The sequence below is a fragment of the Crassostrea angulata genome, chromosome 10 (genome assembly GCF_025612915.1).
Source record: "Crassostrea angulata isolate pt1a10 chromosome 10, ASM2561291v2, whole genome shotgun sequence".
NCBI classification, from domain to species: domain Eukaryota; kingdom Metazoa; phylum Mollusca; class Bivalvia; order Ostreida; family Ostreidae; genus Magallana; species Magallana angulata.
In genome coordinates this window covers 49052726-49196904 of record NC_069120.1, presented here as the reverse complement: position 1 = coordinate 49196904, position 144179 = coordinate 49052726, and the positions used below count along the sequence as shown (strand labels likewise).

Sequence of the window (144179 nt, the reverse complement as noted above, 5' to 3'; positions counted from 1 at the left end):
AAAAAAAATGGATTTATTGTAAATTGAAGATAATCAGGATAATAAGTACATGTGTACTTCTATTTGACTCTTTCACAATTTGGAAAACGGCACCTTCATTTTAGAATTATTTTAACCATCTTGAGTACATACTCGACAGGGGTGGCCTATTGTTAAAATTAAAAACATATCCTGCCTTAATTGTAAAAAAAAAATGATTTATAGTTAATTATAGAATATCAGGATAATAAGTACATGTGCACCTTTATTTGACTCTTTCACGTTTTGAAAAAAACGGCACGTTCCTAGTGAATTGGGTTAACCATCTTCTTAATATTAACTTTAATGGCAAGAAATAATTATTTTGGGTCCGAAAAATCAAAGAAATTATGGTAATCATTATCGAATTCATTCTCATAAAAGGCAGATGAAGTGACACAGACGATTCCCCATTCTGAGGAGTGAAGACAATAAAGATCAATCAAAGGATGAACCAAAATAAGGTAACAGAAAATACAGCACATCGTTACTAATCTATCTTCATTACTTTTTCACGGTCAATTTTGTGAGTCGAATTCCGTTTTTGTCCGGATAAATGAAATTGGAAACGGAAGACAATCAACACAGACATAAATAGGCCGGAAACGTGCGACGATTGACTTTGTGCGTTTGTAACTTTTTGATGTTTCGAGTAAGTGTGACTGTTGTTGCATCAATATGATGCTGGCTATCTTTGAAATATGCTACATTGAAATAATTTGTGTAGATGTAGATGCACATGTAGCCGTTCGTACGAAGTAACTATATCATACACAGACACGTAGCATCGTTTTTGAGAGGGGGGGGGGGCTGACTCATCCAAAAAATCTTAACAAGCAAAAAAAAAAAAGGGGGGGGGGGGGGAGAAAATTTTATGTTTCCCTAAATCTTCAAAATCCTAATCCGGGGGGGGGGGGGGGGGGGGGGGGGCGTACTATATAACTTCAACTTCACTCCTCATTTCCTTATTTTTTTTATATCAATTCTTCACATACTCCCAAAAAAGGTGGGGGGGGGGGGGGGGCAACTCCATGATAATTCCAGTGATGCTACGTGCCTGATACACTGTCTCGTTTCGCAAACATTTTGACGATCTTTGGCAGACACATACATGTACCTGTCAAAGAAATACAATTGAAATAAATGAAAGAGAAAAAAAAAAACCTCGAAGGTTTCTTCGTTGACAAATCGATCTATTTCAAACAAGAAATTCACAGGGACAAAACCAATTCCTACGAAGATTTATAATGGGAAATCTGGTAACTTTTTTCATTAAGAAGTCATTCAGTACACATCGCCCAATGTTTAACATTATCGTCCGGGTACTTTTTTGTTGCTTTTCAAGCTTTTAGATGTCTGCCCGCCCCCACTTCCCCACTTACAATTTGCTTCCGCCGCCTATGATTTTTTTGCAATGCCAACCGCAACTTCCCGTGGGCCAATCTGATAAACGGAAATGTTGCATGAACGTACATGTACGTATGCATTCATCACAATCTCCCTCTTTATAAGACTTTATTTTGTATAAAAGCTCTAAAAGTAAAACCTGCAAAGTTAAGATTGCTGTAATAACAAACTAATGATATGTAATGTAGTCCTAAGACTATATTTTAAGCTGTGTATTGGACCCTGTCCAGCTAAAGCGGGAACTTTTAGTTGGAATCAGAAAATACAGCTTTTATTAAACACCGTTTTGTTCCAATAATATTAACTTTAAATTTTAACAAACATCAAAGTAAACAAACAATGTTAATTTATTTGTAACAAATTTATACAATTTCACCACTCGTGAATACTGTTGTAAACAATTGAATATAAAAAAACAGCAACAAAAGTATTAAACGACTTTCATTTGACTAGATAATAAAAAGCGGGCAGCTCTAGATATTCTGTTGCTATCGACGTTAGAAAAACATCGGCTCCGAAATTCCATTCCATGCATCGTACATGTTATAAGCTTACTACAAAGCCGTACAACTTGCCAGACAACTTCAAATTGCAGGATAACATAAGTTTGCGAATGAATCTCCACAAAGATGTGAACCTTTTGTTCTATTTCCACACAACTTCGATCCATTAACGGAACTTTTTGCGATGTCTTTGAATTGGAACACTGTGTCCATAGGGCGTTGTTCAAGAGTTGTATGGGTGGGATCGTATATCTTGCATCACTTTCTGTAGAACCTCCGACCCCGGAGGAAGACTCTCGCGAGTAATGGCGGCCAGCACGACACTGGGACTCGCCCCTTCCCCGTCCCCACGACGCGGCGTGACCGATCCAAACACAGACTTCTCCAGGATAGAGTTCTGTAGCTTTTCGTGTTCCAGTTCCAGCAAGTTATCCAGAACAATGCTGAATTCCCGGTCTATTTCCCAGATATCAGTATTTCCAGACATTGTAATTTTTTCTACTGACTTGAAGTCTTGATCGTAGGTATCGTAGGTATTGCCTATTTGTGAATGAAAACTCTCGGAATGAACTGCTCTTTTATACGTTTGAGGACATTTTTAAAATGCCAGGGCATAAGGTTACGAGAGACAAACAAGGTGGCGTACCTATTTTACAAATATTTATTGCTTTATTTACGTACAATGACACTTACAGCAAGTGAACACTCGTGATGTTTTTCTTCTTTAAATGTCTTTGAAATTCGAATTTTAAACAGAAGTACAAATATCCTCTTGTCACCATTTTACCTACTAAACTAAACATCAGCCCGAGACAAACATCCCCGTATTAAATCAATTCCTTCTTACGCCAGTGATCGTCATATATATGTGTGTATATTAGGACATTTAATGGCTTGTCAGTGTCTTGAACTTGCGTCAGGATCAAATATCTGTCAATATATACAGAATTTAGTACGAGTTAAGTCTCTATCAAACAAACGACCGATTTATTGAAAAATTCTGCGACGCACCCCTTGACAATTCACAAAAGTACGAAATGAAAAGGGCAGAAATGCAATATAGTTGTTATTGCGACTTCTGTTTTGATTAAGTAAAATGTGTCGTCTTTACCAGCAGAATAGCGCTTCTTGCAATATAAAAACATAGTTGAATGTTGCTTGATTTGATGTTTTATTTTAAAGAGAAGTCCATTTCATTATCAAAAGTAAAACGCAAAAAATGATTGTTTTATGGCTCAGAGTAATCAGTATTTTGTTTTACTTCACAACACGTCGAACGCTTGTTATTGAATGTGTTTATTTACAATTGAACTTGCCTCAACTGAATATTTTCTCCCTTATATCTTCATAAATTAGTACTTAAAGCGACCGGCAAAGCTTGATCACCATTTTAAAGTTTTTTTTATTAAGTCAAACTGTATAAATGTATATCGTATCCTTTAAACTTTTTAAACTTGCGTTCAAGTTCATTATTACATGTATCAGTTTATAGATCATTACAACTTTTAATAAAAAAAATACATAAGATAATGTTGACATTGTTAAGAGAAAACATATTTTATAATTTTGATGGCTTCAAAGCGTTTGTTATTTCATGATCGATCGAATCTTTTAATAGCCACAAAATTTACACCAATTGCACGAACTACACCAACTGACGTCAGACCACAGGGGCATCGTATCCGCTCTACACTCTATGACATATATAATTATATTATTTATATATATGCTATAGAGTGTAGAGCGGATACGATGCCCCTGTGGTCAGACTAAAGGAGACTGTGTGGTCAGCAATTAACCATCAGATCTACCTTAAATTCTAAGGTATAATTTGTTTAGCTGTAAACCGTTATTAAGTAAAGAAATGCTCCTTATATTTTACCTTTTAGATTTGGGCATTTTATATTTATATATAAGAAGCAGCAGGAATAACGGTAAATCACACCGTCGCGGTGTCATTACGGTCGCAATCCATACCGCGGTCAAAAACCGCGATGGTGTATCGCGGGAACGATAACAAGTATTCCTTTTAAAGGAATGATCGGCAATAATGATATATTGATAGCTAGTTTGATGTAAAATAATTAAAAAAGTACTGTATTTTTACAAAATATAGAATATTTTGAATTTGTACACCATAATTTCATAATTATAAACCGTCAACAAATTTAATTTTGAAATAAATTTGGGGAAAGCCGTTCGTAAACTCCTTGTCTAATTTTATATTTTTAACGTAATTATTCAATGTTAATGTATCTTCTTCTTCTTCTTCTTCTTCTTCTTCTTCTTCTTCAGAATACTGAGTAGGGCTCTTCAAAGAGCATTAACACGTATACAAAGGAAGAATTGTATTAAAATAATTCAATGCGAGTGAAAAACATTGAATGCCATCATAACTTGCTATTGAGGTCTCATTATAACTTAACCTTGTTTGTAAATCAAGCCGTCTTCCTAGCTACTATTATGCAACATCAATAGATCGAGGTCAGTTCATGAATTCTTATGATTGAGGTCAGTTCATCGAGGTCAACTGCATTACGGAATGAATCTTTCGATCGAAATTCTTACGCGTGAGACAAATGTGCATTCTTGAATTAACAGGTCGAACTGTATTTTATGTATTTGCATCTCGTAAGGTAAATGAATCGAAATAAAACTGAGTAAAATGTTATATAAATACTAAACCAAACTTCAAGTTTTTATAAGAACTACTAATGCAAGCGGAATGTGTGCGCACGTGGAAGCATTTGCCGGATGCCTCATATGGACACAATAGTGATCGGCCGAAGCCGATCACGAATTACCGTGACGGTAACGCGGGCCAATACGGGATCCGCGTTGCCTGTACTGTATATAGAACTCTTCTTTCAAGACGGACTAATACAGTCTAAAAATGGGCACAACCATCGAGCTCTCTTAATTTCATAAAAACATGAATGGTCAAACTCCCATCACTCGTCAAACCTCCATTGTGATTCTGTCTGCGATGAACAAATCGTATATAGAGTAAATCGTATAATATGCACGAAAAAATGTTGACAGGTACTGTGATTGACGTATTCTAAAACTCATTTTCTTTTATAATTGAAGAGATAATATTCTAAAAATTGAATGAACTTCTTTTGTATTTCAAAAGATCTATGCATTTATAGTTGCAGAAAAAAAAAATAATAACCCACAAAAACGGGTTAGGAATTTTTTATTCTAAGTTAAGTTACAATTATTACTCAAAAATACTTATTATAAATCATAACTGCATTGATACATTGTACTTTTAGCATATTTATTGTGATTTGGTTATTTCTCATTCGATCAAATAGTACATATATGTAGGCTACAAGTCATTAGTGTCTGACCCGATCTGTTCTACGTGGTCAAGCGATTGATGATCAACGGTTTCTGAACATGATCCGCTTCGCAGTTAATTTATGGACAGATAGTAATTAATTTATAGTCCGTTTTTCTATGTAACGTGCAACAATGATGATGATATACGTACAGTTTCTTATTCTATATATAAACAAAAAAGTTTCCTTTGGTGATGCATACGGGAAACATAGGTAGAAAGAACTGTAGAAAAAAATCTTTTAATTTCTTTACCCCCCCCCCCTCCCAAAAAAAATGAAGTTGTTAAATTGCAAATAACATTTTATTGTTGAATTTTTCTGATTCATGGACAATTTGTTCCCTAAATGATATTTTGAGTGTCACAGAAAGATCAAACAAATTGGAAAAAGGTTAAAGCCTCATTTTTCTGTCAAAAGCTATAGCAAGGAAATGGTGCATCATTTTCAACTGCAGCGAAAATATAACACAATGCATGTATGAACAGACACAAAAAGAAGAACATGTTTAGTAATTGCCAACTGCTGTTAAAGGTAAAAAATGAAATACATTTTCTCTGTTGTCTTTGATAGGAAAGGTTACCTTTTGTGTTGTTAATGTCTGTCCCGAAGGGCAAAATCCCGAACTGAAAAGCCATACAAAATTAATGTAAGCATACGATGCAGCAAATCGTCACAGAAACCTTTCGAAGTAGCCATTCATGTCAAAGTTTGCGTCCAAAAACTGGTATGAAGAGTTGCCTTTTTTGCATGAAAATGACGTACGGAGTTAATGTTATTCATCCTCTTGCTAATCATACTCTTCAAATCTTTTCTCATACGAAAGCTTGCTGTTTTTAAGATTTGAATTCACATTCTGAACGACATCAAAACCTAGGCCCGTTATAATTCATTAGTTAATGATAATAAAATCGTGAAGCAAAATTATTTTACGTCTTCCTAATTGACACGGACAATACTATATAAATGGCCCCCGATCTGTAAGTGTATAGCTTACCGTTATTACTTGAGATTCTATAAATAATATTATTCCATGTCCTGGGCATACATTAAATCTGTTATAGGCCAAAGTTACAGCTAAATTTTTATTTTATTCTATCACTACATGTATATTAGCATGCGTTTGTCAATGGATTCATTAAATAACTTATAGCGTTTCATGGTGAATTTTTGGTTTAAATGTCCTCTGCGGAAAAGGTTATATTTTCTATCAGTATACGATATATACAACAATACCAAGTAAATCTTACAATATAAAGATCAGAATGGTAAATTTTACGTAGGAAGTGACTTCTCCCTATAAATTATATAAGCTGTAAAGTAAGCAACTGACACTGTGGAATACCCAGTACAACTCAGATTGTGTAAATTATCGCCACTAGAAATACTGATGATTGTGGACCCCGGTTCTGATGATGAGATGATCCGACTCAGTTCAAGTAAGAATTTCCAACCCTATAGCCATTAATGGTTAATAATATTCACGCATTGAGTATCGGACATTCAGAGGGCTGGGTGGTGGCCATTTTTAGACTGTATAAATCTCCTCGAAAAGAAGAAATGTAAATGAGTGGAAATACTTTAATCTTTAAGGCTAAAATCTATTCATTGTTTCTTTACTAAATAATAGTTTATAGCTACAAAAATCATATTTAAAAATAATTAAGGTAGATCTGGTAGGCAATTTGACCACCCAGCCTCCTTAATGTTATCATGTAAAACCTTTCCAAGTACTACTTCAATAAGAGTCCTGATTTGTATAAAAAAAATTTAGGAGAATCATGATGAAATGCAAAACTGGCTGTAGAACTGAAGCTAACTAGGAAATTCCGGATCCCAGACCGGATATGTCTTGTCACTTGCACATGATAATAATGTGCAATTTATTGCTGTCAAAAATCATGCACTAATTGTGGACATATTTATCTGAGGTTTCCTAATAAGGTCCGTAAAGAAATATTAATTCTAAACACAGTTAACTATTTATCTCAGAGATGACGAAAATAAACCACCAACACTCCGAGTCTCTAGATCACTCTTAGAGGTTGATATATGTGAATGTCTAAGACAATAAATCATATGGTTGCCTCTAAGGCATCGTCACACGGGTTTTGTGTTCATTCTATGTGGAAATATAAAAAAAAACCACAACACCCGTGGCTTGCGACGATTACTCTTTATAAAACCCACCTGTATGATTGAGAGAGTTGTGTTTCTTATCTCATGACAAAAGATGGTATAATCGTTCATTAGGCGTTTCTTTCAACGATCGCAAAAAGAGTTACCTCTCTTGGGAGTACATTGCTCCATCGTGTTCGCAGGTAAGAAAATAAAATAAATAGAGGAGACTTTTAAAATAAAGGTTCAAACCAAGTTTATCATCGATAAAGTATCTTCTAAAATCTTGACAGTTTAATCGGAAAAGTATTAGGTTAATATATATAAGTGAATATTTGTTAATTATGCAGACCGATCATACGTTTATCAAATTTCTGTGAAATAAAAAAAAAGATTTGTGCGGTAGTCACATATCTAAACAATTTTTACTGATAAGATTTATGTGAATGTTAAATAATACTTTTTGATTTTTAGAAGTACATTTTTACTTTTATTTAAAGCTGCTTGGTCCGATTTTTTGGTCATTACAGTATCATACAATTTATTTTTTATACCTGTACTGGTACTGTACCAGTTGTCGGCTAAGACCAGTTATCGGCTAGACTGAGGGTTCGGGTTTATAGCATGCAACTATCCGAGATTTTTTAATTCAGTCAAAGAAAAGTAAGTTTGCTTGAAAACTTTCTTGAATATGTTTTAAACATGAGCTTTAACGATCATTGTTTACCGCTGATTTACATCTTCGCACTTTCAGCTGTGGGGAAAGTGACGTAATAAGTTAAAAATAGACTATGGCCTCTTTTGATACGTTATTATACCCCTTCTTTGATTTGACATACATGTATAATATCAATACATATAAAATTTCTAAACAAAAGGAATTCACTAAATTCTGAGAGATTCATGGCGCAGTTGAACGCCTGATTGCACAATTATGTATTGAACAGCATACGATTTTGTGTATAACCGTATGATGATAAACGGATAATTCTATGAGTTTTGTTTATGTATAATAACCCCCATGACCTAAAGGCTGACCCCGCAAGGGACATAATTTAATTTACACTTTGCAGAATATAAAATCAACATATAAAGGGATTTTACTGTGTTATTATCACGAAGCCGATAACTGGTACAGTAAATCGTAAAAACTTGGCAAATTCGGAGCGTGCTAAATAGCACAAAAACAAGATGTTTAGGTTCTAAGTGATGATATAATCAGAGTTCACCATTTAAAGTATGTCAAGTTTTGTTCAAATATATCAAGAAATAAGGAAACAGGAAAAGAAAACGTAAATTATAGCCGATAACTGGTACAGAGCCAGTAAACGAATCATTTAAAAAAAGTTTTAGACCTTCACACGTATTTACACCAGTAAAATCGACCCCTTTCAAAGATAACATTAATCAAAGTAAATAAAAACAATTTCATTACAGAACAACAAAAATGCATTATAAGTATGTTTAGAAAAAGGGAACCGATTGGTTTCGTGCCCTGCTTCATTTGGTTTATACAACTCGCATGCTATGTATCGATTGTAAACAAAACAAACTTCAGATGCCTTATTATACACTTACTGAGCAAAGCCATCTTTTAAAAGCGTAAATAAAATTTGATATAAAATCAGACCAAGCAGCTTTAAGTCTTTTATGCATTATATGGACTTTGTCTCAATACATGCGCGGATCCAGAAAATTTTTCCAGGGGGGGGGGTCCGAAGGATAATTGTGTTTGCCAGGGGGGGTCCGAGGCATATTTTCGCGATAATTTTACTATGTAAATTTAATAAATTTTCACTTTCCTGGGGGGGGGGGGGTCGGGACCCCCCCGACCCCCCCTCTAGATCCGCGCATGCAATACCCCGCGTTGTTGGTGTTCAAAGTAAATTTTTCCTCTACTCATGCATAAAGTGTATATTGTGTATATGTTTGTAATATTCTTTATGTTGTAAACCACAATAAAGGACATCAAATAAACTGTTCAACTGTCATAATCTCTCGTAGATTGTCAGTTATAGAGTGTCTGTTTTGTTATTGTTTTCATTCATTGCACGTTTTGTACAATGCGTATGATGTAAAAATAACGAATGCTACTGGGCATCACGCTGTACACATTTGTACGATGGCCTATTATAATAGTATCATTCATGTTACATAAATATAAATAATAACGAGTAGGAGAAAGGAATTACAACGCGATGCTAAAAATTGTAACCTCGCCTTAATTTCCAATGTGCACAATAACGCCTTTTTATTTCGTTTCATTAAATAAAACGATTCATCGTATGTTTACCTGTTAGATGTCGCAGGCATAAAGTTAAGAAATACTTCATGTACATGCAACAGTAAATTAGCAAAGATGCACAATACCATAAACAATGATAATAACGACGTGCAAAAATGTCTAGGCGTAATGCAATAATCCTCTTTTCTTATTTACAAGAAAATCTCATTTTTCATAATTTGTATTTGTTATAAACCTTTTAAAAGACGTTGTTAGCCCACTCGCAACATTTGTTTTTATCTTACTTTTACATATTCCCTTTCAAAACTGATTACGCTCAACTGAATGAGCAATAATAAAACGTTCTTTATTAAGCACAACTTATTGTGCAGCCGTCATATTTGAATGGTTCATTCATACTGCTAATTGTAATTTTGAAAAACCAGTTATCGGTAAATCTTTGACTTTCTAATGATGTAAACTTTAAATCCATACATCATATTGATACCTGAATTCTTCTAGGTGTAAACACATTACTTCAAATAGGTTATATTCAGAAACCACACATTTTAGACTCTTCACATACAAGGTAATTTGCTACAGCAGTAACGAATGGTTTTAAGATTTTCTGAGATTAATATTATCATTTAACTTTTTTAAATTGGTTTTTCAAAGATTTTTCTCATATCCTATACATATAAAAGATTGAGGTTTCGTTTTTAAACTTTAAATGTCACTCGTATCATTGGGCAAATCTGAAGCGTATTAAATCTTTCTGTCAATTTCAATTTTAAGTAGTTTTGTCATCTAGTCCTGTATGCAATAAATCCAAGATATAACAACACAAGCGAATCATTCATTATCGAGAGTTTTTAAAAGTCGAAACTCATTAAAAATCGGTTCTAAATGATGTATTTTCTTTTATAACTTTGTTCTCAGAACATTTGAGCTCAATTATACTTCAATGGGAATAAATTACAACAAAGAGTACATCTACATCAGAGAACTTTTTTATAAGTACATTCTCACACGATTATATAATTACATATCACAGTTCACTCCTCTTTCTCACCGCTCGAAGTGAAGATTTTGGAGAAATTTTTTTTAATCCTGTCAGAGTATTGTAAAGGGAAACACGGGTATAAAAATGTTAACAATGAGAAGAGACGGAAACAATAAACATTAAAACACGTACATCTTCAGTCATTCATATATAAGCTTATGCCTATTTATGGTCAATTCCAAATTGTTACGTTCCGTTATTATCCGGATTTTCTTGTTCCTGACTGCGGCTGTGGGGATGCTGGTGTTTATCTGCCCATTGCACCTGACACCGCGGACTGTCACATCCGGGCGACTTAATGTTGGATTTCGTCGGTCGGATTCCTTTATGCTGAGATTCTGAGTAAATCTGCTTGGTATCTGTCATTTCCCTCAACACGAGCTGATAAGTCTCAGATCCAGAGGGTATATGTCCTCGAGATATATTCCAAGAGTTTTTGGATAGAACACGACTTGCCTGGGATGATGTGAATGAGTTTCCAATTTCTTTTACATGTGAAGCACTAGTTCGTAAGCTTAAATTTCCACTTTCCTTGGATGAACTTTTCTGATCAAGTGGTCCCATAATGTAAGCAGTGTTTAAGACTGAGAGCTCAAAATTACTTATCAAATATAAAATTTCTCAAAGAATTTGGATTTCGGTTCACACTTCCATTCGTTCAAGAGAAGGCACAAACTGCTTCCGTGTTGATGGAAACCTAGCTATAGCTAAATGGAGCAGAATAATGCACTGTTCTTTATATATGAACTCCCAGACTACTGTCAAAACAAGACCACAAACTACTTCATGTAGACACTTTTCATTGTCAACAAAGGACTGGGGAGTTTGCTCGTCCTTCGTCGCTACTTGCCATGTTGTAGAATAATGGCGTAAGAGGGTTCCTCCGTCACAATGGCGCAGCACATCTTGTTTGTTCAACTTTACCTAACCATGGCTCGCCGTGGTGGCTCTGTTTTCTCGTCCTCTTTGTACCCCCGTGTCATCGCCACAAATCTATGAGATCAATAAAGTACGCTGACTCTTAATGAACAAATGAGATTATTTTTATTAACGTGTAAATCTGCATACAATGACATGGTCCATATTTTAATGAAGGTAGTCCCCCCGAGATCTAATTGTTGTTGGGATTTGTTTGATATTTACTTTTGTCAAATTTGTTTTTAATGAAAACAGCTCATACTGAAAAGAAAATTTTTCAATTTTTGAACGCTGTTTGAATTCCATGTGGAATAATGATTCGGAAGGAGCGGAGGGAGGCTTAGTACTTACTCTTGATCAAAACAGAGCTGTTTCAATTATAAAGATATTCATTCTTAAAATTTCAAAACTCAATGTGTTCTTTTTTTTAAAAATGTTTTTCAAGTAACGAAACAACTGCTAAATAGTAGCTAAAACAGGCTGCATTATGAAACATATTTCAGTCACTCAATACCACAGACAGTAAACGATATGAAAGCATGAGTTACCTTAGCTATAACGGCAACTAAACCCTATAAAAGGTAAAATAAATTCAAGAGATCTTAATCAAAGAACGAAATATGATTGGAAATAATATTTTCAAGTACTAATCTGTAACATATACAGAAACATTATAAATATCAAGTTGAACTATTATGCGGACGGCCACATGTATGTACACGTAAAATAAAACAACATAAAACAGTTTTTTACTAACTCTAACGACGGTCTACATGTATTTAAAAGCAAGAAGATTATAGTGATGTAACGTTATATAATAGTCTAAAGAATCAATTGATCCTCGTTGGTCTGTTCTTTTGTCCCTTAACGTCTAGTTGAACTGTTCAGTGACCTTTGCACCACGATTTTACATGCAGTTGAGTAAAAAAAAAATGATAACATTAAAGTCAAATTCACGGAATCGTCAGTATTAGCGGCATACGGTCTAGCTCTGCAGATCTCTGGCTCTACGGGAAAATACAGGAAGGTTGACAGACAGTGGAGCTTCTTGCAATACACGGCGCACAAAAAATGCGCTAGTTTAAGGTCTGTCAACCCGAATTCTCCCATAGATATACAGCTACAGACAGTAAAAACGCGTTTTTTTTCATATGCAGCATAAGGTTTATGTATTTGTAGTCACATGTAACACCCCCACGCCTAGATTATGTAAATGCTTTATGGCGACGCGATTCAATCTAAGCACGGGTTCCTTGAACTATGCCTGTGTTAGTGTGTCAATTTCCTCAATTTTGCAGGAACATTAAGTTCAATAAAGTCGTTATCAGAGATTCTTCTGACAAATTCACATTAACTGCATCTATTCTTGCAAACTAAAAAAATTAATTTGACATAAAAAGACAAGGAAAGAGCACTGCACTGATACATTACTACTCTGTTAAATACAAAACCGAGACGATGTTCTATTCTACCCAGGTTTTAAAGTATATCTAAAACATTTGTTTAATCCATGCTATTAGAATATAGTAGTTTAGAAGGCTTAAAAACATGTATTGCTCCAAGTCTATGTAACGACGTAGAGATAACAGGGATAAAATTGGATGCAGATGCATATGAGATCAAACATGCTTGCATAATGTAATTCACTTTTACATATTTTACAGTGCAATATCCTAAAACTTTGTTTCAAGACCAAAGTAGATACTGGTATTATTTAATGTTTTCCATTAAATGATGATATTTTTGTAGCATCTACCTGCACTTTGAATAAAGTGTATTGCATTTATTAAGGTTTGACTCAGGTACTGTGGAACTTCTCATAACTTTAAGTGCATAGTTATATATTTCCATTAAAGTGGTTCAAAAATGGCAGTATTTACAGAGCGAAATGTTCAAGTAGGTATCAGGCGTGTAAAGACTTAGCACTTATTATGATAATCAATAATATTTCATTTAGGTCATGATTAAAATTTTAAATAATCATCTCATAACACACGAATATAGGTACATGCAACCATTTTTATTGCTAAACTGAGACACAAATCTTGAAGAATTTAGCCAATGAAATTAATGGGGTGGAAATTTCTAATTTTCCCTTTTTCTATTTTACGCTTTTTTCCCCCTTTTTTGAAGTTTCAGCTGAATAAAAGAGTCCTAAAGTCACGCATCATTATGTTGGGTTTGCCAAGAAGAGATTTTAGTACATTTGATAAACCTAGCTGAACTTCGATGTAACAATAAAAGCAAAGGTTGTAATCGCTGTGACCTTACCTTGATGAACCGTTTTGAGATGTTGAGAGAGAGAGAGAGAGAGAGAGAGAGAGAGAGAGAGAGAGAGAGAGAGAGAGAGAGAGAGAGAGAGAGAGAGAGAGAGAGAGATGTTTAATGTTACAAAAAGTACATTTTTTGTTAAAGAGTCTACTTGAAAGATCGCCGAAAAGTTACATGTACAGTGTACCAATAATATGAGATCTGATGTGACACTGACTCTATAATAACTGGGTGTGGATCGGTGTGTCCCACTGTTAGATGAGAACCGAGCGATCCGGAATCACTTAATACACTCAGTGTGTTCACAACATAGGGTTCTTTATATCTTCATTTTACCATAAAGCCATTTATGTCTGTTATGCATCCAATATATCAAATGCATCATGTCGATGTCTTTGTATTCAGTCCGTGAATAATGTGATTTGCATCATTTGACAACGTAATAACGTAATGACTCTTTTATCCAATGTCTACAACTCAAAGACTAGGAATGCATAAAGAATCGTAGAGGAAGGGTTCTATTACGCGAATTAAAGATATTTTTGCATTTTAATTTCCTTTTAATGAGTCACAATCTATACAGCAATATACCATTTGTACGTGATATCATATAGCACGAAGTGTAAAAAAAATTCTGTCTGTCTGTCTCTCTCTGTCTCTCCCCCCCCCCCCCCCAAGACAATCACAAGTAAAGAAGGAAAGTCGTGATACTTCATCACGGTTACTTATGAAATTCTCTTCTCCTGAGGCCTTGAAATGTCCACCCATGAATGGATCGGGGTGGGTTGTCCTCACTTGGGGGGCGAGATAAGTATAATACAAAAGCGCCGTGTCCAAATCAATTATCAATTATCCTCGGATTCAATTCCAATCGAAAATATTGAATTGCTTACAGATCGACAACATTTAAATCAATTATTTGATAAATTCATTGCCGAACACTGTCGCATTGAGGGGGACCTGAGTGCAATTACTATCACTACCTCGTTATGATAAGAACCTATTGGTCGGGCTTCGGCAGGGGGTGCTCTGAAGAATCCCTCTTGATATTGGGGCATTGTGAGACAATCAGCCGCGTTCCTGCTGACATTGTGATCATAGAGTACAGGGAGATTCGAGGATTCCGGGGTCACCCCTGGGATTCTTGTTACATGTCCATGTATCAATATTTTAATAACTTCCACGAATCATCCCCGTGATTTTGAAACTGCTTTCGCCGCGTTACCCGGCAATTCTGGTTCTGAATCTTATTTTCTCAAAAGTAGAGATCTATCTAATATTTTAATGTGTTAATATAATAATTTTCTTTTGTGTGGTTCGGATCAAATATGCAAGATTATAAAACAAACGTACCTACATTGACATGTTGACATTCTAATGAAAGAAAAAAAAAGGATTAATATGGACGAGAGAGAGAGAGAGAGAGAGAGAGAGAAAGAGAGAGAGAAAGAGAGAGAGAGAGAGAAATGAATCGGATTGTTTGTATTTTGTGATTTAAATATATTTCATGTAATATTAGAATGTACTCTTTTATTCAATTTCATATGTTTGTTCAGATACAATTGTTTAAATATGAAATTCTAAATTCAATGCAATGCGGATTTATTATGACGAAATCTAAAATCATTATGAAATATCTGTATGTTTTATAACCTAGGTATTTTTCCTGTAAATGTGCGTAACACTTAATTACAAAATAGATTTATTCCGTGGACGAAGAGTCTGTAGTTGTAGGAGGAGAATCTTCAATATTTTTGTATAATTCTTCTTATTTAACATCTCGATCTTTGCATTGGTCTCGTTTCCTAATACCATAGACCCTAGTATATGCAGAGATTATGGACGGTAACTGTTTCATAACTCCGAGGGACCATTTTAACCCCACACAGGAGCAATTACAGATCATTTTGTCGCCTTTCTGACAGCACCAACTAAACTTTACATATTTACCTATTCATAACTGTACCTGTAAATACCGCCCTTGCGGCAAAACCGAGAATGCCATTTCTGATATTCCTGAAATAGTACCTTTGAACCAGAAAGTGCAGACAAACTGTTCTTTACGTAAGTCGACCTTTAAATGAAAACATTGATTTTCTATCGAACAGAAGAAAAATCTAATCATGCAAAATAGATAAACGTCTACTATTTTCAATCCTCATGAAATGAACGATTCGCTTGCATCATTCCTGCATTCCCTTTGCACCTCTGGCGGGGTTTAAATCTGATGTTCTAAAGAAACAATCCGATTATGTCTGACGCACGGAGCCTGATTTCATCCGATCATATCGATGTATTCTACATTTACTATTCATTTTGTTGTAATTCTTTCTATTTATGGCTTGTTACCCGAAGCTGTTGCAGTTTTATTCTAGTTTTTTTTTTTCAAAAACAGAAATTGTTCAACCATCAACCTTTTAAACTTGCATGATAAAAGAAAAATAGTGTTCTATTTTTGCTTTACATTTATCTGTATATTCAAGATAGCATTTGCAAGTTCAAATTGTGATGATAGAAGTACTGCCATACTGATTCATTCAATTAAAGAAATGAAATATAAATCACAGAATCACAAATTTTATAGAAATGATTTTTATTTCTTCCACAATGTAAACGATAATTATATATTGCAGTTCGTAGCACCATGTGAAAGACAAAGAACATTGTTATACAAAGCTGTACATAGCACAGACATAAATGTATATGCATACAAAATATATTGAGTATTACGATAAATTGCAGTCATTGATAATATTGCGTTTGCTCTTGCACCACTGAATGCGTCCGCCGCGCCCCTCGTCCTTTACCGGTCAAGCGACGTCATCGTTTTCGGCCATGACTTGGTGAGTTTCTGAGAGTCTCTTCACGACGAGACTTGAACAGAGAAGACGATGAGATTGTCCATCATGTTTGGAAATGTCGTCTCACTTCAACAACAGTTCACTGGGGCATCACGATGAGGTAGTTTGGTTTGCACTTTAGAATAGGCTTTGGAACCGTTTTGGTGAAGATTCTGGCCGAGTGTGTTTCGTAAGGTTCCGCGGCGAGAGGTGTTTGGCTGCTCTCGTCTGCCCACTGTACTCGCAGCCGTTTTTGCTTTTGACGAGGCGAATCTTTGCGGGAAACAAAAAGTTCTTCATCACTTTTGCTTCCATCGTCTGAGCTATCATCTGACTGTTCGTATGGACAAGGTTTCACAAATTCTTGCAAAACTTCCCGGAAAATATTGGATCCTCCTGGTAGACTCATGTTTGTAACAATGAACGTACAGTAACTCAGTAACTGATGACAAAGTTCTTGCTGACTTCTTCTCGGTTGTAACTTTCAAAAACTGTTGATAGATGACTTTCGTAACTTAAAGTCAAATTGAAACACTGTACAATGAAGTGTTTCTGTAATATATTTCCTTTTGCAATGTTTTCTTCTCGGTCTTGCTTCCTCTGCTCCTCTGTGCAATCTGACAAATTACGCTTACCGTTCCATTTAAATACTACCGTGGACTGTTTATTTACTATTTCACCTTCCCAGACATCCACGTGAAATTGAATTCATATAAATATTGGAAGCGGACCAAATATTGATTACCTGTCTCGTTGAAGGGTTGACTTGATTTAACTGTTCCACGACAATGATAGGGTGTTACTTCTTGTTAACTTTCCAGATATGGGTGGCGCTTGACCGAGAAAGTTGGAGTCTTGACAGATGTAAGACAATGTCACGGCAATTCGGCGCAGTTTTCTCTTTGTTTGACTTTCTTATCGAAAAGTAAGTTAATACTTGAGGTGATCGGAAGCCCGGTGTGGGTTGGAGTCAGGGGCCCCTGTATACGGGGATTATGGTGTTTTATGAGGGAAAAACTAGACAACTAGGGATCAGTGATGGCAGAGTCCCACGACAAAATTAACTGATATCGGTCGAAAGAAAATACCGTTGTGTACTCAGACTTTCTAAAGTTAAGACTGGTAAATCTGTGCATTATTGTTAAAGTACATATATCAATCTCTGCAAATTTTACCATTAAGAGTATATATACATATATTAACTACTGATAATTTATCCACTTCAATAACTCTTTGTAATTGACAAGAAATTTTTTCACTACCAAATAAAACTGACAACATCAATTTTGATTAAAATCCCCGACGTGATCTTATTTGTGTGTCGTTAATTTTCTTTTTACGAAACAAGAAAAAGAAAAAAAGATCTTCACATCATTATCAAAAGTTCTACAACAAACTGTTCCTAATTTGAGTGTTCTATTTGTATGTGTCGTAAATTTTCACTTTACAAAACGAGCAATAGAAAAAAGATCTTCATTTCATTATTAAAAGTTAATAGTTCTACGGCAAACTGTTACTAATTTGAGTATCCTATTTATGTGTCTGTCGTATAAAATTTATATATTTACTACCCCTCTTCACCTATTTATATCTTTATCTACAAGTTTGTTGGTCAGTAGTAACCCTCAACTGTGTTTGTGGCACAATACCTGGTAATATAACTATTATACCGTAATATTGAGGTAACCGTTATATTACTTTTTAAAATTGTACTTATTAAGAAATGGAATCTTGATTTCTTTTGCTGTACTGTTTTTGGCGCTTAAAAAAAGAAAAAGGGGAATAGAAAACTTATTTCTCAGAAAAATAAGGGAAATCGTACACAAGAAATATTTTTTTTTGTATATTAACATATTCATGTTCCTTAGATTAAACAATATACGTTTTCCTCTTTTAAGGGGTGACAAGTTTATTTGTCTTTTAGCCTGGTCTTAACCTAGTTGTTTATTTGTCTTTGATCAAGCGGGGGCTTGAGAGAACAAAACAACCGTCTAAAGACATGGATTTACCTTAATTGTTTAACAGACTATTTATTTTTTTAAAGTTACTCCCGAGAGTAGCTATTGAAATCAGGAACCACTCGATCATCATGATACATTTTCTTAACCCCGGTACAATTGCCCATTGGCGATTCTGCCCTGTCTGACTCTATTGAGAGTTTTACCCATTTACCAATATTTTTTTTTATTGGTGTATAGGGATTAGTTTAAATGGCACAGTGCTATGTCGAGATTTGCCCCAAAAATATAAGTTGATACTTTGCTACCATTAAAGAGTTCATTTTTGTTTCTTTAAACACACTGTGTGAGTCATTTAGTGCACAAATTCGACAAATAAAATAATTATTCTTTTCATACTATTAACTTTTAAAAATTAGCGGGATAACGTTTAATATCTTAAATTATTTTAAAAGTCAATAGAATAAAAGAGTCCTATGATATTCTTTTTTTTCAATCAAGTTTTGAAAGATAATAAAATGATGGGTATGAATTGTAAATATATTGAATAAAAGTTCTTGCTTTAATTGCTGAATGCATGCAGTTACATGTATCAACTAAAAAAACAGTTAAACAATAACTATGACACATATTTCATATAACAATTTTTTTTAAATATAAAATTTGAGTCTGAATATAAATAGTTGAAATAAAGAAAATGTTTAATATACATGCATACATGTATCATCGTTGTGGTAACTACATAAAGACCGAAGATAATGGTCAGTAATGTGAAAATCAAGAAATACCACTGCATAAATTTAAACAAGTGAAAACCTGTCAATGTGACAGCAAACCGGGTTTTCTTTTATGTAAACTTTATCCATAATCCATGTCAACCCATATCCAGTGAAATGGTGTACCCCTATATGCAATATTTTGCCAACAAGTGACTAAGTTCAAAAGCTAGTATTTTTTTCATAAATTATCGGAAATCAAAATCCTAGCAATATGCACAACTCTGATGTATGTACAATTGACCTGCAAAACAACAACATCCTATCTTGAAAACTGTAGGAGGAGTTATCCGTACAATGAGGGTACCCTATATGCAATATTTTGCCAAAAAATGACTAAGTTCAAAAGCTAGTATTTTTTTCATAAATTATCGGAAATCAAAATCCTAGCAATATGCACACCTCTGATATATGTACAATTGATCTGCAAAACAACAACTACCTATCTTGAAAACTGTAGGAGGAGTTATCCGTACAATGAGGGTACCCTTTTGGCAGCCGCCCGCCCGCCCGCCATTTTCACCATTTTAATAACCGGATTTTTCCTTCGGAAAACCCGGTTAAAAAGCAATCTAGAATACGATGTTGTCAAGCTGTTTTGATTTGCTGCCGATCGCGAGTGAAGAGTTGTCACGCCCTGAGTCGACGTCATGCAATACACACTTATCTACAGTACATGTAGGAAACAAATAATAACATGACAAATTTATGATTTAGTTGGCTTATTCTGAATTCGATTTAGTTCATCGTGAATTTATGTAGCATTTAATACTCAGACAATAGTTGTACCGAAAATAAACGAACGCATTGGAGATTTTTATTTTTATTTTTTCGGTGATAAACAAAATAAATTACCCCCCCCCCCCCAAGTTTTTCCCCTGTTGTCTCCAAATTCAGTATCTAAGTTTTTGCAATGATTCCGAGGAAAATTCGAAAATGTTCATGCATTTACATTTACAGGAAATGCGCTTTTTTGCCAAATTGAGTGTATTACATACAAAAAAGTGCGAATGTACCTGCAAAACAGTGGAAAAAAGGTGACGTATACATGTACACGTGAACAATAAAATTAACACATTTTATTTCAGGATGCATTGTAAATTTTCCAAAACAATAAGGATATGAAAAAATAAGATTTTATCTTCCTTAACTAATGCTATATATATTTTTTTATTAATACAGGTTATGAGGAAGAGAAATGAATGTTTGATTTATTTATTTTTTGCGTCATATCGATGACAAATTACTCACGTTTGAACGTCACCAGTGTTTGTATTGATTTACGAACTACGACGTTTGAATAGAACTTGAAACCATTAAAATGACAGTGACAATTTTATCTGTATCAATATCCAATTCGAAAATTGTTTTCGTACATTGTTAAAGACATAAACGTTTAAACCATTGAATACAACTGTGTGTGATCATCACTTTTGCTGGACGGAACAAAATCATTTGTTGACCAATGCAAGTTACTGGTATTAACGTCATTCATAGTACACCTCACATATGCTTACGTACACGCACATACTGTAGTTTTTTTCGTCGGTACTTAACGTATAAAAGAAATAACTAAGATACTGCAAGAAAATCTTTTACATCTCTCATCCACCAAAAAAAACCCTGACGACAAAGGCATAAAAAGAAACAACGTGAAGGGGTTTTTTGGTAAAGACTGTGCAAGGTAGGAATGATATTGTAGACAAATACTTCATAATTATGAATAAAAAAGGGAAAACACCATTATTCTTCATTTGATTTAACGCAAACTATTGGCAAAGTCATATCCTTGATAATTCGAATGGTAGTACCACGAGGTAAATTGTGTAGAATCAAAAATAAAACGTACACAGATAAATCTACGCTGTTGAGTATCTTAAATCAGAACAAAAATAACTTTTAATGGTACATGTATAAGACAAGATAAATGGGGTTTGGCACTCGAGACTTTTTCTTTAAATTTTCATATTAGCATAATAGAAGTTATTAAATATACGTCAACTATACACAGCGCGATTTCTTTTTAAAAACTCCAAACTGTCGTCACGGTGGTTAATTGTAATGCGAATATTTTCACTCAATTCAGAAGTTTGGAGGTTATCTTACTTCACAATCACAGTAAAATAAACAGGATGTTCTTACAAGTGTAATACTTGAATGATTAGAATGAAAATTCAAAACAATAAATGCAACTTTTACAACTTAACGTCAAAGAAATTTTGTTTATAAATATACCCACTGTTCAATCCTCAACATCTACGTCTGTTTGTTAAGCCACACAGAAATCAAAGTAAAACGTTGCTGCTTTAACCATTACAATTCTTTATTATTGCAATGTCATGTACCAAAATTCAAATCTATCAGGCTAGGATGTTTGATATCTAACGCCCCTTACTTTTGTTATAGGGTTATATTATTACTATAGTTGACTCATAACGCCCCCGAGTTGTCAGTCAATATGATATGAATTGAATTTTTCCTTACAGATTTATAATACAAATATATCTGAGAATTGCTTTTGAGGATGCTCAGCGGGTGTTTGTACCTTTCTTGGTCAATGAGTACCTGCATATAAGGTCAACAGGTGTCGTGGTTTGAGAACTACAAAGGCAAGTTAACATAAGAATCGTCTCTTTTATCTATATTTTTGCGAACGTCTTGGTACGAAGTTAGACCTTTTATCGACTTCAGCAAGATCATGAAAACAATTTGTATGTTACCATAAGTACAGTGTTTGAACAGATGCCCTTTTCGCCATTTGCATTTTTTTTTTGCCCTTCCGGAACAAAAATAATATAATTGAGATTAAGGAACCACAATGAATACCAATCCAGTCAGTTCACATCTTTTGTACCGTGGCCCCGAGAATAATTTTACACTTAATGAAATTTGAAATTTCAATTCAGATAATACATTGACTTTTTGACTCTTATTAATTTGAAGTAAACAGTTGATACAATCTTTTGTCCTTGAATTCATAAACAAACAAGAGGTTAAACTTTTTTTCTCTGAGAAATATAAAAAAACAAAACATCGGGTTCATTTAGGATGAATTTACCGACATTGAACTAAATCGAAGACTCTTTAAACGAACCCGCTTGGCAAAACGATAACTTGTATAGAAAACCAAGCGTTTTCGTACTGGCAAGTCACAGAGTGTATTTGAATTTTGTCACAAACAACTTATATCTAGATATATTCATCAGTCATTAATACATTTATTACCTACATATCATAAACCAAGTTGATAAAACGTGGAGGAACAGTCAGTACGTTTAATACACATACTAGTAAACAAGCTCATAATAAACACAATATACATGTATGTACCATATCCTTCAAAGAAACAGGTACCACACTTAGATGTCTGAAAATCACAAATATTTGACAATACAAGGTTAAGTGGCAATACCAGGTTTATACCAATATTGTCATTGATTAACAATGGAGATTATGGATTAGTGGACTGTTTAATATTAATGAGAAAGAGATGACTCGACATTGCAATACACCTTGAACAAGGACCTAACAAGCACTCTTTTAATTGACCGTACTCAGTCACTTTTAAAATGGTGGACCTTGGAGTAGATATGCGAACCGCGGCTGGCCAGGAACAATAGCAGCAATGGATTTTAATTGGCTTGTTACTTTTCTCAGAGAAGTGATAGTTTACTCATTATGTTAATAATCGGGCCAATAAATGCACTTAGAACACCGTATGAAGTCGGGACACTGTAAACAAATGTGTCATCCATACTTGTAATTGAATTCAATGGAGAGAATACTTAGAAGTGACAATTCAATTCAATTCAAATCAATTTATTCTCTCAAACCATTATCATACAATGGTACATGAGGTACAATAACATATTTGCATTAAATTGTGATGTCAAGGGTCTAATAAATTATATATAAATTATAATACAACATAGTATTACATGTGTTAGTAAGCATAAGTAAGTAAGAGAAAAAAATAGTAATAATACAAAAATTGGTAGAAAAAGTTTATCATCATATATAAATTGAATACAATGTTTCATTGGTGTTCAATACGCGGAGAGTAATAATAAATGCTAATTATAGTTTAGACTGGACAGAAGACTTGCTCCTGGATATTCAATATAAAAGAGCTTAATTTTTCAATGTTTTGATGTTCGTTGTCATCAGCAATTCCCTAAAATTTAATGTACTTGGTTTTTGAAAATACCTGGTACGTAGAAATTGTTAACGTTAAGTTTAGAAAAATTTGCACTCAAGAATAAAATGATATTCGTCCGCTAATTTACCACTAATACAGAGTGTGTAGCTTCTGTCATTTACAGGAATTCCATACCATCTACCGGTTTCAATCGGTAAAAGGTGATGTGCTGTTCTGAATATGATAAGTGGTTTCCAAAATTGTTTTGTAAGAATGCTTAAGTATTTTTCAAAACCAAACTTTTGTTTATAAATTTTATATATTTGACCTTTAGATGAATTATCTATATCTTTTGCCCATTTCTGAATAAGCTGGTTTTGCAATCTTTGTTTTATGGCGGTAGAAATCCATTTATCAGTAAATATTGCAGTACATTGTTCTGTCCAGATATTAGAAACCACAAGAGTCTAATAATATAAAATTCTTTTTGACTGAGGACAAAATAAAAAAATTTAATGCCTTTAAACTGGCATGTTTCACGCCTTTTAAACGTAAAATACTTGTTTCTTAATCTTTAGTAGCGAGCATAACTCGACCAAATAATTATTCATCGTTTACAGATTTCCTAAAGACGGACAAAATAATTATGCATCAAAACCATTGACTTTGAATTTCTCAAACGTAATTTTATTTTATCATTTTTTTTTGGACAAGTTATTTTAAGTTAAGATTTAATTGCTGCCTTCGGGACAGGGTGGGAGTAAAAGTGTTGAGAGGAAGCGAGGTCTCAGGTACTTCTCATCAAACCCGTCCATCATACACGGAATTAAGAGGCTTAATCATTTGATGTATATGCATATAAATCTACTAATTACATATACGTACTCTGAACAAAGGTTCTGAATTATTGTTTAAGAAGCACATATTCTTAATTTATTTGATATTTATTAATAACCTAGTTTTCAAATGTTAATGATTCAAAAAAAAGAAAAAGTTTGGTTTTGATAGTTTATTGAGTTGGTGATTCAAATGTAAATCTTTAAAATAGCGTGTCTTACACCATTATAACAAGCAAAGAATAGTGAAATTCCAGAAGAATGAATACATACAATATAGTGAATGAAATATTGAGGGTGCACCATTCCCATACAACAGAAAAATAGACCACAAAACAATGGACAAACAACTAACAATCTATGGACGGATGTTGACAACCCCCACCATTTCTAATTCTACAACAAGTTACCTCAAATAAACGCGAGGAATAACTTATCCTTTTATTTGCTGAGGTATTATACTAATCAATAAACTACGTTCGGTTCTTTCCGGGCGTTGACACACCTATAAAAAAAATAACAAAATCTGGTTGAATTGTCAATCCGTCCAAAACAAAAATAATATAGAAGACATTTAAATCTATTAGTGCAGAGACATGCCTCTGTTTGAATACCATTCTGGTCGATGTCCGCTTCTTTCATTGTCATTTCAAAGCTGTTTGCCACTTTTTCGTCTTTTTATAGCTTTGCCATTTGCAACATTGTGTACACAGGTTCTAAATTTAAACATATTTCTCATAATGGTGTTTTCAAAGAAGTAAATTATTTGGTCTGTCGTGTTTTAAATACCAAAATAAGTAATTTGAAAATTTCTATAGCATAATTTTTATAAACAATTTTTCTTTTTGTGATATACTGACGTGGGAAATGTGTTAGTGTTTGTGAATTTAAAAGTGTTTGTGAATTTGAAATTAAAATGAAATGGGTTTTTTTTTTTCAAACAAGTACACCTTTAATCGATACAGTGCACTATAACGTTAGACTACTAGTACATTTTCAAAAGGGAGCACTAGCATGCAAAATCAAAAAATTCAGCCTTACAATGTTTTATCACTGATTTTAATTAATGTTTAAAAAAGATATGCAGGAACATAACTACTTAGCAAGGTTACGTACCGCGAAAATGTTAATGTAATAATTAACATGAGCTAGCAACCAAAATAATTAATTCTGAGTGTTTATAATCACTATTAGCTGTTAAGTTTTGAGAATAAACATGTATTATTAAACAGTTATCTCAAGCATATAACTTTTCTCTCAATGCTAAATTGTTTGAAATAATTTTCTTCTCCCTCCTTGACCTCCATCTGTCTATCTCCATATATTCAACATCATTTTGAAATGAATTCGGCGAATAACTTCTAAACATTAAGGCATATTAACAGAAAATAAAATTCCCAATTTATGTCAAGTGACATTACTTTATTTTTACTATATCAGTTTTGAAGAGTTTGGGTTATCCATGACTGTTGTATAATAAAGACATTATTGCTAATGAAATTCAAAGATAAAAGACCTAGTTCCCTTGAATATATGTCAATGCTTATAGATATCGTACGTGAATTCAAAGAACTGTTCTTCAAAGTAAGAAAATGAAACGAAGCTTGTTTGCATTAGTCCCCCCTTTACGTATAAAAGAGTGAATGGTTAATGGGATAAAGTGCATCAACCTACATAAAGCATATTAAGGGCAGTAAACCACTTACAGTAGACCGAGTCAGGCCTCTGGGAGTCAACGCCCGACCTAGATTCCCCGCGGGAAAAATGGGTATTGATCCCCCCAAAGTGTATTGGCAAGATAGTATGATTTCCCGCCAGTTCCTCTCGCTTAAATGTCTGTGATCCTGGCATTAATTCTCTCGGGTGACTTACAGACAGGTAATGCTATACCAATAAGTGTGTTTATTGTGCAAAGGACACTGCTCTAGAACCAATTCCTTTGCTTTGCCAGCAATAACAGAATGCAAGCAAAATCGATTTTTTCAAAGCGGGAATCGATGACATGAAATATCAGTGAAGTTGGGGGACGTTTTTCTTTTGTCGGGCTCTATGACTGGATTACCTGGGGTCAATGTCACCAAAGACCGATGTCAGGACAAAGAGTGAGTCAAACAAAGGGATTATGCAACAAAGAAACCATTTGGGGAAAACCAAAAATTATGTTACGTTACAAAATGTATATGAACAAACCTGGAAATATAAAAAAAATTCGTAAAGTTCCGAGAAAGGAAACCTTTAAATGACATCTTGAATCGAACATACTCTCCTTCTTTAAATCTTTGTAACACGCAATTGTCTTCTGCGTTTTTTTAAAATAAGTTATCTCACATGAACATCTTTATCGTTTATTTGAAGTGAAAAAGTAAATTTCTTTTATATGATTTTGCATTTTAGATTTGTACAGTTAATTGCATGTGGAAAAAACATTAGGAATATTAATATGTATTTCTTCAAGCTCAAAGACTGTAGTAAATTATTACCGAACAACAATACAATTAAATTTTGCATTTCTTAAACAGCATACAAAGACACAACATGTTTTGTTTTTTGGGTAGCCTTTTTATTGTTTTTCATAAATGAATTTTTCAAACATTAATTTTCTTGTTATTTGATCAACTTAATATGTAGATACAGATCTGAAACTTTTCAATTCCACTACCAACAACTGAAACTCATAATCACGCTTCGTCATTTAACAGAACAAGTAGTTCGACGAAAACATTTTTAGAAGAATGCCATGCTTCTAAAACAATTAAACGAAGGATTCTAAAAGCATATGACAGTATTTGTATTCTTATACAAGTATATGACTATTTTGATATATTTTTGAAAACTTTAATATGAGAAATGAACTTAAATATTTCATTTTGATCAGATATTGATCCTTTTGACAATAAATCTTTTGTTGCAACTTCAAAATTTCAATTTAAACACATTACTGTGGTTTCATTAACATTCAAGGGTATCAACAACGAAATCCACGAAAATTGGTATTCAACGAATATTGATGAAACCACAGTATGTAAGACGCTAAAAACCCTCCTGTATGTAATTATCATTATTTTGTCTATATTGCTCTATAAATCGTTCGTGCATTAATTCTCCACTCACACTGATAGGTAATCATTTTATTAGTTGGTATAATCTTCACAACAGTTTCTTCGCAAACTTTATATATACGTTAAACATGCTTTAGACATGCATGATAAATGTAGGCTAAGGAAAACGTCAAATTGTTATATTATTGATAACTAAATTCATAATCATTTGCTTTGTATTTTACTATATTCATATAATCTTTTTATATATTGTCAACGCTTCAACTTTTAACATTCTTTCATATTTTAATTGAATAAATTGGCAAGTATCGTTATACATATTTTCTATCTTTAATAGTTTATGAGTCATAAATTAATCTGAACGGAGTCACTTAAATATATCGAAAAGCACACATTTTTTCCAATACAACATACATTAATCAAAATACTAGAATCCAGTTTAAAGTTTCTTTAATGTTATTTTTAAAATCCTGTTTAAGTTAATGTGATGGTTGCTTTTGTAACCCAAGGTGGTTATTTAAATTTATAAAACATTCGACATATCAGAGTTCATAATCCAATATAAATAACTACTTCCTGCAAATTAACATTTTGATTACCAAAACAGTCCATTTCAAATAAAACGTTCGTTTTAATTTCTTTCGAGTTTTTGTTCGTAAACCCCTTTCAGATCATACCAAATATGACAGACTTAGATTCTTTATTAGATGCCATGTTTAGATTTTGGAAGTACATTGGGATTAAAATTGAAAAAGATGTTTACCGATATAGCTTGACAGAATTCTAAAACTTGTTTGAAATATACAAACTCTTACAGCAATTTTTAATTAAAGATATGGAACAAATAGACATTGACTGTTTTTGTGTTCCGAATGTGGTCGGAAGGTTTAGGTGATTACTTCCTAATGTACTTTAGACTTGTTAACGTTCAAACCTTCTGACTGACAGTTCATTTACGAATTGATACAAACGTTGTCGATTAAAGGCACATTCTAATTCTAATGAGAGTTTCTGTTACACCAAGCCAATGTAGTCAAATAAAAGTTTATTTTAGAATCAAAGTTCTTGGTCCCGTTTCAAAGCACAAAGCTATAGGAAATGTTGATTTGGGTCTGGGTCGCTTGAAAGCAATGACAGGATGCTGTTAGATTTTTTTTCTTATGAAAACAACTTCAGAAGTCTATCCGCACTAACTTCCGTCGCTAATCGATATACACTTTTATTGATAAAAAATCAACAAACCCGTAGTCAATTCACGATTTGCTACTAGATCATTTATCTAGTATTCAAACGTTGTAAAATGTTTCTCTGTAGATAATACTAGTATATGTCGTCTCTCTCTCATAAAAAAGTTAAAAAAGATATATATATATATATATATATATATATATATATATATATATATATATATATATATATATATATATATATATATATATATATATGTACATCGCTGGAAAGACACGTGTATAAAGCACAGTCAAACCCAAATCATTGAACTTCTACTCACTGATATTTTGAAATAAATATTGTTAAATTTCGTTCGACCCATCATGTTGATCTTGATGAAAAATTTTGACAATCAAATTCTATTTCGAATATCATAAATCAAAATTGTAAAAGACAAAACAGTTCGTTATAAATTGATGTTATGTTTCCGAGCATCATGAAACTATTTTATTGATTACAACTTATTTGGCTCGTTTCGTGTATTTTGGTAAACACATCCATCATATGTTTAATATAATTAATCGGGTTTTTATTGTGTATTTTACATTGCGAGTGTAGGTTTGGGTGGAAGTTTTTTACGAATTATACAATAAATCTCGCCGTTACAATAGATAAAACTTCTGACGATTGCACGGAATAAAACATTTTGCACGCAAAAGTTCAAAGTTTTGTTCCCTCATATTTGTAAACAAGCCTCAATATTTGATTTTGTACATCGTTTACTGTAACTGTTAATACACAATGACAAGGCAAAATGTGCTGAAAATCGACTAATTGATGGCCTCAACAAAACAAAGCTTTATTAATCATTTCTCGAGTATGATTGCTGCTTTATTGTCCTTCCAAGAGCTATTAGACGACACACGATACTGCACTAACACTTGGTTACCATTCACCTCCGTGTCTCGGGTACTTTATTGTTTCAGGGAAATTATAAGGTCGTTTTTCTTCTGAGGTCTCTACTCATGAATGGGTTTTTGTGGAACTTCCTCTTTCAACTTATGTTCCGATTGCTCCGTATACGATACACAAAATAGATTTTTTTTCCTATCGCAGGTCAGTATTTTCCAGAATTCCTACACTACCATATAAGATAACCGAATTCACTCGAACAAGAGCCAGCTTTACCTTGGTTGCTTAGAGTTGTTATCAATGACATTTATCATCAACTTATAAACAAAGCACGTGGTCTGGACTTTCTTCGTCTTGTTTAACCCTCACGTAAATTCCTTATCCGATTAGGAAAAAGTACATTTTGCATCTATTTATTATCAAGGCAATATACAAAACTCTTGTAGCGAACTAGGATACATATTGTGAAGAATTCCACTATCAAAACTAATATATATATATATATATAATTCAAATTATTTAGATATAGAAGTAAATTTTTTGTAACAACTGCGATACTTTAATTTGTTTATATATTTATGAGCATAGTTAACGTGGTTAATGTCATTTTATTTTAGCGATTTCAGATGAATATTGCAAATCTGAAAATAAAGGATCGGTCTGTGTGAGGGAACGTGCTTCTGTTCATGTTCGATCTTTGATATGGTTAGTTGTAAGATGTTGATATTTTCGACGAAGAGTGATACAAATTTATAAGCTATAAAACTATTGAGAATACATGCTTTTCAATGGATTTCCAAAGCTGATAAACAACCGTTGACTTTGTTATTCAGTGGGCCATATTATGAGTACTCCTAAATCTATGTATCTGAGTCCTTTTTACTTCATGTTACATAAAGATCAAATAGCATGGAATTGTTGAAATACAAGGGCGCGGTGGTTTAAGATATGCTCAAAATGATTTAACATACATCATGTTAAAGAGGTTGTTGTATTTTTTTACAGGTGTATTTATGAGGGTTTCTTTTTCATTTATCGTTTAAGTGGACACATCTTTTATCGTGCGCACCCAAACTTTTTGAACACAGAAGGGTGTTTTACAATATCCATTAGACGTAAATATTCCTAAAAGAGTTACGTACATGTATAACAAAGTTAAACTGAAAGTATGCATCCCCCAATGAATGTTCATGTCGCAAAGATTAGGTAAAAATTTCTATGTAATATAAAATATACCTTATAACAAATAAGAGAATGGTGATGTTTTTTGTGTGTTTTTGTTTCTCTGCAACATACGTAAATGGATTAATATTAATTGATTTAAAAAGTGTAAAAAAAAAAATAAAGATTATTTCTAAAGATATAATAATTATTTTCCTTTCCTAGTAATTTAAACAGTCATATGTTAATTCATATACTTATAGACCTATCCAAGCCAAGCTTTCAGATGCTTAATTCTACAAAAAAATATAATTACCAAATTCATGCAGTGATTCCTCGTATTTAGCAATACTGTCCTTTTTTAAATAATTTATTTTAACCAATAAAATATATCTTAATTTGGGAAAATAGGTTATATTAAAAAGGACAATACAATGACCATAACGGGAAAATTATGGTAAATTATGCACATTTTTTACATCTACGTGATCTTTGTCAAACGTATCTTAAAGTAATACTTGTATTGGTTCCTTAAAGAATTCCTCCAGAAGTGGGGCCTTTTTGGGAATGTTTATAAGAGAGGGGGTGTACATATGTATGATTCTTGATTTTGAAATTTCCTTAATCAGCGTTAATTCTTTGCCAAACAAAAAACTTGTTTTGGTACCATGAAAACTTCGTGAGCAAGCGGACATTTTTGGGAATGTCTACAGGGGAGGGGGTGTAGGAGACTGAAAGACGGCGGCAGAATTGTGAATGGGGATGTTCGACTTCACCGAGATATTCCCTTTTATTTGTGATCCCATCCTGAACCACAAAGGGTATGATGGCTATAGGTGTGAAGTATTTAATCAAAGGATTTCCCCGCCAGAAAGCAGAATGCATTTCAAGTGTTTTGATATCTTTTAGATGATTGAATCAACAAATAACGGGCCTGATTGTTGACCAGGCGATAAAGAATTTGTTAAGCACACAGTTTGTTTTACTATTGAATGGTGCTGCCATTTTGCTCGAGAGTCAAGTGAGATTAAGAAATATGTGTTTGTGCATAGAAATGACGTCATAGGTGCAACAGAAACCTGTTTTCTAATCGAAAACCTGACAAGTCGATTGTACTGAGAAGAATTGTCAACAAAATGTTTCAAGTTAGGCAAATACATTTATCAGATGTTTCAACTTTCGTTTGATGTTTTAAAGTTCGCCAGCGTTTAAGAACTCTCGGCGTTACACTTAAGCAAGAGTCCTATCCGATTACCGATCTGCGTTTCTTTAACGATATAACCTTCAACATTTTCTTTTGAATGGTCAATAGGACATCTTTATGAGAAAACAGATGACAAGCACATTTTTGTATCTCTATAACTGATGTAGCCACCTATGCAATTTATAATTTCTATTTCAATATCGAATGTCAACTTAAAGTTTAAAAGGACAAAAAGCATGGTTATAAAGAGAGAAAATATTAGGCTGTTTTTATAACCTCGGCAGAATATGATGGTTTGTATTATTTCTGCTTCCTTGGGTTGTTAAGAAATTGTCCAAGTTCATGAAAATTAATGCTGATTTTATAGAATTCTGTGAAGACCCTATGTCTAGTTTTGGGTTAATAAATGCCTGTCAAATGTTTCATAATGAAAAGTTCATTTTAAAATCATTCTTGGTCGTATCTTCGCAATACTTGTTTTGTTTGTGTAAGCAAAAAGATCATATCATGAAATGTGTACTTGTCACTTAATGTGCAAACATAGTGTTAACTTGTTAAGGGAATATTTTTTAATGTAAATGTTATAATTATTATATAATAGTAAAGTATTCGTAAAATATATTTGTAGCACTTTTTGATAAGGTACAAAAATTAAGTGGCATTTTTGATTTACCTTTATAACAAGGTAACAACACGTTTTTTTCTTCCAGAAAAATCTAGCTGATGTTCTGCATAATTAATAACTAGTTAATCTAGACTAACGAAATTACATACAGTATGCAGAAAGACGACCGACTGGAAAATGATTGTGTACTTTTGAATAATTACAAAAAATCAGCAGGGGACCAGAAACTGTAGAACATGATAGCCACAATTGATGGTAAGTTGTCAGGGGGCAACACAGCCGCTAATAATCCTCAAGTGTACGTGTGTCTTGAAGTCACAACAATAGAACATATTCCATAGCTTACATCGATTAATGATTGCACTTTCAAAAGAGTCCTATAATAGACATTACTCTAACAGAAAGCTGTATGGGCTTTTGGCACCATTAGAAGTTGAAAAGTGTTTCGCTTTATTGTAGTTCATGTACACAGATTTCAGTTTCTTAGAGGTTAAATAGAAACAATCAATTTCAAACTGCTTTTTAAAAGTGGGAAGCGATAATGCATCTAGATTATTATATCATATTACAGAAGAAATAACTAATAAAGGATTATCTACGATCATCTCTTGACAAGCAGTCATTTCACGATGCAATTATATATGTAAAACTGCTTTAAACACCAAATAATTACATACTTTTAAAAAGATTTGATTTTCTTCAAAGTATAACACATATCCCCTTGCTTTAACAATATGTGACCCCTAGAATAAATAACATTACGAAATCACGTTTCATAAGATACTTACATATCGAGTGTTTGTTTATAAACAACTCTAAGTTTATCAATTAAACAGTTAAATGCCTTCTTCTATTGATCGAATTTGGCACATAGCCTACTTTTTGATGAATGAACATAGTTTTAAAGTCGTCGAGGTCACTACGAAAGACCCTTGTTATAAATCATCAGTTTATGATGACATAATTGACCAAGTTGATTACATCACCGAGTGAATTAAACAAATATTTGGTGACATTTGAATAATATACAATCGTGTTTATCACAATCCAACAAGAAAATGAAACAAATGCTTGAAAACTTGAATATTATTGTGTGAAATGAGTGACATGGGTTTTAACTGGTAAATAGAAAGTTTGCATTCTGAAGGTAAAATATATTTCTAATGTTCTTTAGTTGCGTATAAAACTTAAAATTTTCATTTCCCCTATAAATGTTTAAAGTGAAATCAAAAATTAACTGTTCTTTCTGATTTATATCGAGAAAACTTATAAGGTGTCTGATCTGCTCCGATATATAATTAAGGAAAAGTTAGAAACCCATATCTAGGGAAGATGTTATTAAATTTGAAAAAAAAACTACAATTTCAGTTAAACTGTAGCAATACCGACACCAATAAACGTTTTCTTTACAGTTTTAAGTACAATCTTAAAAATTGCATTCCTTTTCAAAAGATACTTAAATAAGGAATGTAATCAGATTGAACATTTCTCTTGTATTGATTGAAATTAATGGAAATAGTGTATTGCCGAGGCCCTTTTCTAGGTCTTGATTTTGAGCTGTCACTAACAGGAAATTAACAACAAATGTCAGACGGAATTGTTGCAGAGAAGTTATTTAATTTTCTTCTTTTTAGTAAAGCTTATCAACAGAAAATAGGTGATTGAACAATGATCAATTGATCGCAGCGATATGGCTGTTGCAATTTAAAGAGTTATTACACCTGTAAATTCACGCCCAACCGATACGTGCATTGATTGGGCATGGAGCCAATCGGAAATAATCACGACTCGACAATAGGAAACACGTGGTTTATCAAATATGTAAATAACGCCATATAAGTACGGAAGATAACGTCGGAATTGTTAGAACGAAAACAGAGCACCAAGAGAAAGCCACGCAGTAATATCTGTGTCAAACAACAGAAGAATATTATACCTGGACTTAATCAATATAACGGACATTTCTTAACTAACTAGCTACTAAACCACAAGAGAGTGTGGGACAATTTCATCGCAAACTTTCGAAAAAAGGGAAAAATCTCAGAAACGGACTTGTTTATTTGATATCCACCAAATTCGATTTAATAGGAAGAACACTAGTTCTGAACAACATGGTGTATGACTGTCGCCACAAAGGCTCCATGTTCGCCATCGGACCTTGTGAGGAGTGTAAGAAGAAAGGACCGACAGAGCGACGGACTGTCAGAGTGGTCTGTACCGAGAAGGAGAACAAGAAGCTAGACTGTCGCGTGCGGTGGGCAGACGACAACGCGGGAGATTCCCCTAGGGACGGGGATAGCGACAGCGAGAGGAAGAAGTCCCCGCGCTCCATCCTCAAACAGCGCGCGAATTGTGTCATCGTCATCCATGACTCGGACTGAGCCTCGGTCCATCATCCACCCTGAAGTGCAATGTCTTCTGTTCATCCACATAGACTCGCCTTGATGAAGTTTACTACTAGTCAGTTCAGAGCAACAGCAGAGCAGACTGGTCACGGTAATACGGGAAAAGGTGATGAAGAAAAACTAGAAGTGAATGGAGCGGTCAGCCGACGTCTTCCTAACCTAAGTTGTGTTCTCTCTCATTGTGCAATATTTGATTGGACTACGGCAATGCCTTGTATTTATAGTATGTGTCTACCTATAGTTACGATTTTTGTGTAACAAACAGACAAAACGATCTCTCAGTCATTGTGTTATTGCGATGTTATAACAATAAAGATGGAAAATTACACCGTGTTTTTTGATATTTCTAGCTTGTTTGTTTCTCTTGAAACAGTTGTATTAGAATGTTGTCTTTTTCATCTCTGTGCGTTAACATGTATCTCTATAAAAATACTCCATATCAAAATATTAAAAAGAATATTTCAATTAATAACTAACATACATGTATCAGGCAATATCATTTGAATACCAAAAGTGTAGAAAAGTTTTGCAGAGTCATATCATGAAATTTTCATGTACTAGAGGGCGGGTAAATAATGATTTTGTATTATAACCCAGCGAATGTATCTAAAATTTATAAAATGACACAAAGATTATGTAAAACCTTATCAAAAGATAACAATGAATTATTCACTTTCTTTCTGAATCAATAGCCTGTTGACATTTGAGAAATGCGAAAATAATTTGACTCCCCCGAAAAAGAAGTTTTATCCTGCTATATTTTTTAAGGTTTGATATCGTGTCTTTGGGCAAATTATTACGTTTGATTAAATAAATGTTTTTGTGCAAATTTGGACTGCCAGACCCTGAGAGGCGATACTTCGATTTTCCAACCTTTCTAAATAATTTGTTTCTGACGCATTCTGCTCAATTAAACCTTCTGTTAGATCAAATGTTAATGCTTCAAAGGGCGTACTTTATCACGCTGAAACAAAACCCTGGAAGCAAGTCCTAAAAAACAAGTTTATAAAAATAAACCCAAATGGCAATGACAAACAGTAATTAAAAACTATATAAATCTGATAGAAAAAATATAAACAGTTTTCATCACGCAAATATGTTACCGATATATTCTTAAACTGTTGCCAATTTCTTCGGCAATGGCGGACCTGGAAGTTCGACTTGGTACATCGCCGTTTTTAGAGTACTCCGCTTATTCAGCTGCTCCGACCAAGGTACAATCCCCTTTGTCTGCTTGTCAAGAAGTAGACCAGGCGGACAGTATAAGGCGATTAGCACACACCCGATCCTGATGCCATCTCCGATCGCCCACTGCATTAGACGTTTGAAGTCATTTAAAACAAATGTGTTGTTAACGCATCTACTGTCTTAAGAAACGTTTAGTGTCAAAATACATCCCTCAAAATATTGTTGCTCGTGACATTGCGTAGAGATAAGGCGATTAACATCGGTACATAGAGTTAAGTTGTTGAAAGCTAGTGATGGTATTTTGTCGTTTTCTTCCGTTCTAAACAATTATTTCTTTCTTTTCGATTTCATTTTTATTCGTCGATAAAAGAATTGCATAAGCATGCATTACATTTATGTTCATTCACATCACTGCTTTTCACTGCAAGTAAAGACTGTCCAGAATCAATTGCTATTCTATTATATACTTGATAATGCGTTCCTGATTTTAATGATTTTGAAAACTTTACAAGTTTTATTCTTCTGCGATAATTTTTTTTTTTTTTTTTGCAACGAATTTCTGAAACAATAAAATATTAAAGATATAGTCGTGAGAATCAGTAGTGTTTGGAATCAGCCGTGTCTAGCTTGTTGCATTAAATTACACTTCTTCGTTTGATCATTTGAAGCATGGTTTCTCATATGAGCACTCACTAAGCATTCATCTACAACAAACAAAAACGTATCCAGGTCTGTTCTGTACCAAATGAAGAACTCAAATTGTAAGGTTCAAACACTTCTTTCACAAAGTGCACCGTCAAATCCTTAATTAAACCAATTACCCATACTTCCACATCTCCTCGACACAGTCAAGAGAACGGCGTGAAAGGGAATCTCGGTCGGGTACTGCTTTTTTTTTTGTTTTAGAACGGTGTAATAAATAGTTCATAACACGATCCACGTTTTTTTCTTCAAAACCTGATTTTTATCTTAAGATTTAACAAAACAAACATATCTTTAAATAAAAATTAAGAGTTGTTTATAAAAAAAAATCACAATTTTTACCATTGCTTCATATATTGATTATTATAATGAATATAGATGGGGCATAGCATGAATTTTTTTATTTTCTTCAAAAACATTCACCGGTTATATTGCATGGATATGATTTGATTTTATATTGTCTTATAGATTATTTAAAAAACCAATGTAATGGATCGTTTTTGTTGGTAATTTCTAACCTTATTGGTATATAACATATACATGTACATGTACAACTAGCCTAATCGGAAAAAAAAATTTTTGTTATCTGGTATTGACAAAAATTCCCTTCTTCGTTATTCGGAGATATTCAACAATAAGTGTCCCATTAGAACCCACATTCTGGATACATTTAGACATTAAACGAAAACTTTCGTCGGAAATAGTGACAATCATTTATACACCCAGCCATTTTCTTCACAATGGAATATTTCTTCATAAGAAAAACCAATAAGTGGGAATGTACATTAAATCAGTGTGAATGTTTGACTGTGAACTTTATCGCGTACATAAATTTTTCAGATTGTGTCATTTACGACTCTGCAGCTCCAAGATCTGGGTTTGGATTGATTATACGACCTGCGTTATATGGCGCTTATTGCTATTTATTTTTATTGATAACCTATTTCTTATTGAGTCCTTCTGCATTTAAAGGCCAGTAAAAAATCTGCAATCGAATAGAAGATGAGAAGACAACATAAAAACGGACCAAGGGGTTTTTCTCTCTGGACCTTTTGGTTTTTTAAACACTTGAGACGCAATTCGGAACGTCTCTAACCCTATAAATAACCCTATTTCAATATTATATACAATCTTAGAAGATAGTTGTTCATGGCACATGTAGGCACGGAAATAATGGTCTAAACGTTACTATGGCGGTCTTCAGAAAAGCTTTTATGCATTTGTGTTAGATTGTACTTGTTAAATAAAAATAAAAACATTCATGCTTTGATGAATAGAAATCGATTTTAAATTATGCTACTCAAAATTGAAAAAGATAGTTTAATCTCAAACTTCGGTATTTTTAATCAATATTTGTGTGTATTTGCAACAATATTTCAATTTTTTGTTTTTCAATGCCAGTATATGGTTTTGATTAAAATGTCTCATTTAATTTGAATTCATATTTACATGTACATGATCATGACTTAGCAATAATTGAAACTTGACCTACATCTAAGATCCTTAAAAATTTGAAATTCTAAATATATCCTTACATTAAGTGCATTGTTTTCATTTCATTTAGATTTTTCAACATACATGATTTCCATTAATCAAACCAAGCCGATTTATTATTGAAGTTCTTAAAAGTTAAGATTGTAAACTGTTTTGAAAGGTTTTTTTCCCAAATTAGATATTTAAACTGTTTACAGTAATTTTTGTTACCAAAAAGACCGATACGATATTAGTTATGTCCATTAAAAATCAAAACAAGTCCATTTAATTGTCATTTTCTATATATGGGTTACTTCTAACATTCATGCAAGCCAGCTCTCACTCCTAGAGCAGGTGCCCGTTTCAAACAAGCACTCTGCACGTTTTTCGACATAAGGACCCATATACACCAAGATAATCAGTCCAAAGGGTCTTTGATTAAATGTACCGAATGGGACATATTTCACCTGCAATTGCGTCAATAGTAATATAAAGTCAGGTTGATAAATCTATCACTTTTAGTTAATAAAATACACGTTTAAAGAATGAGTCTTTGCACTCCTTTGCATTCACTAATTGATAATCCGTGACTCTAAACTGCAGGAAGTAGCTCCTAATAAAGACAGCGTTAAGTGTTTTGGAACAAGTCGTGAAGATCTAGTGATCTACATGTTGTATTGGTAACATCTATAATTGATTGCACAATCAACTGCATATCCTTCGTGAAATAGATTTAATTCTTACGTCATTACTTTTTTACAATTCTGTCTATATACTTTATATTGCAGGATAAAACGGATAAAAATTAATTGATTTTGAGACTTTTATAATCCGTTTTATAAATGCTATTGCAACCCTTACTAAAAATAATGAAGAATACCAAGATGAACACGTAACCTCTAAATCAACTTGATGACCTATGATAACCAATAACGCATGCTCTGAGGTCACCAGAATGAACCCAATGCCTTATAGCAATAATCAAGTGAGTAATTTTGTCGTTGTTTTTAGAATATCCCATTACATTCACCATGTAACTGCGTTTAAGAACCAAGATTTATTTTTTAGTTTATCTACACACCTTCACAAAAAGCCGATAGGAACGATTGATTAACTTGGAGTGAGTAAGAGTGTGAAATGCTGTCCAAACCAAACAATATTTATCAATTTGGTTACGAAGTTGAACTCTCACAAATATTAATGTTTTGTAAACCAAAATTTAAAAAAAAAATGTAATATTGTGAAAACAATTAAATAACACAATGAAAATAAAAATTAATACAGTTGTAATATATATTGTCTCTCATATAAAAATAAGTAAGTAGTTTTAAATCTTATTTAAATTTTTTTTAGAACAAAGTAAACGCTCATATGAATGCTATAAAATCCCTGTCACTAATGTATTTTACTGATTGACACCATTAAAACAGTTATATTTGTATGAAAAACCAGTTCATTCCTCTACTCACCATATCCACATAGCAACCACCACAATAATATAGGATTTTCACTTAGCCCCATTTTCTCAGTAACACAGACTACCTTTTTTTGAATAATGAAAAACTTCTTAGGTCGTTACGAACGGCTTTTTATTTCCAAAACAAACATAGGCCAAGATGGGAATAGTTTGAAAATATAATCGAGAGTCAATGAGATTCTAAATTCATACAAGGGATAAATAGTATCTTTATGAAACGGGGGCAGACCCAAAATTAGCTCATCTGTGGCATAACAAAGCGCCTTTGTTCAATCAGGTGTTAGGTGAATAAATTAAGGTACAATAATAGAAAAAGGACAGCAATCTTCATTTTCACTTACAAGGTTGTCAAATTATTTTAGAATGTTTGATATAAATTGAATTTATTATTAATGCAAACTATTTCATCTGTATACATACCTTATTAAGATGGGTGTAAAATGACAGATGTAATGTTTTTGTGATATGCTATAGCACGCCGATAAAGCACAGCAATGTATTAAAACAGGTCACCATTATTTACAGTCACAGATTTTAAGATTTTAATTTTGGTTGAAAAGTTTTACGGTTATTTCTACTAAACTAAGTATAATAGCAACCTCGTTCTGTAAAGGGAAAAACAGTTTTTTGTTAACATAAAGTTGTTTAATTTAAAAACTTGTTCAAGACAGTGAAACTTTATCTGGTTGGGATATACATACATACGTAGCTTGTACACACCAAATTTTTGTAGCTTGTGCTAGAATTATTTGATGTGTGTTGGATATGCTACTCTATATGCCGTTAAATCTAGCGTTAAACTTCAGTATCAGGTGGATCGTTTTAATATTTGTCTCTATATAAGGATTGATCATGAACATAACATTGACATGCATACATTTTTTATTTGTACACTGTACACGTGACATCAAGTGATAGAACACAGGACCAATGAAAGGTAAACAATAGACTTTGTAGATTTTCATTGTCCGATAGATCTCAGTTTATCTCTCAATGTAAAGATCTCCTTTATGGAACAATAAAGCAGTTCTAAAGTCGGTACGAATTGCTTCTTAACTTTAAGGTAAACACTCGGCAAATTCGAGGAATATTATCAAGAGAATTTTAGGTTCTATAATCCTACAAAGAAAAGGTCTTTTTATTAAAAAAAAACTGATAAAAAAAACCCTCATAATTCTCAAAACAAAGACCCACCTTATTTAGATTCCAATATGGTGCAGCTAGAGAAATAGCCTTATGGTTAAATTCAACTTTAAAGTTGGTATTAAAATGTTTTTGATGCAAATTCAGTTTCTTTATTTATTTGCATCAATAAAAGACATATATTAATATAAAACCATTTTTATCAATTTTGTTAGTGTTTTAACGGAATAAATATGGCATCATTTCATATGATTATCTTATTTACAATAAGTGTGTAATGTTCTCGATGGTAACGAAATAATAATTCAAATTGAATCAATTAAATTAAACTTCAAATTAAATATGTCTTTAATAAAAGAACTAGTAAGAATTAATTTTGGACCATTGGGACCTAATATATACTTGCAATATTTCATAAAATTCTCAAAAATAGCCAAGAAAAAGAGAAAAAAAACGTAGGGAAAGAAAAGAGATATACTATTGTAGGTATATGAGCTTAAATAGACTATAAGGTTTTCCTGAAGTAATGTTGATAAAAATTGGTACAGTTTTTATTAAAATCTACTTCATTGTTAATTTATACCCGCAATAAACAGCTCACGTGTCTCAAAGAAAATTCACGTGAAGGGAAAAATATGTTACTAATAATAGAGAAAGAATCGGGCCACCACTCTTCACTAACACGGTGACTCGACCCTTTATGAAACAATAAAACTCTTCTTAATTTGGTACGAATAGCTTCTGAATTCCAAAATAAACACTCGTCGACGAAGGAATAATTCAAACAAACATCATCAAGAGGCTATAATGCTCTTAAACATAGGAGGTTAGCATTATTTATAAAGGTTGCGGACCAAAGACCAACTAATTATTCCCAGGACACAGTTCCATCACAGTTCCATCATACATTTGATCAAATGAAGCTCAACAAGGGTGAATCAAAGACATGGGTTTTCTCTAAGAGAAAACTGTTTTTCAAATGATTAGTTTTCCTCCGATAATTAAATTAGTAAGTTAAGATATCAAGAATTCTTTTTAAAACATCGATCCATTAAATATATATATCTTTATTCATATACGTTGTTCAGTAAAATAAATTAAATGATATATAAGATTACTCGTAGTTTTTCTTTTGGTTTTGAATCTCCATATTCATCAATTAATTAATCAATCAAACGATTCATTTTTACCAAAACATATTTGTCATAAAATTTTGTAAATATATGCGTGAAAATTGAGCCCTATTTCTTTTTGAAACTCACCATATATAGATACATGTACTACTTGTCAACTCGATAATATAAATACCTTATAAAAACATCAAATTACCACGAACAGAAGCCAAATAGTAGCATGTTTCATAACTTGAGACCATCCAGGCTCTTGGGTCTCTGGAATTGTCATTTATTTACAAAACCATATTACTAAGTATATAAACAACTAACAAACAAACAAACAAACAGACTCTCTCTCTCTCTCTCTCTCTCTCTCTCTCTCTATATATATGGAAAACATGAGCTAGGTTGTTGAGTTTTTACAAATGTGTGTCATGGTCATCCTTTGTCCTATATCTCTAAGTAACACGGTTAGGAATATCAATAACTTTATAGAGCAATAAAACACTTTCTTAGTTTGGAATACGTACGTATGTATGACTTCTTAACTCCAAAATAAACAATCAGTGAATATCGTGGGAAATTATTAAGAATCAATTAGCTTCCTAAATTGTACTCAGTAAATGGGTTAACAATGATGACAAAAAGGTCGTACCAATATAAACTCATCATTTCTACAACGGACATCTTCGCTAGCAAAGGGTTTACAATCCAATTTGTAGAGGAGCAGAGAGGGTCGTAAAAACCCTTGGCTTGCGAAGATGTACAACGGCATGCATATAATAAATAACTTATTTTAATCTGTGAAATAAATCGAATTTGTGCATTAAGTCTTATTGGTATAGCAGTTAATATAAAATGCCATATTCTTTTCTTATGTTATACATATATTGTCTTTTATCATTTTTTAGAAGAAGTGATAAATGCAACTGTATAAAATATATCTCATGACATCATCAATTTATGATCAGACACAAACTTTGCAATTTGAACAATTAATGCATTAAATGTATAACACTGTTACTGTTTTAAAACACTGTGAAGATCTGACTAAAAGCAAACAAATGTAAAGAAACAGAAGAAAGAAAGAGGCCCAGGGGCCACATCGCTCACCTGAGCAACAATTGCTTGCCTTAATTCTGATCAAATTAGCATTACATTATCAAAATATCTGGACAACTAAGTACAACAGATCTTCCTAAAAAACATCCGAAAATCTGCCATTTTTTATCCACCCCTTTTTTTTTGGTAAATACCAAGCCCTTTTTGTTGTTGTACCTGTAAGAAGATTTTTCTCTATTCCTATATACCCCCCCCCCCCATTTCGTGGCCCAACTTTTCTCTAAGGAATCATGGTTTCATCAAACTTAAATCTGCATAACCTGTGCTTTCACACTAAGTACTGAGTTTTGGACCGGAAACTTTCCCAAAATATTTTTAAAGATTTTCTCTGCATGTAAAATTTAAAACCGCCACCACGGTCCCGCCCTATCACTAGGGACTGTCTTGCAAACTTGAATTAACACAACCCGAGGATGCCTCTACACAAGTTTAAGCTTTTCCTGGCCAACTAGTCTATAAAAAGAAGATTTTTAAAGATTTTTTCTATATATTCCTATGTAAAAATTCATCCCCATTGTGGCCTCACCATATCCCTGGACTATTTTTTTAAAAAAGCTTGAATCTATACGATCTGGGGATGCTTCCACTCAAATTTGGGCTTTCCTGGCCTAATAGTTTTGAGAAGAAGATTTTTAAAGATTTTCTCTATATATAAAAATTTATCCCCCATTGTGGCCCCGCCCTACCACCAGGGACCATGATTTGAACAAACTTGAATCTACACTATCTGAGGATTGTTACACGCCAATTTGAGCTTTCTTAGCCAAATAGTTTTATAAAGAAATTATTATAAAGATTTTCTCTATATATTCCTGTATAAACATTAATCCCCTAATTGTGGCCCCACCCTAACCCTGGGGACCATGATTTGAACAAACTTGAATCTACACTATCTGAAGATGCTTCAACTCAAATTTGAGCTTTCCTGGCCTTATAGTTTTTCAGAAGATTTTTAAAGATTTTCTATATATATTCCTATGTAAAACATGATCCCCCTTTAGTGGCCCCACCCTACCCCCGGGGACCATGATTGAATAAACTTGAATCTACACTATCTGAGGATGCTTCCAATATAATTTGAGCTTTCCTGGCCTTATAGTTTTTAAGAAGATTTTTAAAGATTTTCTCTAAATATTCCTATGTAAAACTTGATCCCCCCATTGTGGCCCCACCCTACCCCCAGGGACTAGGATTTGAACAAACTTGAATCTACACTACCTGAGGATGCTTCCATTTTAATTTGAGTTTTTCTGGCCTAATAGTTTTTGAGAAGAAGATTTTAAAGATGTTCTCTATATATTACTTTGTAAAACATGATCCCCCTATTGTGGCCCCACCCTACCCCCGGGGACTATGATTTGAACAAACTTGAATCTACACTACCTGAGAATGCTACCATTCCTTTGTAAAACTTGATCCCCCTATTGTGGCCCCAACCTACTCACAGGGACCATGATTTGAACAAACTTGAGTCTACACTACCTGAGGATGCTTTCATTTTAATTTGAGCTTTTCTGGCCTAATATTTTTTAGAAGAAGATTTTTTAAAGATTTTCTCTATATTCCTATGTAAAACTTGATTCCCCCATTGTGACCCCTCCATACCACCAGGGACTATGATTTGAACAAACTTGAATCTACACTACCTGAGGATGCATCCACTTTAATTTGAGTTGTTCTGGCCTAATAGATTTTGAGAAGAAGATTTTTAAAGATTTTCTCTATATATTCCTATGTAAGACTTGATCCCCCTCTTGTGGCCCCTCCCTACCCCCGGGGACCATGATTGGAACAAACATGAATCTACACTACCTGAGGATGCCTCCACACAAGTTTAAGCTTTTTTAGGCTGAATAGTTTTTGAGAAGATTTTTGAAAAATCCCAACAAATTTTCAATAATTCTCAATTATCTCCCCTTTAAAGAGGACGTGGCCCTTCATTTGAACAAACTTGAATTCCCTTTACCTAGTGGTGGTCTGTGCCAAATGTGGTTGAATCCGCCCAGTGGTTCTTGAGAAGAAGATGAAAATGTGAAATGTTTACAATGTCGACAACGACGGACAACGGACAAATTGTGATCAGAAAAGCTCACTTGAGCCTTTGGCTCAGGTGAGCTAAAAACAGAATCGGTTTCATGCATTTCGATTTTGACATTGGGATAAGACCCATAACTTTATTATTATTGTAAAATCAAAAGTTATATATATTACATGAGCATTATTATCTCCCTTTATATGAATATGACGCCAAATCCTGCAATAGAAAATAATCATTTCATTATATTCGGCAATTAAACCAAGCTGAAAAAAAACACAAAAATTAACACACACACACACACACACACACACACACACACACACACACACACACACACACACACTTATAATACCAAATCGGAACGATTTCTGTTTAATTATTAAGCAAATTTCCAATTTCCTTTACTTTGTATTTAAACGTGTAATCATTAGGTTTTTATCTGAAACTTACAGTTATATGCATGCAAAGAAAAACATTCTTAATCGAAATCTTACCCAAATTAGTTTCATTTTTGGTGGAACAATGTAATTTTAACCAACGGATTATGAAAGAAGAATACGAAATTCCAAAGTGTGATAGATGTGTGTGTGTGTCTCCATTATACCTCAAACATAGAAAGACATCTTAATCCCAATATTCAAATATATATCGACAATAAAAGCCAATGGCAACCAGCAATAAATTTATCTGGGAGGTCTTTTATGTTGTGTTACGTTTGAAAAAATACATAAATTCTTTCTTTTAGTTGGAGTTTTCTTGATGCAGATCTTTAATATAATAACAATACAACTCTTTTCTTCATTTTTCTTAGTGTTATGTGGATGACCGAACTGCAATATTACATTAATATAACTAGATATGTGCAATCTTCATAGCTTCTTGTTTGGACAGATATCTCTTAAAAGAAGACGCGATTAAAGGCATTATATGTAATAATAAGAGATGTGTTTAGAAAACATAACTGTACGTCTTTCCATGAAACATGAAATATTGCTGAACTATTATGTATTATTATTTTACGATTTACTAGTATGTACGTTTAGAAGAAAAGGGATAGAATATTAGGACAAAGATTTCCTTTCATTTAAACCATTGTTTGTTAAAATCAAGTTCCCTGACAATTCATTTACAATCCAACAGTTACCTATATGCGTAACTCATCATGCATTGTTCTCAGTCGTGCGATCTGTCAGTCATATGTTGAATACTCAATAAAACATTGAATATTGCGATCGACTGCTTGTGTAAATTGTTGTGAAGGAAATTATTTCAATATAAAAATATTTTCATTTCACCTTCTTACTTAACCGTATTACTTTTTTGTTGTGTTTGTTTTTTACCATTATATATATTTGCTATAGATTTTGCATAGCATAAACTGGATTGATTTAAAGTACACTGCAACGAATCTTTGTATGACTAACAATATGAACTGAAAGTTGGAAAATCCAGTACTTTTGGAAACATTCGCAACAACATTCAAATTCTCAAAATGTGTGAACTATTTTGGAGTGTTTCCGATATTGTGTCTGTTGTATTAATCATAATAGAAATTAAATGCTGTCCTAATTGTACTGGACTGGAGGGAATTAAGGTGAGAGATGCATTGAAAATTGCTTTTGGCTGGAGAGAACTCCCAGATAGAAACGATAGTGCGTGTTCGAGAATTCGTCAAAACATTGTCAAATACATATTCATTCCTCGCATTGGATTCGGTTTGGCGTTTTGTCTGATAGAATTTGGATTATTATGCGCCGACAATGTCGAAAACCTGGACAACTTTTCACCAACTTTAAAATCAATGGTCGCCATCTTTGTTTTGTTGTTTCTATATTTGGTTGCAATGTTACATAATGCTTGTTGTACGAATAATTTTGAAAGCATTCCTCTCCATTTGGGACTTGTGGTTCTATTCAAATTACTTGATTTCTTGGTTAACGGCGCTATGCTCATGCTAGCGTATGAATACACTTATAAGACAGTTAAACCAGGAATCGACATTACTTTCGTTATATATGTTTTCTCATTTTGTGACGTAATTGTTTGTGGAATACAACTGTTTAAATCCACTATTTTTACCATCCGCAAAATTTGTTTTGAAACCGAAACTGAAGGCAGTGGCAACGAGATGGACCTAGATATATCCAATCATGAAAAACCGCCAATGAAATAATAAGTACGTGCGCTGGTTGGACTACATGTAAAAAAAAAGTTTTACAGAAGAAGATTACTTTATGTTCTTCCGTAGTTGTACAAAACTCTAATTCTTGGTAATTCCTAGTGTTTATTTATTATTAATCCACAAAAGTTCATTTGTTCCCTTTTTATGTTAAGAGTTTGTTTTTGTATTTCTTTTAATGAGAATATTTTATATTTGTTTCTTGATTTATTGTCTGTGATATTGCATTGTTTGATATACCTTTCTTTTTGTTTTTATACAATATGAATAAATGCATTCTAATAATAACCATCTTTTGTTTCAAAAGGTTCATATGTCAATATTTCAGTTCAATTTGACAAAGCAGTTTTCAAAATGCTATCAATATAGCATCAAATTTATTTCTTTATTTCAAAAAACCCACTATTCCGCTTTACCAAATTATACATTAAAAGGTTGACATAAGCCTGAAGAGAACTGGAGTTGAAAGAAGTTTAAAAAAATTAAGGCATTTTGCAAATAAACTACAAAATAATTGCACCAGAGTACTTTCTTACACCTTTGGTATTTCAACACATGTGTGATGATGTCCATAACATAGGCGTCGGAACCGGGGGGGGCTAGGGGGGGCTTAGCCCCCCCCCACTTTTTTGGCAAAGTTATAGCTAACCATTAGAAACATAGTATGATAGAGGGTTCAGCCCCCCCCCCCCACTTTTTCTCGCAGGAAAGATTATTGTACCTAAATTTACCTTGAAACATTGAGAAGTTGGATTCAGAAGCATAGCAGTCTCCCCCCCCCCCCCCCCCACCCCCCACGGATTTGAAATTTCGTTAATTTGAAAAATTTGGGTAGGTAATTTTTTTTTCTTTTGGAAGTATAGGTATACCCCCCCCCCCCCCCCCACGGATTAGGATTTTCATGATTTTGGGAATTACTTTTTTCTCAATATTTCTGAGGATTAGTCTAGCCCCCCCCCCCCACTTTCAATTTGCTTCCGACGCCAGTGCATAAGGTATAACTGAACATTAACTGGTAGGTTATCATTGTGAAAATAATCAAAAACCTACTTTCATTTTCGATATACAAGCCCGAAATAACAAAAATGAGAGTAAGGTGGTGAACACGCTTTGTCAGATCCAAGCCAGGGATAGTCTCGATCAAAATATATACTTGCAATGAAATAATATTGAATAATTACGTAAAGAGTGAATATATTTACTGTGTATACAATCATAGACTTTAAGATTTGACATATGTTGAATAAATAAAATAAGTCAATTTGTTTCTTTAGTGGAAGATTTCAAATTTTAATACCCATTCGTTTGCGAATCACGACCTAAGATGGTGAGAGAATAGAGTAGAACTAATTTACGAAAAGTGTAGGACAAGTTCATCATGCATCGCGGGCAGATACCTTGGATCGGACTTCGATTAATACAAAAAGTTCATAAATAAAATGGAACAATAATTGCGAGTTTAGTATGAATGGAAAAAGTTTCTCGAGCGGGGTGCCCAGAAACAGGCTGACTTATTGACACCATGGCGGAAAGTGTAGGGCGAGTTAAGGAGGATGTGTGGCCATCTTGTACATTTGAGGATTAGAATGTAAACATTTCTTGAACTGGCTTGTCTTTGCCCGACACTGTCCAAAACTGTTGCCAAAAGACACAAAAGCATTAAATATGAGATTCTGCATGTTGTTTTGTATGCAAATAATGCATGCAAGAACAGGACAATGCCATTTTAATCTCTTAAAACAGCCGTTGAACTGCGCAGCTACAGACTTGTTTTGAAGATTTGAAAATCTGAAGAAATATGATTCAATTTAAAAAAAACTACAAAAAAGAATATGTAAATTATACTTTAAACTACGATATTAACCATGAGTTACATCTTCTTAAAATTGAGGTGAGTACTACATCTACTAATATGTACTACAACACGGAAGCAAATGAAGAACCTATTTAATTTTTAAGAGAGCTTTGTATAACCCGTTCAGATTTTAACTTCGACTAGCGCAAGAAGTTCGATAGTATTCAGATGATAGATTGCTTAAATAAAATTCACAACTTTTCAAAAATTGCACATTGCCACCAACTGAATTGTCAATGGCGTTGTGCATTGTTTAGTTTGTTTTACGTAACTCATTCCACATATCGCTACAATTATTGAATCCGAGCAAGAATATTTTGATCAATAAAACTATTTGTTTATTTTCTTTACAGAATTTGGATTATACATAGACTTTAAAATATCTTATATATGTGGGTTTTTTTTTATAATATAATTATATTTACTGAAATGCATGAAAACTTTCTGCACTCTTTTTTAAGCGTAGAGTCAAATCATGTGTTCTCGCGTGCCTTCCGGTTTGAGACTTCGGCTGACAGTTAACTAATAGACGGGGTCGAATAAAAATAAGATAAGGAAAAATTCGGACAAAGTATATTAAAAAATGAACCAAAAATATGGTTTAACATATTGAGCATTATATCACAATACTGTGTTAAGTGTAAATTCATGCGCTTGCGCGGGTTATCATCTAGTGATTTAAAAATATTACATTTATAAACATGAACTCAGATTTAGATTACAAATTCAAAAACATTTGCATACTGTTATTGGTCTTTCATAATTGATGAATGTTTAGCCAAAAGCAATCTATACCTAGTGAAATCTTTGAAGATACATCAGTCTCATCATTATACGACAAATATTTAAATAAAATGGCAAGTTTTCATTGGATTTCGAAGAGTCTTTAAACTCAACAAAATTATAAAACTTTTAAAAAACAAATTTTTTATATATTGTGTTTTTTGTGAATCCAAATTGTAGGAGATAAGCAGTTTGTAATAAACATTTTATGAAACGCACCAGCCTGAATTCCATCAAAAAAGTCCTCATTCCAAGGAAAGTTTGAGAGTTCAAAATACATCTCAAAGTATATCATTTTATATAATATGTCGTTTTATGTATAACCGTTTATTTTTGCAGATAATGACAGATATCCGCAAAGAATTTGTTTAAGGGTGTAAATAAATGGTTAAACTTGGATTACATGGCTTTTAACAATAATAGTAATTTTCAAGAGGTGTGATGTTATTCAAGGATCACTATATTTTTTATATACGTATATACTTTGTCTAAACCAATAGTATTTTTTTCAAAATCAGGTTTGCTGTATCCATAATTAAGATACTGCTGAAAAAGCTCTGGTAATACCAAACTACATGACTGTTTAAAATATTGAATTTCATAAACTTTAACAATCAATTACTATCTTCTTTTGTATATAATTCATTTTATTTTTTTTAGCATATTTTGGTAAATATTCTTTTTTACTGTTATCCAATTTTGATAGAATACAGCACACTTCTTTGAAGAAAATAATTCTTAGATCTTAAATAGGTGAAAACCTAGCTAAATAATAATCATAAAGAAGTACATAGTTCAAATCCTTACAGAATACGTCGTGGACATCAATCAATCTTAAACTATCAGAAGGTAAAATTGAGCTGCTTTAAATGTACGTCCTTAAAATAAACTTACATGAATTCTTACATGACAACAATAAATGTCGTAACGTGTCACGTGGTATGGGTGCATGGCGGACGCACAATTCTACCGGAGGATCAAGTTTTGGGTAAAAGCTTGTGACTACTGTCGTGTATATGTAATTTGATGTGTAGATTATGCCTCATTCGTTCAATGGTAATAGGACTAAACGAAAGAGAGAAAAAACAGCAACCCGACAAAAACGCCAGATACAAAGCATACGAAAGTCCAAACAAAGGCCCACCCAAGATGGCTACCGACCTATAATGCATAAGCATGAGGGATAACCTACTTTTCTTTGGTTTAGCTGAATATAGAGGTGAATATAGAGAGAATTGCTCTAATTTAAGAGATGATTTCTGCGAGGCAGAACTGGGAATAAAAGAAGTAGGACAACATATTGAACGGGCCCACAGATTAGGTAAAAGAAATACTCAAAGTGAAAACCCCCGTCCAATTGTGGTGAAATTTAGCACATACAGAATGAGAGAAAAAGTGCATGAACAGACAAGGCGTTTAGCAGGAACACACTTTAAAATACAAGAACAGTTCCCAAAAAAGTACAGAAGAGGAAACAATTAATTCCAATTATGAAAGAGGCCCGACGAAATAGAAAAAAAGCTACACTTGTGAAAGACAAACAATACATTGATGGAGTTCAATACATCCCAGGCACAGTAGAAACAGAGGACACAAGAATGTAGGACATACCAGAGAATCCCCAGATTGATTCCTTGAAGCTTATATCATGGAACATTAATGGTGGTTTCTCATCCATGATTACAGTTTTTGAAATTCTATCTTAACTTACGACATTATGCTGCTTACTTAATGTTGGTTAGAAAATATAACAATGAGCATATAGAAGACTTTGACAGCTATTATTTTCCTAGGCAGAAAAGTAAAAGTATTTAAGGAGGAGGAACCGTAGTCCTAGTTCGTAGAAAGTTCCATAAATTTGTTACTTTTGTGAATAACCAATATGACACAATCATATGGCTGAAAATCCAGGGTCCCTTTTGCAGTCTAAATACTGATTTATATTTAGGATATGTTTATATCCCTCCTAACAATTCTTCTTTTCACTGTATGTATAACTGTGATATATTCAATGAACTGGAATCTCAAATAACCACATATTTGGTCAAAGGTAAAGTCATGCTTTTAGGGGACATAAACGCAAGGACATCGAAAAGAGACGATTTCATTTTTAATAACATCATCAACTGTGGTATACTGAGTGAAGTTTTTGAATTATTACCGTATGAAATTGATAAACCACTACCTGTACGTGTTAACCTGGATAAAGTTGTAAATGAATATGAATCCAAACTCCTATATTTGTGCAAATCAAGCTGCTTAAGAATCTTAAATGGGAGACACAAACATGCACTGGACACGGATTATACCTTCTGTGTAGGTAGAGGACTAAGTGTTGTTGATTATCTTATACCTACGCCTCATATTTTTGATATAACAGAAAAATGAAAAATTGTGTCTAGCATTAATACTTTCTCAGATCACGCACCATTACATGTTGAGCATCAGTGCTCTATAGTGGAATTCGAGCAACCTACAGTAGAGTCTGATCTACATACATCCCGTAAATGTATATGGAATCCGGATTATTATGACGAAGCCAAAGGCGTACTTCTTTCTTGCTTGGAAAATTTGAATATTACCTCGGAAAGTGTGGACGTGGAATGTCAGAATACTATAGATACAGCCGTCGACCAATTTACCTGCTTTAGAACCATTTAAGCTCACCTGAGCTGAAAGCTCAAGTGAGCTATTCTGATCACATTTTGTCCGTCGTCCGTCTGTCCGTCTGTCTGTCTGTCCGTCTGTAAACTTTTAACATTTTGAACTTCTCTAAAATCGCTAGACCATTTTCTACCAAATTTGGCACAAAGCATCCTTATGGGAAGGCGAAAAAAGGGGGTGCATTTTTAAAAATCTTCTTCTCAAGAACTACTGAGTCAAATTCAACGTAATTTAGCATAAATCGTCCTGAGGGGAAGGAAAATATAAATTGCAAAAAATTAAGGGCTAATTCTGTTTCAAACTTGAGTAATTTACGAAAATAATAATAAGACAAAGAGAATTGGGGTCAATCAGTTTTACTTCGGGCTCGATATTTCATATATCGAAAACCCGTCTGTGTTAAAAGCAGCCATCTTGAAATGAAATGAATTTGGTTGTTGTGCCACAGTTTACGTGCGAAGGAATATTTGAAACATCCAAAATATATTTGTGCCCTTTATGTGAAGTAAATTGAGGTTAATTATTTCAATGCGTTGACATTTTCACTTGTGACGGTGGTTTTAGCTTGTTTTTATTTTCGTTAAGCATGTTTAGTTTCTTTTTGTTTTGACTTGAGAGGAACCATCGTCTTTATTTTAGAATTTAAAATTTTTACGTGTAACGCTAGACCGGTAAATCAGACAGCTGATCGTTTACATGTGCCTGCACGAAATCTGATGCAATAACAACATATAAAATAATATTCATTATGTTAGTAGGCTTTATGTTATTCGGTACGATCTCTACGTAATGGTTGATTAATGCAACATGTTTTATTAAGATACTCAGCAATTTCGATCTTAACATCTTAACAGAGATTATTCTCGCTGTTAGAAATACATAAGTATATGTGTGATGAGAAATAAATTGTTTTTTCTTTGTTTTAGTGCATTTTTCCCTTGTATTAATTGTTTACAAATTTCTATTTACTATAATCTCAAGCTTCGAGTTGTGGTGCTGTGTACAGGGTGTAGTGTGGGTCCAATTGCACCACAAAGCCAAGGGGACAAAAAGCACGTCCGGGACTTTCAAATCTTTATTCAGAACCAACAGATAAACAGTACGCCGAACCCGATGTTCGAGCCCGACACAAATTACAATACATGCACTACACTACACCCCTTTTTCTAAGGAAAATGTCACACTACAAAAGTGTTCTGAAATGAAAATTAATCATTTGTTCGAGGATAATCACACATCATCATCAGCTAAAATAAAATAATTTAAATGCTCAAATAATAATGTCATTTTAAAACGCATATCTGGATGGAGGTTTAATCTTCATTCCACGCCTGGTTGTCGTATTCGTGGTCGTACAGTCATCCTCCAAATTACTGCCTCGACACTCCCCTGCAGAATCGTCTTTTAAATTCATGTCCTCGCAAACATCCGGTAGTTTTGGTATGACCTAGACCTCAGTGTTTTTACTTTGGGTGTTTTCCTCACCGTGATTTTCAAGGTCCTTTAGTTGGATTGCCTGCTTCCTCCTCTCATCAAACTCCATAAAGTACTGAAGCTGTCTTCGAGCTTTCGAAATCCACCTAGGCACTGTTTCTAGAAGGCAGGGCTTGAGACGATCATGATGTAGTATTGTAGAGCCCTTCTTTGTAATGACTTCATATGATACTGGGCCAAGTTTTTTGGCAACAGCTGCTGGACCCTTCCACAATGGCTGTAACTTTGGGCTCTTTGCAACCTTCTTAGCATCATCCTTAATGTATACTACATCACTAGGATTGTACGACTTCTCGTGTGTACGCAAGTCATGTAAGCGTTTTTGACCTCTTGATGCACTTTTCAAGTTTTCCCGAGCTATATTCTCAACTTTTTCATAGAAAATCGCAGTTTATCTATGAAGGGAAATTCATCTTCCTCTGCTGGGTTTAAACCAAACATTACCTCTTGTGGAAGATGAACCTCACGACCCAACATTAGTCTGTTAGGTGTAAGGCCAGTGCTGGTGTGAGGAGTACTTCTGTATGCTCCGGCAAGCAGAGGGATGTGTTCGTCCCAGTCATCTTGATTCTGACTGACAAAGCATCGCATCATTTGGAGAAGCGTTCTATTAAATCTCTCTACTAACCCATTCGAGGATGGATGGTTTGGAGTTGTTCTTGTCTTTGCCCAGCCCATTAACTCTGCTAGTCGTTTCATCAATTCACCATCAAAATTCCGCCCTTGGTCTGTGTGCAGTTCTAGGGGTACTCCAAAATGAGCGATGAAGTCCTTCACTAAAACACTGTCATGTTATACCAGTAGAAGGATTGTCGAAGGCGCTGTATGGTCCTTTTAATTCCAGGGTGTCCTGATAATATTGAGCAGTGAGCAATTTCCATTACTTCGCCCTTCATTGCATCTGGCACTATAAATAGTTTTCGGGTTTCTTCAGGAAATTCCCATCTGTAGAATAGGCAGTTATTGCTCAACAACAAGATTTCTCTTATCAGCCAGAAGTGCCTCAGTCCTGGTGACTCGGCAAACATTTCCTCTCGATTTATTGGAAAGTCTTGCTCTATCCACTTAAAAATCTTACATAGCTCTGGATCATCTCTTTGTTTCTGTCCCAATTCTTCACTACTGTAAGCGTTGAGGGGTATATGGGAACCAACCTTCTCCTCCTCATCACCATCATCAGATTCATCCATCCCTGTTATTTGGCAAACAGTTTCTGTCTCTTCATCCTGCTTGGGGACACGGTGTCCACCAGAGCAAGTATCTGGGTCAGAGACATCACAAGATGGATTCCCATGATTTATTTGGTTTTCCAAAAGTACTAGACTGATATCACTCTTGACAGCAAGGGGTATGACATCATCTATATCGGAATGAAATCGAGACCACTTCTAATGATTTTTCATGCAGTGTTTACAACCACCACAAGGCAAGTCAGATAAGCTTGATCCAACAGTGTAACAGTCAAACTTTGATTGCTCTGAAGGGTATCTAGACAAGGCATCTGCGTTGCCATGGTTTATGCCTTTCTGTGTTGGAAAACAATGTTGAATTGGCTCAGGTGTTCTAACCATCGAGCAAGCTGCCCTTGAGGAGTCTTAAACGATACAGCCACGTAAGGGAGCCGTGGTCAGTACGAACAATGAACTGTCTGCCCAAGAGATAGTGTTTGAACTTCTGAGTGAATGTGACAATAGCAAGACGTTCTTTGCGTGTAACACAGTACTTTGATTGTGCCTGGTCAAGACGCTTACTAGCATAGCTAATTACCTTCTCTGAGTCACCTTGCAACTGTGAAAGTACTGCTCCAATTGAGTAGTTGGAGGCGTTTGTATCTAGAATGAAAGTATTCTTAGACAGTGGGTAAACCAAAACAGGTGGAGAGACAAGGTTCTCTTTCAGATCATCAAATGTTTTCTGTTGCTCAGTTCCCCATTTAAATATCACGCCCTTCTTTGTCAATTGGTACAGTGGTTCGGCAATCTCTGAGTACTTATCAATAAACCTGCAATAATAGTTGGTAAGTCCTAGAAAGGATTGTATATCCTTGACACTCTGAGCCTGAGGCCAATCTTGTACCACCCGAGTCAGTTCAGGGTTGGCCTCTATTCCATCTGCGCTGATCCAAAATCAATACACTTCGCTGGAAAAAATGGCATTTAGATGGCTTTAGCTTTAAGTTGCTCTCTCTAAATCTTTGAAGCACTTCCTTGAGGTGCATGATGTGCTCCTGCATGTTGCGGCTGGCGACTATAACATCATCTAAATAAATCAATTCCATATTCCATTGCAGACTTTTAAGAACACACTCCATTGCTCTCTGAAATGTTCCCGGGGCTCCACACAGACCAAAAGGCATGCGAGTGTACTCGAAAAGCCCGTAGCGGGTTATGAATGCTGTTTTTCTCCTATCCACTTGATCCACTTCAATTTGATGATATCCTTGCTGGAGGTCTATAGTTGAAAAAATGGTAGAGCCAGCAAGGGTGTCTTAACATTCTTCAATATTAGGGAGTGGATACGAGTCTTTCCTGGTGACATAATTCAATTTTCTATAATCGATACACCATCTGACTCCGCCATCTGTCTTTCTGACCAATTCCACAGGTCATGCCCAGTCTGAAGTTGAAGGTAAAACAACTCCACTGTCAAGAAGACTCTGCAAGTGGTGTTCTTCCTTTTCTTGAAATCCTATTTTTACCAAAACATATTCGTTATAAAATTTTAAAAATATATGCGTGAAAATTGAGCCCTATTTCTTTTTGAAACTCACCATATATAGATACATGTATTACTTGTCAACTCGATAATATATATACCTTATAAAAACATCAAATTACCATGAACAGAAGCCAAATAGTATCATGTTTCATAACTTGAGATCATCCATGCTCTTGGATAGATAGATAGATAGATAGATAGATAGATAGATAGATAGATAGATAGATAGATAGATAGATAGATAGATAGATAGATAGATAGATAGATAGAAAACGAGCTAGGTTGTTGAGTTTTACAAAATGTGTGTCATGGTCATCCTTTGTCCTATATCTGTAAGTAACACGGTTAGGAATAACTTTATAGACCAATAAACCACTTTCTTAGTTTGGTATACGTACGTATGACTTCTTTAACTTCAAAATAAACAGACAATCAGTGAAGAAAATAGGAAATTATTTTTATTTTTTTTTATTTATTATTTTTTCATATGCATACAAACATTTTAATAATATAATTCAAAGCCATTTTTTACTCATCCACTCACATATTCGTGCTCACATTCATTCAGATTTGGCAGTGGTTGCTTATTTAACAAAGGCAAACGGTTAATATTAATAATAAACAAAGAAGAAACAGAAAATAAAAAATTACTGAATTGTATCAAATATATGTTTCCATACATGCCAGTTGTTGGTAAACTTTTGCATTTGAAATTTCTGACATGAAATGTATTTTTCAACTTTGTATTTGTTATATAGATAAAATAGCAGCCCTAGTAGACTAGGCAGTATATCTTTTTTAAGACAGCAAAATAAATATTGTTTTGTGTACAAAATTATAAAGTTTACAACTTTATTGTCTTTTGACAATGGGAGTTCACCAAATAAAATATTGATAACATTGAAACCAATTCGTATAGAAGTATATTGGTAAATATGCATGCTTAGGTTGCTCCAAATTGTTGATATTTTTTCACAGCTTACAAAAACATGTTGGATTGTCTCAACATCACGTTCACAGAAGGAACAGCAATCAGAAGATACAACATCGATTTTTTTCAAATAGTAATTTACAGGAAGAATTCTATGAAGTAATCTGTATTGTAACCATTGAATAGATGAGTCATTGGTTGTCTTAAAACATACATTAAAAGCATCATAAACACAAATTTCTACCCCATATTGTACCAATTCTGAATTCCACTTTGGTATTCCAGTTGGGGTTATTTTACAGGCAATTATCTGTTTGTAAATTGGTTTTGTACATTTATCTTGCAAAAGAAAAGGTTTGTAATATAATGGAATATATGGAGTAAAGGATCTCTTAAATAAACATTTGATATGTACTGGAAGAGAGGATCTTAGATATGTTGATATAGCACTAACTTTACTGTTGTATTGCATTGTACAAATATGCAAATCAAATTTTTTTTTGAAAACTTACATGTGACAAAAAATTTCCATTATCATCTAGAAAGTCATTGATGACCTTTACACCTTTTTTGTACCAACTTTTTATAAACAATGTTTTCATACCAACTCTAATATGACTATTATACCAAATAGGCATAAATAAAAAAATTTCCTCAATATAATTATCATCAAAAGATTTTATAACATAGAGCAGTGATTTAAATACATCTTTCCAAAAATTATTATTTTTCGGAATAACACATTCAGTTATAAATGCATCACCAAAATCTAGTACCAAGTTGACAAAGTCTTCACCATTAATGGCCTTCAATATGGAAGTCCATGAGCTATGTCCAACAATTAATCTTTTAATCCATGAACATTTTAATGACATAATAAACTTGTTAATATCCAACATTTTTAAACCACCTTTTCGATTTTCTTGAATAACTACTGCACGTTTTATTTTATCACATTTGGCATTACAAAAAAATTCAAAAATGTCTTTGTTCAATGTGGTGATTACCTCTTTAGGAGTAGGTAAAGACATAAATACATGGTTGATTTTTGGAATAACTAGAGATTTTACTACCGTCACACGTCCAATTGGTGTAAGGTTTCTTCTTTTCCATTGTTGAAGCATACTTTTAATTTTTTGGAACTTGTATAGAATAGTTTATCTCAGTAACTTTTTCAAGATCGACAGAAAAGTTAATACCCAGTAAACTAAACGTTGTTGAGCCCCAATCTAGTTTCCATCTCGTGTGGTGAAAAACCTGATTTGAGAATTTTTTTGAGCCAATCCATATAATTTTTGTTTTTGAACTATTTATTTTCAACCCAGAAATGTTTGAATAAAAGTCTAGAGTATCTAAAGATGCAAATAGTGAAGTAGGTGAACCATTCAAAATGAGAGATGTGTCATCTGCATATTGACTTATTTTATGTTCTTTAGTGCCTATTGTAATACCTTTTATTTTATTGTTTTGTTTAATAAGAATTGAAAGTATTTCAGCACAAAGGAGGAATAAATAGGGTGCAATAGGGTCTCCCTGTCTGCAACCTCTTTCAATAGAGAGGTAATTAGATAAAAAGCCACTTTGTAACACTGAAGCCTTAAATTTGTGTTTAATATTTTAACCCACTGGATTAAATAATTACCAAAACCAAAAAAGTTCAAAACTTTATAAATAAATGACCAAGAAATAGAATCAAAAGCTTTTTCAAAATCAATTATGACCAACAGTCCTGGAATTTTTTTATATTCAGTAAGGTGTATTAAGTCATAAATAAACCTTGTATTTTCTCCAATGAATCTTCCTTTTATGAAACCTGACTGTGTATCAGAGATAAGAATATCCAAAGTAGATCTTATTCTATAACTAAGACAACCTGAAATAAGTTTATAGATAACATTTAATAGTGTAACAGGCCGCCAGTTTTTTAAGTATTGTCTGGGCTTATCCCCTTTTGGAAGACATGAAATAATTCCTAAACGCTGAGAGATAGGAAGTTCTTTCTTGGAGAAAATACATGTTATTGAGTTCAATATAATTTTTTTTAGGTCTTCCCAAAAGAACTTTAAAAACTCAGCAGTATATCCATCACTACCAGGTGATTTATTATTTTTCATATTTTTTAACACAACAAAAAATTATTTTTCAGTTATCTCTTTGTCTAGCAACTCCGATAGACATTTGTCCAACTTTGGAACTTCATAATTTTGAATAATATCTTCAAGATCCAAATCTAAGAGTTCTGAATCTTTTTCTGTATATAAATTTTCGTAAAATTTTTTAACTTCATCAAGTATGCGTGCCTGGTCATAGATCATACTATTTCCATCAAGTTCATGGGAAATTATTAGTAATCAATCAGGTTCCTTATTTGTACTCAGTAAATGGGTTAACAATAATGATAAAAAGGTCGTACCAATATAAACTCATCATTTCTACAACGGACATCTTCGCTAGCAAAGGGTTTACAATCCAATTTATAGAGGAACAGAGAGGGTCGTAAACCCTTGGCTTGCGAAGATGTACAACGGCATGCACAGAATAAAAAAATATTTTAAACTGCGGACTAAATATATTTGGTGCATTTAGTCTTATTGGTAAAGCAGTTAATATAAAATGACATATTCTTTTTTATGTTTTTTTTTTACAAGAACTGATAAAGGCAACTGTATAAAATATATTTTATGACATCATCAATTCATGATCAGACACAAACTTTTGAAATCAGAACAATTAATGCTTTAATTGTATAACTGTATAATTTAATTCTGGTTGTAAAGCGCTTTCTGATTGTCTAAATTATTTTATATCGTATAAAGAATGTTGCCTACGTCATAGTAAGATTAACGTCAAAAACGTATCAATACGCCTGACGTTACGTTTGAATTTTGTACAATTTTACGTCATTTTAAAGGTCAAATGACCGTTTTTATCTACAATGAAGAGTAAAAAAGCTAAATTATAAGCAATGAATTCAATATTTATTTGTTTTATACGATATAAAATGGTTTGAAACAGTTTACGCTTTTTTATAAACTGCTTCGCAGTTCATAAAGCGTAAACTTCCCCAAACAATAACTGTATAACACTCTTACTGTTTAAAATGTCTTCTGGCTAAAAGCGAATAAATTTAAAGAAACATTGAATGTTGTTTTAAAGAAGAAAAAAATGAATTGGATTCATGCATTTAGATTTTGATTTTGGGATAAGACCGATAATTTTATTTTTGTGAAATCAAAACTAATATTTCACATGGGCATTATTCTCTCCCTTTTAATGAATTAGAAGCCAAATCTTATTAAGTGCAAATAATCATTTCATTATATTCGGCAAAGAACCAAGCTGAAAAATATACCAACAAAAAACAAACAAACGTTATAAAAAAAAACACACACACACACTCATAATAACAAATCAAAACGATTTTTGTTTAATAATTATTAAACCGATTTCCAATTTGCTTTACTTTTTATTTAAACTGTATAATCATAAGGTTTCTATTTGAAGCTATATAATATGCATACAACGAAAAAACATTCCTAATCAAATCTTACCCAGATTTGTTGCAAAGAACTATATATGATATGAGTTAAATTTGGCCCCCAAAATTTGCCATTTTTTAAGTGTTTCGGGTACAATAAAATGTTAACTTATTTTTTAGAAGAGTTGATATAAAATATTATTTTCTACTATTTATTTGATTTATTTTTCGCTCACTGGCAGTATATGACGTCAGAAGTGACGCTTTTTTCTTTAGAATTCAATCAAAATCAGTCAAAATTTTACATTTTTTTTAATCTTCTTACGAATGGGAAACATAGAGCGCATGATTGAACAAGATAAAAAATTTTGTCACTTATTAGTCTTAACTAGATACATCTCTGATTAAAATATTTTGTTTGTTCAAGCCTGCCTTCTATGTTTTCTGAAAGAAAAACTGCTTGAAAACATGCTGTTTAAGCTAAAAATGCAACAATGGCGGGAAAGTGTTGTCTTTACGATGTCATATTTCTAAATTGTGACCACTTGAACCAAAATGAATATTATGAAAACACATCACATATATATCTGTACTAAAAAAAAAAAAATTACAGTAAAATGACGATGTTCATTTTAGGGGGTCATTTTAGGCCCATATCATATATAGTCCTTTTGTGGATGCATATATGTATATATTTAACCACACGGATGATGAAACAAGAATAACAAATTCTCAAATGGAATAGATGTGTGCCTCCATTATACCTCAAACATAGAGAGACATCGTAACCTCAATTTTCAAATATTTATCCACAATAAAGCAACGGGCACCCTGTAATAGATTAATTGGAGAGGTCTATTATGTTGTGTTACGTAAGTACGTATATTCTTCTTTTAGTTTGAATTTTCTTGATACAGATTTTGTTTGTTAAAAGTGAGATATTTTAAAAAGTACTAGTAGCTGACGAGATAACAATCAATATACTAGTTTAAGTCTAAGATCACATATAAGAATATTTATATCAACAATTCTGGCAGATATGTGCATGTGTATGCAGCTATTAGAAATGTTTCAACTTATGTCCAAAACGAAGCATTTATTCTATGATAGTACAAAGTAGCTGTCGGGATTACAATATATGTATTACAAATAGCAAGTTCATTGTTCTAACATTACACAGGACAATGAGGACGTTTATATTACCAACATAATTATTAAGTAGATTAATAATGACCAGCAGTTTATATGTATATGTTTTAACAATTACTTGAAAATGAGGAGGCACATAGAATCTAATAACTGATTAAAATTATTATGATTAAATTTAGATAAAAACAATCTAGTACATAATAATAATAACTAGTTACTAGTTGCCAGTTTCCTTTATATCATAATCAGTAACTAGATGCTAACTTTTCTCAATTCTTGTATCCAGTTGTTAGGAATGGATTTTACCTATCTAATGAAAAATGTGTTTAGAAAACAAAATTCTGGGTCCTTTTATGAAACATGAAATATTGCTGAACTATAATGAATTATTATTTCATGATTTATGTAGTGGAGAAAAGGAAAGAATATTAGGACAAACATTTCTTTTCATTTAAACTGTGAAATCAAGTTACCTGACATTTTATTGACAATTCAGTAGTTACCTACAGGCGTAACTCAGTTACAATGTAATCATGCAGTGTTCCCAGCCATGCGATCTGTAAGTCTGTAGTTGAATACTCAGTAAAGCATGATTCTTTGCCAAGGAAAGTTTTTGAGTATGAAAATGTTTTAATTCACATTCTCACTTAACGGTAATACAATTTTATTGTTTTTGTTTAGTTTTTTTTTTACAATTTTTTGTACATGTGTGCACAGCATACACTTAATTGATTTAAAGTTCATTGCAACGAACCTTTGTACGCCTAAAAATACACACCTCACAGCCTTTTTAGCATAGTCAGAGCCTCTCTGAATTTTATATTAACGAAAAGCCAACCCCCCCCCCCACCCCACCCCCCCCCCCCCCCCCCGAGAATGCCTAAATACATCATTCACGGGATTTTAACGAGACCAGTTCGAGACTCTTGCAAATCGAGAGAGGGGTTTAGATCGAAAAAGTAAGTAAAAGTTTATGTTTATTCTATCGGCAAGCTTTTTAAATTATTTAAAGGTGCAGAACAATTGTTTATCAATGTGAATTCGATGTACGGGGTGATAAGCCTTATCTCGTTTCTGTAAATATTGTTCGGCATGAAACCGTCTAAACAGCAGTTTTCGATTTTGTCAACAATCTGAAACGTGCTAGAGGAGTAGTCATGTATCGGTAAAAACATAATCACTTACAATGTTCTACTGCATGTGTTACCAAAATGTTAATAAATAATGGTCGTTGTGAAATGTGACTTGAAAGACATGTTTTAGTCTGAAATGTGTATGCAGGTGTATTATATTAAGTTTTTACACACATTGGTACCTAGCATACGTTAAGAAAATATTGTATGTTTTTCCTAGAGTATTGAGTTTGTGTCAATCATGCTTTCATGCAGTCATTTCCATACAGAATTTTCTCGACATGTACAGTGTACGTGTAGTTTTGATACATGCATCTCTTTTAATCTGCTAATAAACGATGAGGGTGTTTATGAATCGAGGGTCTGCATTTGTTATGTAAATAAAACATTATACGATTGAGAGTATGAGAGAGATAGAGAGAGGGAGAGGAGAGAGGTAGTTACAGTGTTCATGTAATTGTTACATGAATTGATTGCCTTGTTGCTTCCATGAACCATGCCATATATATATATATATATATATATATATATATATATATATATATATATATATATATATATATATATATATATATATATATATATATATATATATATATAATGCCGCATTGCACTAGGAATATTGCTGACAAAGATATTAAAGTTAAAATTGTACTTATTTTTTGTATGGGAGTATTTGATGAGTGCACAATGTTTGCAAAAATTAATTCTCTTAATATTTTATGTTTATTCTATTTAAGTTTCCAGACCATGACATTAATGAATATTTATTGAATGGAATCCATGAGGTTTAGTATGGAAACTTATTCTGCCTTTTTACCAACTCACACCATCTTTTCAAGATTGATGGAGCCAACCACAGAAGAATTTGTTCTATATACATCATTCCTAACAATCTTATTTATGTTGCATTACTTTAAATATTACTGGATGAATTGTTTCATCAATAAGTGTTCACATAATGAATACCAGCAAACTTTTTATCGACTGCATTTATTTTGTATTTTTCCTACCCATCTATCTAACATATGTTTTTATATTTACATTTTCCAGTGTCTTTGCCTGTGATAACACTATGTATCGATATTGTATTATATAACCCAGGACTTCAAATTGGGGCGCCAGCCGGATGTGCTTATTTATATTTAAATATTTATTTAAACAATGGCTTAAAATATAAATTTGGGCTTTATTGGATTTTATCACGCCCGACCGAAATTATCACCTCATAATGATTCTTTTTTCCTTATATATAAAAAAAATTCATATACATGTAAAATTTTTGAAAACAGCTGTCTTTATTTAATTGAAATTTAGCCTTACTATTTTCTGCAAGTGTTTTAATATACTCTTTTGTATACAAACAGAACAAAAATACTTAGTTACATGGGGAATGGACATAAAACTACACGTACATGTTTTCGTAATTTATCAGTTGAGATTTCTTAACTTGTAGGATATAAAGATGTACGTAAAGCGACACAGTTTTGTGACATAATTTATTTAGTTATTTCATGACCTTAGCCCAAAAAAATATGCTTTTCATGTTTCTAGTTAGTACAGATATCAAAACAATAGACAATTATGATTCAGATATTTACCCTGATTTATATACAAAACTAGATAGACTTTTGTTTGTTTGGCGTAGTTGTCATGGCCGTTAATCAAATATGCAAACATTAGATAAGTAGATGAATATCAGATAGATATCAGTCAGATATATTGTACATGTACATCAGATAGATTTCATACATGTACATTGAACTCGACATGCGCCGTTCAAACAATATGGCAGCATATATCAAATATATAAATATGTAATATACAATATTAGAAATACTATCTTGACCCGAGGAGCCCGGAGAAAACAGTGTCCCACGGAGACAGTATTCTAATCAAAATTATGCACTTCATTGCTGACAGTCCTTGAATACAGATGAACTGCAAAACCATTCTTTGTCCAAATTCACTTTCCAGCACATCTTTCTTCTACATTAAGGCCATGACGCTGCAAAAGAAAACTCAACCCGAAATAGATGTTCACAATTTACATTTGTACAAAGCAAACTATTCACAAGTAGTTCAAATGAAATTTTTAAAATAAATTATAACCATGCAACCCTTTTCTAAATAATGGGTTTGGGTAGGAGGGGATTTTTTGTGACCGACTCAGGGAACAGTTGAATATAAAAGGAAGAGCTTAATGCGCACGCTCTAAGACCAGGAAGTGTGGAGTTATTGCCCTTGAATGAACATTATTAGAGTTATAGTTCTTGCCCCGAACCACAGGGGCCAAGCCCCTATTCTGAATATGGCTGCAGAAAAAAGGTCAGTTTGGAGAGTATTTAAGGAATTTTATTGGAATTTATGGATGTAAGTAGCGTGCGTTTGTTGTGAGATTTCAAAAGACTAGTGCAAATGTTTCTCGACCTATTGAAACACTGTTGTTGTCATAGGCAAAATCCCATCGTGAGCCCTGGACCGGTAAATGTCGGAGTAAAAATAAACTGGCGACTTCGAGAGAATAATGACGTATATCTCCGCTATTTTAAGACCCATCAACTTGAAATTCGGCAAGAGTGTATCTCAGACATTACTTTTCTGAAAAGTACATGCATATTGCAAGTGTTGTAAAAACTGATTGATTTATAAGGCTTTTGAAGCGAGCTGGTAGTTTTTTTATCTGGGTCAGAGTTCGACCCCTTTCTTTATTTATGGTTACATTGAAATTAATGTTAAAACGGGCTTGGCCCCTGTGCCCCGAACAATGTGCTTAATTGCATGAAATAACAGGGTTTATCAATATTTGATAAACCTAATTAATTCCAAAGAAATGGTAAATTTCTTATCAATTTTCATGCAAATGAAGTTTAAAAATCTATATAATGTATCACAAGCATACATTCACTCATCAATAAGATTTTATTTGTTGTAAAAAGCTACACGTTTGTACTTACGAGTAGACGACACACTGCAAGTTTAGAGAACATGTTGAAACCATGTCGTCACAAAAACTGATGACGTAATATGCGAAGTATTTAGGTGATTCCCCTAGTTCACGTACGCGTACACGTTTGAAATCTCAACCTCTCTAATATATATAAAAGTGTCTGATAAATGTATAGGTCTTGATCATGAACAGAAGAAATTGACAGAAAAATATTCAGTTTTAGCCATCAAATACAAATATTGATATTTTTTAAAAATATTATTTAATATTAATAGGAAATAAAAGTTGTTTTCTCTTTATGCAAGTGTTTGGAAACTAGAATTGATGTACAGTATACCCTATTGATCCCTATAATATATCACTAGGTTTCTTGAACAACATGTTTATTACTTTTTTTCCCTTAGAATGATGTATACAGGGTCATTAATTTATTAGTCCCTTACCGGTTTTCACCGGAGGGGACTATAGCTTTCCTCTGCGTCCGTCAGTCCGTCTGTCCGTCCGTCGTCTGTCCCACTTCAGTTTTACACTCTTTTTTTCTTTATGCGTTTGAGAAATAATATGAAATTTGCTGAACAGCTTCAAAATGTCAAACTACGGATCAAGTTTACACTTTTGTAGCGTTTGGTTGATATATTTTCGAGAAAATTAATTTTTTATATTCCAATTTTTTAATGTTCGGGTTCGATATTCTGCATAACAGTGCATTGTTTTCACAATTTCCACAAACCGGTAGGTGATGTGTATTGCTTATGCAATACTCTCAGAATGCTTGTTTTTATTATGTTCAACTAGATACAAATAGGCCTTCTGTAACCATTTCATTTTTAAATGGTATGAAGTTTTTGAAACGAGTCTAGTGATTAATTTTAAATTACCTTTCTTATGAAAAATGTCATCTATATCTTATATTGCTTTACAATATATCCTATCCATTTAATATATCCTTTATTTATGTTGAACTGCATGTCTATTTGTTTTGTAACCAAAAAAGAATGGTATATGCAATTTCATTAATTTATTTTTCGTTTTAAGAAAATTCATTTTAAAAACTCCCTTACAACCTGTGAATTTTTTTTTCGATTTACATAATATATTGTATTAATTGTATGTAGTTGTGTAGATTTATGCATGTACCTACAAGCAATATACATTGAATATTCACCAGGTACATGTACCAGCCTACTATATTTGATAATGTACTTCTTTCATGCATTTTTCATGCATTTTTCTCATTGTTATATGTATAATATATAATTAGAATAATTTGAAAACTTTTCTCAATTTATTTATTTTACTTGCAGTAAGATTAAGAAACGGACTGTAGTCAATGCACGATTTCAAGAGTTGTCTCTCTTGTTGACAACAATGAATGCTCCCCAGGGTTTATGACCCTGAATATTGAGTAAGCTGTGAGGTATGCAATATGAACTGAAAGTACTTTCAGAAACATTCACACCTAGCTAGGGCAGTCCCCAAATCCTCAAGATGTGTGAACTATGTTGGAGTGTGTCGGACATTGTGTCTGTTGTATTTATCATAATAGAAATCAAATGCTGTCCTGGTTGTACTGGACTGGAGGGAATCCATGTCAAAGATGCATTAAAGATTGCTTTTGGTTGGAAAGGACTTTCAGATAGAAACGATAGTGCATGCTCGAGAATTCGTCAAAACATTGTCAAATACATATTCATTCCTCGCATTGGATTCGGTTTGGCGTTTTGTCTGACAGAATTTGGATTACTATGCGCTGACAATGTCGAAAACCTGGGAAATTTTTCTCCAACTTTAAAATCAATGGTCGCCATCTTTGTTTTGTTGTTTCTATATTTGGCTGCGATGTTATACAATGCTTGTTGTACGAATAATTTTGAAAGCATTTCTCTCCATATGGGCCTTGTGGTTCTATTCAAAATACTTGATTTTTTGGTGAACGGCGCTATGCTCATGCTAGCGTATGAATACACTTATAAAACGGTTAAACCCGGAATCGACATCACATTCGTTATATATGTTTTCTCATTTTGTGACGTTATTGTTTGTGGAATACAACTATTTATATCAACTATTTTTACCATCCGCAAAATTTGTTTTGAAACGGAAAAAGAAGGCAGTAGCAACGAGATGGATCCACTTATGAAAAACTGCCAATGAAATATTAAGTATGTGCGCTGATTGGACTACATAAAAAGTTTTACAGAAGATAATTTTATGTTCTTCCGTAGCATTACAAAAATCTAATTCCCGGTAATTCCTAATTTTTATTTTTTACTATTCCACAGAAGTTGATTTCTTTTCTTTGTGTTTTCTTTGTGTTCTTTTTTATGTTATGATTTTGGGTTTTTTTTGTATTTCTTTTAATGAGAATATTTCATATTTATTTCTTGGTTTATTGTCTGTGATATTGCAATGATTGATATACATTAATCTTCTAATTGTTTTATACAATATGAATAAGCGAATTATGTTGCTAACGTTAACCATCTTTTGTTTCAAAAGGATCATATGTCAATATTTCTGTTCAATATGACATTGCAATTCTAAAAATGCTATCAATATCGCAACAAAAATTTCTTTATATAAAAAAAAATCACTAATCTGTTTTACCAAAGTATACATTCTTGATATCATACCAAAATTTTGTTGATTTATTTTATATATTTAATAAAGGTTGACAAAAGTCTGAAGAGAAATGGAACTTAAAGAATTTCTTCATTGGTTCAGATTCTAGCCAAACGAATTAAAATTGAGGTTTTTAACAAAGTTATAAAGGAATTTTTATTTTTAGAAAATATTCTGTTTTTAAAATATATCAGAATTGTGTGAATGATTTAAAAATGTTACATATATAAACATGACTTAAGCTGAACTCAGATTTAGATTACGCATTGTTATTGGTCTTTCATAATTGATGAATGTTTAGCCAGCAACAATATATACCTATTGGAATCCATTTAGATACATCGATCTTATCATTATACAACAAGTATTTGAATAAAAAGTCGAGTTCTCATTGGAATGTGTAGAGTCTTTAAATTTAGCAAAGTAATAAAGCTTTTAAAAAAACAAATGTGAAATTTATAATTGCTTTTTGTGAATCTAAACAGTGGGAGATGAGCAATTAGTAATATACAATAACAAAAATTCACGTGTAGGTTTGAGCGTTCTAAGTACTAGTACATCTCATAACACATGTATGTCTTTTTTCAAAATGAGTCATTTTTAGTCTAATCGTTAATTTTTGTAGATAATGACAGAAATCCGCAAAGGGTTTGTTTAAAACTGTATACAAATGATTAAACTTGGATTACATAGAACTTAACAATAATTGTTATTTTTAAGAGGTGTGAAGTGTTTCAAAGACAACTAGATTTTTTTCTATTCATACATACTTTGCTTAACCAAAAGTACTTTTTTTTCAAAATCAGGTTTCCTGTATTCATGATAAATTTGTACTGAAAATGCTTCGGTAATGTTAAACTACGTGACTGTACACAACGGAGACTGTTTAAAATATTGTATTTTATTAACTTTAACAATCAATTACTATCTTCGTTTGGATATGATTCATTTTATTTTTTTAAACATATTTTGGACAATATTCTTTTTTACTGTTATCCGATTTTGATAGAATTCAGCAGGGTTTTTTTTTTAAAGAAAATTATTCTTAAATTTTAAAGCGGTGACAAACTAGCTTATTGATAATCATAAAGAAGTATGTTTCATCATCTCTAAAAAGATGCAATCTGCGTTGTCTATATTTAAATAACCTGTGTATGAAAGTGGAAGATTAAGAAAAGTAAATCAAACACACTCCACCCTTCCTCGTCATCATAAGTGTATCTAAAATTATTGTTCAGTCTTTTTTACTACCATTTTTTAAAAGTTCAAATCCTTACAGTTTATGTTGTGTACATCAATTAATTTCAAACTATCAGAAGGTAAAACTGAGCTGCTTTAAATATAAGCCCTTAAAATTAATCTAAAACTCTTACATGACAAATTAATTTATCATAGGTACTAGAACACATGTTATATGTTTTGGTTTTATATATTAAAACCAGTGGCCATTGGCTCCTATTTATAGCGTATAACCTGTAGAACAGGTATTCAAACTAAGCACGATTTTCACTCATTCGAAGGCTTTTCTTTGGCGCATTTGCACAATCCCCACCCACCCAACCACTTTTTTAGTGACATTATAAAATCAAGGACTGTGCACTATGTAAAATGTTTTATTTTCAGAAAGAAGTTTGAAGAATCTTTATATGTATTTGTACGTGTAAATAAATGCAGCAAAATAAGCGCTTCCTTCACTAATTATGTGTTTTGTTATTATTGTAAATAATTTATGTTCGGTTGAGTGGAACGAATAAGAACATAACAAAAAATTTAGTCATGTCATAAAATAATCGTCAATAACAACTCAATATATGTAAGAACAATTTTTAATTTTTAAAACAATGTCATTATAACTATGAAGTTCCATGAAAACATCTTAACATACCTTAAATGAATTAATGATTTACAAAAACAGTAGCAACAAATATATGTGACAAACACACGGACAAACAGTATCAAGTAAGCACTCGTTTGAGGTAATTAAGTCCAGATTTAATGCATGTATCCGGAATCTACCCCGGGACGGCGCGGTGGGTTAACATTTTTACCATCTTACGTGAGCAGTTACTCATCATCCACCTGGCGAGAGAATTTGATTGTCATGTCGTCACCGCCTTTGTTTGAGAACTTGACGTACAAAAATAGAACTAAGGCTGTCAGAATAACGCCAACTAATACCATCACTATAGCAACCCCGGCAGCGCCACCTTGTAAGGTAAAAAATGAATAGTAAGAGATCCGCCCATTCAAAACATTTCTGGGTGCAATTTGCTTACATTATGACGTTAGTTTATTTAGGTTTATATATTTCTGTAGTTTTGTGTACCTTAATGTCATTTCTTAGAATCAAAATTAGTATATCCATTTAAATGAATTTTAAATCAAATATCAAAATCATACCTTTTGAATAACCTTTCTGGGAGTTTGCTGCAATGTTTCCATAATACTTTTGTGGATTGGCAATGTATGTAGTGCCATCAGGAAATGATTTTCCTATAAAATATGTACATCAAACTTTTACACAATATTTTCATTAGAGACAAAGATCTAAGCAGTCTTACGAAATCAAAACTTCTCGGGACTTTTTGGCGGAGCTCGGAAAACACATAAAAATATTTACATTTATTGAATGTTGAAACTATAAACAAATTGATTCGCTCCCCGTGTAAAGTAATGGCAAGGCATCATTGAATGTTTCTTTTGTTGTATATAATAAAATTTTATGTAGTTTGGCAAAAAATCTGAAAATAAAACCATCGCCTCGTATTTAGACCAAGGTTGATTAAATGATAGATGTCGATGCAGCCGTAGTTAGTAAAACATTTGATTATTTTGCGCTCGCCGAAAATGCCCGGGAAGTTCCGACTACGGTCCCTGGTTGTGATGGACTTACTGCTGTATATATTACAGGTGGCGACAGCATCAGGCCCGGTCTGTCCTACATTACTTAGTGCTGATGTACTCAGTCGACACTCGCTAACCTCGCTGCAGTATGCGAATGTCGCGCAACTTCCGCCCTCCATTTCTACGCAGGATTTTGCACACTGAAACACGCTTACACCTGCTATGATCCGGTCATTTATCAGCTTGACATTCACATTTGATTGGCTTTGAACAAAATCGTCCAAGTATTTCCCTTAAAAACGAAAAAGAAAGAAACGTACATATAAATTGAAGTTCATATATCAAATACATCAATCACATAATGGAATTAATTTATTTGAAAACTTACTTGACCAGTGATTGCACATAGGGTTTGACTGAATTTGGGCTTTTGGAACATCATACACGTGTGATCTCCCCAGGTAACATGTCCCTATATCCGGGCAATAGTCGAACGATTTACAGTTGAATCCCATGTAATCGATACACAGTTTGGCGCATTGGTTAGTGTCCAAGATTTCCTGGTAGATTGTGTTGGATGAAGACAACACGGTTGTTCCTGCGGTCTCTACAAACTTGTTGGAGTAGTCCCCTAAACAGACATCAGCATATCGGTGATAATAACAGGGAAAGGTTTCAATTAAACATTTATAAAGTATGAGGAATTAGTTTAAGAGGATTGAATGGAATTTGTTACTTTTAGACCATTGTGACATATCGAAAATGAAGACATTTCTTCAATTATGTAAAAAATACTTATTATAAACTGAATTCAAAATTGAACCTTACAGTTATGTTGATTATTTCCTTCATAAAAAAAATTGTTGCGGGCAAAAGATTAACATTCATATAAAATTGTTATCTGCTTTTGATAGCTTATCTCTATATAATATACAAGACCGGAAAATTCAGATATGAAATTTCCTAGCCTGATGAATATATAATCCAAAATAGTGTCGTAAGAAAATTCATAGCTCGGAATGATGGATTTTTCCTTAACTCAATGAGAGTTCCAACCAGAAAGTTCATTAATTACATGTATATCAAATTCTTAGCTTGGCCAGATTGGTTGATAATTTTTACTCAATTATAATTACGACCAGAAACATTCATATATGAAATTCCTCGCCGAGCCTGATGAATAATCTGTTGACCATCCAGTCCCTACGGTAGTGTGAAACAGAACTTACTGATGTAGAGATCCACTCCAATGTTTGTCGTTATCATGGACGGGTTCTCGTCAGGGTGGAGGGTGGATAACAGACAGTAGCTAGTGGCGTACTGGTACTCGAACGAATTGCAAACGAATGTCAGTGACGTCACACAGGCTTGTGCGCAATCGTCAACTGAGACCTTAGACAGGATGTCGTTGTCGAAATGCTTGACAAACTTATTGGGCATCACTTTGAAATTGTTCATCACCGTTGCTATATGAATTAATTAATATGATATGTGTGAAAGATACATGTAATTTTAAAAAAAATTCGTGTTGGGATTTTTCTTCAGGATTGGATAGTTTTATTTACAAGATTATCTTCATAACTTTAAAACTTTATTATTTAACAACCAAACAAAAACTAAAACCTTTGAAGTATATGGAATTTGAGATTTTTCTATTTGATTAATAATCCAATTTTAATTTTTCGTTATATTGAATGATGTGGTTAGTAAACAAAAACATATAACAAGGGCAAAGTAACCAGAATACTAATTGGTAAAATAACAAAGTATCAAATAAGATAAAAGACATGAATTCTGCTTCTCTTGTACGTGTGCCGTTTAATTGAGTTGTGTAAAGCAAAACTTACTTGAAACTTTGGTCACGTCAGGGTTAGCTACAACGTTATTGGAAATGGTGTCCGCGGTGTAAGTCTTCACCTAAAATGTAAAAAAGATGAGCGATCGATGGTGCAATCTGCCATTAATTTTGTTTAATCGCAAAATACAATTCATATTTCAAATTCCTTTTTTTTTTTTGTTTAAATTCTTTTTTCATTATATAAAAACTTACTTATAAAGACCTTCACTGTTATATTTCAACAAATACGTAAAAAGTGCTCCAAGATTTGTTGGTATTCAACTCTCAACCTAAGAAGTCTAGCCATATAATGTATAGTGCCCTCACTACTGAGCCACAGTGGATTTTTCAAAATGCTAAATACGATTTTGGCTATGAGTTTATGGACTATTATTTTACCAAAACGTTCAAATGTTTGGATACTAAATCTTTCAAATGTTTAGAGTATATCCAAATTTTAGTTGAATGAATTGAATTGGTTTTCTATTCGACCTCACATAAACTATGTCAGAGATATCAGCATGGGTCCTTCCATAATATACGTGTAAAAAGCATTGAAGTTAAAAAAATGTCGCTATTTGAAGATTCTGGTATGCGTACATGAGTTTAAAATTAATTAACTTTTTACTTATGTGGTTACAAATATATGTAAAGCTAATTATAATTCGTGTGGAACGATTTTTAAAAGAATTATGATATATAAATGTTGATATCTAAATTTTTCAGTGTGTTGTCTGTCCTAATATTATATATCATGCATTTTATCCTGCTTTATCTCCCCCTCCCAATCTTTGCTTTCTAAAGTCCTCTTTCAGTTGATCAAATGAAGCACTTGCAATAGAAAACAAAGTATGCTTACATTCTTATCAAACTGAACTTGAATTTGGAGTTGTTTCTTCACAACAGAGTTCCTTAGGTTGTTCCATGCAGTGTTCAGAGGGACCTCAGAAAAGCTAGGACCTCCAATGCTTCCTATTATATAACAAGTGTACACACGATATAAGTCAATTTCTAAGTTGGGTTGGATTAATGGTAAAAACAGCATTCATTTTTAATATAATAATGGTCATACATTATTACATGAAAATATAACCTGGGCTGAGTTCCAGTCTGACTTTTTATAGTGAGAGAAATTTTTTTCAACTTGGAGACGTAGCATTGAGGAGAATGCATATTGGTAGGTAAGATAATGCAATTAACAAACAAAACATACAACTTACTGTCATACAAGTCACAGCTCTGAGTGGAGCCCACCTGTGTCCCCTCAGCCGTGTGTATCTTACTCAGTGTACACGTTTTTGATGCAGCGCAGAACTCAAAGCTGTTACAGCTCCAGTTCCCGAACGTCTGACACTGGTCCGCACAGTCCCCGGCGGACGTGAACCCTGTGAACACGGCGTCGTTGTGGGCCTGGACCACCTTCCCCGGAATCTTCTGATATCTACCTGCAAAAAATTACAGAGGAATACAATAATGTTAAGTAATTGAATATTTATCCTTTTACAGCGCATACTCGTACTATTCTTACATGTATAATCATAAACCGAATTACGTTCGTTTGTACGAAACACATACATGTATATTTGTGTAATATATGTATTTTACCTGTATGCATTGTATGTTATCTACTTTAGTATATAATGTATATAATGTGTGAATTTATCGTACATGTACATATTACCTACTTTTGTATATAATGTTTATACATGTAATGTGTAAATTTATCTTACATGTACATATTACCTACATTTGTATATAATGTGACATGTGGTTCATATCGTTTAGGTATAGAAAACAGTCAAACAACTTCTAGCCAGGTGTACATTGTATGTGGCGGACATTTTGTTTAAAGATAAAGTAATACATAATAAACTTGAAATTGAATAACAGTACTGTAAATTCCTTAACCCGAGTACTTAATTCCGCGTTTCCGCTATTTTGTATGAAATTGCGAGAATATAAAATCGCGAGCACCAATTTTTTGTTATAATTTCCTATAGCCTATTTCAAAATTGTGTGAAAAATAAAAGCGAGATTTTAAAATCCTCGAGGGCTGCTTCTCGCGATTTTACGCGGATATTAATTCCTCGCATTTAATTAGGAATCTACAGTATTCTTTAAGACTCTTGGGAATGATGTAAAGAAAAATTTTCTGTTGTTCAACGTAACATAGTTATAGTGTACTTACTTATGGAAGGTGCCTTTTCTAGCAGTGTACCCAGGAAGTAGGCATGGGAACTGTCCATATACATTACGGGCTGGGCGATTCTCAGAGGTGTAACCCCGGCCGCTTGAGCTACTTTAGAAATGGTTTGGAACAAAAATATCTGCTTGTACGAAAGCACATTTGCATCCAAGATCCCTGGAACTGTTCAAATACAGATTAACCCGCATGGTTGTTAAACAAATTTTAATACACTGATCATCGGGATTGTTTTTTTTTTAATGTAATCCAATTTGCTATTAAGAATCAAATATTTACCTAGGTATTGCATTTTGAACGAAATCTTTTTACTATCCGAAAAACAGGAACTGATGTCAAAGTTTGTGATTTCTGGATTCTCGGGGTCAAAGTTGAAAAAGTTATATGTCATCGTTACCATCTCCTAATGGTATAAAATAAGAGTGTCATGCAACTACAGTGTACGTCAAATAAAATATTTTTTTTTTACTTTGAATAATGTGTCCCTAAAAGTTAAACCACGTCATGGATATTTACAAAATAGCTCAAAAGCAGACAAGGTTTATTTTTAGAAGAAGGTATTACCCCCGGGATGTTAACGCTGAGTTGCACAGGGACGTCTTTGGAGGTCTGGGTCAGGGCTCCGGCGTTGTTTTGTTCCTTCTGGTCATTCTGTAGGTAACAAACACAACACGCGATCAAAATCTTACAACACATTGGCCAATTCATTGATTGTGGACCCATGTATAATTATGTAATACAAAAATGTGTGTCCAGTGTGGGGATATCGCCACTGGTCTTATTACATGTATTTTGAAATATTATTTTAAAAAGCAAAATGTTCAGTAATAATTGTCATTTCAGCAATCCTTTCAATTATTAATCAAATAGTTACTAAAGTATCTTCAGAGGAAAATTTGTGATGCCAAATTTCTCTAAGGGTTGATTTTTAAATATTGTAATATTTTTGAAGAACTTGAGGATTGAAAAACTTACGGCAAGGAAATAGAACTCTAGTATAGCGTGGACTTTAAACGGACCTAGAGGGTAGTCGTCTCTTGTACGGATAAAAACGTCACAGTTCAAACCACGTGCTCTGCGCTACAATGCAAACTAGGTTAGTTTACCTCGGATTAAGACACATGTTCACGTACACCTACCACCATCAGATGTAATAAAATCAACAGTTATTTAAAGACCACCAGTCTTCAAACCAGTGTGTCCTAAATATGTATTTTATTATTAAAATGTTTGTTTTTCACTTTTTAACTTTAAAACCTCACCCTTCCGGTATATGTATAGTTGTTGTCCAGGTAAAATAAATCTTGGGGATTCTTCATTTTAAGAATAAACTGTTGCTTTGTTGCACCGCTGGAGATGTTGGTAACTGACGCATCAAAAGAAGTGTTTTGTAGTGGAATGATGGAACAGTTCTGCATGACTCGGTCTATCGCGTAAGCAACGCCTGGAAGATAATGAGAACACATTGTTCTACGAGAAAAGTTGGGTTGGCAACATAAAGTCAATGGTGACACCACTTGTCAGCTTAGTAAAATATATATTTGTAGCAACTAAATAGCGATTGGATTTTAATAGCGGTGTTTTTTTTTTCATTCTATATTAGTTATCTATATCAAGAAATAAGGATTGGAAGGTGGAAAACGCTCCTTGAGAATGGTCCAATGATAAAAATATGGAAGTCTGCAGATTTCCTTTGCAAACGAACGTTTTATTGTTTTTTGACGGGGAGTGGTTTGGAGGGATTTCAAAGCCCACCTATAGTGTAGTCGTGTACTTCCGTGATGGGGTCGTTGCTATAGTACGGAGGAGCTCCAGAACTCGGGCGATAGTCCAGGCGCATCAGTTTATAGGCCATGTCAAACCAAACCTGTACAAATGTAACACGCCAGGCTATTAATAAAACCGTAAATAAAAAGCATGCTACATATAATCTGTATTCCAACACAGTCTGATTCACTCAAATGTAACATATAGGGACTAACATTCAATTAGAAATGGTAGACGAACTTTCTTTTTCCTTTTTGTTTTATTTATTTTAAAAACCTTGTTAAATTTTCTGATCATAAATATATTATATTCACACATAAAACGTATCAAATTTATAACAGTGCTATGACAACTCTGATGTGTTCTTAAAATAAATCAAATTCTTCTTCCGGTATAGTTGCATTAACTCACGTCAGCGTATTTGGTAGTTCCTGTAGACGATATGATTTCCTCTCTGTATGAGAAAGCCTTGGGCAATGAAGGCACACTTCGAAGTTGTAATCGGTTTTTGCAGGTCACAAAATGAGGAGTCTGAAATTAAAAGGTTGTACTTGAAGTAAATATGTTAATAACAACGCCTGTAATTCTTGTGTTTATTTTACAATATATCTATTTTTTCGTTATAAACTTGTTAGTTGTCTAAAATATTGGACATGTTTTGAAATTCGAATGATATTAATGTTGTCGCAAGTACTTCGAAGACAGTCGTAAGTGGGTCCAGAGTTGTCGTAAAATCTGTGTAATCGTAAATATGGTGAAACTGATAAGGGGAGGCTCCATCCTGCTGTTTCATGCCAAAGATTTCTGCTCGAACCGGAACTTGTTTATAATTAGAGGAGGACAACCAATCTTTGTCTGAATTCAGAAAAAAATCTAATTAATTCAAATTCTGATCTAGTTTTGACTGAGACCGTGATTGGCAGAGATCTATGAAAAAGTATACAAATTTCCTAACAAATAGAATAATAAGGGGATAATTAGCGCATTTTTTTGTGCTTCTTTAAGATAAAAACGAATTTTCCACTCATATAATACCTGTGAAGTAATAATCCAGGGTAAATGTTGATTGCAGCGGGGCCCAGGTAAGGCAGGTTCTCCAATAATCGCAACTGATTCCTCGAATCGTTTTCTTGCCCATGTATGTCTAGAAAAACATTTCATCTTCTAAAGGATGGCTTCAGTCGTTCATTAAATTGTTTATAAAGCAACGACAATGATGCTTATTCAAGGAAGCAAGGTCAAGGCAGTAAAGCAATTCGAGACGTGTCAAAACAATGGAAGGTGTCTAATTTAAACCTGATATTTATTCTATGCAACTTGCTAATAAAACAATATTATATGCATATTCAGCCGCTTAATGTAAATAATCTTTTTTCTAGAAAGTAAACATAAAACCAATAAATATTAAAATAAAAAAAATTGCCATCTTATGCGTAGACTGAAGGTTGCACTCATTGTATAGAGTGGACAAAAGAATAAAAAAGGATCTGTATAATTGAATGATTAAAGGATTAAGTTAACTGTCTCTAATGTTGAGAGATAAGAGGATTGATTTAACTGTCTGTATTTTTGAAGGGTCCAAAGATAAGACAATCTCTTTCGTTCGCCATTTTCTGTCCAAAGTTCTAGGAAAACTAAGAGTTTTAACTTTTTGGCAGTCAACTTGCAATCCATTCAATCGTTTTAGAAATAAACGGTTCACCGTCCCTTTATATAGTTTCTTCTTGCTTTTAGAAGCTCTGGGACAAAAAATTAAAAATAAAATTGTTGGAAGTATTCTTGTACAGACCGTTGACAATTTTACTTCAACATGATATCTTGTTAAGGAGAGCTTTTGTCGGAAACGTTTAATATGGAACGGTATGTGCGCCCCTATTAACTACTAGTGATTACCTGACCGTATAGTTTTGAGAAGTGTAGAGCTCCGTTTGTTGTGAACACATGCATTCCCCCTCTGTTTTCTAAGTTTCCAAACAGCAAATTGTTATCGTCCGTTGTAAGGTTTGTGGTTTTGCATGTATTGTTTGCTAAAAGAAAGACAAATTCTGGTATATAGTCTGTATTGCAGAGCTGCTGTATCCTCAAAAAGTTTAGTCTCCACTGGTAATATTAATCACAGCGATATTTGTTTACTGTTCCTTTTGAAAAATGTGTTTGGAAATTTGGCAATTTATGTTAGAATTGTTTGCATTTCTATTTGATTTTTTCCAGGAAAGTATAAAAAACCATTAAATCAAATCTTTTAAATGGTCTCCATGGAAATAGTACACCCTAAATTATGATTCTGGATTCTTACAAGGTGTTTAGACATGTATCTTATTTAGTCTTGGGAAATGTTTTTTATTTCAAACTCCAAAAGGAATTGTGGGTATTATAAAAACTTTTGTTAGAGTTTTGCGTCATGAAAATATCTACCTCCATTCGCTATATACTTACGATAAACGTAGAAGAGTTCCTCTGTGCTGTAATCAAAGATGAGTTTGCTGATCTGGTCGCCATTAAGCATGAAGAGGGCGGCCCGGTTGTTGTTATAGTCGAAGTACTCTTCTCCGGACACTGTCATGTTACGGTCGGCTATAATGGCCTCCAGTTTGGTAGAAAATGTGTTAGGAACAGTAGGAAATGGCGGTTCTGGTAAAAAGTGTTAATTATATGTTTCATTCAATACAAAGTGGCAAGAATACCCGGCATCATCGATGCAGAACATATTTTTAAATTTAGTCATTTCACATGAATAGCTAAACAAAGGAAATGTGTATAACTAAGCAAAACAATCTATCAACATAACTATTTTAATATAACTTCTACAAAGCTTTTAATTTAAGACATATTAATGTTCTACAATATTCCACAGCCTGGTACCATGATTGGGCCTAGTATACCTGTGCTATATGTACATACCTGAGGCTACGGTGGGTTTGACTCCTGGATTGGGGGTACATGTGTATAAGTTACTAGGCTGAGCGATGCTTAGGGTGACTAGTGACGTCATCAACACCCAGCAAAGCAGTGGGCCCCTACCCTGTGTAAACTAAACAACAAAGCATTGTGAGCACATATTTATAAAGACAACTGCCGTACCCTTTGTAAACTAAACAACACAGCATTGTAAGCAAATGTAACAATAATACTACATAACTGCCGTCCATTGATTTAAAGTGAAAGTATAACACCATAACGTGTATATCAAAACTATCATGTCATGGGTAGATCTAGCAACAGTAAAGTATTTGAATCTTTGTATATAACACAACCTTCATTCCTAAATAACCTTTACAACATAGTAGTATGAGCATATTAAACGAAACTATCGTTCACTTTATAAACTAAACAACACAGCGATTTAAACATATCTTTCCTAATAACAAAACTGTTGGACCCTGTGTAAATCGACAATCACCACATTGTGAGCATATATAACCTACTATTGTACCCGTGTAAACCGAACAGCACAGCATTGTTAGCATATATAACACAAATATTGTATCTTGTATCAACCGAACAACACAACATTGTGAGCATATATAACTCAACTTTTGTTCCGTATAAACCGAACAGCACAACATTGTAAGCATATATAACACAAATGTTGTACCTTTTTAAACCGAACAACACAACATTGTAAGCATATATAACACAAATGTTGTACCTGTGTAAACCGAACAACACAACATTGTAAGCATATATAACACAGATGGTGTGCTTTTGTAAACCGAACAACACATCATTGTTAGCATAATGTTGTACCTGTGTAAACCGAACAACACAACATTGTTAGCATAATGTTGTACCTGTGTAAATCGAACAACACAACATTGTTAGCATAATGTTGTACCTGTGTAAACCGAACAACACCACAGCAATAGTTTACTTGTACAGTGTATGTAACTTATGTGCAATGTTTAAACTGATCAACAATACAGTATGATAGAACAGAGTCTTGTATACATATCACATAACTGACGAACCAGATGTAAACTTAACAACAAGTATATAACAAAACTTTTGTATAGCAAATGAAGCAATGTTTTATAATATTTTTTAGTTAACGACATAGCGGAAAATTTATTGTAACAGTATCTCGCCAAACACACGGTCCTCGTCTAGAACAATATACTAGTATATAATTGTAGTTAACCCTATTCTCTAAATAGAATGAGCGACTATTGTTGTTTAAACACGTTTACTGTTCATGTATAAAAAATTGTAAGTTTGTTATTGTTTGTGTACTAATGGCAAAAGGCAATCGGTTTTTAGAACGCAGTTCGCAGTTCGCAGTTCGCAATTGAATAGTGAACTGCGTTCTATAGAACGCAGTTCGCAATTCAAAATTTTGTGCGATTGAATAGTGAACTGCGTTCTATCTAGAACGCAGTTCGCAATTCAAAATTTAGAATTCATATTTGGGGCCCGCTTGCCTTATATGCAATTGAATAGTGAACTGCGTTCTATAGAACGCAGTTCGCAATTCAAAATTTAGAATTCATATTTGGGGCCGCTTGCCTTCTATGCAATTGAATAGTGAACTGCGTTCTATAGAACGCAGTTCGCAATTCAAAATTTTGTGCGATTGAATAGTGAACTGCGTTCTATAGAACGCAGTTCGCAATTCAAAATTTAGAATTCATATTTGGGGCCCGCTTGCCTTATATGCAATTGAATAGTGAACTGCGTTCGCAATTCAAAATTTAGAATTCATATTTGGGGCCCGCTTGCCTTATATGCAATTGAATAGTGAACTGCGTTCTATAGAACGCAGTTCGCAATTCAAAATTTAGAATTCATATTTGGGGCCCGCTTGCCTTATATGCAATTGAATAGTGAACTGCGTTCTATAGAACGCAGTTCGCAATTCAAAATTTAGAATTCATATTTTGGGCCCGCTTGCCTTATATGCAATTGAATAGTGAACTGCGTTCTATAGAACGCAGTTCGCAATTCAAAATTTAGTGCGATTGAATAGTGAACTGCGTTCTATCTAGAACGCAGTTCGCAATTCAAAATTTAGAATTCATATTTGGGGCCCGCTTGCCTTATATGCAATTGAATAGTGAACTGCGTTCTATAGAACGCAGTTCGCAATTCAAAATTTAGAATTCATATTTGGGGCCCGCTTGCCTTCTATGCAATTGAATAGTGAACTGCGTTCTATAGAACGCAGTTCGCAATTCAAAATTTAGTGCGATTGAATAGTGAACTGCGTTCTATCTAGAACGCAGTTCGCAATTCAAAATTTAGAATTCATATTTAGGGCCCGCTTGCCTTATATGCAATTGAATAGTGAACTGCGTTCTATAGAACGCAGTTCGCAATTCAAAATTTAGAATTCATATTTGGGGCCCGCTTGCATTATATGCAATTGAATTGTGAACTGCGTTCTATAGAACGCAGTTCGCAATTCAAAATTTAGAATTCATATTTGGGGCCCGCTTGCCTTATATGCAATTGAATAGTGAACTGCGTTCTATAGAACGCAGTTCGCAATTCAAAATTTAGAATTCATATTTGGGGCCCGCTTGCCTTATATGCAATTGAATAGTGAACTGCGTTCTATAGAACGCAGTTCGCAATTCAAAATTTAGAATTCATATTTGGGGCCCGCTTGCCTTATATGCAATTGAATAGTGAACTGCGTTCTATAGAACGCAGTTCGCAATTCAAAATTTAGAATTCATATTTGGGGCCCGCTTGCCTTATATGCAATTGAATAGTGAACTGCATTCTATAGAACGCAGTTCGCAATTCAAAATTTAGAATTCATATTTGGGTCCCGCTTGCCTTATATGCAATTGAATAGTGAACTGCGTTCTTTAGAACGCAGTTCGCAATTCAAAATTTAGAATTCATACTTGGGGCCCGCTTGCCTTATATGCAATTGAATAGTGAACTGCGTTCTATAGAACGCAGTTCGCAATTCAAAATTTAGAATTCATATTTGGGGCCCGCTTGCCTTATATGCAATTGAATAGTGAACTGCGTTCTTTAGAACGCAGTTCGCAATTCAAAATTTAGAATTCATATTTGGGGCCCGCTTGCCTTATATGCAATTGAATAGTGAACTGCGTTTTATCTAGAACGCAGTTCGCAATTCAAAATTTAGAATTCATATTTGGTGCCCGAAATTTTCAGGGGCATCTACTAGTGGTATTTGACTACCACTGTTAAAATATGGTGATGCAGCTTTCTCTAGTTTTTAGCTCACCGAGACGAAGTCGGGGGGAGCTTATGCTATACCCCCGGCGTCGGCGTCCGGACCTGGTTAAAGTTTTTGTTGCAATTCCTCTATCTATATAAGTTATGACTTGTCCTATCTTCACCAAACTTGCATGGATGATGCATCTGGACCTACTTGTGGACTTGAAAGACTTGGATGCTGAATCTGGATCCTAAATTTCAGATGCTGAAGGAGGTTAGGGTTTTTGGAGCAGGTTAAAGTTTTTGTTGCAGGTGCCCTTTGATAGCAATATCTAAGTTACTCCTGGTCCTAACTTGACCAAACTTGCATGGATGGTGTGTCTTATGATACTGATCCACCAGGCAGACTTGAGTGCTGAATCTGAGCTATAGGTTTCGGATGCTGGAGGAGGTTAAGGTTTTAAGAGCTGGTTAAAGTTTTTGTTGCAGGTGCCCTTTGATAGCAATATCTAAGTTACTGCTGGTCCTAACTTGACCAAAATTACATGGATGGTGTGTCTTATGATACAGATGCACAAGACAAGCTTGAATGCTGAATCTGAGCTATAGGTTTCGGATGCTGGAGGTGGTTAAGGTTTTAAGAGCTGGTTAAAGTTTTTTGAGTAGGTGCCCTCTGATGATAATATCTTATTTACTACTGGTCCTTACTTCACCAAACTTGTATGGTTGGTGCGTCTTATGATACTGATGCACCTGACAGGCTTGAATGCTGAATCTGAGCCATAGGTTTCGGATGCTGGAGGAGGTTAAGGTTTTTGGAGCTGGTTAAAGTTTTTTGAGTAGGTGCCCTCTAATGATTATATCTTAGCTACTCCTGGTCCAAACTTCATCAAACTTGTGTGGATGGTGCGTCTTATTATACTGATGCACCTGAACGGCTTGAATAATGAATCTGAGCCATAGGTTTCGGATGCTGGAGGAGGTTAAGGTTTTAAGACCTGGTCAAAGTTTTTGAAACAGGTGCCCTTTGATGATGATATCTTAGTTATTACTTGTCCTAACTTCACCAGATGGTGCGTTTTATTATATTGATGCACCTCACAGGCTTGAATGCTGAGTTTGATCCATAGGTTTCGGATGCTGGATAAGGTTAAGTTTTTTTTAACAGGTCACATGTTACATAGATATTAGTACTATTTCAAACTTGCATAGTTGATTAAACTGTAATATGAATGAATCGAAGAGGAAGCTTCAGATGCAGAGCTTGATCTCCATTATCAAGGATGATAAAAAAATATTTTAGTTATTACAGGTCCTAACTTCACCAAACTTGAATGGATGGTGTGTCTTATGATACAGATGCACATGATAGGCATGGATGCTGAATCTCAGCCATAGGTTGCGGATGCTGGAGGTGGTTAAGGTTTTAATTGGTGGTGCCCTTGATGATGATATTTTAGTTATAACCAGTCCTAACTTCACCAAACTTGCATGGGTGATGCGTCTTATGATACTGATGCACCTGACAGGCTTGAATGCTAAATCTGAGCCATTGGTTACGGATGCAGGATGAGGTTTAGATTTTTGGAACAGGTCACATGTTTTATAGATGATAGCTTGCAAAGTTGATTTAACTATATTATAAATGAAACGCAGAGGTTGCTTCAGATGCAGAGCCTGATCTCCATTATCAAGGATGCTAAAGAAATCTCCTACCTCACTTAAACCTGCTTGATGTGGTTGTTGTTAAATGATATAACATGATTCCTATGATAAAGTATTGTATGATATGAAACACTATTGTTTAATATGATACAATATAATATCATATGTTATATTGTAAAAAGTTATATGATACGATATGATATGCATCATTTTTTTTTATATTTTATGATATGATATTGTATCATGATAGTGTTCTGTATAGTATTGTATATAATGATACAATATTATATGATATTATATTGTATCTATAATATTGTATCATATAATATAATATGATATTGGTTTCTGTAATATACAATTATATCACATGAAATTGTATTATATGATATTGTTATATTATATTTTATCGTATCATACGATATTGTACAATATGATATTGGTTTATATGATATATAATTCTATCATATGATACAATATGTATTATATAAATAGTGCCTGTTTGGGAGGGTAACAGTTGAAATTGACACCCCTTCAAAAAACCATTGTCAACCGACGCGAAGCGGAGGTTGACAATGGTTTTCAAGGGGTGTCAATTTCAACTGTTATCCTCCCAAACAGGCACTATTTATTTTGTTATACTGAATGTCTTAATTTTAAAGAAAACCTAACTGCTTTTACATAGGAATAACGTGAATTCTACGGCGAACCGTACGCGCATAATTTTCGCGCATGTTACAATTTTTAATGTTACCCGTTGGTAAGTGCGTTGCTAACGCTGAGGGTAATAGAACGGATTATGAACTGCGTCTAAACAAACAAATGGCATTAATATTAAAAGATGTGAAGTTCCTTCTGCGCTCGCCCCAACAGTCGCACTGTAAACATATTATTAAGAAATGACTTTGAAAACTACTTTAAGAAAACTACCTTTAGGTGGTATGGGACACCTGACGATATCAATTAAGAATAAAGTACATTATATTTGAAATATTTTCACCGGTTTAGAATTTTCAAATTTTACAATATTTAATCAAAAAAATAGATTTTAAAAATATTTTGAGAGGTGAAAATTGTAAAAACCTCATAATAAAAATACACATACCTGTGAAAGAAGTGCAATTGAAATAGTTAAAAGGGATGTTTTCCAAGATAATTTCATTGACTCATTATCATCTTTCACTCAGAAAAATTCACAGGAAGGAAAACCGATTCCTTACGGAGATTTATAACGGGGAATGTTTACATCTTTTCTCCATTCGGAATACACTCGGAATACATCGCGCAATTTTACAACGTTATCATCCGGGCTTGCTGCAACGACATCACATTTTTTAGCATTGTATTGAAACCTGATCAGCTAACAGGGGCGTTTCGAATGAAATATCTTGGAAATTTTGCATACTTTTGAATGAACATCGTTTAAACTCTGAGGTATTTATAGATATCATGCAATTAAGCAAAATGAGAATCCAAGATATCTTGGGACAGAGTATAATAGCTTTCGATTGCTATAGGAAAAACCTTGAAATTTTCATATTTTTTTCATTTTTTAGGTCCCAGCCTAATGTAGTACAAACCTCTAACTTTCACAGGAGTTTTCTTAATGCGCATTTTGTCTTTCCAACAAGTTTGTCCTCGGTTTGGCTTACAGTAAACAAAGGCTTTGAAATGAATGCCCGTCGTCGATTTACTATACAAAATCACGAATGTATGCTGACCCCTACCATGTTTAAAAGCTTCGTGCTTTTTATATACAATAAATTCAGCGCTAAAACTTGTTAATTATTATGGAATAGATATCAATAGATAATGTTAGGGGAAAAATATGCTTCATTTGAATCTTTATTTTTTTCACTTTTTACCGGGGCCCATAGGTATTCTACATTTTGAATTGGGAACTGCGTTCTAGATAGAACGCAGTTCACTTTTCAATTGTATATTAGCCCGATTCTTAAAAAGTAGAGATATAGCTGCATCACCGTATGTTCACAGTGGTAGTGAAATACCACTAGTAGATGCCCCTGAAAATTTCGGGCCCCAAATATGAATTCTAAATTTTGAATTGCGAACTGCGTTCTAGATAGAACGCAGTTCACTATTCAATTGCATATAAGACAATCGGGCCCCAAATATGAATTCTAAATTTTGAATTGCGAACTGCGTTCTAGATAGAACGCAGTTCACTATTCAATTGCATATAAGGCAAGCGGGCCCCAAATATGAATTCTAAATTTTGAATTGCGAACTGCGTTCTGGATAGAACGCAGTTCACTATTCAATTGCATATAAGGCAAGCGGGCCCCAAGTATGAATTCTAAATTTTGAATTGCGAACTGCGTTTTATAGAACGCAGTTCACTATTCAATTGCATATAAGGCAAGCGGGCCCCAAATATGAATTCTAAATTTTGAATTGCGAACTGCGTTCTATAGAACGCAGTTCACTATTCAATTGCATATAAGGCAAGCGGGCCCCAAATATGAATTCTAAATTTTGAATTGCGAACTGCGTTCTAAAGAACGCAGTTCACTATTCAATTGCATATAAGGCAAGCGGGCCCCAAATATGAATTCTAAATTTTGAATTGCGAACTGCGTTCTATAGAACGCAGTTCACTATTCAATTGCATATAAGGCAAGCGGGCCCCAAATATGAATTCTAAATTTTGAATTGCGAACTGCGTTCTATAGAACGCAGTTCACTATTCAATCTCACAAAATTTTGAATTGCGAACTGCGTTCTATAGAATGCAGTTCACTATTCAATTGCATATAAGGCAAGCGGGCCCAAATATGAATTCTAAATTTTGAATTGCGAACTGCGTTCTATAGAACGCAGTTCACTATTCAATTGCATATAAGGCAAGCGGGCCCCAAATATGAATTCTAAATTTTGAATTGCGAACTGCGTTCTATAGAACGCAGTTCACTATTCAATTGCATATAAGGCAAGCGGGCCCCAAATATGAATTCTAAATTTTGAATTGCGAACTGCGTTCTATAGAACGCAGTTCACTATTCAATTGCATATAAGGCAAGCGGGCCCCAAGTATGAATTCTAAATTTTGAAATGCGAACTGCGTTCTATAGAACGCAGTTCACTATTCAATTGCATATAAGGCAAGCGGGCCCCAAGTATGAATTCTAAATTTTGAATTGCGAACTGCGTTCTATAGAACGCAGTTCACTATTCAATCGCACAAAATTTTGAATTGCGAACTGTGTTCTATAGAACGCAGTTCACTATTCAATTGCATATAAGGCAAGCGGGCCCCAAATATGAATTCTAAATTTTGAATTGCGAACTGCGTTCTATAGAATGCAGTTCACTATTCAATTGCATATAAGGCAAGCGGGCCCCAAATATGAATTCTAAATTTTGAATTGCGAACTGCGTTCTATAGAACGCAGTTCACTATTCAATCGCACAAAATTTTGAATTGCGAACTGCGTTCTATAGAACGCAGTTCACTATTCAATTGCGAACTGCGAACTGCGAACTGCGTTCTAAAAACCGATTGCCATGGCAAAACCATTTCTTTAAGATAATTGTTGGAATGCAGCATTAATGTTTAGTGCAATTAGATAAGCCAAAAATATTGAATATGCCTAGACCATGACAATGAAGTAATAAAAAAACGAAGTAAAATACTTCAAATCTTTGTAAATATCATGTCAAACATGTAATGTATTCATTGGTGAGATCTAGAAAATTAAACATAGGTTTTACTTACAAGCAGTATGTCCTTTTAAAAAATATTTTACACACAATAACATTGTATAACGATGTATGAATTGTATTCATCATGAGTAGATACATTTACAGTGTACAGGTCAAATCACGCCGATTAGTCAATAAATGTTGCCCATAAAAAAAGAACTACAACAAAATGGTGATTAAAAGAAAAGTGGTACATCAATATCCCTCTCCTTGGGGAGGGGTTACTTACCGGCATGGCGTGTGTGGGGCGTTGAGGCGGATTACTGTAGGGGTAGGCGAACTATGAACTGGTACAATACAAGTCTCCGTCCGTTTCTGGATCAGTTGATAACGTCGGGGGCCGATTATTTAGGTGATTATCTGAGTCGATTTATCTAACTGATTTACCTATGAACAGATTTACACCTTATGTAGAGAGATCAATCTTTACTCATTTTTAAGTTAACATTATATATGATAACGACTCGTTGTTTTTCCTTCACGTTTAAAATTGAAATGTAAAGAGAAATGTCATTTATGATCAATTGGTCATCTTATGTCTGATCCTTCTGATATCATTTAATCTTAGCTAAAAGGTTAATTTTTGACTCATTAAAAATTGATGCATTAGCCTAATATATTTCCAAAACTTGCATAAAAGTTACACTGTATTGAATTAATGACTTATGTACAATACGTTATCATAAAACTGATAATACGGTCCACCGCAATTATTTCTGCTCGTGTGGTGAATTTCATATGAAAAGGTTCCTGTGAAAATTTCATCTTCTATACACATTTTTTTATAGATAACAAATGAAGATCTTTAACAAATTTTCTTGAGAAATACTTATATATATATGATATATAACCAGACAAAGCCAGCTATCTGCTTGGTACTCGTCGCAGTGTACTATAAGCGCTATCAGACTCCGATAACAAGTACTGGGAGCAGAGTTCACTCGTCCGTCCTCCCTGACATAACGCCAACCTACCCCCACAGAAAAAGGTAAGCATACCTGTTTATGTTTTTACCCTTCCTCGGTCTTAATTGACCTTATTTACAACACTTTGATTTTAAAATGAATGGACGGTTTTGTGGGGTAACGATGTTGCAATGTCTACGTATTTTCAATGTAAATATTTTTTCGTACTAGCCATTCTGAGTTAAATGTAATGTGTGTTAGAATAATATCGTTAAAAGTCATGTTGCTTTCTCCATCTTTACATTACACTTGGCTGTATCATCTGTACCATATTTGCTCTCTTCTTTATTGGATATTACGGTTGTATGCTTCTTTGGTTTACAGATGTTACATGTACTTGGAAGACTTGCTTCAGTGATTTTTCTCGCGACATGCGTGACCTCAGATGACCCTGCCCTATACAGGTGTCAACCGGGGACCACCCCTCAGGGTGTCACACCTGCACCAAATCGTGAGACAAAGTTTCTTTTCTTTCTCCATATCATCCCTATATTTATTACATCTTTTCTTACAGGTACTTTGTTATGCCGACGAGAATCCATTTTTTTATTCCTAACTTTTAACTCTCTATGCAAACCAAACAATATCATTTCCAAAATTTTTCATTTTCGTTGGAGTTTTTTTTCTTCAAATTTATCGAAAAAAGCGTCTTATAAAAGGCGCCCCCAAAAAGACAATTATTGATGGAATTTTTTTTCAAGTCTTTTGGAGAGCGAACATTTTCTAAAACATTGTATTAAAAAAATATACATGTACAATGTACATATAATCAGGCATTTCTCAAAGACCTTGCATGTATTTTGTCCACTCACAGCTCCACCTATGCCGACATTGTCTGGTGTTACGGCATTCTCCACTAAAATAGAGGCCATTATTGGGGAAACTGGTACCACTGTGTCTGCAGAGGAGTACTACGACAGTGCCAACAAAAAGGCGGCCATCTTCGTGTTGATTTCAGGGGAACAGTTCAAAATCATATACGACTACGACACAAACGAAATTTTTTACGTTAATCGTAAGTATGTTTCGAGTCAAAAGTCTATTTTCTAACTTGCTTACTACATACTATAGTACTCATACAGTGCGGTATGAAAACTTGTCCTAACATTATAAGATTTCTACAATGGAAATATTACAAGTGAAATGTTATATATATTTACCTGACATCGTAAACATAAATATCTGTGATGAATATACTTGATTTTTTATTTAATAAGAGAATTTGGTCTCCATAATTCTACCAGTATCAAATTTCGTTTGGAAAGCATGTATATACATGTACATGTAAATGTTAACATGACATTAAAGCATACCTTAAAGAAATAGTGTGAGGAGAGATTTTAAACATTTTGAACATCCCACGTCTATGAGAGAAAAATCACTTTGGAATCACTAAATCTAACTACATGTACCTTTCCCCTGTAATACTGCCTGGATGAATTAAGTTGGCAAAGAAAGCTGAACTTGTGTGACTTTCAAATACAGTGTTTGGTTAAGATATCTTTGAGAAATTGTTACAATGAATATCCTAAATAAATAAAATTTAATTACCTTTTGCGTAATATGATAATTAGAACTTGTGTTCATAAACTTTGTTTGACAGAGTAGTACTAAACTAGGGCCAGGAGCCTTTGGTTAGCTTTATACAACTTTACAGCTATAATCTACAGTTTTATTTCAGATTAAGAGCTTGAGTTTATAGTATAAAAAACTTGCATTGTCTTTGGGTTTTTTAAGACTGGGTTGGGCGGGAAGTTTTAACACTAGATTTAACACTAACCTCGTCAATGTCCCTACAGCGGACCAGACCTGTTATACTAAAAACCTCACCACGGACAGCAATAACGTGTTCTTTGGAACCACCGTCTCCAACAAGTTCCATGTCTTCAACACTTTGGACGCATTGCAGTTTGCAGTCAACAAAGGCCAAGTATGTGGTTTTCATTTAAATCTTTCACTTTGGGTGTTTTAAAAAATAAAATGTGTACCATTTGCTCCATTTCCGTTGACCAACGTATGATTTGTTTAATATAATCATCTTACAGATTTTTAACGAAGATGCATTTGCTCCTAGAGTTCATTTTCATTCATAATAATTCTTGCGCGAAATATTATTTTATGATATACACCACAAAGTCAAATACGGCGAAAAATATCTTGTCTTTTTAATTGACTTAAAAATGTAAAAGAGCCGTTGATATTGTTACGTTAATAGACTTGTTTTTCTATTCTGTAGACATACATGGGGACGAAGGTGACGCGCGGTATCCTATGTGACTACTGGCGATCATGCATCAACTGGCCCGAGCTTAACTCAACCTTCACCATGGACTACTACTTCTCAGGCATGCATAATTCAAACTCAGACTAAACTATCATTTCTCAACTATCATTCATGTGTACATGTTTAATTCATTATTAAATGAAGAATATTTACAATTTTTTTCTTAACAGTCTCTAATTGGGTAACACCCTCTGGCATTTCCCAAGTTCCGGTCCGGGCGGAAGTGTTCGGTTACAGAACGTTGGGTGGCGGAGCCAAACACAAATTCCACCACATTTACGACTATTCCGAATTCCAGGCACAACCTCCGCTTGATCAAACTGTATTTGAAGTAATGAAATTTATTAGTTTATTGTTGGTTATGTAAGTAGAAAACATTTTCTCAGAGAGAGAGAGAGAGAGAGAGAGAGAGAGAGAGAGAGAAGAGAGAGAGAGAAAAAAAAGAAAGAAAGAATGAATGAGAATGAATGAATGTTTATATAATCAATTATGTGTTTCTTTTACGTCAATAAAAGACATACGATATGTACACATGTCCATTATTTGATATTGAATTGCTCTCTTATACACATAAATGGAAATTAATCCAGATGTAACAAATTAGTTAGTAGATTTCTGTGTTTTTTTAAGACCCCATCCATGGTTGTGTGCACCAACCGGAAGCAGGTGCGCTCTCTACCTCAACTAACAAAGGCCTTCCTTTACAGAGAAGAAATAGTTCCAAAATCAGGCACCTCCACCACTGCTGACGTAAGTGACTTGAAGCGGTTTTATCTAGACTTATATTGCTTCCTATGCATACTTGTATCTGTTATGTTGTTTGTTTTGTTGTGTACATCTAATATTTTCTTTTTGACACAAGGTCTGGTATGACAACAACTTGCGGCTGGTGAGGTACGACTTCCGGCCACCCACCCCACAGCCCCCGTATTACAATACTGACGCTGTCACCGAAATCCATGACTTTAACACAGGTAAAAACCTGAAACTTGCGATATGCAAATATTGAATTAAAATTATAATTATGATATAATTTCTAGTCGATGAGTCGTAAAACAAATTCATGAGCGAGTATTTTGGGTGAAATTGGGTTAGAAAGGTCGAGAGATTGATCCATGGTATCTGCTTCTTTGAAAATTAGATTGACATGTTTGGATGTTTTTAATCCATATATTGTTTGACCTAAACTTGCTTTGCAGCTATATAAGTATTACATGTATTTACTTATGACCATCTATCGCTGTCTTGGAAACAGAAAATATCAAACTCGCTTGGTCTCTAGATATATTCGTCTGACTAATTTCTTACCTGTGTCAAGGTGTCGCCTATGCCATCGACCGCATCATGGCCAACTGTAGCATCATCCCCATCATGAACGCCTCATTTGACACGTCTATCAACGTCAGTGTAGCGGCCAATAAGCAGCAGTTCGTCATCAAGATGAAGAGTCCCCAGGACCTGTTCTACATCGATAATAACTACACCTACGCCGGACAGGTAACAATGGGATTTTGATATATTTCATATTTCAGGTGATTACATTTTCATGTATTTGCGATAAATCAAAGCTTTACAGCCTTAGCAATGAAATTCATGTTTTTACCAAAGCGAAGGCAGTTTTGCGAAATGCACCTGTCCGATCTCTTACAACAGACAATGTCAAGTTAAATACGTAATTTCAAAGAATACCATAAGCAAAAATCTCGCTTGCAAGAATAGAGGGTAACATTAAAAAACCTATGGTTTTTAACACGTAAGACGTGCGTTTCTAAAGTCAGCATCATCTATTTTTTTTTAACTCTAGAACATATTTTGTAATTTGATTTAATATTTTGAATTATGCAATTTTTAACTTAAGACGTTTAATATTTACAAAATCTCCGCATTTTTTAAACAAAACTTATGACCGCAGTCGAGCTACAATGTATTGTTGAAATGCGTGAATTTTTTTTCCATCCATCTAAAATGTTGCTATACAGAAAGAAAAAAGATTTTAATTTGTAATTTTATCGGTAAATTATTGCTTCATTTTCTGACAAACTGTCATATAAATTACAAAACATTTGAAACCATACAAAGAAAGGTAGCTACATGTATGATGTACTTCATTCTTCGATGGATTCTTAAATGTTGTTTTGTTGTAGAGATACGCCCGTGGAGAGCAGTGTGATGTATTCATCCGCCAGAGGTCGGACTTCATGTTGGGTGGTCACGCGATCAACGCCACACTGGAGTTTTATTTTCTCTCGGTTGGCCTTTCAGTCTGCTTTTGAATGAATTTTTATTTAATCCGAGTTAATTATCTTTACTTATTTTTTGTTTGAGAAAAGAACATTTTTTGTAGAAGAAAACTAGTCTTAATTTTGAAATTGTTTGTTTTATTTTGTTTAAATGCAACTAAAATGAATACCAAATAAGACATTTAGAATAATACAAATACACATGTATATAGTTGGTTGGCATAAAAACGTATGATTTTTGTGAAATGGAAAGTATACAAACAATACTTTACAGAGTAACCAGATGCAGATAAACAATGATGGAAATACTGTCTCTCAAGCTGCCGACATCCCTGTCCAACTAAATGTCAACGTACCCAGCGTGAGTTATCGTTCTTGTTATTTCCATAACCTCTCTTTTTCCCCTATAATTTAATATCAACTTGCATTTTCGCACGAGTTTAAATATGTGGAAGAATAATGTTACAAGAATTTATATCAGATTATCTAACGAAGTGTTCAATATAAATGTTGTTGAAGTAATCATTTAACAGTTTCTTGTTGCGCTCTTAAACTTGTTAATAAGTTCTGTTCAAGAAGAATATATACTGTAGTTATCTATCAGTTATTGTGTGATGTTGTAAACCATCTTCTTTGGGAAAATTCTTCCTAAAAATAAGACTTTGTCTATTAAGCGGACAGACGTTCAGTAAATGATCGGAATATTGCGATCCTGCTACATTCTCTTAAAAAAAACACCTTTATTTATTCATTCATTTAATCATAATTATATCATTTTCATATATTATTAATATATAAACTTTTAATTCATTCGTATTTCAAACTACATTATACAGAGATTTTATTCATGGATCTAATAAAACTGTAACATACATATTCTATTTAAAGATCACATGCAATGTAACATATTAAGATTCTATTTATGCATCCAAAACAATAAATTTTTAAAGCTCTGTTGAGATTTGATACAATTAATACAATTAATCTACAATAAAGACTGCAATTTTAATCGCGTCGTGAATTATGATAGTGGGAACATAGCTTGAGATACGGAAATCCTATTTTTGCATCCCAAACATGTTACTGTGTAACAACCATACGTTCTATTTTTAGATCCCATACAATGTAACATTAATAAATTCTATTTATAGATTGCATACACTGTAACATACACATATCCTTTTTATTGATTCCATACACTGTAACATAAACATATTCTATTTATAGATACCATACACTGTAACATACAGTATTTACAACTACGATCCCGAGGAACCGGCCATTACCAGTTATGACATCAGCAATTGTTACTCGATTGAAAATAAAATGGGTTTCAAGATAACATTTTACGGTTAGTTTCGAGGGGAGAATATTTTTATGTTTTATGCCTGATAAATGTTTGCTCCACTATTTAGATTTGAAGCTAGCGATCATTACATGAAAAAAAAAACATTAACAGCTTACCCGGGTTATGCGTTTTCTGCCAGCAGTGCTCCCTACTTTATAAACTGCAAAGCATTTTTAGCTCACCTGAGCCGCGAAGGCTCATGCGAGTATTGTTCAACAATTTCACTCAAACTTGATACAAAGCAGAAATGGGTGAAAAGAATTCAGATTTGTTCAAATGAGTTGTCACGCCTTCTTTAACATGTTTAAAGGGGGATAATTTTGAATTTTTGAATTCTTCTCAAAAACCATTAAACTAGAAAAACTGACACTTGTGTGAAAGCATCCTTATGTACATGTAGTGTAGATTCAAGTTTGTTCAAATCTTGATCTCCGGGGGTAGAGTGAGGTCACAATGGTTGCTCGAATATTTGCATAGGAATACAAGTATATAGGGGAAAAAATTAAAAATCTTCGTCTTAAAAACCGAATGGCCAGAAAAGCTGAAACTTGCATGGAAGCATTTTTAGATAGAGTTTGTCCGAATCATTATGTAGTCAAATTATTACATAGGAATATATAAAGAGAACATTCTAAACCATTTGCCCAGAAACCAATTTGCCAGAAAGCTATTACAGTTTTATTCAATTTTTTTGCAGGCTCTTTTGACAGTAAAGTTATTGCATACAAGGACATTTTCCTGTATCAGTCCATTTCACTGGCAGCCAGTATATCCGGAGTAACTCCCCTTAGAATCACCAAACCTAGCTTCTACATGGACTCTGGCAATGGGTACTTCGTTGCCACTCTACTAGACAGAGCACCAATACTTCGTAAGTGCATGGAGTCTTTAAGAAAAAAGATGTGCAGATAAGGATATCTTTATATTACTAAAATGCTCATTCGCCCATCTAAGATATATTCTGTATCAATTTGCAAAAATAAAAAAAACGTAGATGTTACACACATTTCAACCAATCTATTAGGAAAGGTGTGAAGAGCGAATTGTAGCAATAGAAACAATTTATGAATGGGCGTAGTTATGAATTTATTGAGTATTAATTAAAAACTACAGTTGGCACTTGTTTACGTTGTAGAACGTTTCCAGAAACTTCCAGGAAAGGTAGTGCAGTTCAACAATGACGCTGTCATTCGGAATATAAAGACGGCCGACATGTGCGCCTACCTGTGTAACGGAAACGTCAACTTCACGTGCAACAGCTTTGAGTACTGTCCCTCCTCCAAAGTCTGCACCCTCAGTAAAATCCACACTGACGATGGCAACGTTGTCAGCTCCACCCAGCAGTGTGATCTTTACGATCGTACGTTCATTCTTTGACCCCAAAGTTATGAAGTTATCTTGGACCTAATTCAGAATTTCAAAATGACTTTCACGTATTTTGAGAACATGCATACAAATTTTGAAATACAGATTATGAATGTTTCTCTACAATTCTTATTAGCCTGTTTTAATTTTCAATCATTAATTCATGAGCATTTAATAATTCATATGTTATGATCCTTGGTGATGACCTCTTGAGGCACTTACACCATACTTAAAATTAAATCTGTTTTAGATGCTTTAAAGTTTCTAATGTCATGATTTAACATGCAACTTTTTTAAAAATGACATTTAAATGATTGAAAAAAAATTGGTAAAACCAACAACGAGTTATAGCCCTTTTATGAATGTGCTGTTCCTTTTCTCGGGGTACAGGTTCTCTGGGAAGCAACTCCTTTGTGGAGGTCCCCCTGACTGACGCCTGGCAGAATCTCAGGAATGGGGTCATTAAGCAGCTCTTCCAAATCAGCATCAAGTACGACAAGAATGTGAGTAGTATAAAACAGCTTGGGTTACGTCATATAAATATATAGGAATACCTTTTTAAAATCATAGAACCATGGAAGTGTGGTCGCACATTACAGTTGTATACAATAAAAATAGAATCTTCTTATGTAGCGCGAAGATTTATTTTGAAAAAACCCAAATGATCAAACTTAAGGTTGTGAAATTTTAACATTAATTTGTATTTGAGTGTTCATGCTGATAAAAGTGAATAATTTACATTTATTACTTTTCATCAGGACAATCAATCTTTTCTTTTCACTACTGAATCATATCATTTTTATATTTACTTATATATACTTTTATTATAAATGTTTACTAGAAAATTTCGCTGTTATAGAAATAGACGAGGGTTTGTTTATATAAAATAGGAAACAGTTTCCATTATGTCTTTTGCACACAGACACAGACGTATACAGCTCAGGACATCGTGAATGACGTCGTTGATAGTGGGGACCTCCCTCCCGCGTCAGGTAAGTCAAACTGATGTAGACCTTACGATTGGTGACGTCACACCTGGAGACCTCACGATTGGGGACCTCACTATTTGAGACTTCAATATTTGGAACTTCACTACTGGGGACCTCATTACTGAGGACCTCCCACCTCAATCAGTACTTCTGTCTATACCAGTACCTTTGTCTTATACTGATTGAAACTACATAATTAAGTAGAAAAATAAGAAAGTGTAGCTTCGTAACACTTTACATTTAACGTTTGTCTTGTATTTTTTCAGTGAAAACCTTACAAAGCTTTAAGAGTATGCCCAATAAGTACGTCCCTAACTTTGACGACAACATACTGACCGGGCTGTCCATTGACGACTGTGCCTCGGCGTGCGTCACCCAGACGTCCTTCGTCTGCCAGTCCTTTGAATATCAGCTGATTCAGGGCACCTGCGTCCTCTCTCATCTCCACCCTGACGAACATCCGGGTGCCATCAAGGGCATCTCGGGAACAGACTTGTATATACGTATGTATAACACATGGTGAAGTGTTAATACTGCTAGAGCTTACAAAGGAGTCTGGAACATCTAGTATATTAATGTCGTCAACCCCAAAACCTTTCTTTTCATTCCATTTTATATGTATCATTCTCAGGGTATCAGATGTGTTCATACATTACTATGTATCAGTGAAAATGCCACGTTATTCTTACTGATTAGTTTCATGTATGAAAGAAATCATACCTTAATGTTAAATACTGAAAACTAATTAGCTTAAAAGCAGTTTATAGTCCGTTCTATCACCCTCAGCGTTAGATACACACTTAGCAACGGGTAACACAACGAATTGTTACATGCGCGTTAATCATGCGCGTACTGTTCGCCGTAGAATTCCGTCAAAAAAAATTAAAAGCAGTAAAGTTTTCTTTAAAATGAAGACATTCAGTATATTAAAATAAATCGTGCCTGTTTGGGAGGGCAAAGTTGAAATTGGCACCGTCGAAAACCATTCGCGTCGGTTGACAATGGTTTTCGAGGGGTTTTTTGCGCAGGACACCATCAGAATGTCCACTCAGATCCCCGTTGAGTTTGTCACCATGAATGAACATCAACGTTTGTTACAGTGAGAACTGAGACAGGGAGGTCCGCTAAGTTTCTTGCCAAAATGGTCCACGTTACGGGGTTTCTTGGTCAAATTCAGCTTTTTCGTAAAAAGAATATTTTGTGGTGAAAAGGAACTTCACCATTAACTTTACTTTACTCATATCATCCAAATGATGTAACGTTTGTTACAAGGTATTACGCCGATAGGTCCCCACATATTATTCTAATGAGGTAACTTTTGTTACAGATGATTCCACAAATAGGTTAGTACCATATATTGTTCTAATGAAGTAACATTAGGAGATTACAGGAGATTACACCAGTAGGTCCCCACATATAATTCTAATAAAGTAGCGTCTGTTACAGGGGATTACACCAGTAAGTTCTCTAAGCTCCCCGGCCAGACGGTTCTCTCCTCCTCCAGCGTCATCTACCAGCAGGTGTTCGACACCAACCAATGCGCCAAGCTCTGCGACAACTACCAGGCCTACAACTGTAAATCCTTCGACTTCTGCTTCGACATTGGAACCTGCTTTCTGGGCAAAACACACGTTTTTGATGTACCTAAAGCCGATGTTATATCAAATCCCATGTGTAACCATTACTCTAGTACGTCAAATTACATTTTTAAAAAATGAAAAATATATTTTGCCTTAATTTGCCATAATGTCGTTATGATGGGTAAATTGTAGGAAATTACATTGACGATTTCACAATGACAGCGAGTCGTACTATCCAACTTGTGAACGACAGAATAGTATCCGGAGTGACATTGGCTCAGTGTGCTAAGAACTGTGTCGATATGGAGGCCGGAAGTTGTGCCTCGTTTTCATACTGTGATGGGCAGTCCCTGTGCCGTCTCAGCACAGCTTCAATGAAGAATGTCGGTCAGGTGTCGGCGACGCCGAGCGCCACCTGCAATCTATACACAAGTAAATTATCTACGTAACATTTTAGATGTTACTTTCAAATCTAGCTAAATCAAGCTAAAGAAGCCAATAATTCGTATAGATTGATATGTAAAATATAAAGACTGGTTTTTTGTTTTGAATACATCTAAAATTCGCAACCAATCAACTCTAACATTATCTGGTTTATCAAGTTTGACTGTTGCAGATGAAGATATATTTTTATTATTATTTAGAGGTTTGCTACTTTACAATAAAGCATCAGTACGTGTGTGGGGTTTTTTTCAGGGCAGTATTTCCCCGATGGTACGGGATACGTAGCTAACCCCCAGCAGTACTTCATGAACACCCAAACAACCAAGAAAATCCCCACAAGTAAGTCTTACCAGTCGCTTCCCATTACTTTCGGGTAAAACTCAACAAAAACACTGTGATTTTAGAAATAATGTACAGTAATTAAATTCTGGTCGTAACGCGGCATTTGATTGGATAGAAAAAAATAGTTAAATTTGTATAACCTGGTTTGCACCTCACAAGACACGACACAATGCACCAACGTCAAAAACGTACTAATTCGCTTGACGTTACGTTTGGATTTTGAACAGATTAATATCAGTTTTAAAAGTAAAACGTACTCAATTTGTACAGCAAATTGCAGAAAATTAAATTATAAGTAATGAACTCAATATCTACCCAAGTTATACTCGTATAACCTGGGTTGGAGCAATTTACGCTTTTTTAGATTCCGATCGGCTGATTTTTTATCAATATTTGCACTTGTTGCTAGCTATTTGACAGGTTTGCTTATTTTTTTCGACTAGGTTCTGTTGCTGGAATAGCTGTTGCTATGCTAATTGTTGGAGTACTCCTAACAGCTATCGGAATATTTGTTTACCTCAGAAAGACCAACAAAAGAATACAAGACATCAGGCTACCCTCGCGTAATTGACCTCACGCGGTCGACGTCATTCATCTCACGAGAACAAAAAAGACGCACGTGGTTACACACTCGCTAATTCACTTTTTTGTTTTAATATTTGTCATTTTTTAAAAGATATTTTGTAATACTCGAGCCAAATGTTGTTTATCTTTACTCAGAGACTTCTGTGCTGTTTGAATATGTATGAACTGTGTATATGTGGTTTATATTTGTACAAAATATTTTTCTTCTTTGATGGTACAGTATATGTATTACAAGGATAAAAACGTTTTCATATCCGCAGACTTGTGTAGATAGAATTATTTTTTGTCAATATTAAAATGTTCAAGAAAACATGTGAAAAAAGGGTAAACAAATTATCAACAGAAGAGTTCATGCTTCCTATCAGGAGATAATATTTTTAAATGATATATGACTGTACATAAATACCCGGTATCACTGAGAATCAGTAATTATAAAAAAGTAAGGGATTGCAATCTTTGTTAAAAACCAGGAAGAAAGAATATGCGTTGTACACAACACTGGTTATGCAAAAATCTATTGAATATTCCAGATTTATGGCAATGCCCGTTTGTTATTCTGGGATTATATTAAAAGCTTTTATTTCAGTTTTTGTTGGGTAATTCTATTTGAGATTAGAATACTCTGACAGCTCCTGTTTAGAAACTTTAAATGAATCACCAACTACCTTGTACTGGGTTGTATTTCTGTGCAATTCTCTCTCTCTCTCTCTCTCTCTCTCTCTCTCAATGAAAGGAGTAAAGCTTTGAAAAAGACCATATATTCCTTTCACTTTACATTGATACATACAATGATATGAAATAGCTTATATTGCTCACGTTGGCTTGCATCAGTTAAAAAGAGGTGTATATTTTTATGCGTTTTTTTTTTCAAGGGTAATAAATATTTAATTGATTATTTTAAAAAATAAGGTTCAACAATTTTTATCACATTCATATTTAAGAATAGGCGGAATCCTTCATAAAGTTATTAACGTCGATCATTGAACTTGTTTATCTAGCCCAATACTTTCTATTTATTTATGTATTCCTCTATGTAATGGTAGGTTATTGCTATAATTTTCAACACGTCCCACTGTTTGCGTTGCTGGCACAAAAGACTCAGAAATCAATTCTTATAATTTTTTGGTTTTTTTTTTTAAATTCTAACAACATATACATATATTATAAGATAAAACTTTTTGATATAAAGTAATATTTGTTATTCACATCAATAAAATATTCCATTTCAACATGCAAAGAAACTGGAAGTTTTAAAATTTACATTTACAGTGATCCAAATGTAAATTTTCAACATTCTGTACATACTACAAGAAATGCATATTTTAGGGAAGAATGCTAATATACATGTCATGCAATTTAAAAAGACAGGAATTTAGGGACAGGAATTAAAAGACATGTGTTAAAGATATACGTACATTACATCTGAATCCTGCTATTGGATGAATACTTGAATATTGATAACAAGATATACAATGTTCAAACAGATATAAATTCATCAAATGTTAATGAAGAGCAATCTACGTATAAAGCTAGCACTAATCGGGGTTAAGTTGTAACATGGCTAGAACTAGCGAATCTTTCATAGCTCCGTCATAAAATTCTTCCCAGGAAATCTCACCATCACCATTAGCGTCCATTTTTGCGAATAATTTCTTTGTCATTTTTTCCGGCGTACTCACGTCGTCTGGCTTTTTGATTGAAGGCGTCATCTTGTATACCGCCTGAAACACAGAAAACATTCAACATAAAACGAGAGAGAGAGACGTCATCTTGTATACCGCCTAAAACACAAAAAAAACATTCAACTCAAAACGAGAGAGAGAGAGAGTCATTTCGTATGAGAGAGGAGGAGCAGGGAGAGAGAATGAGAGCGACAGAAAAAGAGAGAGAGAGAGAGAGAGAGGTATCGTCTTGTAAACCGTCTGAAATACGGTAAAATATATCGATATATTAGGGGAGGGGGGGGGGGGGCTACAACATTTTAACAAATTTGTGAAAAAGTCGGATTTAATATTCATTCACTGAGTCATTTAGTATTTACAAACATCAAATTTATTAATTCCTTTGACTCAGAAACGAAATATACAAAGTATAAAGTTTGCAAGGATTTTCAACATAGTTTGATACATATAAACAATGATGTGTTGTATGTTTTTTGTATACATGTATTTGGTATAAAATATTTTTTTAACATTTTTAACAATCTAAAAGTGTAGGCCTATCAGTAAAGGAATTGAAATACGTGATATCAAATTTTAAATTAGTCTTATAATATAAACAAGTAATTATAACATATCATGCTTGTAACAACTCTAAACTTTGCTTCCATTTAAATTGATAAAGAAAATTAATACAATTGGACGCATGCTCAAACTTATCTCAATAGAGACGACCTAGAGATAATTCGCACATAAATCGGCCTTTGGAAAACTCGAACTCTTCATATCCGCTAAAATGAACGATGCTCACACTTGCCCTCATCATAGATATCATTTCCTGTTTATCAATGAACGATGCTCACACTTACCCTCATCATAGATATCATTTCCTGTTTATCAATGAACGATGCTCACACTTACCCTCATCATAGATATCATTTCCTGTTTATCAATGAACGATGCCCACACTTACCCTCATCATAGATATCATTTCCTGTTTATCAATGAACGATGCCCACACTTACCCTCATCAAAGATATCATTTCCTGTTTATCAATGAACGATGCTCAAACTTACCCTCATCATAGATATCATTTCCTGTTTATCAATGAAACCATTTCCGTCAATATCGTACATATTGAATGCCCATTTCAATTTCTTTTTGACGTCACTACTCGACGTCACGCTCAGCCCTATGAGGAACTCTTTGAAATCCACTCTACCATTCTTGTCTGCGTCAAAAGTTCGAAACACGTGTTCGGCGAAAGCCGAGGCGTCTCCCCCAAAGATCCTGGAGTAAACGTCCTTGAACTCTTTGACGGTGAGGTAGCGACCAAACCGACAGCTTCTGTTATATTCCTCATACCACTCCTGGATTTCGTCAGCACTGAAATCCACACCGCTCCTCTGTAGGTCCTCGATGGCGGAAGGCTTCAGGCGCGAGGTTTTGTTCCCCATTGCTGTGTTATTACCAAACCCTTTCCTTGTTCTTCAGTAGTCATTCATTTCAGTGTTTTTCTAAAAGATAAGGAACCAGGAAGCAAAAATACTCGCCGAGTAACTGCAAATATACTGCACTGTTTTGTCAATAAACTCGTTAAATAAAACGACCATAAATCAATATTATTTTGGTTAATTTTACGCAGACAAATTTTAAAAAGAACAAACCTTCCTCCCCGGGACATTACAACCGCGCCATCTTTGTTTTGAACCTACGAGGCCCGTTCTTTAGAAGTATGTCTGAAGAACGATAGCAATCAAATGATTGATTCAAAGGACATTTAAATCTAGGTGCACGTCTCATGTATCGGCTGGGGGGTATACTGTAAAACGTTTGAATAAAAAGAGCATGAATAATTTATCATATAAGCATGAAATAGGCGAAAGAAAGTTACCTGGAAAATTAAACTCGCATTGATTGGATAATTAACATGAAAAATTTAAAACAATTGATATTCACAGAAGCTTAATGTGTCACTGTGATTCTTTCAACCGAATACTGAACAACGAACGATTCTTACAAAGGAATTCACGGACCGAGATTCCAGGCCAATACAGAATTATTCTATAATGAATATAACTTGAAATGGGTATTTTTGTTTACAGTCCATTCAGTGCATTAACTAAACATACCAAAAGACAACAAAACATGCGCAGATTGGGTTCTAACCGATTTTACGCCCTTTAAGTGCCAACTCGTCTTTGAGAAGGGGGGACAAAGGGCCGGTTTTTAAAACGCAGAGTAAATCGTCAATTCTCGGATCTATATTAATATTCAAACATCAAGAACAGCAAATATTTACAAGAGTCACACTCTTAAGTCTTTAAAATCCATCTGTCTACAATACCAGGTGATCTTAGAGAGACATATCTTTAGATCTTCCAGTACAAGTATAGCGGACATCAAGGTTAGAGTTCTTTGACAAAATGGAATTTTTCACGCAAGAGTCCAATTATTGAATTACTCCTAATGACATTACCACAGTGTAGCGATTCACGCGGAGACTTACGGTAAGCATATAACAACAAAACTGAACGCATTGAGACAACATGGGCCAACAAAGTAGTAGCCAAGATAGAGAGAAAGAAAAGGAGTTAATGCAACGCCATAAGATTGACAAAAGGGAACTGGAAACTTTAAGGAAACTGTTCCGAGAGCGATGCGGAGGAAAACACAAGGCCTTAACTAAGACCAAATTCCGGGAAGTTTACAATGAGTTGTTCCCGGGTAAATCGACTCAGTACGCGGACGAGATGTTCCGGTTATTTGACATGGACGGCAATGGAGAGGTGGATTTTGTGGAGTTCGTTCGGAACATCTGTATGTGTGACAGTGACGATATAGAGGAGAAGATAGAGGTCGCTTTTGCGCTGTACGATAAAGACAATAGTAAGACGATTTCTCAAACGGAGGTCAGAAACATTCTGGAGGTGAGTTATTTCAAGTTCTTTTCATGGATTTTGTTTAGGTTTTTTTCTTTCCTTGGAACGAACACGCAATCGATAATAAAAGCGTACACAGAGTAAACGACAAGTCTTTTGATACATGGAAATTACAGAATTTATTTATAAATATGACTTAACGAAATAGATTTTTAGTCTGAGATTTCATTCACTTGTTAGAATTGCATTCCATACAAGGATGGGGTTTGGTAATTATTCTTATAGAACCGATAATGATTAAATCAAATTTAATTTTTTCAAGGCTTATGCGAATATGTTTGGAGGCCGCTTGGAGGGAGGGAAAACGGGGGCCCAGATTGCTAAAGAATTCTTTGAAGAAATGGACGCAGACGGCGATCAAACGGTGACTTTCAAGGAGTTCCGCGAGGCAGCCAGACGAAATTCCGCCATCTTGAGCATTGTAAATCCCGAGCCCCCAAATTGGAATAACTAGAAATTGAAAATATAATATATAAATATGCATATTAATTTTATATTCCGAAAGTGACGCCGTATATTCTTGAGTTTCCAGAATACAAACACTTCAGTTTTTGTGTTTTGTTTGGCATTTGGATCAAGATTATGGACATGTCGTAGCAATGGTACTAGACAACACAATTTTAGAGACCCTTTTATATTTGCCAAAGGTCTGTGTCATGTTCTTTTTTATCAATCACAGAATAATCAATGTATCTTACGCGTCATGCGATGATGCCTGCTAAATAAGTTCTTAAGAGTTTCGGATGTGCACATAACAGAATTCGAATGTCCATAAATAGAACACATCATTTTTTTCTTCCTTGTCTGTGGATAGCATTGCCATGATTGCAAGAACAAAGTCGATTTTTCATTTGCAAAACAACCTTATTCATGCAATAGAAATCATATGTAATAACTGTTGTGCCAAGTATACAGATGTAGATATTATATTTCATATTTGCATATTTCATTGCATGAAAAATAATGTATATAATTATTTCATACTTTTTTTACCATATATATATATATTGATTATTTTCATAATTCAGACAATTGTGACTTGAGCTTTAAATAAAAAAAACATATTCAAACAATGCTACTATAGTGGCAAACGTCCCAATTCTTCTGTATACATACCAATGCAATAGAAGGAGTAATCATTTGATGATCGATTCATTGACACTATCTGATTGGCTGGATATGTTGTTGGCCTATACTATTGTCGGTATTCACTTCCTAGCTGCACACATACAATCTATATGTTGTCATTACAGTTGTTTATAAGAGAACAAAGCAAAATGAATTTATTTGGATCTTAGAGTAATAGAATACATGTATAGTATTAATGAAGAGAATCGTTTTTATTGGGTGTGCTCATACTCAGACTGAATTAAACAAGTAATTTAAAATAAACCCAGAAGATTAGATACGCGTAACCTAATCTCTCAATTCTTTTCATGTTTCAATTAAAGTGAAAAAAATATAATTTAGTACTTGGTGGATTCGATCCAGCGACCACAAAAATCAAAAAGACCAACGCGTTACCACTAGGCCACGCATCCAACATTTTCAGAAGATGAATGTTTATAAAATATATATGGCTATAAACATGATTGTATTAGAAAAGACATAAATTGAAATATTTGTCTAATTTTCAGTACGAAGACCACGTTAAACCAAAATTAATTCAATGTAAACGTTTGCTACAACATTTGTAGAACATAATTTTGTTCTTATTTGTTGGGTTTAAAGTGGTTCAAATAGTCAAATATCCAATTTTTTATTGTATACTAACTACTTTCCTATATATCCCTAACAAACCCTGAATATTTTAATGATGCCGTGTAAGATAATTAAACTCTTAGAGCATGATAATTGTGTAATTTGCGTTTCTTTGATTATATTGAAACTGAATATTGTGTAATGTTAAAAATGTCTGATATTTGCAAAAATGCTAGATTTTAAGCCAAATCGTATATTAAGTGGGCTAACACTGTTATACCTCTTTACATCTAACTAGTGCATGTGCAATCCAGTTCTAACCAGTTTATCGATCGGTCCAAATTTTCATCAACCTAAGAAAAACCACGGACTGCACGAAATAATCGAAATAATCATATGACGTCAGACTCAAATTCCCATATGAAACGACTTGTCTCTTTATATTACCTAACGTACTGATTATAGATTTTACTTTTAATTAAGTCTCCTTACGATCAATTTATTTATTTATGAATTTTTTTTATTTAAAAAGATATTTTAACACAAATAATAAAATGCGGTTTATGAAGGTAGCGACAGGCACGTAGCATCGATTTTGAAAATGGGGGGCCAGACTCATCCAAAAAATCTTGACACGCAAAAACAGGAAACTTTCCAAAATCTTCAAAATCCTAACTCGTGGAAAAGGGGGGGGGGGGGGTAGGTAGCGTAGTATTTCTATGACTTCAATTTCACTCTTCATTTCCTAATTTTTAAATTTTTTTTACATACTCCCTAAAAATATTTTCGGGGGGGGGGGGGGGGGGGGGGACTCCATTATCATTTAATATTTTATATGCAAATTTAAGAAAATTAGTTGCTGGGAGATAAAGTGTGTATGGGGGGGGATACCCCCCCCCCCCCCCCCCATGCTACGTGCCTGAGCGATCATTTCAAAAGAAAAGGAAAGTATCTTATTGTTTAAATATACTAGTATTGTCGAAACGGTAGCAGAGAACTCAAATATCAATTTATAAAGGATTGGGGCGAGAGACGGTCACCATGGTCACTGGAATTTATCAACTGTCAGATTATTTAATGGAGTGATCTGAACTAACGAATCAAAGTATCAAGTTTACTGAAGTCGCCTTTTTACTTTGGATATGCGTGCCTAATGGATTATATACTGACTTGGTGAACATTATCCAGATCTCATACTTTCTAGAGTAGACGGATTTCGTACTCTTCTGCTAGCGTCGAACTTACATATTTTTAAAACACTTTTTCATTTATATTAACACGTGTTCACGCTAGATACTTAATGCGTAATTATTTTTCTCAAAACATGTATACATTACATTAATAATATACCTGTAGATATATCGTAATGAGAATAATGAGTATGTTTTGATAAAGAAAACGTTTTTGTAGCACCTTACATAAACTACAAAATATAGATTTATGAAATTGTACGTGTAAAAATATTCTAGAGAAGTATATTAATATTAATATCTTCAGTCGGTTCATAGCAAACTCAACCCGACCGATAGACTAGTTATTCGTCTCTAACTAATTTTTGTGATTTTTTTAAATCATAAATTTCACTAAAAGCCATGTATAAATATTCTTTACTTATTTTTTAAAATAGGTAACATGTACATGTATTTTGCTTTTGGTGTATTATGAAATTGAGATTTAAAAAAACTGCGGTCCATATTAGACGGCTTCCAACAAAAGTGATGATGTTTGCAATAAAGACAAATGCTATTCGCTATCAAAAATCTATGCTATCAATGTCGTAAAGATTGGAATGTTAAAAATGTGCAAGGTGTAGACAATTAAGGTCAAGATCTAGTAAATGAAAGGTGCCTACAGGTTTAAAAATTTCAAGATATGAATTCTTTTAATGATGCTTTATAACAATATCTTTGTTTCATAGGGTGTACCGGAGCTTGAATTTTTGGTAATCACAATTAAACAAGAGGCCCATGGGGCCACATCGCTCACCTGAGCAACAATGGGCGTTCAAAAGATATTGTGCCATATGGTCCCTCGGTAGAAAAACAAAAAATAAATATTGTAAAGTATTCGAATTTTACACTTTTTTTGTATACATGTAATCTTTGACATTGTACCTTCATGAAATACTATTTTTTACCAGAATAAGAAAATTCTACGCAAGATATAAAACTAAACATTTGGTAGAGGTATACTGTTAAGTTGTTAACTTCCAAATCCCTATATTTTCGTTCTGCCCCCCCCCCCCCCCACTTTGTAAAGCGATCAAAATATATGAGTGCATATAGTTACATTTTTTTCATCAACTACTCAGTACTTACTAGTTATTGTTTTAAAAAAAAATAATAGTTATTGTTTTTTATTTTAAAAACCCTACACGTATAGATGTGAAGAAGAAAATTGTACCTCAATGTGCTCAATTTCTCAAATTAAAAACATTCAAAAATTTTATTTGTCTTCTCCATTACAATTAAATGACTGTTATTTACTTCGCGTACAAACCAGGATAATTTTCCGCTGTGATATTCTTAGGAATAGCGATAATTACTTTATCCCCGCAACAGAAATGTGTCAGAAATATGGAAACTGTTTTAAAGATGTCGTTTTTATTTACTCGTGTCTGAAAAACTATCAAAATTGATGTAGATTTCACATTATTTATTGTATAAAGAGAAGGAGAGTAGATATATACAGAATACTGTGGAATCATTAAATTTCGTGGGGGCCAATTTTCGTGGATGACTTAAATTTTACAGATTCGTGGGGACGTAATTTCGTGTTTTCATATATATCTACAAAAGGGAATATGACTTTATTACCCTAATTCATCAATTCGTGAAGGATGTTATTTCGTGGATGAGAGGTACCCAAGAATTCCACGAAAAATGAGCCACCACGAAATCTAATGATTTCACAGTATCATTATTTTATTTTGTTTGTACAAGTATTTAACATACTCTAATTCATAGAGATTTTCTAATGTTCAACCAAAATTTCAGCGTCAATTGTAGAATTATAAGCAACATACAGAGCTCACAGTTCGCCTAGGTTTGATTCATATTTTGTTCACATGAGTTTATTACATTCAGCTTATGATTTTTAACTTGGTATTTCCTATTCAGCATTTAAAATGGAAAAAAAGAATGGCCTAAGATTTTATATTCTTTTATTCACTCAATACCAGTTCACTGGTATTTGAGGTTCAAAATCAGTTTATACAAATGTACACAAACACAGTGAAGGATCACATGTACAGTAGGAGTAATAATGACGAAAAAATGTTAAGTTTACAATACAATAAGATGTTAAAGTTGGTTTCTGAACGAACAGACTTTGAAAATTTTCTCAATAAATATTGACAAATTTTTTACTTTTTTAATCTTTAGTTTTTAAGATCTGTGTACAAACATAGAATTGTGAGCAAATCTCTGTATCTTGCTTATAATTTGAAGCTTAACACTCAAATATGGTTAGTTATTAGAAATTGAAAACAATTAAACACAAGAAACATTCACTATAACAAATAAAGAACACAATTTATTTTTTCGAAATGAATCATATAGATACATGTATATACCTACATATTTCCGTCAGCAATGTCAAACTTTATTTAAATTGAATAAACTCGAGAAAATGCCGAGCATCGCAACAAAACCCATTGCATTAATCTACCATTACGCAAAAGATAATGCCGATCGAATTACCGGTAGAATGAATTGTATTTCATTATTTTTTAATACATCAGATTTTGCTTAATTTGCGCAGGTAAACAGTTAACTGTTTGATTTACCAAAGTCTCTGTTTGATTTGATACGTAAAAATCACGAAATAATACAGACGATTGTTCCCAGGTTACAAGCAGAAATAATGAAAACGAAACGAAAATCGGAACAAGCTAACACCAACGTCATGTGTGAAAACTGTCAACGCATTGAAATATTTAGCCTCAATTTACTTCACAAAATCGGCAACGATATATTTTGCATGTTTCAAAAATGTCCCTTCATACGCGAACTGTTGCACAACAAGCAAATTCATCATAGTCAGATCGACCCTTTTTCTTATAATGTCATGGCTGCTTTAAACAAAGAACCTCGTTTTAGATGTATGGAATACGAGTCTAGGTAAAATGGGTATGCAAACCCGGGCCGTGGCAAAATAAAAGCCAAGGCAGATCGACAATCGTCAATTCCAAATACGCATTATTTTGCAGCAATATTTACAGCGAATACAAATATACTAGTCCATCAAATATCCTGATATTTTAATGAGATTGGCAGATTAATATCTGCCAATCTTTGTTTTGCCCAGACCAAGTCTTGCCTACCCATTTTACCGGATGCCGGATTACCGGATGCCGAGCCCGAAGCTATTAAACTGATTGAAATACCCATTTCCTTTATTATTATTTTCGTAATAACTCAAATTTGACACAGAATTAGCACTTAATTTTTGCAATTTATATTTTCCTTCCCATAAGGATAATTTATGCTAAACTACGTTGAATTGGAATCAGTAGTTCTTGAGAAGAAGATTTTTAAAAATGCACCCCCCTTTTTCTACAGTTTCAAGGTTTTCTCCGCTTTGAATACAGATCGGACTTTTATTTTTGCAATTTATATTCGCCCTCACATAAGGATGCTTTGTGCCAAATTTGGTTGAAATTGGATAAGCGGTTTTAGAGAAGAAGTTCAAAATGTAAAAAGTTTACAGACGGACAGACAGACGGACAGACAGACGGACAGACGGACGACGGACAAAATGTGATCAGAATAGCTCACTTGAGCTTTCAGCTCAGGTGAGCTAAAAATTATGTTTTGAACAACCATTTTCTATGAAATATGAAGGATAAGAGTAACAAATCTCGGATTTTTGTCCATTTTTGACTAATGAAATATATCTTAGATTGCCTACAGTCTCTCCAAAAACGGCATTAAACAAGCTCTTGACCTCCTCTTTAAAATGATGTCAAATTGAATATGGGTACCGGGATTACTTTTCCCGTTATTAAATATAGAATGTCAAAATATTGTTTTATTTTCCACATAATTCCATTAACTTCGTAAGATACGGGAAAAAATTAATTAAATCAATTATGACGTCATAATGGTTCTAGCACAAAAATGACACTCTGGAATCATTAAATATTCTTCAAAGCAAACAACTTTAGAATACACTCTAGACTAAAGAACACTCATCCTTATATTTTTCAAAACTTCCTATCAAAATATATGTCCTATATAGAAACGCATCAGAATATTATATGAATTTGAATCTACTTTATTTGATAATTAACAATCTAACTAATACAAAATACATGTATAAAGATTAAATATACTTGATCAGCAAGGCACAACTAATTAAAATATATATCAAATAACAAATACTCATCATATATCATATGTACATTTTAAACAAATATCACTGAATGAATTTAGTTTTAAAATTTTGTATATTGCATAGTTTTAATATTATAAACTACAATATCAGTGTATGTGAAGATAAACTGAATAACTGTATAAACTCAAGTAAATACGAGATTGAAGATCTATTCATTCCACTTGAGTCACAACCGTTCTCATTAATAATGAGGTAGGAGTTTATTATTATGACAAATCAAAAAGCTTTGTAAAGTAAATATCTGAGAAATACAACCATATAGGAAAAAGTAAACATTGAGAAAAACAGCAGCGGATGAAAAAGTAAACATTGAGATATTATGCGATGTGAATATCAAAAGTTCATAAAACTACATGTAAGTAACTGAAAAAAACTCTTGGTTTTCCTAATACCAAAAAAACCCACACAAAAAGTTTGCTGAAAAAAAAACGTTTTTATATATAAAAGTCATCGAAGGTTAATCTATAAATCCCTTGAAGGAATGATAACCCTGTCAGAAAAATTAGACAGAAGAAAAAATGGTATGTGAGTTAAGGGACTTGGTTTTCAAAACTAGTTGGCATTTGCAAGGGATTTCTCTTGGGTAGGGACATAATAAACAAAAATTCATATAACATTAGCACAAATTAACTTAAATATTGCACCAATCTGTGAAGAACTTTGTATACATGATTCACAAATAATACCCTGTGTAAAAAAATAATTTCTTGAATAACTAATTCCATTGAGAAATAACAGTATCAGATATTTACCCATAAGTCTACAACATGGTAGCAAATATTGAAAGATCATATCTTATATCAAAAATAAAGTCACCAGAAGATTTTTCAAAATATACATTTGCAAAATATATCCATGACATTTTAAAAGATTTAAAAAGAAAAGAGGAAAAGATAAATCACTAATTCTTTAAAATTATTTCGTTGTCATATAAATGCTGTACACATGAGTCACAGCTTTGATTTTAGTATTTTCCTTTCCTCACGACCTTTAAGCCACGTTTAAGATAAGCCAGAGTAAAGCTAAGCCACACAGGCCACAATAGCCAGTGTAAACCTAAGCTACACTGGCCACAATAGCCAGTGTAAAGCTACATGTAACCTGCGCTGATCAGAATAGCCAGTGTAAAGCTAAGCCACACTGACCAGAATAGCCACTGTAAAGCCAGCAATCACCACTGTGTGAAGTCCAATCATAACATTCTTGAATTTCCTTCCCTAGCAAAAGAAAAATAAAATGCAAAAGGAATTGCCTAAATCATGTCAATGCATGTAACATAACGGTACAATTGTGTGCATGTATGTACAAAATTTACAGCCTTTTATCTTTATAGCAATGTTAACTTTTTCAAGCAGCACAAGTCTTGGTGTTAAAAATGATTTAAAAGAAGTAATTTGATATGTATTGCACTTTAAGTACTCGAATGTTTATGCAAATAACCTACCCTGTTGAAATGTACTGTAAATAATTTACTAGAATACATGTATCTTGCCTTCCCTGTTGAGATGTACCATAGATAGTGTACTACATGTAGAGTATCTATGCCTTTTACCTACCCTGTTAACAGCTGCTGGGGTTTCTGAACCAGGGTCTGATATATTCTTCATTTCATAGGCCGTTCCTTTACCTGAAAAAATTGGAATCATAAAAAAATATCAACTCTACATCTTAAACTTCTGGTTAAATTCGGATGCATAATAATTAAATATACATGAACATAATGGTGTATTCATAAAATGAAAGGTGATCCAATGTACCCCAATTACTGCCCTCTAGCTCTGACTTGATTTCAACACAACAATTCATTATAAGTGATGGAACTTGCATTCATCTAACTTTCTTGGTTAAAGCCTCTGTGGGGTTTTTTTTTGTTTAATTCCTATAAATATATCTATGTTAAATTAACCCAGAGATTAAAGAGAATAAGTCAAAAATGTAAAAGGTTATTAGACAGAAGAAAAAAGAACAAACAAATATATGGACAATTGATGCAGGATGAAAAGTGGCCAAGTAAGGGACGCCAGGTGAGCGAAACAAACACAATGATCTTTTAAGAGAAAAATATACATGTATTAAAGGAAGTGAACATGAAAAAATTATCAAGGGCTCAAATTTGTCTGTTTGATGTGTATAATGATATCTGAAAACCGTTTAGACAGAACTTTCCTCAGTAAGAAGATATGCCACTTAGAATAACTAATTCTTGCAATCCATGAGCGCTGCCATATTGTTAAAATCATTACCTCCCTGCTGGGTTATCTCTAAGCATCTAAGAGAGGGCAGCACTGATGCTGACGCCAGTGAGACACATTGCATTTTTACACACGTTTAGTAATAGAGATAAAATGCCATCATCAAAATGTGAATTGAAACTTGCAATGGATGTAAAGAGTTGTCATTTTTAAACAGTGTTTATGGAGGAAGATTTTGGATCTCAGAATGATGCATTCCCACCAGCAGTTAATGTGACATGTAACTAGAATGGAATGTCCGTGGATCAGTGTTATTGTGACCTAGTTTTTCTTGCACTCGGGAATTTCTTGTTTATGAGTTTGAACATATGTGTGCTACATAAATGAGCACACAAGGTGCATTGCTCAGCATCCTGACTTTTAAAAAGTGTCTCAGTCCTGTTATTCTTCTGACAGCATAAACAGAACTGTGTACATATATCATCAAGATCTAAGATAAAAACAAATCAGAAAAATTTCCAGGGCTTTTAGGCCTAAATAAAAAGTAACGGTAAGAGACCATGGCCACAAAGAAAATGAAATTACATTTTTATATTAATTTAAATTGAAATCTACAAACAGCATTTTATTTATGTAAACACTGACTGCCACATCTCCGTACAAAGTAACATCAGGAATGCGATGGTCTCATATATTTCACAAATTAATTTATCTATTCATTTTTTGCACAAATCATATATATTTATCTGAGGTTCATTTATAGAAATGTACTAAATCCTTGTCTTCTCATGACAGTACACAAAATTTTTCTTCACATCAAGGCATATTTTTTCTTGTAACTTTTATCAACTCTGTACATAAACACTGGCCTAGTTCCAACATTGACCCAGTCACCAGCAGCAATGTAGCTTATCTACGTCAGAGAACAGATGCATGCTGGGGAATAATGGATTACCTCCATAAACCTTTCACTGAGAGTGTTAAATTGATAAAATCTCATTATAGAAATAAACAAAAAGGTAACAGACCTCATTTTTAAGCTTCAAAGGGCTTTAAAATTAATTAAGCAACAATTAATTTTTTCATGTTCACTTCCTTTAAGTTATTATAATTATAATGTAACCCACCAGTATTTGCCCTGACAACACAGCATTCATGAAACTCCATGACCAGTTCTATAAATAGCTGGTAGGCCACATAGGCTGCCAGGATATATATCACATATTCTGGTGCTCCAGCTTCTGACAAAGTCACTCCAATAAAAATAGTTATCACTGCAAATAGAATTAGACTCATGGTAAAAGCAAGGACTAATACAGGAACATTGTAAGAAACATCTCAACGTCAATAAAGAGAAAGAAATATTATGTAATTTAGATTTTCCTTGTTCGATGATGTATCAATGAATTCCAACCCCTAACCTGCCAGAATCCGAGCAACAGTCCCAACAAACCAATGAGCCCAGTTAAACACAAATCTGTACTGGTCATCAGGGTGGGGGCGAAACAAGGCCATTAAGGGCTACAACAAAGAGATACAATGCTTGCTTATACTTCATCATGATAAAGTGGAAAGACAAATACTCAGCAAAAGCTCACATGCCTGTTGAATTCAAATGATTCCACATTCCAGCCTCTCTTATAAACTTACATTGATAAAGGTCAAGGCTGTGACAATGACCCCAAGGTATGGATGTGCTTTCTTGTATTCCTCGTCATCTGTAAACTATAGAGATATACATTCAGAGGACATGAAAAGAATCAAAAGAATTCAAATTGATATGAAAAGAATTTTATCACAAAAAGGAAAGAATAGCTCATTGGATAAAACAACTTTTCTTTAATTTTACTAGACATTACAATGTAAAACCAAGTTCTACAGTAAGAGTATTCATCATGATATTCATTCAGATGTAATTACTAGTAAGCCTTATTTTAGAAATTATCAAACAGATGATTTATATACATGTATATTACCTTATCTTCCATATTTATCTGATTAGAATTTTGATCGACCAATATGCATTGTCTATATTACTTCATGAGATATATATTCACTTGTATATGTGTATATTAAATATAGGACATGTTAACATGTCAATTAATATCCCTTACCCGGCTCCATCCTTCTGCATGAACAAAGATGACCACAAAGGCAGATATCACAAACAACAGAGTCAGGATCATCAGGGTGCGATGTATCTACAAACAACATGGTCTACCCTTACAGAGCAAAAATAAGTGCAAAATTCTGAAATCTAGTACAAAAGCATTGGTATTTTTGTTTAAGTCATGACAAATGATGTCATATCTATCTTTTTTGTATCTTTTAAACTGTGCTTTAATCTACTGACCAAAAAAGGTTGGTTAAAATAAAAATAGCGTAATCTGAGTAAAACATAGTTTGACCCGCCCCTAAGAGCTACTTACCTGAAACCAGACCTTCTCCCCCAGTAATTTCCTTTCTGCCCACATAGGTTTATAATACCTGGCCAGCACCACCCCAATACTTGCAAAGGCAATCCAGGCCGTTATCATCAGTAACCCTACAAAATGGGTATTGTCAAAGGTAAGAAAAATAGGTTGAAATAAAATGTGTCATATAGCTACTAGAGATTGAAAAAAAAATTCAAGAGAAGTTTTGCTTACATTACTCTTGTCAATACTTTAAAAGAGATTAATCAATAAAATTACTTCTAAGGTAATTTTAACAAGAAGGATTTTCAATTAAAATAAATTTTGTTTTTATTGCTCTAGTGTCAGTATTACATATGGCTCTAAAAAAGCTTCTATGACTAAATGATCAAGTCTCTGACATCGCCACTTACCATGCACCTTAATCAGGAGCTGGATGGCGGTCCCCCCGATCACCTGGGCTGACTGGAAGTCGACCATGCTGGGGGAGATCTTGGGGATGTGGGAGTGCATACTTTTACCTGAAATGTGAAATCATTCTAATCAATGAACAAAGTCTTGTAGGAAGGAATTTAAGATGAATAAAGATGAAGTGAAATACGGTTCCCAATAAATTGAAAAAAAGTTTTTATTTGTATGAACCAAGTACTTAATCTTTGATAATGTAGCCATATAGACTAGCTCCCTTTTTTATTCAAGATTAAACAATCATTTAGAAGATATGCATCATTATTCATGGTAAGATTAACCTGTTTACGTTCATTCCCCATAGGCGTTTAGCTCCGCCTAACATTTCAAAGCCTTAAAATACATGAGCACAAGAAGGAACATTTCTCTCCTTCAACTGGCCAATAGTTTTTTTTATATCAAAATAATTCTATTTGTAAAAGGAGAAAAACGTACCACACTGCACTCATATGCAACTTTTAAAAGATGCTCAAGTCCAATTGGCCTTCTCCACTATAAACTGATGTTAACTGTTTACTTCATGTTACATGTAACTCACTTAACCTTTCATAATGTTACTAATGTGACAACATGTATCATGTGACCCATAACATGTGTCATGTGACACACATTTCAATAATTGTATTTGACATGACTACATGTATATGCATGTATATCATGAACCTTCACTTATGCAAATACATTATTTGTAAGTACCGTTATATTATTTCTATTCATTTATATTCATTAAAAGGGTCGGGACACAAACAAAAACGAAATCTGTTCTACTGGGTGTACAAGATTATCGATAATACAACCACAATTTACAAGAATAACAAGATAACTGTGAGCCAATGCTCACTAGTGATACACCCCCCCCCCCTTGTGAATATACAAAATAAGCAAAGTCAACATTTAACAGAAAGTTGGGATCCGATTGATACAAAATATATCCCACAATATGGCATGCCTAAACAAATACTGTGTTAAAATTCAAGCATCTGCGATAGATAGTTGCTGAGAAATCTTTGACGAAAATTTGTTTGTAAATTTAGGCTAGAAATAAACAAAGTCGCCATTTAACAGGAAGTTAACATCCGATTGGTACAAAAATATATTCCACGATATGGCATGCCTAAACAAATACTGTGTTAAAATTTTAAGCATCTGCAATAAATAGTTGCTGAGAAAAATGTGACAGAAATTGTTGTTACGGACGGACAGAAAGACAGAAGGACAGCAATAGATGGACAGACAGACACACAAGGGTAAAACAGTATACCCCCTTCTCCTTCAGAGCAGGGGTATAAAAACAATACAAGACATTAACACTAATCAGGATTGCACTCACATAGAACATATCCAATTTGCAACATACTGGGTATTTATCTATATTCTAAAACATTGTCTTGAGAAGCTATAAACAAATGTGTGACTCTTACCATTGATTTGCTTTGGAAAAATCGGCCCATTGGCAAAGAAAAGGTATGAATCAGCATCCAGATTAATGGCTGATTTCTGTAAATCAAAGCCACAGGTGAGGACGCCATCAGCTACTGAGCCCTGTGTCTGCTGAAGGCCTGTCTGCTCCTGTAAATACCAATATAAAACACTGAATAACTTGCATAAACATGGTAAAAAAAATCAATTCTTAGTTTTTCATACAAAACATATCAAAACATTATAATATGTCTCAGTTTGGTTTTTAACATTTGTTTTAGTTGTATTGCAATATTTAAAAAAGGGGAATAACTTGGTTTTTCCTTTTCAATTAAGGAAGCTGTTTGGTCAACAAATTACATGTATCCATCAGATCCACCTTAAATAAAAAATACAATCATTATTCAAAATTCCATATCATTTTTATCTTTCAAATATTCCAATATGTTTTCCTATAACTTAATTCAGAGCTCATCTTTTTAAGGAGATTTACATGTATATAGCCTTAAAATGACCACGACCAACCAGCCCTATTAATATGAAAAATAAAATTAATCAGTTGGCCTAATATGACTGTACTAAAGATACTAAATGGAATATAGTAAGAAAAATGAACAAAAAAAAGTTATGAAATGAGTCTTTTAAAGGGACCGGGACACTTTTGAATTTTATTTTTGATTTCTATGTATAAAATAGTTTAATTTTGTATTTTGAATGATTCATAAAATTTGGATGTTAGAAGTCATGTTACAAGCGAGATACAGAGGAAAGAAGTCGTTGTTATGTAAACAAAGCCCGAGTCTTATATTTGTTTACAAATACTGTAAAGTAAAGAAATTGCCATATCTTTATCAAAATAACTTGTGGGAACAAGATAGACTGATTCACTGGGTTCATAAATAATTTCATCGCAACAAACAGCAACATTAGATTGAAATTTATACCAGTACAACAAATATGTAAACAATAACAGGACCCGGGCTTTGTTTACAAAACAAAGAATTCTAAACTCTGTAACTCGATATTTGACTTTCAAATTCTGTCAAACCATTAAAAAAATCTATATTAGCAATTCTAGACAAAAATAGTAAAAAAATATATTTTGAAAATTTTGAGCTCAAATCGTGTCCAAGTCCCAATGATGAAATGGAAGACACAGTGATGAAATAAACAAATTACAATGGTGTAATGAGCTTACCAAAAAAGATTAACTTTAACAGAAAAAGTGATAAAATCAAATAAACACAGTGATGAAATGGACTGGTTATGTAGGAATGGAATGAACTATACGAAGTGATAAAATCAGTCAAGCAAAGTGATTAAATCAAATAAACACAGTGATGAAATGGACTGTTTATAGCTAGGATACAGTGATGAAATGAACTAGTTTTAGGATACAGTGATGAAATGAACTGGTTTTAGGATACAGTGATAGGATGAACTGGTTTTAGGATACAGTGATGAAATTAAATGAACTGGTAATAGGGATACAGTAATAGGATGAACTGGTTTTAGGATACAGTGATGAAATGAACTGGTTATAGGGATACAGTGATGGAATGGACTGGTTTTAGGATACAGTGATGAAATGAACTGGTAACAGGGATACAGTGATGGAATGGACTGGTTTTAGGATACAGTGATGAAATGAACTGGTAATAGGGATACAGTAATAGAATGAACTGGTTTCAGGATACAGTGATGAAATGAACTGGTTATAGGACACAGTGATGAAATGAACTGGTTATAGGATACAGTGATGAAATGAACTAGTTTTTGGATACAGTGATGGAATGAACTGGTTTTAGGACAGAGTGATGAAATGAAACGGATTATGATGCTATCGATCAAACAAGGGAGATAAGTACTTACAGCTGCAATATTCATTTTGCCAGTATTTTGTGATCTCATTGCTATCACAGTTCCCGATTCATAATGGCATTCCACAACATTATCACTGCCCTGAAAAACAAAACAATCTTTAAAAATTCTTCTTTCAATCATCTCATGATTTTTTTTTTTTTTAATGGTTTACATGTCCATGTATTTTATTGTCTTGAATAATAAATCGCACATTGGCTAATTTACTGAATTTGAAATGTTATTAAAACCTATAAAAGCATGTTAATGGAAACCCCATTTGACATTTTATTTACAAATTCATGATCCATTCCGTTTCAAACTCACCATTTTCATATCCTCTGATATTCCGATAGCAGCCCACACATCTGTCTTAGACTCAAGGTCATACCTAATGGTGAAGGTCACAGCTGTACCTTTATCCTCCCACGCCACTTCAAAGGTGCAGCTTTGTGCACAGTCAGTGTAGCAACCTTTGGTGCTTCCACATTTAGGGTCCTGGGTAAACTTACCAGCCTGCTGAGAAAATCTTCTTTTATCAATAATAGAAATGTACTTCATAGCTAACTGAAGGTATGGACAATGAATTTCCAGATTTATTGTCAAACCTGAAAACTAAAAAACTGAATAGGATATAAATAGTGATCTATCATACAAATTACGGTAATAATAACATTTTAAGAGGGGCACTGAAATTTACATTTACATAGCCACATTGAAAATGAATTGTTTTAGATTAATAAAAACTGAAATCCATCTCACCCACCACCACCCCCCCCCCCCAAAAAAAAAATAAATAAATACCTGTATATGAAAAGTACAATGCACTGTATTTCTATAATATAAATCCTTTTTAAAAATTGAAGAGAAGCCATGCAAATTTCAATATTGCCTGACATCATTGAATTTAAAAGACAATATTTACTTTAGAACCATTTTAACAAGACCCTGGACTTTCAGTAGGGCGTAGCTGTCTATTCCTTGCGTCAAAGAAATTTAGCACCGATTGCGTAGTCTTGACTCAAAAGCCAGACATATCTTCTTGATTTCAAAGAGCCGTGGCTAAGTGGCTAGCAATGAAATAGACAGGCCTACCTCATGTTGCTGTTTGACACAACTATCCAAAGTCCAAGCTCCTGTTAAAATGGTTCTATCTAGTGTCTATGTCTGGGATAACACCATTTATCAGTTTTGTATTGTACGGTCAAATAAATTCAAAACATTGGGGCACAAGCTGGTTTTCATAATTAAAAGAATTAAAGAAATGAAAATCACATAAATATGTCAATATTTTTATATCTATATAATCAAACAACTGAAATTATATAAATATAGGTAGGTAATAAGGCTTCATTCTTTGAATATTATCAGTTGATCATTTTGGTTGGAGCATGATCAAATCTATTATAAAGCACTTTGGGCTTTATTGGATTTGACCACACTCCAACCGATACGATCACCTCATAATACCAAAAGATTAGTTCCTTATTCCTATATCAACATGTCTTTCAACATATTTAAAACACTAAAATTACAAGGTGAAAAAACTAACAGGCACTAAAATGACTATTTTTGACTTTTATTTGTTTAATACACTGGCGTCGGAAGCAAATTGAAAGTGGTTAGGTCTAACTTTGCAAAAAAAGTTGGGGGGCTAAGCCCCCCCCCTAGCCCCCCTGGTTCCGACTCCTATGTAATAACATGATTGCACAGCACATTGGAGTTTGATATATAGGGTGTTCTATGAATGTTTTTAAATACATGTAATAATTATTATAATATGTACAATTTTGGGGGATTTCATGTATACTGAATATCTTACTGCATGTGCCTGACAAATCTGGCTCAACAAAATGATGCCTGCACTCAGAGTTAAAAGAATGGGGGTCAACTTCCTTGGCATTTTCTTGGCTGTTGAATATCTGTAAAGAAATCCCTTTTTTTAATTACTGGTTTAAATAAATAAACAATCAATCAAATGCATTTCCAAATCATATCATTCACAAAAATAAACTGTACCTCAGTGCATTCAGTGAAATAATTCCCAATTTACTAAATACTAACTAAGATAAAATTGATATCGTTGGTAAAACTCTGGCTTGTTGAGTATCAACCCAAATCAATTACATTACATTAATCCGAAATCAGTACATCAGATGGAACGGCTTTATTCATTTGATGATGTCCAGTGAATTCATTTGAATCGATCATCAGTCAAGCATGTGATTCACCTGATGAAATTGTCATCAAATACTGGTCAGTATACACCTGAGGCTGCTTACCTATGACCCGATTCTCACTCTCAACTAGCTATGTGCACAATCACAGAATAAAAAAAAAGCATGAGCTATACTGGTTTTGAAAACTTTAACTTGGATTTAAATCTATTTATAGCTAAAACACCAACACTATATTGTTTCGATGTCACAGTTTATGTTCTCATTTTCAACCTCCTTCGTGTTCTCTCAAGTTTGCTTCTCATAATGCTTTTAATGTGTTTTCCATCCAAAAGATTATTTACATGACCTATTTATACACTCTGAAGATTGAGCAATGTGGATGGGATCAAGTCATGTACATATTATAAAGTACAAACATAAACAAACGTGTCCATCATGATGATAAAGATTTGCTTGACATTTCATTTAAAAAGTAGTTTAACATACATATATGTTACTCTCAGAGTAACTCTGTCAGACACAATACTTTTCTGCTTTGCTTAAGAAAATTTTCTAAATGAAATGATACACAAGCCTTTTACTCCAAAATCGATATTAAAATAATGAAAGAAATCAAGATTTCTTCCTTCATTGACAAATGGGTCGCCATAAAAAAATCACATGAATAAATTTAAAACAAGTTATTGATTTCCAACTCCTCTATAGTTCTCTTATTACAGCGGAACATTAACTGGCAAGACTGGAAATTATATACAGCCTACGTCAATTTCACCTGTTACAGTCAAAACATTTAAAATGGACGCGTGGAGACACATTGATGTGGACCTCTGAGAAGACATTAGACTGAAACTGTAACAAAGAATCAAATATATGAAAGTATTGGTAATTCCAATTTAATTTTTTTAAACTTCTGACAGCTAAGCAATGTTGGTTAATCTTCTTAAAACTTTCAGTCATCGAGCTAGAGATATACAATTAATTTTCTTGTAAGTGTTTAAGAATAATTATATTTCACTTATTCATAGTTATTATTTTACTATATTTAATTTATTTAATTTATTATAATTAAAGTTGAGTGAATTTAAAGTTAAAAACTACAATATATAATATTCCACGGTCTTGATATCAGTAACGCAATTTTCATCAATATTCATGCACATACCTCAAAAATCTTCAACAAGTCAATATAGTGTATAACTAGAAACAATTAACGTGCATATCTATTTGTATACATTAATTAACTTAGCAAAAATAGAACTTTTTCATCTGTGTATAATTTTAATTTATTTAATCGAAATTTGAATTATTCTCCTCTAGGAATAAATCCTGTTTCAACAAAGGCCCCACTTGATTTCAGACTGATTACGACCAATTTTCTGAAGTCATCGGACAATGCTACATGTATATGTCTTGCGTATAATCTCTCCCGAATTGGGGTCTTCTCATATTTGCAGATTATATACGGTACCTATTGATGAAATAAAATGTTTTTCAATCGCTTTGCTAATATTAAATAAAAAAAAATTTCGAGTGCATTAACTTATATAGCAAGTTAGAAACGCTGAGGTACGTAGATTGGAAATACACTTTTTATAACTAAAGTTTCAATCCCATGATTTCTAAGACATCCACGTAAATTTCCACAGCCCATTTCAAATGTTTTGACTGTAACAAAAAACTGGTGAAATTGACATAAGCTGCATATTTCCTATTTGCCAGTTAATGTTCTGCAGTCTTCAATTGACAGCCTATGAAACATGATATGCTAATCAAGCAAATAGATTATTTACATAACTTACGAGTAATCGGCTGACATGATTAGGACAGGCAAATTACTGCAGTGTAATCACTGTCATCTTTACTTTTTATAAAAAAAAAAAACCATTATTTTTAAAAAAAAAAATCACAAAGATCCATATATTGGTGTACATGTAGATTGGTACATGTCCAAGTATGGTGCAATATGTCACATGTTTCATAAAGCCTGTCTGTAGAAAACTGCATATATATATATATATATATATATATATATATATATATATATATATATATATATATATAATTTAAAAATAATAAATATCCAGAATAAAATCACAAATTGATCCTATTAACTGCAAACGTTTTCGCCATTCCTGGCTCTTCAGGCAGTTATGTACAAATGACTAATATGTAACGTAGTAACGTCAATAAGCAAAAGTTCATTGTGACGTCATAATAACGTTAAAGTAGCGGAAAGTTAGAGTCACAGAGCAAAAAGGCGCTAAGAAAATAATAATCGCAAATATTACAAATGATTCAATTATATCACATGCATATAATAAATTTTTCACTGAGTGCGATTAAGTTTTGGTTTAAATAATTTAATAAAGTGGTCTTCCTTGGCTAAGCGCAGTATTTCATTTTCATTTGGAAGTTTATAAAATGGAAATAGGGTAAATTTTTCCTGGCCGCATTCAGCAAAATGTTCACAGCAACAAGAATATTGACAAAGCATGGGGCCAAACACCATTTTTGACATCTCAGAATCATTTGCTTTCTAGTCCTAATCAGAGCAATACAATAGAGCAAGTTAAATGAAAATTATCCTAATTTACCCTCTGTACATGTACGGATAGTTATATGCAGATGTTGATTCTGCTATACTGAACAGATAAATAACTTCTTTGCCAAGTAAGGCATGATACATGTCAATGAAAAACCATATGCTACACTGTGTGCGAAGAGTACAAGATGGGTCCAGATGTGGTCTGTTGACAAAATGAATTCCATTGACCTGTCATTGCCAATGATTTTAAAATATGAAGGAATAACCACTAATACCATAATGAGTAATAATAACTTTGATCTATTATAACTTGCAGTATTTTTTTCCTCATATCCAAATGTATTAAAAACACTTTGAAATATATACATGTATGTAGCTACATGACACGTAACTTGTGTAATATGCATCTTTTAAAATGCATCAATACTGTTTGACATTTTAATAAAAAAAAATATACACATACATGTATTTATTATGAATATAATATATAATTAAAAGCAATATAATGGAGAAAATCATGCAAGATTTCTTCACTGACATGTCAATTCTTTCATTGTAGGAAATCATCAAACTTGAAAAAAGATCTTAAAGGGGCTTAGTCACGATTTTGGTCAAATATTATTTTTCCGATTTTAATGTTTACAATGCTTCAGTAAGGCATTTTTAATGGACAACCAAAATTTGAATCTCATTCGTTGAGTTATAAGCAAGTTACAGAACTTACAATTCTTTGCTATATGTAAACAAAGCTTTTGTTTACATTTTGCATGTTGAAGTGAAAATTCCAGTTTTAGACCTAAAGAATTGTAAGCCCTCTATCTTGCTTATAACTCTTCGACTGACTCTCAAATTTCATTTTGTTATTAGAAATTCATTCCTAAAGCATTGTAAAAAGTAAAAACAGAAACATAGAATTTAACCAAAATCGTGACCATGCCCCTTAATTTTAATTTCTACTAATAATAGGAATTTTAAAGTTCTCAAAAACACCACTCCCATTTTTTCAATGATATATTCTGCATATTTCCACGCAATGTCCTTTGCATTGCAAAATCCCTGTAGACTTTTTAATTCTAATAATAGTAGCATTTTTCAACCTTACAAGATAGAAGCAGTGGGTGGGGGTGAGGTTCAATTGAAAAAAAGAAATAGTACATCTCATAGTAAGAAAATTTACAATTTACATAAATTAACTCCCAGTACCCTTGTATGGTACATGCATAACAGTTTGGTTAGAGCGACAAGGGATCTTACCTTTTCACTGATTTTACTCAATATCAGTGTCTATCATGTTTAACAGTATAAAGAATGTCTATATGATGTCAAACATTCTTTTGGAGATTTGAATTCTCACGACAGTGTGCGAAACAAGGAAAAATACTGCAGTACTTACCAAAATACTAACGCGTAACATAAAATATATGATATACAACTAGTTTTTTCTTACCTCCACACTACGCAACTGTCACGGCTCACTGTTTACATTTCTAATATTACTACATCCGGTGAGAAAAAAAATAATAAAAGATGGAATCTGACAACGTATGTCCATAGAAAGACGGATAGAATACAGTTTCACATATCCCCAAGTACCCAAACTCCGTCACCATAAGCAGAAAACGTCCCGCGTTTCTCTGTAAATTATTTTTTGTGGTTTTTATCATTTGCAATCACTAAATATAATCTGAAACAATATAATTTATAAAATTATTAACAAAAATATTTTTATTTTTATTCAAATAAGCCCTCTGAATACGACGTTTATCACGCGTGCTTATTATATCTTATGAACCTAACTCCGTCACCCACATGCTCTATGATATGGCAGGGAATGAAGACACATTAACAATTTAGTTAAAACTCCATTTGTATCTAGTCCAAGTTATAATAAGTAAAAATGGTGCATACAATTTAATTGTATTTAATTTCACCGAAATGAAATGATCGCCAGAATAAAATATGGGTCCATGTAACAACAATCACAATGGCCTTTTCAGAATGTATGGATGCCGTTCGATTTATGTCCTTACTTATTTCAAATATTTTATATCATTAATTAATATATTACTTATCATATTATTTATTTATTACATTTTTAGAAATGTATCATATTCTAAATAGCGATATACCGGATATATCTATACCCTGTATAAGGCAAAAGTTACGGCATGAGCGATTTGACGTTATCATCAAGAATAGTGCATAAAGGCTATTGCGGATTGAAAAAAATGTGTATTACCTTAATCAAAAATGTATTACATGTGATATGTTTCATCTTGACATCTCTAAAAATGGCTGACCACCGTAAATGATCGAATGGGCCCGCATGTCAGAAATATCGATATTTTAGTGCACCCGTGAAAAAGTTTTAGCTGATTTCACACAATTATTGGTGCATAAAATGAACAAGGTTTAATTCTGTTATTTTTTGACACATTCGTAAATTTAACCGTTGCAAATTGTTGACATTTGATTAAAGATTTTTGACATGTAAAAAATGACGTCATAATCGTACTTGATTTCAAACGGCGAGGAGTTTCCCGAAAGTGACGGAGTTAGGGTAGTGACGGAGTTAGGGGGCTATGCGATAACGCTTTCCTATGAATTCATTATTTTATTTTTATGCCCAAGGAAAAATTATGCTAGCCCCCCCCCCCCCCCCCCCCCCCCCCCCCCCCCCCCCGATTTAGGATTTTAATGATTTTGGGAAATAGGTTTTTTGGTGTTTTTTTTTTGCTTGTCAAGAGTTCTGATGATTAGTCTAGCCCCACCCCACTTTCAATTTGCTTCCGACGCCACTGCTAAGTGAAAACAATCTATAATGTAGCAGGTCAGTGCCGTGTAGATTTTTATCAGTACTTCGCGTTGGGTTTATTTTTGTTTTGAGACTGAAACTCTACATTAAGAATTAAACCTTACTAAATTATAAAAAGGTATGAACACGACTTTACCGCGAGTCGTGTTCTAACCCTTTTTTTTTATAATTTAGAAAAGTTCAAGTTCAATTCTCAATATAGATAAACCAGATATAATAAACAAAACTCAAAGTAAATGAAAACCAAGATTAGCAACCCATTATTAATTTATTAGAACAAAATAAGAACAAACAAGTCTATATCAACCCTAAAACCAAACTTTTAACACGGACCTCAAATAGACAGACGAGATGGGGACTCAGGAGAAATGTAGCTAGCGAAACCAGCCGTCTCCCTTGTCATATAATGACTTACTTGAGTTTTAATACGGAAAAGAGAACAAAGACAACTGTCATTAGGGTTCTTGGCTATCGTATAAAGTGGGCGTTACCAAAATAATAGAATAAATCACTATATAAATACTAATAATAATAAATATAAACGAAATCCCGATCTATCACAACACCCTTGTCAGGTTGGATTTACAAAACATGCCAGAGCCTCTGATCATATTGTCAAATGCTTAATTTGATAAATATTGTAATACAAAAGAAGGTAGATTATATGCCTGCTTTATAGATTTTCATAGAGCTTTAGATAGTGTTGTTCACAATGGATTGAAACTAAACTACTACGGTACAGTATAATGTAGATATGGCCAGAAATGAGTCCTGACTTTTTACCTTATTTCATTTGTAACCAGTATCAAGGCACTGCTTTCTGGTGACAAAAGTAACATAACCTAAGACAAAACTGATTATTTTCTTTCCGCTGGATGGTTTAATTTCATCCAGTAACAACTGTGACAAGTATATTCTATTGGTGACAAAAGGTAACATTGGTTACATCGGTAACAATGTTTTGATTATGAATGATTTTCAAAGGTAACAAAGGTGAGAGCATTTTTTTCTTTTTAGCTGAGGTTCTTTTTTTATTTGGTTACAATGGTTACAATGGTAACTGCTATAATCCATTGGTGACAAAGGGTAACAGAGGTGACGAGCCTTTTTTCTGCTTAACAGAAGGGTTACAATGGTTACAGCTATATTCTCTTGGTGACATAGGGTAACGGTGGTGACAGTCATTTTCATGATTTACGGGGGTCTTTTTTAAATTGGTAACATTGGTTACAATGGTTACCCTAACCCTAAACTAACCCTGAACTATCCATTACCCGTAACCTTAAATTAACCCTAACCCCTAAACCTAAACTAACCCTAATCCCTAACCCTAATTCTAACCCAAAGCTAACTCTATTTTGTAACCAATGTTACCTGTAACCTCTGTAACCTGTCACAAAGTTTGAAAATAATTCATTATCTCTGACAACTTTAAAACAATCTGAAAAATATTTGATGGATTGGCAGTACTCAAATGAAACACTTGAAGATGGCAAACTTGTTGCTTATATATTTTTGAAAACCAACTTCATACTGGAAAAGTATTTAACTTTATTAAGACCTGAATACAGAAAGCCAATATGTAGACTGCATAATAATATATCAGCGCAAAGACTTTTCATAGAATTGGGCAGATATACAATAACACACCTAGAATAGAAAGAATATCCAAAAATTGTACACTTAAAAGAATTGAAGATGATGAACATTTTTATATCAAAGGTAGCAAATTTACAAAGGAACGAGAAGAATTATTTGATTTAATTTCATCTGAGGTAAGACTTTTTTTCTAGTTTGCAAGATAAACAAAAATTATTTGGGATTTTAAACGGTGAAGAATTAGATATATTAAACTCTCTTGGTAAATTTGTACAAAAGGCATTGCATTAATTTCTATTTCCTAGTCAAATATTACTTTTCAATCATATGATATACTATTTTAGATTGTATGTATTATGACATATTTATGTATGGGTATAAATATACATACATGTATATGTATTGAGTATGAACATACATATATATACTAATTAAATGTTCATGTCTGTCCTAGCTCTTTCAATCATCGAACTCTTTCTCTTTCCCTCTTGTTTTATGTTCATTGATTGTTTTATGTACATTGAGTGTTTAATGTAAAATCTTTTTGTTGCCCCTTGAGGGCCCTTAATTGGTGAATAAAGAAATTGAAATTGAAATTATGATTTAATTCAACCCATGTCTCAAGTCTCATAAATGAATGAATAAACTCACTGATATAAAATGACAGAAAGCAGAGAAGAAAAATTATTTGAACTTCAATGAAATCAAATGATGCCAAAAGGTATCCCAATGAATCCATATGTATTCCAATAAACACCAACCAAAATTACACCCCAATGGAGATAAATTACATAAGTTCACAGGTTGTTACTTTGATTGTTTTCACGTCTTATTGCTATTTTTGTAATAAAATTAATTGAACTTCAATGAAATGAAAATAACTCGCTTTGAGGTATATTATCCTTGTTGGATTATTAAACAGTTTTACTCGTGTGAGCTTTCCAAATATGATTCGTCCTCTACGGTGGCGAGAAGTACAAAGAAAGGAAATATAAGTATAATAATTTGTACACCAACAACCCCGTGTCTTTGGATTCCAGGATTTTAGCCAATCAGAATTTAGGATTGGTTTATTTACCGAAACAAAAGTTGTAAAAATTTTCCTTATAAAGAAGATTATTTGGAACGAGCAATCACATGACCTTAAAAAAGAGAGCCATGATATTAGGACCACCTGTGTTTGACCTCAGGCCTTGGAGCATTCTTAACAAAAAGACAAACTAACAAAAGGAACTAAATATTATTATATAATCACTTGGGCATCGATGTGATTAAACATCGGACAGTAATTAACAGCTCAAAGTGAAGCAATTACTTAAATACAATAGAGTTCCATTAGCTTGTCATGCCAATATTTTTTAAGCGGAAACACTTTGCAGTTTTTTAAAAAGACTAATTTAACCAAGTTATACCAAAAAAGGACATTTGTATGTCGTATTATATTGCATAATAAAGAGACATCCGTAGAAAAATCAAATTTTAGAATGTTATCAAAAACCCAAATTATAGTCTCAAATTATGAATTTCATTAATCATAAAATTATTCAATACATATCTGTCTTCCCACAAATGTTTATTTGAAAATAAAATTTGGTGTTATGACTTCCCCCCCCTTGTTTCAATTGCTTTCGACCTCGGAAGCTCAAATTTGGAAAAGAGAGAAATGCATAAAAAAGTTACAACACAAAAAGAAAATACATATATATGTATACCCGTACAAAGGGAGATAGATAGTCTTAACACCAAATTTTATTTTTAAATAAACATTTGTGGGAAGACATTATGTATCCACTATCCAGAAGACGAAGCCCAAAACTACCTATTATCCTTATATCCCAGCGAGTTTCAAAGTATTCTAAAGAACCTAAAAAAGTACAATCATACTCCTTATTTATTCTAATATTCAAATGAGTTTCAATGTATCACAAAGAAATAAATAAGGCCCAAAATATTATTATCTCATTATCCTTATATCCCTATAAGTTTCAGTGTATTCCAAAGAACCCAAAAGAAGCTCATTTTTCTTCATTATTCTAATATCTAAATGATTTCAATATATCCCAGAAACACCAATCTCCATACCATTCCAACATAACTTATAGCCCTAAAATTATATTCCAAATAATGAATTTCAGTTTATCCCCTAAATAACTCGATTTATACCTCAATATATCCCAAGGAACCTATTGAGGCCCATACCCTCTTTTTATCCTTATATGCCAATGAGTTTCACTATGTCCCAAAAAACTATAACGGAGTCCATACACCCAACTGATATCAGAATGCGTCATCGCTAATTCATTTCAATGAACCCGAATGATACCTAAGTGCACCAATTTTGACTTCAATGTACCTTCTTGAACTCCAAAGTAATCTACTTAAAAGAATGATAACCCTAGTGAGCCCCAATGAAGCACAGGTGGGGATGGTGACAACAGTTTGCTAGACAAGAATCATAAAAATCATATACTTAAGTCTTATCACCTATCAAATTATTATTATTTTTTTAACCATAAAGTGTCAGTTAAAATGTGTATGTAGCAAAAAGAGTGAAAGAATTCTAAATGCAATATAAATTGTGCGTGTATATAATGTAAGATAACCTTTTATACTGCATGCAAATTCTTATCAATTTTTAAGACAGCTTCATGATTTTTGGGTTGTGTAATTATTTTTACACAGCAAGAAGTTATTCTGCTCTTTTTCTCTGGCTCCCAGAAGACTCCTTTGGAGCTAGATTCAGACTCTGTGGATAGGTCTAATGCTCAAAGTGTGATTAAAAACAATGACCTTTCAATGAAAGATTCTGACGGACATAATGCGGATTGTATCTCTTAAGTCTCTTTCATTAAGGAGCTACAAATCAACAGGGTTTCTTTCTTAGCGTTCACTGATCAATACCCTCTTCCGGAGTAGAAAATAGTAGGAGTTTGACGCTTGTTGAGAATAATATTTTATAGAAAAAAGGTAGAGATTGTCTTATTACTACGTATCAATCTTTTAAGAAACATCCAACGAGCACCAAAACATTTCATCGCTTGTCCAAAGTAAGAACGAAGTATGAAGTTGTGGCGGATCTTCAATTAGGAAAGACTTAAGAGAAAAACGTATCCTAAGACAGTTTAAGGACATGTTTTGGTCTTAAGACAGTTTCGTGATTACGTCTGCTGAATATCATTTAAAATGATCTTAACAAATGAATCAAAGTAAAGACGATGTCTTAGGACAGTAAATTTTATTAAACCAATTCTTTTTATTTGTTAGCTTATACATGAGAGGTAAAAATAATCGTCTTGCACTAATGATTCTAAAAAGGAACAACAGCAATAAAAATCAATGAATACAAGATTTTACAAACTAAGGTTAGACAGCAGACAAGCTCAAGTTAAAAAGATGTTAGTATGGTTCCTCGTTTTTCAAGAAGATTCGAGAAACTGATTTAGGACCAACACTTTCTAGCGTGGGTGTTGGAACGGAAAGGGGTGGGGGTGGTCTGGGGGCTTAGCCCCCTCCCCCACTTTCTTTTCAAACTTAGACATAACTATAATCATAACCTTTTGTCAAGATTTTTGACAAGAATAGCCCCCCCCCCCCTTTCAATTTGCTTCCGACGCCACTGTCTAGGACACGTCATAGTCATAAAATATCTTTATGAACACACCTGTACATGTAGGTCATGATCGATATCGATAAATGTAACAAGTTTATTACATCGACAATATAGGTAGCATGATGAATTTTTCACAGTTTTGAACAGATTGTCCAAAATAAAAAGTTTTAATTTTCTATATATATCCCGTTTTCCTTTGGTCCAGATCAAGTAAAAGAGAAAGCTTATTTATTTCATGAAATTTGTGTTTCGAATTATTTAAAACAAAGATGCTTCATATATAATTTTATTTTCGATGCTAAAATCTGAAAACATAATGTTTTAAATTTGATATCTTCTTGTCTCCTACTTTAAAGTTATATTATATTGAACACATCAGGAGAGAACATAAATAGGCATTATGCCTGCTGTTCAATCCATTTCAATGAATCTATATACTTGAATGAAATACTTCTTAAATTAAATATTGAACACATCGTTGAAAGTGACAAAAACACATCTTGTATCGTCTTTACCTATGAATTAAGCTCGAATTAGCTATTGTTATCAAACACCATTGAATGAACAAATATTTAAACTTCATAACCCTGTAGGTGCCTTTCATTTACTAAAACTTGATCTCAAGCCATCTCATATCTGTTGAACTAAAGAAGTATCATGAAAATTTCATACAATTGTAATATCACCAAGTTCAGTTAAAGAATGTGATTACATTTTTAATACTTCGAATAGTCGGAAAACGAAAAAGATCTTTCTTGAATTAAGCCAATTTTTGTGAAAAGTATGCGTTATTGAATATTTGTGATTGACCAATACGTCAGTGTTTGCATATACGGTCACGTGACGAATTGTGAGTTTTAAAAAAAAATGCTACTGGAATCTGATTGATTTGTGCTGACTGATACCATTAAGAGAGGGCACTCGCGTCTTTGGCAGCAAACACAACAAAATTCTTTTGGGAAAATAAAGGAAAAGAAAAAGGTATGTCGTTTGTATATTATACATTTTGATTTTATAAAAGAGAATTTCAATACTTGTCTTAATAACAGTGTTCATGAAATCTCGTGTATTGCAAATTTAGAAACAAAAATGGCAAACAGAAGCAGATTATTCTACCTCTTTACAAAAATGTATCGCTCTCAAAAGCGAGTTGTTTCCTCGTCCTCATCCAGTCCTCAGACAATCGTTACAAACGTTGCACCTATTGCGGTAAGAACAATTTATAATTTATTCATAAGGACTTCATGGTTTGAATAAACATGATATTTGTGGTGTTAGTTTTTTCTCACTTTAACGCATATTATTATTTGATGTACTATATCTGCCCAAAGTTATTTAATTTGTAATTTTATGCTGGCGACGATATGTTCAGTATGTTTTTTTTAATAATATTGTTATAAAATACACAAGAAAAAACTTGTCTCATTCGAAAAGAGAAAGACTCGAAGGCAAGTATATTGCTTATACGTACTATCTTACGAACTTTACAAGTCATGATGAGTTTGCCCGATCATGATAATTATACTCTTCCTACATATAAAAAAAAATACAATTAGACCTTTAAACAAAAACAGTTTTCCTCAAATATTTGATAATACTGTTACGTATCATAATAACGTCACTGGAACTATTTGAAATCCCTTGTATGTTGATGTACATAATATTACATAATCACAAACCATCAGTATCTTTTTTCAATAGATAATCTATACACACTTCGCAATCAGTGGCATTGAAACTACAGTCTGCAGGAAGAGGACGTTTTGTCGAACGTTTCTCCAATGTCTGTTATCCAATTTTACTATTTATGTTGATGCGAATTTAAAAAATATTTTTTTTTCCGTGCAATGCAATGGCAAGGGTTGACATGATAAAAAAAAGATTTCATGGGGAGTATTTCAAAATTTAAAAAAGGAAAGGTTTTTGTGATAATTACCAAGTCTTGATCGTTGCATCATCTTTTAAAAAAATGCAAGACACATTTTTAGCAAAAGGCCTATTCTAATTCATTTTTATTCATCAAAAAACGTGAACTTTGGATAGACATTAGTACATCAAGTTACATCAATTGTAACAGAAACTAAATTTTGTTACATTAAAAAATCAGTTTTGAAAAATTTATTTACATAATTTATATATTTAAAGTTGTGCCTTATATAGTGTCCAGTTCAAAGAGGACAGGACACTTTAGACAAATCCTATGAACAAAACAAGGACCAACAGCCCCTGACACCCTCAGTGATAGCCTTTGACAACATCCCTGGCCCAAAAGGTCTCCCTATTGTAGGAACACTCTTAGATTATATGAAGAAAGACGGGCTTCCCTTTAACAAACTCTACGAGGTAACATTTGTTCTTGGTGATAACTGGGTAACAGAACGGAAATTTGAACTTTTACAATTTTTAAAACATCAATAATGATTTTGCATTGAATTCCGAGTAATTCACCTTATTTTCACATCATATACTAAGTATGTACATACGTATAATGAACAGGTATATCAACAACGATCTCTTCAGTATGGACCCGTTTTTAAGGAGAAACTGGCTAACTTTACAACACTTGTTATAAGTGACCCAGCTGAGTACAATAAGGTCGTAAGAGCAGAAGGGAAATATCCATTACGCCGTGACTTAGAACCTTGGTTCCTGTATCGCGAGAAAAGAAAGATGGGACAGGGACTAGTTAACTCGTAAAGTTATATTCTTTGTCTATCAATCGCATTATAAATATGTGCAATGGGAGTCTTCGTGACTAAATCGATTTTTATGATACAGACACGGTCCTGAATGGCACAAATACCGCAGTGCAGCCTCAAAGAAAATGCTTAAGATGAAAGAAGTTTCGGAATACTGTAAAAGCATGGATGAAGTAGCAGACGATTTCATCGTTCATATATCCTGCATTAGGAATCAACAAGGCGAAGTCCTTGGCATTGAAAAAGAATGTTTTAAATGGGCAATGGAATGTGAGACTTTTTTCTACATGAATAATATTTATGTCTAAAAAAAATATTCTTTAACCTATTATATCACATAGTTATAATTTTGGTTCATTTTTCAGCTATGGGAACCTTCCTCTTTGAATCAAGATTGGGAATCTTTAGTTCAAATCCTCCACACGAAGCACAGATCTTTATAGAAAATTTACAGGGCCTCTTTCGGTTGATGCAAGTTCTTATGTATAGTTTACCAATTTACAAGATATTCCCTACCAAAGATTGGAGGCAGTATGTAAATTACTGTGACAACGTTTTCAGGATTGGCAAATCATACGTGAACAAGGTGATTTTACTTTGCATCATGATTACAAAAACTGAACTTAATTTAAAAAAAACTATTAAGTTAATTTCCAATATGCTTTATTTAATTGCTAGTTCCCAACATTTTCACAATGCAAAAGAAACTTTAAAAAACGTCAGGCTCGGAAGGTATCAAATCAAATTGCTCCCTTTTTTAGCCCACCTGAGCCAAAGGCTCAAGTGAATTTTTCTGATCACAATTTGTCCGTTGTCTGTCGTCGTTGTCGTCGTCGTTGTTGTCGTCGTCGTTGTTGTAAACTTTTCACATTTTCATCTTCTTTTCAAGAACCACTGGGCAGATTTCAACCAAATTTGGCACAAAGCACCACTAGGTGAAGGGGATTCAAGTTTGTTCAAATTAAGTGCCACGCCCTCTTTAAAGGGGAGATAATTAAAATGGGAGCATCCTCAGGTAGTGTAGATTCAAGTTTGTTCAAATTATGGTCCCCGGGGGTAGGGTGGGGCCACAATTGGGGGATCAAGTTTTACTTAGGAATATATAGAGAAAATCTTTAAAAATCTTCATCTCAAACACTATTAGGTCAGAAAAGCTCAAATTGAAATGGAATCATTCTCAGGTAGTGTAGATTCAAGTTTGTTCAAATCATGGTCCCCGGTGGTGTGGTGGGGCCACAATTGGGGGATCAAGTTTTACATAGGAATATATAGAGAAAATCTTTAAAAATGTTCTTCTCAAAAACCATTAGGCCAGGAAAGCTCAACTTTGAGTTGAAGCATTCTCAGATAGTGTAGATTCAAGTTTGTTCAAATCATGGTCCCTGGGGGTAGGGTGGGGCCACAATTGTGGGATAAATTTTTATATAGGAATAAATAGAGAAAATCTTTTAAAAAGTTTCTTTTAAAAACTATTTGGCCAAGAAAGCTCAAATTGGCGTGTAACCATCCTCAGATAATGTGGATTCAAGTTTGTTCAAATCATGGTCCCTGGGGGTAGGGCGGGGCCACAATGGGGGATAAATTCATATATATATAGAGAAAATCTTTAAAAGTCTTCTTCTCAAAACTATTAGGCCAGGAAAGCCCAAATTTGAGTGGAAGCATCCCCAGATCATATAGATTCAAGTTTGTTTAAATAATAGTCCAGGGGTAGGGTGAGGCCACAATGGGGGATGAATTTTTACTTAGGAATATGTAGAGAAAATCTTTAAAAATCTTCTTTTAAAAGATTATTTGGCCAGAAAAGCTTAAACTTGTGTAGAGGCATCCTCGGGTAGTGTAAATTCAAGTTTGCAAAATCACAGTCCCTAGTGGTAGGGTGGGACCGTGATGGCGGTTTGAATTTTTACATAGGAATATATAGAGAAAATCTTTAAAAATATTCTGGGAAAGTTTTCGGTCCAAAACTCAGTACTCAGTGTGAAAGCACAGGTAATGCAGATTTAAGTTTGATGAAACCATGATTCCCTAGAGAAAAGTGGGGTCACGAAATGGGGGGGGGGGGGGTATATAGGAATAGAGAAAAATCTTCTTACAGGTACAACAACAAAAGGGGCTTGGTATTTACCAAAAAATAAGAGGTGGATAAAAATTTGCAGATTTTCAATTTGTTTTAGCAAGATCTACTGTACTTAGTTGTCAAGATATTTTGATACTGTAATGCTAATTTGATCAGAATAAAGCAATTGTTGCTCAGGTGAGCGATGTGGTCCCTGGGCCTCTTGTTATTATTAGTTCGGCTTGTGATATTATGTTAAAATTGAAGGGAAATAATAATTACGTAAATGTTTTTTAAAATAGATGAGAAAAAAACTCCTGTTATCTAAATAAACGATCTAGGAACATTCACCAATTTACATTACAAAGTCCAATAAGGAGGAGACTGGAAAAGAAACTATTGATAAATTAATAATTATGAATAAACACATTCGATTGTCATATATTTGCCACCTAGACGTTAACTGGTGTTAGGTGTTGTACTTCTGAACTTGCTAAAGTTGTTTAAATGTTTAATTAATATAACATTAATTAGAATAGTAATAAAGTTGGGTTTTTCATCTCTATATTCGAGTTGATATAAACAGAAAGTTTAGAAACTAATCCCAATTGGTTTTGCAACCGTCCGTTCGAATTTTAGTATACCCAATTACTCTCTCTCTCTATCTCTCTCTTTCTCTCTCTCTCTCTCTCTCTCTCTCTCTCTCTCTCTCAGCAACTATAATGTTAATTTCCAATATGCTTTATTTAATTGCTAGTTCCCAAAATTTTCACAATGTAAAGGTTATCGCTTTAAGCAAAAATAACTTTCAAAACGTTAGGCTCGGGAGGTATCAAATAAATCTGCTCCCATTTTTTACTTCAGCTATTTAGATAACAGATAAAGAGTTTGATATTCAAAAGCAATTTTAGTCATAAAACGCATTGATGTGATGAATGAAACATTTTATACATACAGAAAGCTGATCAAATTCGGGAAAACCCCGCAAAGGAAGGGGAGAGGACGCCGTTTATAGAGTATATGATGAATCAAGAGTCATTGACGAAGCAAGAAGCCTTGTCCACGTGTGTTGATCTTCTGGTGGGCGCCACTGAAACGGTATATCACGGGAGTAAGATTTATCAACAAAATGATTCATATTTAGCTACCAGCGTCTGAAATGACAGATGTGATTTTTAAAAAATGTATTAGCCAATTTAACCAAATTATTTATTAAAATCCATAAATAAGGCTTTATTTTAAAAATCAACACATGGTCAAAGCTTTTGAGAAAAACTAAGATTGGAAATTTTTATTGATAAAACACATTCTATCATCAGCTACATTTTTAAAAATACTTATTAAATATTGTAGTCTTTCAAATTGTTTAAATCGAATATATGTGCAACAAATACATTTATAAATGTATACTGCGAGGCTTCAACAGAAACCGTACATAAAGGCTTGAAAATCATTGAACCAACAAATCTGACATATAAAATGCTATAGGTCACTTCATTTGAATACTCTAGCAATATTTTTTATCGGAATTTCAGATAGCATATATAAATTTGAATTTTAATAGTTACACCATTGTTTTCAATCTCAGACATCCAGTGGTATTTTATGGGCGTTATACTGCTTGGCAAAAAATCCAGTCGCCCAGGAGAAGCTGTACAAAGAAATCAAACAAGTATTACCAAACAACGAAGCCATTACACCGGAGAGGCTGTCCAGGCTCCAGTACGTCAAAGCAGTGGTCAAAGAGACGTTCAGGTTGGTAGTCAAAGGATTTTGGGAGAAATGTATATTCTGTAAATATTAAACATGTGTTTAAATAATAAATGAGTACATGTAAATGATTCAAACATGTCGTGTTATGAAAATATCTGTTTTGTGTTTGATGTTTTAAGGCTTTATCCTTTGACCTTCACCACAAGTAGATATTTGGAAGAGGACCTTGAGATCGGAGGTTACAACTTACCTGCAGGAGTATGTACGACATGTAGTCTGCTGTTTCATGAGTCTTGATTTAAACTTATTTAATCAATTCAAAACAAAAATGCATTAATTTCGAAACATTTTTAATTTACGTTGTTTTCATATGTGGATTTTATACTCTATCATATAGACTGAAATGATGAATATAGAACCATTTTAACAAGAGCTTGGACTTTGGGTAGATGTGTCAAACAGCAATGCGACGTAGGCCTGTCTATTTCATTGCTGGCCACTCAATCATGGCTCTTTGACATCAACAAGATTTGTCTGGCTTTTGAGCTCAGACTACGCAATCGGTGCATATTTCGCTTGAAACCGCGTCATTTTTAACTTGTTTTGACGCAAGAAATAGATAGCTAAGTCCACCGAAAGTCCAAGGTCTTGTTAAAATGGTTCTAGAACCAATTTAAATCAACTTAATTATATACCCTGATGATCCGCGCCTGGCAACTCGAAGTGATCCGACACTTTGGGTCAAGTCACTGTTATAATAGTAATTATATTGTATCCATTTTTTTTTCAATAGACCCATGTTCAGGCTAACATGTACGCTATGTTTCGAAACAGTCAGTATTATTCTGAGCCAGAAGTGTTTAAACCAGAGCGCTGGTTAAAGGACAGTGGGATGGATAATAACCTTAAAGCTATGTCAAACCTTGTGTGGGGACATGGAGCGCGCATGTGTATAGGTAATGTTATTGTTCATGTCAATTTTTTTGTTTCTTTAAGAAAAATTATAAATTAATTATAATTAAATTATGAGTATTTATTCTTTTGTACGATGTATATTTTCATTTTTTTTAAACATGTAACTTTGCATATTGAGAGACGATACCGCAATGCATGTCAGCATATTTTTAAAGAATTTGAAGCATCAATTTAAGCTTGATTATACAATTAAGATATATTATTGAACATTTCTGAATTCATGTCAGCATATTTTTAAAGAATTTGAAGCATCAATTTAAACTTGATTATACAATTAAGATATATTATTGAACATTTCTGAATTCATTCTAACGGTTGTAAATTATTACAGTTACCTAAAATCATAAATTACATTTAAAATGTAACTTTTCTCCAGAACTATGGTTTGTTTTATTTACAGGTCGCCGATTTGCCGAACAAGAAATGTACATACTTTTAACCAAGGTGAGGTCATTTGAAAATGTAAGACCGTCAAATTCATAAATAAAAGTGGGAATTTACATTTCCTCTTAAAATTGACTTCTAAAAGCACCTGAGGAAAACTTAATTTTGAATTGGATCATGTTACTTTTTCTTCTTATGTCGTTGTCTTTGACAATCATTATAAATGATAAACGTTTAATTTACAGATTGTGCAGAACTACAAGGTTGAGTATCATCATGGCTCAGTGGAACCCTTGCTTAACATGGTCATGAGCCCCGATCGCCCTCTCCAGTTTTCGTTTATTCCGAGGGAGTAACGACTTACCTATCAACAGCCGCCTAGGAAATGCAAAAAATTCCAAATCCAAACAAATGTATAATTCAATAATAAAAACTCTGAAAATAAGATTCTACTACAATACATGCTGTTGTTGGAAGCCTTCTACGAGGGTCCATCAAAAAATGCGTTTTTACTTTACGTCATATAACTACCAAATTTTAAAGACATACTTTAGCAATAAATCCTTACCAATTGAACACTTTATAATAAGTTTATTTCAATTTATCAATAAATATTTCATCATACAAAATTTTGACTAGATCTTTGTTATATGGCGCCAAATCAAAATAAAATTTATACGGCTTTACTAGGTAATATTACGTCATTTGATTTGCTGCATTATGACGTAATACGTTGATCCGTTGATAAAAAAATCAGTGTTAAGGTAACTCACTCCTCATGTTTTGATTTCATTGCGCAGATGATCATTATATTTAAAATGAATATGATTTTATTTATTTAATCATCACAGATAGATTATTATTTCATAATTACACAACATTCACAAAGAAAATCGATTTGAATTGAAGAAACAAACAAGTTTTTTGGGGAACTATTTTTTCGTGCGGAAGGTTTTTTAGACGAAAATGACAGAAACAAGCAATTTTATGAATTTTCAATATACTTTTCTTTTTATTATACTTTATTCATTATTCACATTTTTAACATTTGATAGGTTTGTAACATATTTTATAGGTTCTGTGTGACATGTACAAAATCAAATCTTGAAAATGTGATAGCCGTTTAGCATCAAATCATGCAAATATATAGAACATGTCTGAATTTTTTAAGCCAAATTTTGCGAGAATTTTACCTTTGAAGCCCTATATCTAAAATTTGACATCACTGACCCCCATGTTATATTATGTCAAAATGATACTGAATACATATCTAGGCAATCTGGATTAATCTTATAAAATTCTTGATATTCAAAAAGTTTTTATTTCAAATCAAATTGTAACTATTATAGAAATTGTCTATTTTAAGTGCAAAAAGGTCACACAAAAATTTATGCAGCTTCGTACATTTTTTTTTCGTAATCCCTCTATTCAGTGTGACCATTGTGCATAATTAAAAACAATATTTGAAGAAATAAGTACGCTTAAGCAAAAATACTGACAACAAATCCTAATCAGGATGAAATTGCATTTTAGGTGCGAAAAGGTCAAATTATATAGGCCATAACTCAGAGGGATGGATACTGACCCCCCATTATCTTTGTATTTTTTAAGTATGTTTTGTCTACAGATTTCAATGATATACTTCTCAAGAAAATCTTTATACAACAACATTGAGTAGTGGGATACCTTAAAAGACAGGTACTCTTAATCAAAAAGGCAAAAAAAGATGACGTTGAACGACGTCACTGAGCAAAGAATAGCTGTAAAATTTTGTGTTGCGATTTCAAGATCTTTCCAACAGTGAAAGCTGAATTACGTGGTAGAAAATTTGAGAACAGCGAAGAATTAGTTTATGCTATTCGAACAATTGTAAACAAACTAGATGACAGGTGGTACAGAGATGTCATGAGTGGGTCAAGCGCCACAGACTTTATGTGAAATGCAGAGGGGAGTAATTTGAAAAGCTGTAAAACCAGGTCGTCGTGACGTCGGGTTTTTGACGTTAAAGTGATGATGAGGGTGCGTCGTGACTACAATACATTTTGATTTGAAATTTAAATATGATGATCAC

General features: G+C 33.5%; 6 protein-coding genes across 16 annotated transcripts; 3 read left to right on the top strand and 3 right to left on the bottom strand.

The window, feature by feature from the left end:
- Nucleotides 1-70976: 70976 nt before the first annotated feature.
- Nucleotides 70977-89716, bottom strand: LOC128167923 (uncharacterized). The gene is made up of 21 exons (XM_052833915.1): nucleotides 89565-89716; nucleotides 80717-80846; nucleotides 80252-80446; nucleotides 79709-79842; nucleotides 78851-78959; nucleotides 78510-78670; nucleotides 78227-78346; nucleotides 77804-77915; nucleotides 77311-77492; nucleotides 77024-77128; nucleotides 76613-76699; nucleotides 76328-76451; nucleotides 76034-76213; nucleotides 75066-75290; nucleotides 74705-74817; nucleotides 73856-73925; nucleotides 73238-73474; nucleotides 72397-72639; nucleotides 72058-72300; nucleotides 71565-71657; nucleotides 70977-71371 (listed from the first exon to the last, which is right to left on the bottom strand). The coding sequence occupies exons 1-21, from the start codon at nucleotides 89568-89570 to the stop codon at nucleotides 71229-71231; spliced, it is 3012 nt and encodes a 1003-aa protein (XP_052689875.1). The 5' UTR covers nucleotides 89571-89716; the 3' UTR covers nucleotides 70977-71228.
- A 494-nt stretch (nucleotides 89717-90210) lies between these two features.
- Nucleotides 90211-101732, top strand: LOC128166255 (uncharacterized). The gene is made up of 21 exons (XM_052831299.1): nucleotides 90211-90323; nucleotides 90625-90751; nucleotides 91115-91315; nucleotides 92100-92230; nucleotides 92537-92645; nucleotides 92755-92915; nucleotides 93215-93334; nucleotides 93447-93558; nucleotides 93903-94081; nucleotides 94729-94833; nucleotides 95099-95185; nucleotides 96052-96175; nucleotides 96870-97043; nucleotides 97308-97532; nucleotides 97928-98040; nucleotides 98460-98529; nucleotides 98793-99029; nucleotides 99973-100215; nucleotides 100299-100538; nucleotides 100803-100889; nucleotides 101336-101732. Exons 2-21 carry the CDS (start codon nucleotides 90625-90627, stop codon nucleotides 101461-101463), a joined length of 2973 nt encoding a protein of 990 aa, XP_052687259.1. The 5' UTR covers nucleotides 90211-90323; the 3' UTR covers nucleotides 101464-101732.
- An 854-nt stretch (nucleotides 101733-102586) lies between these two features.
- On the bottom strand, nucleotides 102587-104936 carry LOC128166257 (neurocalcin-delta-like). Of its 2 annotated transcripts, XM_052831302.1 has the most exons (3): nucleotides 104804-104936; nucleotides 104213-104653; nucleotides 102587-103198 (listed from the first exon to the last, which is right to left on the bottom strand). In XM_052831302.1, exons 2-3 carry the CDS (start codon nucleotides 104591-104593, stop codon nucleotides 103013-103015), a joined length of 567 nt encoding a protein of 188 aa, XP_052687262.1. In that variant the 5' UTR covers nucleotides 104594-104653; nucleotides 104804-104936; the 3' UTR covers nucleotides 102587-103012. The 2 variants fall into 2 exon arrangements, with proteins under 2 accessions (XP_052687262.1, XP_052687263.1); XM_052831303.1 differs by lacking the exon at nucleotides 104804-104936 and having other exon boundaries at nucleotides 104213-104674.
- Nucleotides 104937-105085: 149 nt separating this feature from the next.
- Nucleotides 105086-108311, top strand: LOC128166256 (uncharacterized). The gene is made up of 2 exons (XM_052831300.1): nucleotides 105086-106066; nucleotides 106341-108311. The coding sequence occupies exons 1-2, from the start codon at nucleotides 105686-105688 to the stop codon at nucleotides 106530-106532; spliced, it is 573 nt and encodes a 190-aa protein (XP_052687260.1). The 5' UTR covers nucleotides 105086-105685; the 3' UTR covers nucleotides 106533-108311.
- A 4724-nt stretch (nucleotides 108312-113035) lies between these two features.
- LOC128166225 (ferric-chelate reductase 1-like) lies at nucleotides 113036-127747 on the bottom strand. 10 transcript variants are annotated; one of them, XM_052831241.1, is made up of 13 exons: nucleotides 127702-127747; nucleotides 123352-123451; nucleotides 121857-122048; nucleotides 121542-121631; nucleotides 119672-119819; nucleotides 118196-118303; nucleotides 117798-117913; nucleotides 117483-117569; nucleotides 117019-117093; nucleotides 116790-116889; nucleotides 116496-116642; nucleotides 114733-114803; nucleotides 113036-114393 (listed from the first exon to the last, which is right to left on the bottom strand). In XM_052831241.1, exons 2-13 carry the CDS (start codon nucleotides 123430-123432, stop codon nucleotides 114307-114309), a joined length of 1302 nt encoding a protein of 433 aa, XP_052687201.1. In that variant the 5' UTR covers nucleotides 123433-123451; nucleotides 127702-127747; the 3' UTR covers nucleotides 113036-114306. The 10 variants fall into 10 exon arrangements, with proteins under 10 accessions (XP_052687201.1, XP_052687206.1, XP_052687205.1 ...); XM_052831246.1 differs by having other exon boundaries at nucleotides 121857-122045; nucleotides 127702-127739; XM_052831245.1 differs by lacking the exon at nucleotides 127702-127747 and adding an exon at nucleotides 123812-123873 and having other exon boundaries at nucleotides 121857-122045.
- A 7234-nt stretch (nucleotides 127748-134981) lies between these two features.
- LOC128166224 (cytochrome P450 10-like) lies at nucleotides 134982-143582 on the top strand. Its single transcript, XM_052831236.1, has 12 exons — nucleotides 134982-135259; nucleotides 135360-135487; nucleotides 136439-136621; nucleotides 136775-136971; nucleotides 137057-137247; nucleotides 137343-137563; nucleotides 139994-140134; nucleotides 140625-140791; nucleotides 140929-141007; nucleotides 141543-141705; nucleotides 142125-142168; nucleotides 142354-143582. The coding sequence occupies exons 2-12, from the start codon at nucleotides 135368-135370 to the stop codon at nucleotides 142462-142464; spliced, it is 1617 nt and encodes a 538-aa protein (XP_052687196.1). The 5' UTR covers nucleotides 134982-135259; nucleotides 135360-135367; the 3' UTR covers nucleotides 142465-143582.
- The last annotated feature ends 597 nt before the right edge of the window (nucleotides 143583-144179 follow it).

Coding starts and splice junctions, on each gene's coding strand:
- LOC128167923 (XM_052833915.1), bottom strand. Junction 74,818..75,065: donor GAGCTGTGACTTGTATGACA/GTAAGTTGTATG, acceptor GTTATATAATAG/GAAGCATTGGAGGTCCTAGC. Junction 71,372..71,564: donor CCAGAAAGGTTATTCAAAAG/GTATGATTTTGA, acceptor TTACCTTACAAG/GTGGCGCTGCCGGGGTTGCT.
- LOC128166255 (XM_052831299.1), top strand. CDS start 90,625: ATGTTACATGTACTTGGAAGACTTGCTTCAGTGATTTTTCTCGCGACA. Junction 92,646..92,754: donor CATGGACTACTACTTCTCAG/GCATGCATAATT, acceptor TTTTCTTAACAG/TCTCTAATTGGGTAACACCC. Junction 95,186..96,051: donor TAAATGTCAACGTACCCAGC/GTGAGTTATCGT, acceptor TTCTATTTATAG/ATACCATACACTGTAACATA.
- LOC128166257 (XM_052831302.1), bottom strand. CDS start 104,593: ATGGGGAACAAAACCTCGCGCCTGAAGCCTTCCGCCATCGAGGACCTA. Junction 103,199..104,212: donor AAATGATATCTATGATGAGG/GTAAGTTTGAGC, acceptor TCTGTGTTTCAG/GCGGTATACAAGATGACGCC.
- LOC128166256 (XM_052831300.1), top strand. CDS start 105,686: ATGGGCCAACAAAGTAGTAGCCAAGATAGAGAGAAAGAAAAGGAGTTA. Junction 106,067..106,340: donor AGGTCAGAAACATTCTGGAG/GTGAGTTATTTC, acceptor AATTTTTTCAAG/GCTTATGCGAATATGTTTGG.
- LOC128166225 (XM_052831241.1), bottom strand. CDS start 123,432: ATGCCAAGGAAGTTGACCCCCATTCTTTTAACTCTGAGTGCAGGCATC. Junction 121,632..121,856: donor TATCAGAGGATATGAAAATG/GTGAGTTTGAAA, acceptor TTTGTTTTTCAG/GGCAGTGATAATGTTGTGGA. Junction 116,643..116,789: donor TGTTGCTCGGATTCTGGCAG/GTTAGGGGTTGG, acceptor TTCTATTTGCAG/TGATAACTATTTTTATTGGA.
- LOC128166224 (XM_052831236.1), top strand. CDS start 135,368: ATGGCAAACAGAAGCAGATTATTCTACCTCTTTACAAAAATGTATCGC. Junction 137,248..137,342: donor TTTTAAATGGGCAATGGAAT/GTGAGACTTTTT, acceptor TTCATTTTTCAG/CTATGGGAACCTTCCTCTTT. Junction 140,135..140,624: donor TGGTGGGCGCCACTGAAACG/GTATATCACGGG, acceptor TTTCAATCTCAG/ACATCCAGTGGTATTTTATG.